The sequence below is a fragment of the Gobio gobio genome (assembly GCF_949357685.1).
Source record: "Gobio gobio genome assembly, chromosome: 18".
NCBI lineage: Eukaryota > Metazoa > Chordata > Actinopteri > Cypriniformes > Gobionidae > Gobio > Gobio gobio.
The window spans coordinates 22,312,113-22,434,008 of NC_137111.1; the positions used below are offsets into that span (position 1 = coordinate 22,312,113).

At 37.4% G+C, this 121,896-nt stretch overlaps 9 protein-coding genes across 11 annotated transcripts; 7 read left to right on the forward strand and 2 right to left on the reverse strand.

Annotated features, from left to right (window-relative positions):
• Window positions 1-3,065: 3,065 nt before the first annotated feature.
• LOC307141620 (legumain-like) lies at window positions 3,066-14,082 on the forward strand. Of its 2 annotated transcripts, XM_079841968.1 has the most exons (6): window positions 3,066-3,294; window positions 4,790-5,009; window positions 11,483-11,692; window positions 12,374-12,544; window positions 12,632-12,699; window positions 12,919-14,082. In XM_079841968.1, exons 3-6 carry the CDS (start codon window positions 11,495-11,497, stop codon window positions 12,959-12,961), a joined length of 480 nt encoding a protein of 159 aa, XP_079698094.1. In that variant the 5' UTR covers window positions 3,066-3,294; window positions 4,790-5,009; window positions 11,483-11,494; the 3' UTR covers window positions 12,962-14,082. The 2 variants fall into 2 exon arrangements, with proteins under 2 accessions (XP_079698094.1, XP_079698093.1); XM_079841967.1 differs by lacking the exon at window positions 4,790-5,009.
• A 3,201-nt stretch (window positions 14,083-17,283) lies between these two features.
• Window positions 17,284-18,752, reverse strand: LOC307141794 (ladderlectin-like; the record flags this gene model as incomplete). The annotated part of the gene is made up of 5 exons (XM_079842248.1): window positions 17,284-17,389; window positions 17,579-17,687; window positions 17,838-17,966; window positions 18,244-18,326; window positions 18,737-18,752. The coding sequence occupies 5 exons, from the start codon at window positions 18,750-18,752 to the stop codon at window positions 17,319-17,321; spliced, it is 408 nt and encodes a 135-aa protein (XP_079698374.1). The 3' UTR covers window positions 17,284-17,318.
• A 3,827-nt stretch (window positions 18,753-22,579) lies between these two features.
• Window positions 22,580-31,299, forward strand: LOC307142049 (legumain-like). Its single transcript, XM_079842573.1, has 5 exons — window positions 22,580-22,908; window positions 28,330-28,539; window positions 29,220-29,390; window positions 29,472-29,539; window positions 29,759-31,299. The coding sequence occupies exons 2-5, from the start codon at window positions 28,342-28,344 to the stop codon at window positions 29,799-29,801; spliced, it is 480 nt and encodes a 159-aa protein (XP_079698699.1). The 5' UTR covers window positions 22,580-22,908; window positions 28,330-28,341; the 3' UTR covers window positions 29,802-31,299.
• An 8,266-nt stretch (window positions 31,300-39,565) lies between these two features.
• LOC307141940 (legumain-like) lies at window positions 39,566-47,840 on the forward strand. The gene is made up of 5 exons (XM_079842430.1): window positions 39,566-39,784; window positions 45,197-45,406; window positions 46,087-46,257; window positions 46,339-46,406; window positions 46,626-47,840. Exons 2-5 carry the CDS (start codon window positions 45,209-45,211, stop codon window positions 46,666-46,668), a joined length of 480 nt encoding a protein of 159 aa, XP_079698556.1. The 5' UTR covers window positions 39,566-39,784; window positions 45,197-45,208; the 3' UTR covers window positions 46,669-47,840.
• An 8,570-nt stretch (window positions 47,841-56,410) lies between these two features.
• LOC307141704 (legumain-like) lies at window positions 56,411-65,595 on the forward strand. The gene is made up of 5 exons (XM_079842095.1): window positions 56,411-56,640; window positions 63,127-63,336; window positions 64,021-64,191; window positions 64,275-64,342; window positions 64,562-65,595. The coding sequence occupies exons 2-5, from the start codon at window positions 63,139-63,141 to the stop codon at window positions 64,602-64,604; spliced, it is 480 nt and encodes a 159-aa protein (XP_079698221.1). The 5' UTR covers window positions 56,411-56,640; window positions 63,127-63,138; the 3' UTR covers window positions 64,605-65,595.
• Window positions 65,596-74,340: 8,745 nt separating this feature from the next.
• On the forward strand, window positions 74,341-86,735 carry LOC307141939 (legumain-like). Its single transcript, XM_079842429.1, has 5 exons — window positions 74,341-74,569; window positions 82,592-82,801; window positions 83,483-83,653; window positions 83,741-83,808; window positions 84,028-86,735. Exons 2-5 carry the CDS (start codon window positions 82,604-82,606, stop codon window positions 84,068-84,070), a joined length of 480 nt encoding a protein of 159 aa, XP_079698555.1. The 5' UTR covers window positions 74,341-74,569; window positions 82,592-82,603; the 3' UTR covers window positions 84,071-86,735.
• Window positions 86,736-88,404: 1,669 nt separating this feature from the next.
• LOC307141841 (ladderlectin-like) lies at window positions 88,405-89,922 on the reverse strand. The gene is made up of 5 exons (XM_079842293.1): window positions 89,861-89,922; window positions 89,368-89,450; window positions 88,959-89,087; window positions 88,700-88,808; window positions 88,405-88,510 (listed from the first exon to the last, which is right to left on the reverse strand). The coding sequence occupies exons 1-5, from the start codon at window positions 89,919-89,921 to the stop codon at window positions 88,440-88,442; spliced, it is 453 nt and encodes a 150-aa protein (XP_079698419.1). The 5' UTR covers window position 89,922; the 3' UTR covers window positions 88,405-88,439.
• Window positions 89,923-93,715: 3,793 nt separating this feature from the next.
• LOC307141652 (legumain-like) lies at window positions 93,716-103,179 on the forward strand. 2 transcript variants are annotated; one of them, XM_079842014.1, is made up of 5 exons: window positions 93,716-94,044; window positions 100,533-100,742; window positions 101,426-101,596; window positions 101,678-101,745; window positions 101,965-103,179. In XM_079842014.1, the coding sequence occupies exons 2-5, from the start codon at window positions 100,545-100,547 to the stop codon at window positions 102,005-102,007; spliced, it is 480 nt and encodes a 159-aa protein (XP_079698140.1). In that variant the 5' UTR covers window positions 93,716-94,044; window positions 100,533-100,544; the 3' UTR covers window positions 102,008-103,179. The 2 variants fall into 2 exon arrangements, with proteins under 2 accessions (XP_079698140.1, XP_079698139.1); XM_079842013.1 differs by lacking the exon at window positions 93,716-94,044 and having other exon boundaries at window positions 100,456-100,742.
• A 10,125-nt stretch (window positions 103,180-113,304) lies between these two features.
• Window positions 113,305-121,628, forward strand: LOC307142027 (legumain-like). The gene is made up of 5 exons (XM_079842549.1): window positions 113,305-113,523; window positions 118,984-119,193; window positions 119,885-120,046; window positions 120,128-120,195; window positions 120,415-121,628. The coding sequence occupies exons 2-5, from the start codon at window positions 118,996-118,998 to the stop codon at window positions 120,455-120,457; spliced, it is 471 nt and encodes a 156-aa protein (XP_079698675.1). The 5' UTR covers window positions 113,305-113,523; window positions 118,984-118,995; the 3' UTR covers window positions 120,458-121,628.
• The last annotated feature ends 268 nt before the right edge of the window (window positions 121,629-121,896 follow it).

The following is a 121,896-nucleotide window of genomic DNA, read 5'->3' on the forward strand; positions in this document are numbered from 1 at the left end:
TCAAAATCTTTATATATATTGTTTACAATGAACTGGCAAATATCTTGCCAAAGTTTTCTTGTATGACCACAATGCCAAAAAAGATGCAAGATAGTTTCTGGTTGTGAATCACAAAAAGTACAATCGGTAAATCGTGTTTCCCAAACGGGGTGCCGTCTGACTGACGAGAGCAGGGGTGCCGTATAAAAGTCCTTCAAATCATTTTTTTTTACCCCTCAAATTTTTCAAATAATTATCTCTTTGTAAACTTTGTTCAATGCATGCGAGTGCTGCCGTATGTTCGAATACGACCAGTCATTTTCGCTGTCATCACCCGGGTGACGTGCCAGAAGACGCGAATGAGAAGTCACGCGCGCTGTGAGAAAATGCACTCTATGCACTCATCCGAGAGCGCGCACATGTCTCACAGCGCGCAAATATTGAGTTCTCTTTCAAGTCTTGTTCTTCAACGGACAAACTCACACAAAAAGTATGTCAACAGGTCCATCTTGAGTATTCTAGCAGACATAGTCTGTATATGCCTTAAGTAAACTTTATACAATCGAGAAAGACGACGCATATCCGAGCATTGTCAAGGACATCACTCACTGCTCTTGATTGAATATCTTTTGTAAGTTTAATAGGATTAATCTTTAATTTATACACTCAAATATGCAATGTTATTTTACATTTGATCAATTTCTGTACCTGAAAACTTATGTTAGACGTACCTGAAAAGCATAGTTTATTTTATTAGTATCTTTGCTCAATAGTATTTATTTGTGCTGCTGCTTGTATTTAAATTATTTGTTCTTATTATTTTCTTTATTTTTATTTGACAGTGGTCATTTTTTCCCTGAACATAGCAAATACTGAACTGTACTGGAACCGTGAACTTAAAACCGTGATCAATCCGAACCGTAACGTATGCGAGGGGGTGCCACAAAATGGAGAACATTTTCAAAGGGTGCCATGACTGAAAAAAGGTTGGGAAACACTGCTTTAGGCTATACACAGGGCCGGCGCGTGCCTATAGGCGAACTAGGCAGCCAGCACAGTCAGGGCGGCAAGAAAAAAATACCCCCCCCCCCCCCCATTTAATTAATTTAATTATTATTTTTTGGACATTCGTTTGAATTATTGGACTTCCATCATTAAGTTATCACTCCATTCATTATTCTAAATCTAAATTAACTTTCTAGTAGCCAGTAGCCTACTACGCCCACCCCACATTGAGCGCCAGACTCCCTGATGTACAATCCAAAAATATCATCAAAACGAAAAAAAAAAAAAAAAAAAAATCTGTACATGAATACAAAAGATGACTACTTTTACTGCTGGTTATGGCTAATGGTTTTATAGCCTAACGCGCTTCTGAAAGGTAGGCTTAATGTGTATGTGAGAGAAAGTGGCGGAGAAGTTGTGTCTCACCTTATTTTGTGCGTAAATGAAAAATGAAAGTTGACTGGACGAAGGCTACATTGAGCACATCTGAATCCATTTTTTGTAAATGTAATGTTACATCTGTTCCCGATTTATGCCGTCCTACAGCGGCTATTTTTGGCCAGAGACACAACGTTGCCATCAGACCTATTGCTGGGATGCCATATTGATATTAATAATAATAGCCTACGAATAGCTTTGCGCACACAGAGACTACCACTGATTTGCGTGTGTCATTCATTAAAAATGAACTAGAGACTTGTGCGTTCAGCACATTTGAATAAGAAACAATATGGAGTCCATAAAACACAAAAGCACAATAGGCATATCGCTTTTTATATTTCGTTGTGTTGTGCACTACTGGGCCACCGTATAAAACGCATGCAGATGATAATATTTCATGATGATGAAGAACTGCAATGTCACGGCATGTTCACGAGCTGTGAAGGCTTCACCTCTGGGGGTGGGGAAAAACAGCTCATTTGCATTTAAAGGAGACACACACAAAACAGCTCATTTTTTCTCAAACCCAAAAATTGGCATTTTCAAAATGGTATATTAAATGATCTGTTAGGAATTTTAATCTGAAACTTCACAGACACACTCTGGGGACACCTGAGACTTATATTACATCTTGTAAAAAGAGGCATAATACGTGCACTGTCTGAAACCAGGCCTCAATTTTTGATTTTTCATTGTATCCTCTGTTTAGTGATTAGCCTACATACATATGATATATATGAAATTTTGATGTAATATTTTAATGAAATATTTAACCTCACCTGACAAGAGAGTAAAATGTGAAATATAGGCCTTCTTCAGATGAAGGTGTGTTGGATGGGTGAAATTCCAGAGTATGGGACACCATACTTGGCTACACGTCACGTCACTTTTCACTTTATTGTTTCACAGAAGAACAAATAGTTGCAAGTTTCCCAATATGGAACATAAATATGAGAAATGCATGTAGGAGCTGGATATGCCCATCCAAAACCAGAAAAAGTGATGATTCAAGAATGAACAAGGTCAAATTCAGCCTCTAAACTTGTCTCACCAAAAAGCAGCACGTTTCATAAGCCAGGAAACTTGACTCACAGCGGTTTCTACAAGATCACAATGTTCATCATGGTGGGATTGTGTTTGTACATGCAACTCCATAATCATGACCGTGATTGTGGCGGGAATGACGACATGCTCTTTGATATATGATGTTGTGGTAATGCCAACAGCAGATTGGCTGATATCGATTAAACTGCTAAATCCTGGACTAAAACTGAATTGTCTACATACCCAGACGCTTAAAAATAAGAGATTGTAAGTGAAAGTGTTGATGAAAGACACTAACATCTTTTTGTATTTTTATCGTAGGCCTGCTAGTAAAGTTATTTTTAAAATAATTATTTAATTAATTTTAATGTCATGTACAATTTCATAAACTATGTCCTGGATGACTAAGCATCTCCATAGCAATACATCCTGCAAGTCATTAATGACATATAAATCAGTCACACGCCCTTTAATCATTGTTACGTAATCATGTGTACAGAATGTGCGCGTGTCTGTTCATTCTGTGGCCGCGGGGTGGCGCCACTGAGAGCTCAAGGACCTGACAGTGTTTGGAAACTCCCTTAAAATTCTCACCTGGAGCCTCTTGAGGATTAAGCAGAGAGGAGTATTTGAAGCAAGAGGAGAGCACAGTCTGCATGGAACGTTCAAGACTGACTGCTCTCTGAAGAACAAGAGTTTCCTAAGAAAACTGGAATAATGTGGAAATGCCTCACCTGAACCGTCCAGAGCAGATTCACATGGACTGTCCGATGTAAAGGATTTTACAGCGCCGAACAAGGAAACTGAGGGATCCAGAAGTTACAGGTAACAGCCCTACCCAGTCTGCCAATGACATTAAATCTTGTGTAATGCGTATAACGCAAAGTCAGAACTAAAGTTAGAACTTTATTTACTCGTAGTTAGCGCCAGTGTTTATGTTGTGGGTTTAATAATTAAAGTTTGTGCTCCTGCTCCTTGATATATTGTAGTAGCATATTTTCGGATATTACTTTCAGTAGGCTAGTATGCGTCTTGCTCTCTCTTTCTTTCTTTTTTTTCTTTCTTTTTTTGGTGTTGTTGTTGTTGTTCTCATTTACTAACCGCATATATTTAAGTCAGTGACGTTTTTGTTAGGATCTATTTAAAATTTACATAAATGCAATTCACACAGACAATGAATTGCAGATAATTTCTGAATTAAATCATATTTTTGTGGGACTGTTGAAATTCTTGAAAAATTAAATGTTGGCATAAGTAGTTTGGCATGATCTTTTAATTAAAAAAAAAAAATGTATTTTAGAAAATAACCACTGAAACAGTTTTGATTTAAATCATGATACATATTTTAAAAACTTTTTTCCATAAAATCAATGTCAGTGTGATGCAACCAGTGTGCAGGAAGCCATTTGTTGTCATGTGACAACCATAAACAGGAAATGATATCACAGAGAGGACCCCTGTAGACCCTCATGACTGTCAATAGGTCAGTAAGGCTATATATAATATGACAAAAGGTTAAGGTTAGCTAAGGCAACCAAAAAAAAAGTATATCTATGAAATCTTAATGATATTCATGGTTACATTTCTTTCTTTCTTTCTTTCTTTCTTTCTATAATGAAATATAAAAACCTTTTGGAAAATAATGTTTAACACTTAACCTTGTAATCAAGGTGCCTGAAAAATATTACTTTTTACTTGTGGGTTACTCCACATGACATTTATTAGAATGATTAAATCATGATTTTTATTTAAAAACCAATCATGTTATAACTTTTTTTAAATGCTTGAAACCAACATAAATACAAATATTCCGGTCCTACAAACTTGATGCATTTTGATTTCCCATTTCCCCGCCTATTTTGTATCACCTCAGACATTCTTATCTGTCATACATGTGTTGCTCAAAGACCTTGAGCAGGTTTGTACATTAACCTGAAACAGATAGGAGACCTGCAGGGTTTGGAGGAGGTGGAGTGAGACAGAGGGACTCCTGCTCTAATGTTCTTAGCTAATGCGTTGTTGATCATGGGTGACTTCTGGGAGAGTGAGAGAGAAAGAAAGAAAGGTGATTGTAGGTATTGTTGATTTTTGGGTGTGTCGCTGTACCCGTCAGGCTGCCATGCTGGGGCTTGTTTCTGAAGAGATTCCAGATCAGTTGCGCAACTGTGTGCAGAAGCAGGAGGAGTGTATGTGTGTTCTCCACTGCCCAACTGTAGGAAATAAAGTTACTGACTGATTTAAAAGAGTGTCCCTTTAGTTTTATTCATGGCTGATTTGCTTTTGCATAATCCATCACTCACACTGTTTTGATGTGGATCAGTTCCACAGATCTGAACGTGGTGAGGTCAAAGCCAGTTGTCATCAACATTATCCGCCTGCAATAACGGAGGCTGCACTTTCAGGACCGCATTTCTAGGACCGCATTTCTAGGACCCTATTTTTTTGTGACAGCGCCACCTACCGAATCGGAGAACCGCAATCCCAGGAACGCATTTCCAGGACCCTAGTTTTGGAGATACGAAACAAGTGCCACCAAGGCAGTATTTTAACCCTTTTTTTTTTAGGTTTTTAAAGGTTTATTACACCCAAATAATGCTTTCTTTATTGCAATTAAATCTGGTTTCTAGGAATGTTGAGTAATTATTGGGTCCAAGTTGCATAATTGAATAACTCATCAAGTAAAATAAACAAGGAATGGTATAGCCTTTTCAGTCAATCACATGTTCAAGTACAGAGGGAATACACAAGGATGACTCAAGATTTAAGATTGTGTATATTTTATAACATAATATATTGCAACAGTTGAATTTGAACACACACAAAAACCAATTTGTTCATGACGTGAACCACATAGGAAGAACTTCATGGACAACGTCTGCACTGACTCCTAAGAGAGAGAAAGATAGAGAAGTGAATGAAATAAGGAACATTGAGTTGAGCTTGTTCAATTTAAATTTTTCAAATCTTAGTCACCACAGAGCACACACATTATATACAATACAAAATTATATCAATCTTCATACCAAATAATGTTCATATTACTGTTATTGCATAATGTTCAAAGATTTGGGTGAACTTGAAACATTCATGTCAATAAAGCTCATCTGAACCGAGAAAAAAATAATAATAGAGAGAGATGCAAGAAATTTGAATAGAAATAACATGTTATTTCTACAATAATATGACTTTTCCTGTCCTTTAGATATTTAAAGCACACATTGTGATGTATGCAGCAGCTCTACCTACCAACTGAATTCTCTCCCCTCTTTTCAACAAGTTAATTTTATATAAATAAATAGACATAAATTAGGGCTAAGTCCATAAATTAGGGCTAAGTCTAGGACTTGACCAATTACTTCATCTTTTGTTATACTTCTGCCTGTCCTGAGCTGTGTCCTTGAAAGCACTTCATATAGAGTACAGTACACAATACATGACACAATCTAACACGTGGTATTTTAACAGTCAATTATTATGATGGCCTCTGTTATGCCTGACTATAAAAACGTCATATGTCTCAATCAACATTAAAAAATCATGCCAAAATGAAGAGACGTACTCATAACATGTCATGTATTGTGTGGTAACGTTAAACAGGCTGACTGTGAGCACGTCATGACAGCTAAAATATTACGATTATTTTAACTTACTTAAAATGAAGAAAAAAACAACGAGTAACTAACAAGCTTTCACAACGAACGTAATACAGTTGTCTTAAGACACAATTGTGCTGTCACTAAGTCAACACAAGCTTGCATGCAAGTTTAGTTAAACGAATGTGCTAACAATTCATTTACAGCACTATCTAATATACGTATGATGCATTCAAGACTATTTAGCAAATCACGATCACTTCGGCTATGTTAACTTTCCAATGAAATGCATCACGATTGTTTTTAATGTTAAAATAAAAACTGATTCACATGTGATACTCACACTCTGATCGTCATCCATCTTTGCTGGTCCTCTAATTCGCTAGGTGGCGTTGACAATAAAAACCTAGGGTCCTAGAAATGCGGTCCTAGGACTGCGTTCCTGAAAATGCAGCCTCCGTTTGTGCAGGCAGATGCTACTCGTTGTCATGGTGATGAGTTGTGTATGCAATTTGTGAGGATGACTGCCAATGATACTTCACTGTGATGCACCAACATCACTGTGACAACAATATTTACATTATTAGGCCTGTAGTGGCATTTAATCCATCATGTCAGTTGTGTTTGGGCCATTGTGCTCTTTATTGACAATTTACTTAAAATGCAGATAAATGCATTAAAATATGCTAAATGCATATTATAGATCTTATTGTGAACAATTCATCCATGCATTTGCTTCATTTAAAAAAACAACAACATTTTAACCTCATAATGTTTCATAACCGGATCCCCCAGTGAAAAAAAACAGACCACTCTCTGGTGACATGCAGTCATTATCCAATCATTTAATCTGTTTAAACTCCGCCCACATCTCAAAATCCAATCAACAACATAATAACTAGTCGCCGCCCTACTTTTTTCTCCATTTCGATAATCTGTCACTCTCTGGTATACGTCACAATAGGGCTGGGCGGTATGACGTTATATATCGTGGCGATGGTATGTAATGTCGTCTTGTAGATTTTGCTATATTGTGTGTATCGCAGTATGTAAATATACACATGTAGCACAGCACTATTGACATGCATGAACGAGACAATAGAGCGCAATAAACTGAAAGTAAAAAATAACTCGGAAAGCCGCATCTCTTAGCATGCGATCGCAAGTTCGGTTCTCTTTCACATATATTGCGCTTGAATGGTTGAATACACATGCAATTATGTCAAAATGCCCATATTCATGTAAACATGTCTCAAGTGAAAGTAAACAGTTGGGTGTAAGCCGGATGTATATCAGTATACTGGATCCATCAAGAGTGCAAAACAGACAAACTCAAACCCACAAAAACACAATTAGCTTTTGGAATGGCATGCGTTAATTTGTGTGTGTGTGTGTTTTGTTTTATTTTGGTCTGTTTTGCACTCTTGATGTTTTAGAGATTCACCCCTTCACTGTTGAGTCACTGTTTTTCTGCATTCTGGCTGATTTGTAGATTGTATGCACAAAAAAACGAATTTACCATTAATTTCCTCCTATGGGGGTCATTTTTGACCCGAAGGTCCTGAGTGTTACTTTTTTTTTTTTTTTACGACCACTTAAACTTTTCAAATCCTGTCCCCAATGTTTTGGGGTGTTCATATACCAAGTACCAATAAAGTCACCAAGTTTCGGACCATTCCGATGAAGCTACGATTTTGTACTTTTTTTTTTTTTTATAAAACGCAAGATCCACTATAGTGGTAAAAATGTGCTATTGCGTGATAGAAAATGCTCAATGTGTCCACCGGATGGCACCGATCTCATTTAAAAAATTGCTTTCATGAGGCCTAGGTTTGACTCTAAAATGAAATACAGCTTTAATAAAAAAATGTTTTTAAAAATTATATATCATTTTTTTTAAATTATATTCAATGGGGAAAAAATGGGTCATAATTATTGCATAAATATGAATTATAAATAAAAAAAAAGTATCTAAAAACACCAAAAGAGAAAATATTATTGAACAAAAATATATTTCATTGATTTTACTCAAGTGTTTTTTTTTATCTTAATCCCGCCCTCCGGTCCTGAGTGTGACCCATAAATGAAGAACCCCAGAGGTTTAAAGCCTAATTCTGACTTAAAGCTGCTCTATGTAAAACATTTTTCAGTAAAATATCAAAACCACTAGGCCACTAGGCACTAGGCCAGTGTGAGGGAGTCGCCTGTTGATTGCGTTACCCTCGTTTTCCGGTTTTATTCTGCAGAAACGCTTCACTCTCACTGCAGTGTGCAACAAGTGTCATAGCAGCCGCCGAGCGAACGCACAAAGTAACGTCATAACATGATTTTCAACACACTCAGATGTATCTAATATGATAAACAGAGTTGCGTTACCTCATACTCATGACCGGAAAACCGGAAGTGGCGCTTGCGACTGCCATAATAAAAGTCCCGCCACTCTTCTCATTAACAATCACTCCAGCGGCCTTGCTCAGCTCCACAACACTCGGTCCTGCTCTGCTTCATACTACGGTAACGTTAATAAATCGCATCCATGAACATGATTTCTGCCCGAGTCCTATTGCGATTTCTTTTCCACCGGCTGTGAGGTGAAGACCATATGTCCCAAGCCTGACAAGCCAGATCCACAAGATGTTTGGTCTGGAAACTCACCATTGACAGGGCTCAATCTGAGGGGCGGGATAAACGGTTGTCTTTCAAATTCCCTCTGCACGCAATTGGGTAGCGCCATGAGCGCCACAACCAATCAGAGCGAAGAAGGTGAAGCCGAGCTAACGTTAGTCGATAGACTTTCGCAGAATCTGATCGGCAGAACACATCTTCTTTTCTTAAGAATGACTTCAGTGCCGTTCTTTGTTCTTTTCTCAAAGAAAAGCTTAACTCCAAGTCTTCCAGAGTCGCGGCCAAAGCCGATTCGAAAGGCCGCTGTTCGCCAGCTTCTTTGTTTACGAGTAGCACGCAGAACCTCCGTGACGTGCCGTCATTATGTTAAGCCCGCCCACCGACTCTACTAGGGCTGTAGCGATACACTAATCTTACGATACACAATATTCAGCCAACGATACGATTCGATACGATTCGATATAATTCTATACACTTACATCATTTTCTGAAAGATTTAAAGGGGACAGAGTGATTTTGGTGACATCTTGTGAGGGTTTCATTCACTTGGATTGAATTAACTGAACTAAAATCATCAATTACACTATGTCTCTGACTGGACAGAGAGTCTACAGCTTGCAAATGCTGGACAAAATGAATCAAAGATGTGTTGGGAAAATGAGTTCCATTTATTGAAAACAAACTGTAGCTTACAAGCCTTTGAAAAGTAATAAAGTGCAGTATTGCAATTAACAATGGAGTTTTAAAAATTGCAGCAAGTGGCCTGTTCTGAACAGTTTCTTTGACAGCTTTTTTTAGCTTGACACTGACACTTGGTTGTATTTCCAGAGTATTTCACGTTTGTGTCACACAGCTTGCAAACCAACCGCGATGCTTTGTCTAAGTCAAGGGTCTCCAACCTTTTTTCATTTGAGAGCTACTTAAAACTCTTAAATAATGCATCATAATCCTCATATTAACAACTATCCAAACTGTTTTACACCTGAAAGAGTATAGTAGTAGTCTGTACAATACCACTATTTTTTTTAAATGTTTTATTATACATGATGATAATCATAAGTAAATAATACATAAACATGTAAAGGCTGTATGCTGTTTAAAAGTAAACATTGTTTATAAATGAAAGATCAAGTGAAAAATAAGCAACATTAATAATTATAATTATTTATTTCATTATTATTATTATTATTATTATTAGTAGAGACGTATTATTATTACATAGAGACGTAGATAAATTTACTGTAGGCTACAATCTGTAGTCAATCTCTTCACGTTAAACCGAACTTTTATTTTGACGGGTTGCCGTGATTACCAGTGTCTGTGTTCATGATATGACACTGGGTGCGCGTCTCATCATCTCCCTAGTTCAGTCAGGGCACTGATCAGGGAGTCAGCCCATTGACTTATGTCCTGATCAGTGCCCTAACTACTGAACCAGGAGCTGATTGAGACGCGCCCAGTTTTCTCAAATGAAACGGTAAATTCTCATGAAGTGACAGTTTATGCGTTCGTGTCGGCAGAGACTACAAGAGCGATTGCGCGCGCGCTGCGCCCGTCATCCACACAGACACAGAACATGCAGGAGTAATATTTAAATAGTATTTTGCAGTTTATTATTTACAGACACTAGTATATATTCGGCTTCAGTCTGGAGCCCTGCGCTTAAATTAACACGGAAGCAACTGAACGCAGCTGCTATGGTGAGCTATTTTTAGAACAGACCCGCGGGCAACTCATGTTGTTGACCCCTGAGTCCAAGTCGTCGCTTTCCTTCTTCTTTTTAAACCCAAAGTGCTCCCACACATCTGCTTTTAAGCACGAAGGCGCTGGATTTATATTCACTGCCATTTTTTTTGAATCTCCTCGCTCTGACTCCGTAAACAAGAAGAGGTAACGTTAGACGTCGGCGTCTGTGTAAAGTTAGTAGTACGGGTAACTTGCTCTACAGCGATACTAGCGGCTGGCTGACCAAATCGCTCTTCCTGCAACGCAAATGGGGGTAAACAGGGATTTGAATGGGACTTATGTATCGATACTCGCGGCTTAAAAATCGATACTTTCTTGGGAGAAAAAAATATCGATTTATATCGCAGAATCTATAAAATTGCCCAGCCTTAGACTCTACACACGCTGTGATTGGCCTGACAAGAGTTTGGTTTTTCCAGCTCTCAGGTCTACCGAGAGTTGCTAGACTACACTCGAGCCAAAATAAATGTTCTGCCGCTAGGGTGCGTCTAGATTTCTAGGCTAACATGTCCCGAGATTCTGCGCTCAAACGTGGCATCATCAAACTACGCCTTTGTTTTGAACAGGCGACCTCTAGTGGATGGAAAAGTTACATAGTGCATCTTTAATCTAAGCCTTGTCTGTGAAACCGAGCTTTGATGAATATAATGCAAAATTATTAATGGCTGGTAAATTCACAGTTTACTAGTTCTCCAGCTGTTGCAAAAAGTTATTTTAGTACCCTGACTGGAAGGAAGTTACAGTGAAAAAAGGAATAAATAATCATTTACCATTTCTGTGCTTATGAACTTTGCTCATCGTATGGTCCCTAGCAACTGTGAGTGGCATCCTGAATATGGATTAGTTTAGTAAAAATATGATGAATATTGAGATGCTGTAAATTCCTTCTTGGTCTAGCGTCTGTCATATATTCTCAGCTAGTTCCGGAAGATTCCATTTGAAGTCCTGTATACTTTATTGACAAGGACGTGTCTGATAAACGCTCTTCTGTGTAGTGTCTGCATGTCTGTACTTGCCAATGTAACTGTTGTGGTTTGTTTGTGTTTTAGACGCTGTCCCACATGAAGGTGATGGCGTTCCAGGGTAACTCTAAAGGTCTTGATAAGGCAGCCGAGCCTGTGTCGTTGCCTGTGATCACTGAACCTGACCTCATGAGCAGCCCTGATGTGCCCCTTGCAATCATGAAGAGAAAACTCGCAAAGACCAATGACATTGAGGCTGTTGTTGGTTACATGAAAGACATCCATGCACATCTACAGGTTTGAAGCACCATTATTTACTTATCATTTTCCATAGATAAATATTTATTTACATTTGTTTTAAGTGTTAAAAGTTGTACACTACTGTTCAAAAGTTTGGGGTCCGTAATTTTTTATTTCTTTTATTTAATTTTCTCTTTTATTTAACAAGGACACATTAATTTGTTAAAAAGTTATAGCAAATGCATTAACTGTATATTGTTGCAAAATATTTCGATTTCAAATAAATTCTGTTCTTTTGACTTTTTATTCATCTAAGAATTCTGAAAAAATGTATCATGGTTTCCACAAAAATATTAAGCAGCACAATTGTTTTCAGTAAGCATAATAATAATAATAATATTTAAAAAAGCACCAAATCAGCATATTAGAATGATTTCTGAAGGATCATGTGACACTGAAGACTACAGTAGCCTAATACCTGCTGAACATTCAGAATAAATTAGATTTAAAAATATTAAAATGGATATTTAAAATGTAAAATAATGTATAAGATTACACAATATGACTGTTTTTACTGTATTTTTGACCAAATAAATGCATCCTTCCTTGGTGAACATGGAGGCTTCTTTCAAAAACATAAAAATCTTACAGACCCCAAACTTATGTCAGAGTCATAGATTTCAGTCAATATGATCATATTATAATGGTTTTGTGCTAATTTTTTTTGTGTGTGTGTAGGTGCGGGAGCTGCTTGGTAACACTATGCGTAAGATCGTGGAGCATGTGGTGCAGGAGAAGGATGAAGTGCAGGGTTATCTGAATGGACGTGAAGATCTCACACAGTATGAATGTTACAAAACAGCCATCAAGCACTACAAGGAGCACTGCTTCAACTGGCACCAGCAGGAGGTACAAACGGGCTTTCTGCATCATTAGTTGTGGTGTGCTCACTGTTTGTGTGTGTGTGTGTGTGACATCTTTTCTCTCTTGTTTCAGTATGAATATGCTCTGAGACACCTGTATGCTTTAGTAAACCTGTGTGAGGGAGGATACCAGGCTTGGAGGTAAAAACACGTTTCCTTTTTTCACACCTCTTATTGCTTTTCTCTAGACTCTGATGTCTAAACTTTGTAAACGATAAAGCTTGTGAAGTGTGTTTCCATAATTAAACAGCGCCCTCTGCCTGCGCTAGTGAGTTATGTAAAGATTACTTGTGGGATGTGAGCGCTCATTGGCTCAATATTATTTGTGATTTTAAATCTCATATCTCTCCATTCCCACAGAATCACAGCAGCCATGGATGACATTTGTTACTTCAGACAATAGAAATGTGAATTTGAGCCTCAGAGGACTTTTATTGGACGAACTACTCCTGCACATAAGAATCTGATTGTGGAAGAAATCTGTATCGACACACACAGCTTTGATTTGAATCTTTTTGAAAAGGTTTCTTTTTAATGAGGATTTGCACTTTTAAATTAATTTTTTTTTATGGGATGTTTTACTGATCTTTATTTTTTTTTTTAAAGAAAGAAATCTGCTTTAAGATAGTGCCCAGCGATTCCTGACAAACACTTTGGGCTGTTAACTTTTTATACATGTATCGTGTGTGTATGTTTTGTTTGTTTTTTCATCAGATGCCTCATCAATGAGAACAACAGATTTTTGGCAGGACAGATTTAGAATGACACAATGACGTTTGAAATTAAAGCATGTTTTTTTGGACCTCAGTTATGTTAAGTTTGGAAACCAAAGCATTTACAGGTCCATTTAGAGAATGAAGTCCAAATGCATTCAAACTATTTTAAACAAACACTAGCTTGACACATTTAGCGGCATATTGCACGAATATTTTGAATTTTTATTTTTTAAGCTGGTGTTCATCACCTTGTTGACTGAGCCATGAACATACCCAATTTCTCTCCAGTAGTGACTTAAAGGAGCTCTTATCTGACTAAATGTATATCTATCAAACGTAGCTACCTGAAGTCTGTGGTCATACTTAAGAAGTGTCTTAAATAACTGAGATCACTGCTCAAAAACAGCTGCACTTTGAGCAGTTAATGAGCAGGTGTGTTTAGTGCAATGGTGGATGTGTCAGGCTGTGCTATTATATCAAGTGCCCTCTGTTTAGAGCAAAATGAAGCCTCAAACCACTGAACTAAGGAGAGGTGTAATTTAAGATTGAGCTCTGTAGGAAAAGTGAGTTCACACTGACAACATGGGCTAAACAATACACTGAACTACTATCAGCCCTCTTTTCAATGTATCATCTGTTAAGCAGTGAGTTATTGATTATAATAATAAACCTGAATTGATTGGAATTTTTCTTTTCATTTTCTTTCAGTCCAAGTTATAGCTTTATTCTGTTGACAACTGAATAGATGTTACTAGAGGGACATTTTTTTATTTGATTTCATTGATTCTTGTATCATATACCGCATAGCAACAAAAATAAAATCAAATAAATACATTATACACCGATCAGGCACAACATTATGACCGTTGAAGTGAATCACACTTATTATCTCTTCATCACGGCACCTGTTAGTCGGTGGGATATATTAGGCAGTAAGTGAACATTTTGTCCTCAAAGTTGATGTGTTAGAAGCAGGAAAAATGGGCAAGTGTAAGGATTTGAGCAAGTTTGACAAGGGCCAAATTGTGATGGCTAGACGACTGGGTCAGAGCATCTCCAAAACTGCAGCTCTTGTGGGGTATTCCCGGTCCTCATCTTTTTGCTGTAGAGCTGTGATCTGTTTAGATTGGAGTTTCATGAGCTACAATATAATTTACTGGTAAAATAAACAATATGTTTGCAGTTCTTCCGCTTTTTATCTAAAAACCTACCAATTTGACTGAAGGCTGCAAGTTTCTTAGCCTAATACACTCACCCCCAGTTTCCCCAGACAAGGCTTAACCCTAGGCTAAAATGCATGATTTAACTGAACTGAGATATCTTAAAATATGTCGGTGCCATTGTTTTGTCTCAAGATGCACACCATTAGTATTTTTTTCGAAGGCATGTTTATAAAAGCTACCTAAATGCCCTAATTGAACTAAGGCCTAATCCTGGCTTAAAGGGGACCTATTATGCGAAATTCACTTTTACATGGTGTACATGGTTTGAACATAAATGTGTGTTTGGCAGTGTGTGTACACAACCACCCTATATTGGTAAAAATCCACCCTCTCCTTTTCTTAATCCCCATAAATCAGTGTCTCGCTCAGAACAAGCCATTTGCAGATTCCTGGCAAAGTGACGTCACATTTCACAGGCCCCGCCCACGAGTGTTGATGGACACTGCCTTATTAGCAAAGACCCCGTCCTCAAAGAGCTGTACAAAGTCCGCCATGTTTATCTCCTCTCCAGAGCATTTAACAGCAGCATTCAAGTAAGAATTGTGTTCTTAATAAAGCTACCAACATTCATTCAGTCAAGAGCAGTGAGGGATTTTCTGTTTATCTTTTGTTGTTTGATTCATATTAACAGCAGATATAGCAGTAGCAGTCACTTTAGTACACAGATCTAATATACACACGGGATTTCTGTGCTGCATACGTGCACAGACGATGGGCGTCGGAACAATCAATGATATAGACCAATTTACAGCCTACGTCACACTGACGTCACGCAGGTTCAACTGCGCATGTCGGTTGCAAAAGACGATCTGGAAAGTGTTATAATGTATGAAACACATTAGTGCTTTAGGCTATAGGCCTACATAAAACAAAGCTTTTGGATCGAATGGATCTTTTGAGCTCGTCGCTAGATTCTTGGATGGAGTAGCGCAAACAGGCCTTGCAAAAACCTCTTCATCGGCACAATATTGGTTTCAATATTAATATTTTTATCCAGATCAGCCGATTCCATGCAGCTCTCTTCCACGAGGTGTCCAGCTAATATAACGCTTTCTTGAAGGGACTGATTCTTCCGTTTTTTGCCCATTATATCAAGTCAAAAGTTAAGAATTGCCTAAAATTATCAAGAGAAAAAAAACCTAATAATCACAATCTGAACTTTACATACTCAAAACTCAGCTTGTTAGCTTTAACTCCTCAAACTACTTGGACGCTTAAAAAACATGACCTTTCACTCCACTGCAGTCATCCAAGCTCTCCTCTGCTTAGCCATTTGAACTGTGTCAACCCAGAGTATGTTCGCGGTTAATTCTCAACTGAGACAAGTCACCATGGAAACGGACACTAAGAAAAAAGCACACCATACTTCTTTAATGGCTATTTACATATCGCCACCAAATTAGTGGTTGTGAAATTAAAGTAATGTTGAATCACTGTGAATAAGAACTATATTGTTGGTTTAATACCAATTATATAATAAAAAGATTGATTAAACTAAATAACAGTCTGTGCTCGCAGGGATAACAGCTGTAAAGGTTTATTTTTTTGTTTAGTCATTTTGGAACCGAAAGTTGATGTTATCTGCTAACTTACCCTTAAACATACCAGGTATGTCACACAACCTGCTATCTGAAATACCCCCAAACCTGGGACTTCCTGTGCCTTACCTCCTGCTCCCGGATTACTGCTTGATCAGGTAGCCTAATCATATTTCTGAATCGATATTAAATTTGAGGAATGTAACTGATCTCCATTCATATTAGCCTGTTCCCACTAAAACAATCAAGTCAAGTCAACTTTATTTATATAGCGCTTTTAACAATGCAGATTGTTTCAAAGCAGCTTTAGAGTGTTAAACAGGAAAATGCAGCATAATTTTATTCAGCCGTCTAGCCATTCTGGAGAAAACGGTGATGTCATAATTTAAATGAACTGATCATACAGTGACAATGTGGGCTTTAGATCAGTAATTTAGTTTATATGGTTAATTTAGTTTAATAATTAGATTTCGATATTTAGTTGAAAAATGTTGTCCCCAACTGAGCACACCAAGCCAGAGGCAAGGAAACCAAAACCCCATCAGGTGACCTAATGGAGAAAAATAAACCTTGGGTGAAACCAGGCTCAGTCTGGGGTGCCAGTTCTCCTCTGGCCAATTAACAAACAGCGTATGATTATTATTCTGGAAACTTTACAGGTCATAATAGATCGGAATAGTCGAAGGATCGGAGGCAACATGCCGGAGACGGGTTTATTGAGGATGACATCAATTTAAGTATTATTAAATTGTAATAGTCGAACAATCAGAGTCATCACGCCGGACGATCACAAACTACATCTTGTATTTATGAGTGCCATTTTGTGAGAGTGCCATTTTGTGAGAGATTAAGGTCTAAAGTGAATATGCAGCTTTAAATAAATGTCATTGAATAAAAAACCCAAGCTCTTTTATTCTTCAAGATAAACTTGTCACTTGAATGTTATGTAGTTTCATGGAAAATGAACTGAGATATCTTCTAGTGTTTGTCACTGATGAAGCAGCTGTGTGCAGCGCTTAAACCCCTCCCCTGGTGAAGACCTCATTCAATGCAATTCTAATAACCTCCTTAAACCTTGCGACGTAATATTCTTTATAAATACACACGAATATTTAACTCCACAACACAAGGTTTGCGGTATCAATGCTTTTATTGATTATAGGAATGTTTCAGAGCAGGTATTGAGAAGAGATTAAAGCTTAGAAAAGATTTAAATGAAGTAAAAGAATTTTTGGTAAAGATAAGAGTGTACAAAGTAACTGGAGCAGCATTACTGCACAGTCTCACAGGCCTGAACAGGCACAAATATAGCCCATTTGGTGTGAACAGGATGCGTCGTTCCAAGAACGGTTAGCTGTAGGGTGGAAATATGAAAGCAGTTATTCTGATTATTATGGTGGGCTTACAATAAAAATAAAATGGAATGTTCAACTTAAAGCACATTGTGGCATCCAAATGAGCCATTTCATGTTATCGCATGATATGAAATTAGAGTATTGTAAATGATAATAGCAAGTATTCAAAAATCAGACAGCATTCTCACAGGTCCAGTTGATCTCCCCACAGTTCTCGATACCCAGATTGTTAGGTTCTCCAGAGCTCCAGTTGGTAAAGTTATACACAGATCCATCACTCCACAGCCACTGTCCTTCCTAAAGGGTGAAGACAGTGCTCTGTACTCAGACTTCAGTAAGTTCAGCGTTAAACCATCCTCATTAGAAACTTTGCAGTTACATGTTTAAAGCAGAAATTTCAGTTTAGACAAACAATTGTGTCTCTTTAGGACACACCATTTAACTTACTTCTTCACCATCATGACCACCAATCCAAGAACGTGTGGAGGAAGAAGGCAACAGACTCAGCAGGAAATCATTTTCCAGTTTATCATGCACAGATGCCAGATTTGCGTCGGCAAGACTTTGGCAGTTTCTCTAAAGAGACAGATTCTCATTGTCAATACAAAATGTGATCTTTTGGCATAAAGCATAAGTGACTTTTTAAACAACTTTAGTCATTTGCAAACGGTCTGCTCTGATTGATTATTTACTCAGTCTTCTGTATTATTTATTTGCAGAAAATAAAGGTTTACTTTATATAAGCGTCTTTGAATACTAATGTAATAACATTTAATCAATCATTTGATTCAGTGATGTAGTTAAAGACACCTAATATAATGACCACATCACCTTGTTGTAACTAACACATTACCTCTGCTGTGACCCAGGTAACCGACTGAGCGAAGAACTTGTAACACCGGTCTCCAAAATTTGACCATCTACGGGGGCATTCAACTGCACCAGAACATAAATGTTAGGGTTCTTGTAATATTCACAGCAAAGAATGCTTTAATTTTATTATTATTTTATGTGGCTTAGATTTGTTTGTGTGATTATGTGCTGAAAATGTATACTTTAGACCAGGGTTCATCAAGCTCGGTCCTGGAGGGCAACCGTCCTGCAGAGTTTAGCTCCAACCCTGATCAAACACCTTACTGTGATTTTCTAGTGATCCTGAATACCTTGATTAACTTGCTCAGGTGTGTTTGATCAGGGTTGGAGCTAAACTCTGCAGGACAGTGGCCCTCCAGGACCGAGTTTGAGGACCCTGCTTTAGACACTTTAAACCCCCCATTAATCATGTAAATATTTCCAAAATGCTTTTAAAATGGAATAGCAAGAGTTTTTGCAAATAAATGTCTCACCTTCTGCATTCCCCATTAAGAAGATAGTGAAAAGAAGCAAAAAACTTCTCAGCATTGCCATGATGAACCTGAAACGAATTAGCACTGCACTCATTTGCTACACACTGTTCTAAATGTATTTTAAAGACAAAAGACACTTTAGATTAGAAATGTTATTCAGTAGGTTTTTGTTCCCAAAAAAAAAACTCACCTTGGTTTGGTTGTTGCCTTTTGAATCTAAGAGGAAGATTTAGTGAAGTTCCAGAAACAGCCCTGCTTTTATACTTTATGTCAAGTGTGTATAGACCAATTTGCAGCCTACGTCACACTGACGTCACGCAGGTTCAACTGCGCATGTCGGTAAATCGTGTTTATTTATTTATTTATTTTTATTAAACATTCACTTACAATATGCAAAGGTGAAGCCATGAACCAGAAAACATAGCCAGAGGTTCAGGGACGGAGAAACATTACATAATTTGAGTTTGGAGAAAAATAAATAAATAAAAATGAAAATAAATAAACAGATGAGGAAGCATCAATTAAACACAAGTCTTCCCACAAAATATAAAATAATAATAATGAAATGAGAAAAAAAAAAAAACCCGAAAGAAGCAACAACATTAGGCTATATTAATTACCAATACATTAATTAAACAAAAACGCCAAAATTTGAGCATACATTCAGAGTTTTAGTAGCCTTTTTGTTACAAGAGGTAGATATAGATTTAATATAGATCTTAACATCTTCTTGAAAGTGAGAAAAATTGGGGGTAACTTTAATAGTTTTACATTTGTGGATAAAATATTTAGCAAGAAAAATTATTAGGTTGCAAAGAAAAAAAATATTTTCATCTTGCTTCTCATAACTGAAAAACCCAAACAAAACATCCTTGAAATAGAGCTCAAAATCTTTATATATATTGTTTACAATGAACTGGCAAATATCTTGCCAAAGTTTTCTTGTATGACCACAATGCCAAAAAAGATGCAAGATAGTTTCTGGTTGTGAATCACAAAAAGTACAATCGGTAAATCGTGTTTCCCAAACGGGGTGCCGTCTGACTGACGAGAGCAGGGGTGCCGTATAAAAGTCCTTCAAATCATTTTTTTTTTACCCCTCAAATTTTTCAAATAATTATCTCTTTGTAAACTTTGTTCAATGCATGCGAGTGCTGCCGTATGTTCGAATACGACCAGTCATTTTCGCTGTCATCACCCGGGTGACGCGCCAGAAGACGCGAATGAGAAGTCACGCGCGCTGTGAGAAAATGCACTCTATGCACTCATCCGAGAGCGCGCACATGTCTCACAGCGCGCAAATATTGAGTTCTCTTTCAAGTCTTGTTCTTCAACGGACAAACTCACACAAAAAGTATGTCAACAGGTCCATCTTGAGTATTCTAGCAGACATAGTCTGTATATGCCTTAAGTAAACTTTATACAGTCGAGAAAGACGACGCATATCCGAGCATTGTCAAGGACATCACTCACTGCTCTTGATTGAATAGCTTTTGTAAGTTTAATAGGATTAATCTTTAATTTATACACTCAAATATGCAATGTTATTTTACATTTGATCAATTTCTGTACCTGAAAACTTATGTTAGACGTACCTGAAAAGCATAGTTTATTTTATTAGTATCTTTGCTCAATAGTATTTATTTGTGCTGCTGCTTGTATTTAAATTATTTGTTCTTATTATTTTCTTTATTTTTATTTGACAGTGGTCATTTTTTCCCTGAACATAGCAAATACTGAACTGTACTGGAACCGTGAACTTAAAACCGTGATCAATCCGAACCGTAACGTATGCGAGGGGGTGCCACAAAATGGAGAACATTTTCAAAGGGTGCCATGACTGAAAAAAGGTTGGGAAACACTGCTTTAGGCTATACACAGGGCCGGCGCGTGCCTATAGGCGAACTAGGCAGCCAGCACAGTCAGGGCGGCAAGAAAAAAATACCCCCCCAATTTAATTAATTTAATTATTATTTTTTGGACATTCGTTTGAATTATTGGACTTCCATCATTAAGTTATCACTCCATTCATTATTCTAAATCTAAATTAACTTTCTAGTAGCCAGTAGCCTACTACGCCCACCCCACATTGAGCGCCAGACTCCCTGATGTACAATCCAAAAATATCATCAAAACGAAAAAAAAAAAAAGAAAAAAATCTGTACATGAATACAAAAGATGACTACTTTTACTGCTGGTTATGGCTAATGGTTTTATAGCCTAACGCGCTTCTGAAAGGTAGGCTTAATGTGTATGTGAGAGAAAGTGGCGGAGAAGTTGTGTCTCACCTTATTTTGTGCGTAAATGAAAAATGAAAGTTGACTGGACGAAGGCTACATTGAGCACATCTGAATCCATTTTTTGTAAATGTAATGTTACATCTGTTCCCCATTTATGCCGTCCTACAGCGGCTATTTTTGGCAAGAGACACAACGTTGCCATCAGACCTATTGCTGGGATGCCATATTGATATTAATAATAATAGCCTACGAATAGCTTTGCGCACACAGAGACTACCACTGATTTGCGTGTGTCATTCATTAAAAATGAACTAGAGACTTGTGCGTTCAGCACATTTGAATAAGAAACAATATGGAGTCCATAAAACACAAAAGCACAATAGGCATATCGCTTTTTATATTTCGTTGTGTTGTGCACTACTGGGCCACCGTATAAAACGCATGCAGATGATAATATTTCATGATGATGAAGAACTGCAATGTCACGGCATGTTCACGAGCTGTGAAGGCTTCACCTCTGGGGGTGGGGAAAAACAGCTCATTTGCATTTAAAGGAGACACACACAAAACAGCTCATTTTTTCTCAAACCCAAAAATTGGCATTTTCAAAATGGTATATTAAATGATCTGTTAGGAATTTTAATCTGAAACTTCACAGACACACTCTGGGGACACCTGAGACTTATATTACATCTTGAAAAAAGAGGCATAATACGTGCACTGTCTGAAACCAGGCCTCAATTTTTGATTTTTCATTGTATCCTCTGTTTAGTGATTAGCCTACATACATATGATATATATGAAATTTTGATGTAATATTTTAATGAAATATTTAACCTCACCTGACAAGAGAGTAAAATGTGAAATATAGGCCTTCTTCAGATGAAGGTGTGTTGGATGGGTGAAATTCCAGAGTATGGGACACCATACTTGGCTACACGTCACGTCACTTTTCACTTTATTGTTTCACAGAAGAACAAATAGTTGCAAGTTTCCCAATATGGAACATAAATATGAGAAATGCATGTAGGAGCTGGATATGCCCATCCAAAACCAGAAAAAGTGATGATTCAAGAATGAACAAGGTCAAATTCAGCCTCTAAACTTGTCTCACCAAAAAGCAGCACGTTTCATAAGCCAGGAAACTTGACTCACAGCGGTTTCTACAAGATCACAATGTTCATCATGGTGGGATTGTGTTTGTACATGCAACTCCATAATCATGACCGTGATTGTGGCGGGAATGACGACATGCTCTTTGATATATGATGTTGTGGTAATGCCAACAGCAGATTGGCTGATATCGATTAAACTGCTAAATCCTGGACTAAAACTGAATTGTCTACATACCCAGACGCTTAAAAATAAGAGATTGTAAGTGAAAGTGTTGATGAAAGACACTAACATCTTTTTGTATTTTTATCGTAGGCCTGCTAGTAAAGTTATTTTTAAAATAATTATTTAATTAATTTTAATGTCATGTACAATTTCATAAACTATGTCCTGGATGACTAAGCATCTCCATAGCAATACATCCTGCAAGTCATTAATGACATATAAATCAGTCACACGCCCTTTAATCATTGTTACGTAATCATGTGTACAGAATGTGCGCGTGTCTGTTCATTCTGTGGCCGCGGGGTGGCGCCACTGAGAGCTCAAGGACCTGACAGTGTTTGGAAACTCCCTTAAAATTCTCACCTGGAGCCTCTTGAGGATTAAGCAGAGAGGAGTGTTTGAAGCAAGAGGAGAGCACAGTCTGCATGGAACGTTCAAGACTGACTGCTCTCTGAAGAACAAGAGTTTCCTAAGAAAACTGGAATAATGTGGAAATGCCTCACCTGAACCGTCCAGAGCAGATTCACATGGACTGTCCGATGTAAAGGATTTTACAGCGCCGAACAAGGAAACTGAGGGATCCAGAAGTTACAGGTAACAGCCCTACCCAGTCTGCCAATGACATTAAATCTTGTGTAATGCGTATAACGCAAAGTCAGAACTAAAGTTAGAACTTTATTTACTCGTATTTAGCGCCAGTGTTTATGTTGTGGGTTTAATAATTAAAGTTTGTGCTCCTGCTCCTTGATATATTGTAGTAGCATATTTTCGGATATTACTTTCAGTAGGCTAGTATGCGTCTTGCTCTCTCTTTCTTTCTTTTTTTCTTTCTTTTTTTGGTGTTGTTGTTGTTGTTCTCATTTACTAACCGCATATATTTAAGTCAGTGACGTTTTTGTTAGGATCTATTTAAAATTTACATAAATGCAATTCACACAGACAATGAATTGCAGATAATTTCTGAATTAAATCATATTTTTGTGGGACTGTTGAAATTCTTGAAAAATTAAATGTTGGCATAAGTAGTTTGGCATGATCTTTTAATTAAAAAAAAAAAAATGTATTTTAGAAAATAACCACTGAAACAGTTTTGATTTAAATCATGATACATATTTTAAAAACTTTTTTCCATAAAATCAATGTCAGTGTGATGCAACCAGTGTGCAGGAAGCCATTTGTTGTCATGTGACAACCATAAACAGGAAATGATATCACAGAGAGGACCCCTGTAGACCCTCATGACTGTCAATAGGTCAGTAAGGCTATATATAATATGACAAAAGGTTAAGGTTAGCTAAGGCAACCAAAAAAAAAGTATATCTATGAAATCTTAATGATATTCATGGTTACATTTCTTTCTTTCTTTCTTTCTTTCTTTCTTTCTTTCTTTCTTTCTTTCTTTCTTTCTTTCTTTCTTTCTTTCTTTCTTTCTTTCTTTCTTTCTTTCTATAATGAAATATAAAAACCTTTTGGAAAATAATGTTTAACACTTTATAACCTTGTAATCAAGGTGCCTGAAAAATATTACTTTTTACTTGTGGGTTACTCCACATGACATTTATTAGAATGATTAAATCATGATTTTTATTTAAAAACCAATCATGTTATAACTTTTTTATAACTAAAAATTAAAGTAAATATACACATGTAGCACAGCACTATTGACATGCATGAACGAGACAATAGAGCGCAATAAACTGAAAGTAAAAAATAACTCGGAAAGCCGCATCTCTTAGCATGCGATCGCAAGTTCGGTTCTCTTTCACATATATTGCGCTTGAATGGTTGAATACACATGCAATTATGTCAAAATGCCCATATTCATGTAAACATGTCTCAAGTGAAAGTAAACAGTTGGGTGTAAGCCGGATGTATATCAGTATACTGGATCCATCAAGAGTGCAAAACAGACAAACTCAAACCCACAAAAACACAATTAGCTTTTGGAATGGCATGCGTTAATTTGTGTGTGTGTGTGTGTGTGTGTGTTTTGTTTTATTTTGGTCTGTTTTGCACTCTTGATGTTTTAGAGATTCACCCCTTCACTGTTGAGTCACTGTTTTTCTGCATTCTGGCTGATTTGTAGATTGTATGCACAAAAAAACGAATTTACCATTAATTTCCTCCTATGGGGGTCATTTTTGACCCGAAGGTCCTGAGTGTTACTTTTTTTTTTTTTTTACGACCACTTAAACTTTTCAAATCCTGTCCCCAATGTTTTGGGGTGTTCATATACCAAGTACCAATAAAGTCACCAAGTTTCGGACCATTCCGATGAAGCTACGATTTTGTACTTTTTTTTTTTTTTTATAAAACGCAAGATCCACTATAGTGGTAAAAATGTGCTATTGCGTGATAGAAAATGCTCAATGTGTCCACCGGATGGCACCGATCTCATTTAAAAAATTGCTTTCATGAGGCCTAGGTTTGACTCTAAAATGAAATACAGCTTTAATAAAAAAATGTTTTTAAAAATTATATATCATTTTTTTTAAATTATATTCAATGGGGAAAAAATGGGTCATAATTATTGCATAAATATGAATTATAAATAAAAAAAAAGTATCTAAAAACACCAAAAGAGAAAATATTATTGAACAAAAATATATTTCATTGATTTTACTCAAGTGTTTTTTTTTATCTTAATCCCGCCCTCCGGTCCTGAGTGTGACCCATAAATGAAGAACCCCAGAGGTTTAAAGCCTAATTCTGACTTAAAGCTGCTCTATGTAAAACATTTTTCAGTAAAATATCAAAACCACTAGGCCACTAGGCACTAGGCCAGTGTGAGGGAGTCGCCTGTTGATTGCGTTACCCTCGTTTTCCGGTTTTATTCTGCAGAAACGCTTCACTCTCACTGCAGTGTGCAACAAGTGTCATAGCAGCCGCCGAGCGAACGCACAAAGTAACGTCATAACATGATTTTCAACACACTCAGATGTATCTAATATGATAAACAGAGTTGCGTTACCTCATACTCATGACCGGAAAACCGGAAGTGGCGCTTGCGACTGCCATAATAAAAGTCCCGCCACTCTTCTCATTAACAATCACTCCAGCGGCCTTGCTCAGCTCCACAACACTCGGTCCTGCTCTGCATCATACTACGGTAACGTTAATAAATCGCATCCATGAACATGATTTCTGCCCGAGTCCTATTGCGATTTCTTTTCCACCGGCTGTGAGGTGAAGACCATATGTCCCAAGCCTGACAAGCCAGATCCACAAGATGTTTGGTCTGGAAACTCACCATTGACAGGGCTCAATCTGAGGGGCGGGATAAACGGTTGTCTTTCAAATTCCCTCTGCACGCAATTGGGTAGCGCCATGAGCGCCACAACCAATCAGAGCGAAGAAGGTGAAGCCGAGCTAACGTTAGTCGATAGACTTTCGCAGAATCTGATCGGCAGAACACATCTTCTTTTCTTAAGAATGACTTCAGTGCCGTTCTTTGTTCTTTTCTCAAAGAAAAGCTTAACTCCAAGTCTTCCAGAGTCGCGGCCAAAGCCGATTCGAAAGGCCGCTGTTCGCCAGCTTCTTTGTTTACGAGTAGCACGCAGAACCTCCGTGACGTGCCGTCATTATGTTAAGCCCGCCCACCGACTCTACTAGGGCTGTAGCGATACACTAATCTTACGATACACAATATTCAGCCAACGATACGATTCGATACGATTCGATATAATTCTATACACTTACATCATTTTCTGAAAGATTTAAAGGGGACAGAGTGATTTTGGTGACATCTTGTGAGGGTTTCATTCACTTGGATTGAATTAACTGAACTAAAATCATCAATTACACTATGTCTCTGACTGGACAGAGAGTCTACAGCTTGCAAATGCTGGACAAAATGAATCAAAGATGTGTTGGGAAAATGAGTTCCATTTATTGAAAACAAACTGTAGCTTACAAGCCTTTGAAAAGTAATAAAGTGCAGTATTGCAATTAACAATGGAGTTTTAAAAATTGCAGCAAGTGGCCTGTTCTGAACAGTTTCTTTGACAGCTTTTTTTAGCTTGACACTGACACTTGGTTGTATTTCCAGAGTATTTCACGTTTGTGTCACACAGCTTGCAAACCAACCGCGATGCTTTGTCTAAGTCAAGGGTCTCCAACCTTTTTTCATTTGAGAGCTACTTAAAACTCTTAAATAATGCATCATAATCCTCATATTAACAACTATCCAAACTGTTTTACACCTGAAAGAGTATAGTAGTAGTCTGTACAATACCACTATTTTTTTTAAATGTTTTATTATACATGATGATAATCATAAGTAAATAATACATAAACATGTAAAGGCTGTATGCTGTTTAAAAGTAAACATTGTTTATAAATGAAAGATCAAGTGAAAAATAAGCAACATTAATAATTATAATTATTTATTTCATTATTATTATTATTATTATTATTAGTAGAGACGTATTATTATTACATAGAGACGTAGATAAATTTACTGTAGGCTACAATCTGTAGTCAATCTCTTCACGTTAAACCGAACTTTTATTTTGACGGGTTGCCGTGATTACCAGTGTCTGTGTTCATGATATGACACTGGGTGCGCGTCTCATCATCTCCCTAGTTCAGTCAGGGCACTGATCAGGGAGTCAGCCCATTGACTTATGTCCTGATCAGTGCCCTGACTACTGAACCAGGAGCTGATTGAGGCGCGCCCAGTTTTCTCAAATGAAACGGTAAATTCTCATGAAGTGACAGTTTATGCGTTCGTGTCGGCAGAGACTACAAGAGCGATTGCGCGCGCGCTGCGCCCGTCATCCACACAGACACAGAACATGCAGGAGTAATATTTAAATAGTATTTTGCAGTTTATTATTTACAGACACTAGTATATATTCGGCTTCAGTCTGGAGCCCTGCGCTTAAATTAACACGGAAGCAACTGAACGCAGCTGCTATGGTGAGCTATTTTTAGAACAGACCCGCGGGCAACTCATGTTGTTGACCCCTGAGTCCAAGTCGTCGCTTTCCTTCTTCTTTTTAAACCCAAAGTGCTCCCACACATCTGCTTTTAAGCACGAAGGCGCTGGATTTATATTCACTGCCATTTTTTTTGAATCTCCTCGCTCTGACTCCGTAAACAAGAAGAGGTAACGTTAGACGTCGGCGTCTGTGTAAAGTTAGTAGTACGGGTAACTTGCTCTACAGCGATACTAGCGGCTGGCTGACCAAATCGCTCTTCCTGCAACGCAAATGGGGGTAAACAGGGATTTGAATGGGACTTATGTATCGATACTCGCGGCTTAAAAATCGATACTTTCTTGGGAGAAAAAAATATCGATTTATATCGCAGAATCTATAAAATTGCCCAGCCTTAGACTCTACACACGCTGTGATTGGCCTGACAAGAGTTTGGTTTTTCCAGCTCTCAGGTCTACCGAGAGTTGCTAGACTACACTCGAGCCAAAATAAATGTTCTGCCGCTAGGGTGCGTCTAGATTTCTAGGCTAACATGTCCCGAGATTCTGCGCTCAAACGTGGCATCATCAAACTACGCCTTTGTTTTGAACAGGCGACCTCTAGTGGATGGAAAAGTTACATAGTGCATCTTTAATCTAAGCCTTGTCTGTGAAACCGAGCTTTGATGAATATAATGCAAAATTATTAATGGCTGGTAAATTCACAGTTTACTAGTTCTCCAGCTGTTGCAAAAAGTTATTTTAGTACCCTGACTGGAAGGAAGTTACAGTGAAAAAAGGAATAAATAATCATTTACCATTTCTGTGCTTATGAACTTTGCTCATCGTATGGTCCCTAGCAACTGTGAGTGGCATCCTGAATATGGATTAGTTTAGTAAAAATATGATGAATATTGAGATGCTGTAAATTCCTTCTTGGTCTAGCGTCTGTCATATATTCTCAGCTAGTTCCGGAAGATTCCATTTGAAGTTCTGTATACTTTATTGACAAGGACGTGTCTGATAAACGCTCTTCTGTGTAGTGTCTGCATGTCTGTACTTGCCAATGTAACTGTTGTGGTTTGTTTGTGTTTTAGACGCTGTCCCACATGAAGGTGATGGCGTTCCAGGGTAACTCTAAAGGTCTTGATAAGGCAGCCGAGCCTGTGTCGTTGCCTGTGATCACTGAACCTGACCTCATGAGCAGCCCTGATGTGCCCCTTGCAATCATGAAGAGAAAACTCGCAAAGACCAATGACATTGAGGCTGTTGTTGGTTACATGAAAGACATCCATGCACATCTACAGGTTTGAAGCACCATTATTTACTTATCATTTTCCATAGATAATTATTTATTTACATTTGTTTTAAGTGTTAAAAGTTGTACACTACTGTTCAAAAGTTTGGGGTCCGTAATTTTTTATTTCTTTTATTTAATTTTCTCTTTTATTTAACAAGGACACATTAATTTGTTAAAAAGTTATAGCAAATGCATTAACTGTATATTGTTGCAAAATATTTCGATTTCAAATAAATTCTGTTCTTTTGACTTTTTATTCATCTAAGAATTCTGAAAAAATGTATCATGGTTTCCACAAAAATATTAAGCAGCACAATTGTTTTCAGTAAGCATAATAATAATAATATTTAAAAAAGCACCAAATCAGCATATTAGAATGATTTCTGAAGGATCATGTGACACTGAAGACTACAGTAGCCTAATACCTGCTGAACATTCAGAATAAATTAGATTTAAAAATATTAAAATGGATATTTAAAATGTAAAATAATGTATAAGATTACACAATATGACTGTTTTTACTGTATTTTTGACCAAATAAATGCATCCTTCCTTGGTGAACATGGAGGCTTCTTTCAAAAACATAAAAATCTTACAGACCCCAAACTTATGTCAGAGTCATAGATTTCAGTCAATATGATCATATTATAATGGTTTTGTGCTAATTTTTTTTTTGTGTGTGTGTAGGTGCGGGAGCTGCTTGGTAACACTATGCGTAAGATCGTGGAGCATGTGGTGCAGGAGAAGGATGAAGTGCAGGGTTATATGAATGGACGTGAAGATCTCACACAGTATGAATGTTACAAAACAGCCATCAAGCACTACAAGGAGCACTGCTTCAACTGGCACCAGCAGGAGGTACAAACGGGCTTTCTGCATCATTAGTTGTGGTGTGCTCACTGTTTGTGTGTGCGTGACATCTTTTCTCTCTTGTTTCAGTATGAATATGCTCTGAGACACCTGTATGCTTTAGTAAACCTGTGTGAGGGAGGATACCAGGCTTGGAGGTAAAAACACGTTTCCTTTTTTCACACCTCTTATTGCTTTTCTCTAGACTCTGATGTCTAAACTTTGTAAACGATAAAGCTTGTGAAGTGTGTTTCCATAATTAAACAGCGCCCTCTGCCTGCGCTAGTGAGTTATGTAAAGATTACTTGTGGGATGTGAGAGCTCATTGGCTCAATATTATTTGTGATTTTAAATCTCATATCTCTCCATTCCCACAGAATCACAGCAGCCATGGATGACATTTGTTACTTCAGACAATAGAAATGTGAATTTGAGCCTCAGAGGACTTTTATTGGACGAACTACTCCTGCACATAAGAATCTGATTGTGGAAGAAATCTGTATCGACACACACAGCTTTGATTTGAATCTTTTTGAAAAGGTTTCTTTTTAATGAGGATTTGCACTTTTAAATTTATTTTTTTTATGGGATGTTTTACTGATCTTTATTTTTTTTTTTAAAGAAAGAAATCTGCTTTAAGATAGTGCCCAGCGATTCCTGACAAACACTTTGGGCTGTTAACTTTTTATACATGTATCGTGTGTGTATGTTTTGTTTGTTTTTTTCATCAGATGCCTCATCAATGAGAACAACAGATTTTTGGCAGGACAGATTTAGAATGACACAATGACGTTTGAAATTAAAGCATGTTTTTTGGGACCTCAGTTATGTTAAGTTTGGAAACCAAAGCATTTACAGGTCCATTTAGAGAATGAAGTCCAAATGCATTCAAACTATTTTAAACAAACACTAGCTTGACACATTTAGCGGCATATTGCACGAATATTTTGAATTTTTATTTTTTAAGCTGGTGTTCATCACCTTGTTGACTGAGCCATGAACATACCCAATTTCTCTCCAGTAGTGACTCAAAGGAGCTCTTATCTGACTAAATGTATATCTATCAAACGTAGCTACCTGAAGTCTGTGGTCATACTTAAGAAGTGTCTTAAATAACTGAGATCACTGCTCAAAAACAGCTGCACTTTGAGCAGTTAATGAGCAGGTGTGTTTAGTGCAATGGTGGATGTGTCAGGCTGTGCTATTATATCAAGTGCCCTCTGTTTAGAGCAAACTGAAGCCTCAAACCACTGAACTAAGGAGAGGTGTAATTTAAGATTGAGCTCTGTAGGAAAAGTGAGTTCACACTGACAACATGGGCTAAACAATACACTGAACTACTATCAGCCCTCTTTTCAATGTATCATCTGTTAAGCAGTGAGTTATTGATTATAATAATAAACCTGAATTGATTGGAATTTTTCTTTTCATTTTCTTTCAGTCCAAGTTATAGCTTTATTCTGTTGACAACTGAATAGATGTTACTAGAGGGACATTTTTTTATTTGATTTCATTGATTCTTGTATCATATACCGCATAGCAACAAAAATAAAATCAAATAAATACATTATACACCGATCAGGCACAACATTATGACCGTTGAAGTGAATCACACTTATTATCTCTTCATCACGGCACCTGTTAGTCGGTGGGATATATTAGGCAGTAAGTGAACATTTTGTCCTCAAAGTTGATGTGTTAGAAGCAGGAAAAATGGGCAAGTGTAAGGATTTGAGCAAGTTTGACAAGGGCCAAATTGTGATGGCTAGACGACTGGGTCAGAGCATCTCCAAAACTGCAGCTCTTGTGGGGTATTCCCGGTCCTCATCTTTTTGCTGTAGAGCTGTGATATGTTTAGATTGGAGTTTCATGAGCTACAATATAATTTACTGGTAAAATAAACAATATGTTTGCAGTTCTTCCGCTTTTTATCTAAAAACCTACCAATTTGACTGAAGGCTGCAAGTTTCTTATGTAGCCTAATACACTCACCCCCAGTTTCCCCAGACAAGGCTTAACCCTAGGCCCAGACTAAAATGCATGATTTAACTGAACTGAGATATCTTAAAATATGTCGGTGCCATTGTTTTGTCTCAAGATGCACACCATTAGTATTTTTTTCGAAGGCATGTTTATAAAAGCTACCTAAATGCCCTAATTGAACTAAGGCCTAATCCTGGCTTAAAGGGGACCTATTATGCGAAATTCACTTTTACATGGTGTACAGGGTTTGAACATAAATGTGTGTTTGGCAGTGTGTGTACACCACCCTATATTGGTAAAAATCCACCCTCTCCTTTTCTTAATCCCCATAAATCAGTGTTTCGCTCAGAACAAGCCATTTGCAGATTCCTGGCAAAGTGACGTCACATTTCACAGGCCCCGCCCACGAGTGTTGATGGACACTGCCTTATTAGCAAAGACCCCGTCCTCAAAGAGCTGTACAAAGTCCGCCATGTTTATCTCCTCTCCAGAGCATTTAACAGCAGCATTCAAGTAAGAAATGTGTTCTTAATAAAGCTACCAACATTCATTCAGTCAAGAGCAGTGAGGGATTTTCTGTTTATCTTTTGTTGTTTGATTCATATTAACAGCAGATATAGCAGTAGCAGTCACTTTAGTACACAGATCTAATATACACACGGGATTTCTGTGCTGCATACGTGCACAGACGATGGGCGTCGGAACAATCAATGATATAGACCAATTTACAGCCTACGTCACACTGACGTCACGCAGGTTCAACTGCGCATGTCGGTTGCAAAAGACGATCTGGAAAGTGTTATAATGTATGAAACACATTAGTGCTTTAGGCTATAGGCCTACATAAAACAAAGCTTTTGGATCGAATCAAGTAGTGTAAAGAAACTTCGTTCCTGCCTTTTGAGCTCGTCGCTAGATTCTTGGATGGAGTAGCGCAAACAGGCCTTGCAAAAACCTCTTCATCGGCACAATATTGGTTTCAATATTAATATTTTTATCCAGATCAGCCGATTCCATGCAGCTCTCTTCCACGAGGTGTCCAGCTAATATAACGCTTTCTTGAAGGGACTGATTCTTCCGTTTTTTGCCCATTATATCAAGTCAAAAGTTAAGAATTGCCTAAAATTATCAAGAGAAAAAAAACCTAATAATCACAATCTGAACTTTACATACTCAAAACTCAGCTTGTTAGCTTTAACTCCTCAAACTACTTGGACGCTTAAAAAACATGACCTTTCACTCCACTGCAGTCATCCAAGCTCTCCTCTGCTTAGCCATTTGAACTGTGTCAACCCAGAGTATGTTCGCGGTTAATTCTCAACTGAGACAAGTCACCATGGAAACGGACACTAAGAAAAAAGCACACCATACTTCTTTAATGGCTATTTACATATCGCCACCAAATTAGTGGTTGTGAAATTAAAGTAATGTTTAATCACTGTGAATAAGAACTATATTATTGGTTTAATACCAATTATATAATAAAAAGATTGATTAAACTAAATAACAGTCTGTGCTCGCAGGGATAACAGCTGTAAAGGTTTATTTTTTTGTTTAGTCATTTTGGAACCGAAAGTTGATGTTATCTGCTAACTTACCCTTAAACATACCAGGTATGTCACACAACCTGCTATCTGGAATACCCCCAAACCTGGGACTTGATGCTCTCCTGTGCCTTACCTCCTGCTCCCGGATTACTGCTTGATCAGGTAGCCTAATCATATTTCTGAATCACTATTAAATTTGAGGAATGTAACTGATCTCCATTCATATTAGCCTGTTCCCACTAAATCAAGTCAACTTTATTTATATAGCGCTTTTAACAATGCAGATTGTTTCAAAGCAGCTTTAGAGTGTTAAACAGGAAAATAATGCAGCATAATTTTATTCAGCCGTCTAGCCATTCTGGAAAAAACGGTGATGTCATAATTTAAATGAACTGATCATACAGTGACAATGTGGGCTTTAGATCAGTAATTTAGTTTATATGGTTAATTTAGTTTAATAATTAGATTTCAATATTTAGTTGAAAAATGTTGTCCCCAACTGAGCACACCAAGCCAGAGGCAAGGAAACCAAAACCCCATCAGGTGACCTAATGGAGAAAAATAAACCTTTGGTGAAACCAGGCTCAGTCGGGGTGCCAGTTCTCCTCTGGCCAATTAACAAACATCATATGATTATTATTCTGGAAACTTTACAGGTCATAATAGATCGGAATAGTCGAAGGATCGGAGGCAACATGCCAGAGACGGGTTTATTGAGGATGACATATCAATTTAAGTATTATTAAATTGTAATAGTCGAACAATCGGAGTCATCACGATCACAAACTACATCTTGTATTTATGAGTGCCATTTTGTGAGAGATTAAGGTCTAAAGTGAATATGCAGCTTTAAATAAATGTCATTGAATAAAAAACCCAAGCTCTTTTATTCTTCAAGATAAACTTGTCACTTGAATGTTATGTAGTTTCATGTAAAATGAACTGAGATATCTTCTAGTGTTTGTCACTGATGAAGCAGCTGTGTGCAGCGCTTAAACCCCTCCCCTGGTGAAGACCTCATTCAATGCAATTCTAATAACCTCCTTAAACCTTGCGACGCAATATTCTTTATAAATACACACAAATATTTAACTCCACAACACAAGGTTTGCGGTATCAATGCTTTTATTGATTATAGGAATGTTTCAGAGCAGGTATTGAGAAGAGATTAAAGCTTAGAAAAGATTTAAATGAAGTAAAAGAATTTTTGGTAAAGATAAGAGTGTACAAAGTAACTGGAGCAGCATTACTGCACAGTCTCACAGGCCTGAACAGGCACAAATATAGCCCATTTGGTGTGAACAGGATGCATCGTTCCAAGAACGGTTAGCTGTAGGGTGGAAATATGAAAGCAGTTATTCTGATTATTATGGTGGGCTTACAATAAAAATAAAATGGAATGTTCAACTTAAAGCACATTGTGACGTCCAAATGAGCCATTTCATGTTATCGCATGATATGAAATTAGAGTATTGTAAATGATAATAGCAAGTATTCAAAAATCAGACAGCATTCTCACAGGTCCAGTTGATCTCCCCACAGTTCTCGATACCCAGATTGTTAGGTTCTCCAGAGCTCCAGTTGGTAAAGTTATACACAGATCCATCACTCCACAGCCACTGTCCTTCCTAAAGGGTGAAGACAGTGCTCTGTACTCAGACTTCAGTAAGTTCAGCGTTAAACCATCCTCATTAGAAACTTTGCGGTTACATGTTTAAAGCAGAAATTTCAGTTTAGACAAACAATTGTGTCTCTTTAGGACACACCATTTAACTTACTTCTTCACCATCATGACCACCAATCCAAGAACGTGTGGAGGAAGAAGGCAACAGACTCAGCAGGAAATCATTTTCCAGTTTATCATGCACAGATGCCAGATTTGCGTCGGCAAGACTTTGGCAGTTTCTCTAAAGAGACAGATTCTCATTGTCAATACAAAATGTGATCTTTTTTTGGCATAAAGCATAAGTGACTTTTTAAACAACTTTAGTCATTTGCAAACGGTCTGCTCTGATTGATTATTTACTCAGTCTTCTGTATTATTTATTTGCAGAAAATAAAGATCATATATCTTTATATAAGCGTCTTTGAATACTAATGTAATAACATTTAATCAATCATTTGATTCAGTGATGTAGTTAAAGACACCTAATATAATGACCACATCACCTTGTTGTAACTAACACATTACCTCTGCTGTGACCCAGGTAACCGACTGAGCGAAGAACTTGTAACACCGGTCTCCAAAATTTGACCATCTACGGGGGCATTCAACTGCACCAGAACATAAATGTTAGGGTTCTTGTAATATTCACAGCAAAGAATGCTTTAATTTTATTATTATTTTATGTGGCTTAGATTTGTTTGTGTGATTATGTGCTGAAAATGTATACTTTAGACCAGGGTTCATCAAGCTCGGTCCTGGAGGGCAACCGTCCTGCAGAGTTTAGCTCCAACCCTGATCAAACACACCTTCCTGTGATTTTCTAGTGATCCTGAATACCTTGATTAACTTGCTCAGGTGTGTTTGATCAGGGTTGGAGCTAAACTCTGCAGGACAGTGGCCCTCCAGGACCGAGTTTGAGGAACCCTGCTTTAGACACTTTAAACACCCCATTAATCATGTAAATATTTCCAAAATGCTTTTAAAATGGAATAGCAAGAGTTTTTGCAAATAAATGTCTCACCTTCTGCATTCCCCATTAAGAAGATAGTGAAAAGAAGCAGAAAACTTCTCAGCATTGCCATGATGAACCTGAAACGAATTAGCACTGCACTCATTTGTTACACACTGTTCTAAATGTATTTTAAAGACAAAAGACACTTTAGATTAGAAATGTTATTCAGTAGGTTTTTGTTCCAAAAAAAAAAAAAAACTCACCTTGGTTTGGTTGTTGCCTTTAGAATCTAAGAGGAAGATTTAGTGAAGTTCCAGAAACAGCCCTGCTTTTATACTTTATGTCAAGTGCGTATAGACCAATTTGCAGCCTACGTCACACTGACGTCACGCAGGTTCAACTGCGCATGTCGGTAAATCGTGTTTTTTTTATTTTATTTTTTTTATTAAACATTCACTTACAATATGCAAAGGTGAAGCCATAAACCAGAAAACATAGCCAGAGGTTCAGGGACGGAGAAACATTACATAATTTGAGTTTGGAGAAAAATAAATAAATAAAAATGAAAATAAATAAACAGATGAGGAAGCATCAATTAAACACAAGTCTTCCCACAAAATATAAAATAATAATAATGAAATGAGAAAAAAAAAAAACCCGAAAGAAGCAACAACATTATATTAATTACCAATACATTAATTAAACAAAAACGCCACAATTTGAGCATACATTCAGAGTTTTAGTAGCCTTTTTGTTGCAAGAGGTAGATATAGATTTAATATAGATCTTAACATCTTCTTGAAAGTGAGAAAAATTGGGGGTAACTTTAATAGTTTTACATTTGTGGATAAAATATTTAGCAAGAAAAATGATTAGGTTGCAAAGAAAAAAAATATTTTCATCTTGCTTCTCATAACTGAAAAACCCAAACAAAACATCCTTGAAATAGAGCTCAAAATCTTTATATATATTGTTTACAATGAACTGGCAAATATCTTGCCAAAGTTTTCTTGTATGACCACAATGCCAAAAAAGATGCAAGATAGTTTCTGGTTGTGAATCACAAAAAGTACAATCGGTAAATCGTGTTTCCCAAACGGGGTGCCGTCTGACTGACGAGAGCAGGGGTGCCGTATAAAAGTCCTTCAAATCATTTTTTTTTACCCCTCAAATTTTTCAAATAATTATCTCTTTGTAAACTTTGTTCAATGCATGCGAGTGCTGCCGTATGTTCGAATACGACCAGTCATTTTCGCTGTCATCACCCGGGTGACGTGCCAGAAGACGCGAATGAGAAGTCACGCGCGCTGTGAGAAAATGCACTCTATGCACTCATCCGAGAGCGCGCACATGTCTCACAGCGCGCAAATATTGAGTTCTCTTTCAAGTCTTGTTCTTCAACGGACAAACTCACACAAAAAGTATGTCAACAGGTCCATCTTGAGTATTCTAGCAGACATAGTCTGTATATGCCTTAAGTAAACTTTATACAGTCGAGAAAGACGACGCATATCCGAGCATTGTCAAGGACATCACTCACTGCTCTTGATTGAATATCTTTTGTAAGTTTAATAGGATTAATCTTTAATTTATACACTCAAATATGCAATGTTATTTTACATTTGATCAATTTCTGTACCTGAAAACTTATGTTAGACGTACCTGAAAAGCATAGTTTATTTTATTAGTATCTTTGCTCAATAGTATTTATTTGTGCTGCTGCTTGTATTTAAATTATTTGTTCTTATTATTTTCTTTATTTTTATTTGACAGTGGTCATTTTTTCCCTGAACATAGCAAATACTGAACTGTACTGGAACCGTGAACTTAAAACCGTGATCAATCCGAACCGTAACGTATGCGAGGGGGTGCCACAAAATGGAGAACATTTTCAAAGGGTGCCATGACTGAAAAAAGGTTGGGAAACACTGCTTTAGGCTATACACAGGGCCGGCGCGTGCCTATAGGCGAACTAGGCAGCCAGCACAGTCAGGGCGGCAAGAAAAAAATACCCCCCCCCCCCCCCCCCCCCCAATTTAATTAATTTAATTATTATTTTTTGGACATTCGTTTGAATTATTGGACTTCCATCATTAAGTTATCACTCCATTCATTATTCTAAATCTAAATTAACTTTCTAGTAGCCAGTAGCCTACTACGCCCACCCCACATTGAGCGCCAGACTCCCTGATGTACAATCCAAAAATATCATCAAAACGAAAAAAAAAAAAAGAAAAAAAATCTGTACATGAATACAAAAGATGACTACTTTTACTGCTGGTTATGGCTAATGGTTTTATAGCCTAACGCGCTTCTGAAAGGTAGGCTTAATGTGTATGTGAGAGAAAGTGGCGGAGAAGTTGTGTCTCACCTTATTTTGTGCGTAAATGAAAAATGAAAGTTGACTGGACGAAGGCTACATTGAGCACATCTGAATCCATTTTTTGTAAATGTAATGTTACATCTGTTCCCGATTTATGCCGTCCTACAGCGGCTATTTTTGGCCAGAGACACAACGTTGCCATCAGACCTATTGCTGGGATGCCATATTGATATTAATAATAATAGCCTACGAATAGCTTTGCGCACACAGAGACTACCACTGATTTGCGTGTGTCATTCATTAAAAATGAACTAGAGACTTGTGCGTTCAGCACATTTGAATAAGAAACAATATGGAGTCCATAAAACACAAAAGCACAATAGGCATATCGCTTTTTATATTTCGTTGTGTTGTGCACTACTGGGCCACCGTATAAAACGCATGCAGATGATAATATTTCATGATGATGAAGAACTGCAATGTCACGGCATGTTCACGAGCTGTGAAGGCTTCACCTCTGGGGGTGGGGAAAAACAGCTCATTTGCATTTAAAGGAGACACACACAAAACAGCTCATTTTTTCTCAAACCCAAAAATTGGCATTTTCAAAATGGTATATTAAATGATCTGTTAGGAATTTTAATCTGAAACTTCACAGACACACTCTGGGGACACCTGAGACTTATATTACATCTTGAAAAAAGAGGCATAATACGTGCACTGTCTGAAACCAGGCCTCAATTTTTGATTTTTCATTGTATCCTCTGTTTAGTGATTAGCCTACATACATATGATATATATGAAATTTTGATGTAATATTTTAATGAAATATTTAACCTCACCTGACAAGAGAGTAAAATGTGAAATATAGGCCTTCTTCAGATGAAGGTGTGTTGGATGGGTGAAATTCCAGAGTATGGGACACCATACTTGGCTACACGTCACGTCACTTTTCACTTTATTGTTTCACAGAAGAACAAATAGTTGCAAGTTTCCCAATATGGAACATACATATGAGAAATGCATGTAGGAGCTGGATATGCCCATCCAAAACCAGAAAAAGTGATGATTCAAGAATGAACAAGGTCAAATTCAGCCTCTAAACTTGTCTCACCAAAAAGCAGCACGTTTCATAAGCCAGGAAACTTGACTCACAGCGGTTTCTACAAGATCACAATGTTCATCATGGTGGGATTGTGTTTGTACATGCAACTCCATAATCATGACCGTGATTGTGGCGGGAATGACGACATGCTCTTTGATATATGATGTTGTGGTAATGCCAACAGCAGATTGGCTGATATCGATTAAACTGCTAAATCCTGGACTAAAACTGAATTGTCTACATACCCAGACGCTTAAAAATAAGAGATTGTAAGTGAAAGTGTTGATGAAAGACACTAACATCTTTTTGTATTTTTATCGTAGGCCTGCTAGTAAAGTTATTTTTAAAATAATTATTTAATTAATTTTAATGTCATGTACAATTTCATAAACTATGTCCTGGATGACTAAGCATCTCCATAGCAATACATCCTGCAAGTCATTAATGACATATAAATCAGTCACACGCCCTTTAATCATTGTTACGTAATCATGTGTACAGAATGTGCGCGTGTCTGTTCATTCTGTGGCCGCGGGGTGGCGCCACTGAGAGCTCAAGGACCTGACAGTGTTTGGAAACTCCCTTAAAATTCTCACCTGGAGCCTCTTGAGGATTAAGCAGAGAGGAGTACTTGAAGCAAGAGGAGAGCACAGTCTGCATGGAACGTTCAAGACTGACTGCTCTCTGAAGAACAAGAGTTTCCTAAGAAAACTGGAATAATGTGGAAATGCCTCACCTGAACCGTCCAGAGCAGATTCACATGGACTGTCCGATGTAAAGGATTTTACAGCGCCGAACAAGGAAACTGAGGGATCCAGAAGTTACAGGTAACAGCCCTACCCAGTCTGCCAATGACATTAAATCTTGTGTAATGCGTATAACGCAAAGTCAGAACTAAAGTTAGAACTTTATTTACTCGTAGTTAGCGCCAGTGTTTATGTTGTGGGTTTAATAATTAAAGTTTGTGCTCCTGCTCCTTGATATATTGTAGTAGCATATTTTCGGATATTACTTTCAGTAGGCTAGTATGCGTCTTGCTCTCTCTTTCTTTCTTTTTTTCTTTCTTTTTTTGGTGTTGTTGTTGTTGTTCTCATTTACTAACCGCATATATTTAAGTCAGTGACGTTTTTGTTAGGATCTATTTAAAATTTACATAAATGCAATTCACACAGACAATGAATTGCAGATAATTTCTGAATTAAATCATATTTTTGTGGGACTGTTGAAATTCTTGAAAAATTAAATGTTGGCATAAGTAGTTTGGCATGATCTTTTAATAAAAAAAAAAAAATGTATTTTAGAAAATAACCACTGAAACAGTTTTGATTTAAATCATGATACATATTTTAAAAACTTTTTTCCATAAAATCAATGTCAGTGTGATGCAACCAGTGTGCAGGAAGCCATTTGTTGTCATGTGACAACCATAAACAGGAAATGATATCACAGAGAGGACCCCTGTAGACCCTCATGACTGTCAATAGGTCAGTAAGGCTATATATAATATGACAAAAGGTTAAGGTTAGCTAAGGCAACCAAAAAAAAAGTATATCTATGAAATCTTAATGATATTCATGGTTACATTTCTTTCTTTCTTTCTTTCTTTCTTTCTTTCTTTCTTTCTTTCTTTCTTTCTTTCTTTCTTTCTTTCTTTCTTTCTTTCTTTCTTTCTATAATGAAATATAAAAACCTTTTGGAAAATAATGTTTAACACTTTATAACCTTGTAATCAAGGTGCCTGAAAAATATTACTTTTTACTTGTGGGTTACTCCACATGACATTTATTAGAATGATTAAATCATGATTTTTATTTAAAAACCAATCATGTTATAACTTTTTTATAACTAAAAATTAAAGTAAATATACACATGTAGCACAGCACTATTGACATGCATGAACGAGACAATAGAGCGCAATAAACTGAAAGTAAAAAATAACTCGGAAAGCCGCATCTCTTAGCATGCGATCGCAAGTTCGGTTCTCTTTCACATATATTGCGCTTGAATGGTTGAATACACATGCAATTATGTCAAAATGCCCATATTCATGTAAACATGTCTCAAGTGAAAGTAAACAGTTGGGTGTAAGCCGGATGTATATCAGTATACTGGATCCATCAAGAGTGCAAAACAGACAAACTCAAACCCACAAAAACACAATTAGCTTTTGGAATGGCATGCGTTAATTTGTGTGTGTGTGTGTGTGTGTGTGTTTTGTTTTATTTTGGTCTGTTTTGCACTCTTGATGTTTTAGAGATTCACCCCTTCACTGTTGAGTCACTGTTTTTCTGCATTCTGGCTGATTTGTAGATTGTATGCACAAAAAAACGAATTTACCATTAATTTCCTCCTATGGGGGTCATTTTTGACCCGAAGGTCCTGAGTGTTACTTTTTTTTTTTTTTTACGACCACTTAAACTTTTCAAATCCTGTCCCCAATGTTTTGGGGTGTTCATATACCAAGTACCAATAAAGTCACCAAGTTTCGGACCATTCCGATGAAGCTACGATTTTGTACTTTTTTTTTTTTTTTATAAAACGCAAGATCCACTATAGTGGTAAAAATGTGCTATTGCGTGATAGAAAATGCTCAATGTGTCCACCGGATGGCACCGATCTCATTTAAAAAATTGCTTTCATGAGGCCTAGGTTTGACTCTAAAATGAAATACAGCTTTAATAAAAAAATGTTTTTAAAAATTATATATCATTTTTTTTAAATTATATTCAATGGGGAAAAAATGGGTCATAATTATTGCATAAATATGAATTATAAATAAAAAAAAAGTATCTAAAAACACCAAAAGAGAAAATATTATTGAACAAAAATATATTTCATTGATTTTACTCAAGTGTTTTTTTTTATCTTAATCCCGCCCTCCGGTCCTGAGTGTGACCCATAAATGAAGAACCCCAGAGGTTTAAAGCCTAATTCTGACTTAAAGCTGCTCTATGTAAAACATTTTTCAGTAAAATATCAAAACCACTAGGCCACTAGGCACTAGGCCAGTGTGAGGGAGTCGCCTGTTGATTGCGTTACCCTCGTTTTCCGGTTTTATTCTGCAGAAACGCTTCACTCTCACTGCAGTGTGCAACAAGTGTCATAGCAGCCGCCGAGCGAACGCACAAAGTAACGTCATAACATGATTTTCAACACACTCAGATGTATCTAATATGATAAACAGAGTTGCGTTACCTCATACTCATGACCGGAAAACCGGAAGTGGCGCTTGCGACTGCCATAATAAAAGTCCCGCCACTCTTCTCATTAACAATCACTCCAGCGGCCTTGCTCAGCTCCACAACACTCGGTCCTGCTCTGCATCATACTACGGTAACGTTAATAAATCGCATCCATGAACATGATTTCTGCCCGAGTCCTATTGCGATTTCTTTTCCACCGGCTGTGAGGTGAAGACCATATGTCCCAAGCCTGACAAGCCAGATCCACAAGATGTTTGGTCTGGAAACTCACCATTGACAGGGCTCAATCTGAGGGGCGGGATAAACGGTTGTCTTTCAAATTCCCTCTGCACGCAATTGGGTAGCGCCATGAGCGCCACAACCAATCAGAGCGAAGAAGGTGAAGCCGAGCTAACGTTAGTCGATAGACTTTCGCAGAATCTGATCGGCAGAACACATCTTCTTTTCTTAAGAATGACTTCAGTGCCGTTCTTTGTTCTTTTCTCAAAGAAAAGCTTAACTCCAAGTCTTCCAGAGTCGCGGCCAAAGCCGATTCGAAAGGCCGCTGTTCGCCAGCTTCTTTGTTTACGAGTAGCACGCAGAACCTCCGTGACGTGCCGTCATTATGTTAAGCCCGCCCACCGACTCTACTAGGGCTGTAGCGATACACTAATCTTACGATACACAATATTCAGCCAACGATACGATTCGATACGATTCGATATAATTCTATACACTTACATCATTTTCTGAAAGATTTAAAGGGGACAGAGTGATTTTGGTGACATCTTGTGAGGGTTTCATTCACTTGGATTGAATTAACTGAACTAAAATCATCAATTACACTATGTCTCTGACTGGACAGAGAGTCTACAGCTTGCAAATGCTGGACAAAATGAATCAAAGATGTGTTGGGAAAATGAGTTCCATTTATTGAAAACAAACTGTAGCTTACAAGCCTTTGAAAAGTAATAAAGTGCAGTATTGCAATTAACAATGGAGTTTTAAAAATTGCAGCAAGTGGCCTGTTCTGAACAGTTTCTTTGACAGCTTTTTTTAGCTTGACACTGACACTTGGTTGTATTTCCAGAGTATTTCACGTTTGTGTCACACAGCTTGCAAACCAACCGCGATGCTTTGTCTAAGTCAAGGGTCTCCAACCTTTTTTCATTTGAGAGCTACTTAAAACTCTTAAATAATGCATCATAATCCTCATATTAACAACTATCCAAACTGTTTTACACCTGAAAGAGTATAGTAGTAGTCTGTACAATACCACTATTTTTTTTAAATGTTTTATTATACATGATGATAATCATAAGTAAATAATACATAAACATGTAAAGGCTGTATGCTGTTTAAAAGTAAACATTGTTTATAAATGAAAGATCAAGTGAAAAATAAGCAACATTAATAATTATAATTATTTATTTCATTATTATTATTATTATTATTATTAGTAGAGACGTATTATTATTACATAGAGACGTAGATAAATTTACTGTAGGCTACAATCTGTAGTCAATCTCTTCACGTTAAACCGAACTTTTATTTTGACGGGTTGCCGTGATTACCAGTGTCTGTGTTCATGATATGACACTGGGTGCGCGTCTCATCATCTCCCTAGTTCAGTCAGGGCACTGATCAGGGAGTCAGCCCATTGACTTATGTCCTGATCAGTGCCCTGACTACTGAACCAGGAGCTGATTGAGGCGCGCCCAGTTTTCTCAAATGAAACGGTAAATTCTCATGAAGTGACAGTTTATGCGTTCGTGTCGGCAGAGACTACAAGAGCGATTGCGCGCGCGCTGCGCCCGTCATCCACACAGACACAGAACATGCAGGAGTAATATTTAAATAGTATTTTGCAGTTTATTATTTACAGACACTAGTATATATTCGGCTTCAGTCTGGAGCCCTGCGCTTAAATTAACACGGAAGCAACTGAACGCAGCTGCTATGGTGAGCTATTTTTAGAACAGACCCGCGGGCAACTCATGTTGTTGACCCCTGAGTCCAAGTCGTCGCTTTCCTTCTTCTTTTTAAACCCAAAGTGCTCCCACACATCTGCTTTTAAGCACGAAGGCGCTGGATTTATATTCACTGCCATTTTTTTTGAATCTCCTCGCTCTGACTCCGTAAACAAGAAGAGGTAACGTTAGACGTCGGCGTCTGTGTAAAGTTAGTAGTACGGGTAACTTGCTCTACAGCGATACTAGCGGCTGGCTGACCAAATCGCTCTTCCTGCAACGCAAATGGGGGTAAACAGGGATTTGAATGGGACTTATGTATCGATACTCGCGGCTTAAAAATCGATACTTTCTTGGGAGAAAAAAATATCGATTTATATCGCAGAATCTATAAAATTGCCCAGCCTTAGACTCTACACACGCTGTGATTGGCCTGACAAGAGTTTGGTTTTTCCAGCTCTCAGGTCTACCGAGAGTTGCTAGACTACACTCGAGCCAAAATAAATGTTCTGCCGCTAGGGTGCGTCTAGATTTCTAGGCTAACATGTCCCGAGATTCTGCGCTCAAACGTGGCATCATCAAACTACGCCTTTGTTTTGAACAGGCGACCTCTAGTGGATGGAAAAGTTACATAGTGCATCTTTAATCTAAGCCTTGTCTGTGAAACCGAGCTTTGATGAATATAATGCAAAATTATTAATGGCTGGTAAATTCACAGTTTACTAGTTCTCCAGCTGTTGCAAAAAGTTATTTTAGTACCCTGACTGGAAGGAAGTTACAGTGAAAAAAGGAATAAATAATCATTTACCATTTCTGTGCTTATGAACTTTGCTCATCGTATGGTCCCTAGCAACTGTGAGTGGCATCCTGAATATGGATTAGTTTAGTAAAAATATGATGAATATTGAGATGCTGTAAATTCCTTCTTGGTCTAGCGTCTGTCATATATTCTCAGCTAGTTCCGGAAGATTCCATTTGAAGTTCTGTATACTTTATTGACAAGGACGTGTCTGATAAACGCTCTTCTGTGTAGTGTCTGCATGTCTGTACTTGCCAATGTAACTGTTGTGGTTTGTTTGTGTTTTAGACGCTGTCCCACATGAAGGTGATGGCGTTCCAGGGTAACTCTAAAGGTCTTGATAAGGCAGCCGAGCCTGTGTCGTTGCCTGTGATCACTGAACCTGACCTCATGAGCAGCCCTGATGTGCCCCTTGCAATCATGAAGAGAAAACTCGCAAAGACCAATGACATTGAGGCTGTTGTTGGTTACATGAAAGACATCCATGCACATCTACAGGTTTGAAGCACCATTATTTACTTATCATTTTCCATAGATAATTATTTATTTACATTTGTTTTAAGTGTTAAAAGTTGTACACTACTGTTCAAAAGTTTGGGGTCCGTAATTTTTTATTTCTTTTATTTAATTTTCTCTTTTATTTAACAAGGACACATTAATTTGTTAAAAAGTTATAGCAAATGCATTAACTGTATATTGTTGCAAAATATTTCGATTTCAAATAAATTCTGTTCTTTTGACTTTTTATTCATCTAAGAATTCTGAAAAAATGTATCATGGTTTCCACAAAAATATTAAGCAGCACAATTGTTTTCAGTAAGCATAATAATAATAATATTTAAAAAAGCACCAAATCAGCATATTAGAATGATTTCTGAAGGATCATGTGACACTGAAGACTACAGTAGCCTAATACCTGCTGAACATTCAGAATAAATTAGATTTAAAAATATTAAAATGGATATTTAAAATGTAAAATAATGTATAAGATTACACAATATGACTGTTTTTACTGTATTTTTGACCAAATAAATGCATCCTTCCTTGGTGAACATGGAGGCTTCTTTCAAAAACATAAAAATCTTACAGACCCCAAACTTATGTCAGAGTCATAGATTTCAGTCAATATGATCATATTATAATGGTTTTGTGCTAATTTTTTTTTTGTGTGTGTGTAGGTGCGGGAGCTGCTTGGTAACACTATGCGTAAGATCGTGGAGCATGTGGTGCAGGAGAAGGATGAAGTGCAGGGTTATATGAATGGACGTGAAGATCTCACACAGTATGAATGTTACAAAACAGCCATCAAGCACTACAAGGAGCACTGCTTCAACTGGCACCAGCAGGAGGTACAAACGGGCTTTCTGCATCATTAGTTGTGGTGTGCTCACTGTTTGTGTGTGCGTGACATCTTTTCTCTCTTGTTTCAGTATGAATATGCTCTGAGACACCTGTATGCTTTAGTAAACCTGTGTGAGGGAGGATACCAGGCTTGGAGGTAAAAACACGTTTCCTTTTTTCACACCTCTTATTGCTTTTCTCTAGACTCTGATGTCTAAACTTTGTAAACGATAAAGCTTGTGAAGTGTGTTTCCATAATTAAACAGCGCCCTCTGCCTGCGCTAGTGAGTTATGTAAAGATTACTTGTGGGATGTGAGAGCTCATTGGCTCAATATTATTTGTGATTTTAAATCTCATATCTCTCCATTCCCACAGAATCACAGCAGCCATGGATGACATTTGTTACTTCAGACAATAGAAATGTGAATTTGAGCCTCAGAGGACTTTTATTGGACGAACTACTCCTGCACATAAGAATCTGATTGTGGAAGAAATCTGTATCGACACACACAGCTTTGATTTGAATCTTTTTGAAAAGGTTTCTTTTTAATGAGGATTTGCACTTTTAAATTTATTTTTTTTATGGGATGTTTTACTGATCTTTATTTTTTTTTTTAAAGAAAGAAATCTGCTTTAAGATAGTGCCCAGCGATTCCTGACAAACACTTTGGGCTGTTAACTTTTTATACATGTATCGTGTGTGTATGTTTTGTTTGTTTTTTTCATCAGATGCCTCATCAATGAGAACAACAGATTTTTGGCAGGACAGATTTAGAATGACACAATGACGTTTGAAATTAAAGCATGTTTTTTGGGACCTCAGTTATGTTAAGTTTGGAAACCAAAGCATTTACAGGTCCATTTAGAGAATGAAGTCCAAATGCATTCAAACTATTTTAAACAAACACTAGCTTGACACATTTAGCGGCATAATGCACGAATATTTTGAATTTTTATTTTTTAAGCTGGTGTTCATCACCTTGTTGACTGAGCCATGAACATACCCAATTTCTCTCCAGTAGTGACTCAAAGGAGCTCTTATCTGACTAAATGTATATCTATCAAACGTAGCTACCTGAAGTCTGTGGTCATACTTAAGAAGTGTCTTAAATAACTGAGATCACTGCTCAAAAACAGCTGCACTTTGAGCAGTTAATGAGCAGGTGTGTTTAGTGCAATGGTGGATGTGTCAGGCTGTGCTATTATATCAAGTGCCCTCTGTTTAGAGCAAACTGAAGCCTCAAACCACTGAACTAAGGAGAGGTGTAATTTAAGATTGAGCTCTGTAGGAAAAGTGAGTTCACACTGACAACATGGGCTAAACAATACACTGAACTACTATCAGCCCTCTTTTCAATGTATCATCTGTTAAGCAGTGAGTTATTGATTATAATAATAAACCTGAATTGATTGGAATTTTTCTTTTCATTTTCTTTCAGTCCAAGTTATAGCTTTATTCTGTTGACAACTGAATAGATGTTACTAGAGGGACATTTTTTTATTTGATTTCATTGATTCTTGTATCATATACCGCATAGCAACAAAAATAAAATCAAATAAATACATTATACACCGATCAGGCACAACATTATGACCGTTGAAGTGAATCACACTTATTATCTCTTCATCACGGCACCTGTTAGTCGGTGGGATATATTAGGCAGTAAGTGAACATTTTGTCCTCAAAGTTGATGTGTTAGAAGCAGGAAAAATGGGCAAGTGTAAGGATTTGAGCAAGTTTGACAAGGGCCAAATTGTGATGGCTAGACGACTGGGTCAGAGCATCTCCAAAACTGCAGCTCTTGTGGGGTATTCCCGGTCCTCATCTTTTTGCTGTAGAGCTGTGATCTGTTTAGATTGGAGTTTCATGAGCTACAATATAATTTACTGGTAAAATAAACAATATGTTTGCAGTTCTTCCGCTTTTTATCTAAAAACCTACCAATTTGACTGAAGGCTGCAAGTTTCTTATGTAGCCTAATACACTCACCCCCAGTTTCCCCAGGCAAGGCTTAACCCTAGGCCCAGACTAAAATGCATGATTTAACTGAACTGAGATATCTTAAAATATGTCGGTGCCATTGTTTTGTCTCAAGATGCACACCATTAGTATTTTTTTCGAAGGCATGTTTATAAAAGCTACCTAAATGCCCTAATTGAACTAAGGCCTAATCCTGGCTTAAAGGGGACCTATTATGCGAAATTCACTTTTACATGGTGTACAGGGTTTGAACATAAATGTGTGTTTGGCAGTGTGTGTACACCACCCTATATTGGTAAAAATCCACCCTCTCCTTTTCTTAATCCCCATAAATCAGTGTTTCGCTCAGAACAAGCCATTTGCAGATTCCTGGCAAAGTGACGTCACATTTCACAGGCCCCGCCCACAAGTGTTGATGGACACTGCCTTATTAGCAAAGACCCCGTCCTCAAAGAGCTGTACAAAGTCCGCCATGTTTATCTCCTCTCCAGAGCATTTAACAGCAGCATTCAAGTAAGAAATGTGTTCTTAATAAAGCTACCAACATTCATTCAGTCAAGAGCAGTGAGGGATTTTCTGTTTATCTTTTGTTGTTTGATTCATATTAACAGCAGATATAGCAGTAGCAGTCACTTTAGTACACAGATCTAATATACACACGGGATTTCTGTGCTGCATACGTGCACAGACGATGGGCGTCGGAACAATCAATGATATAGACCAATTTACAGCCTACGTCACACTGACGTCACGCAGGTTCAACTGCGCATGTCGGTTGCAAAAGACGATCTGGAAAGTGTTATAATGTATGAAACACATTAGTGCTTTAGGCTATAGGCCTACATAAAACAAAGCTTTTGGATCGAATCAAGTAGTGTAAAGAAACTTCGTTCCTGCCTTTTGAGCTCGTCGCTAGATTCTTGGATGGAGTAGCGCAAACAGGCCTTGCAAAAACCTCTTCATCGGCACAATATTGGTTTCAATATTAATATTTTTATCCAGATCAGCCGATTCCATGCAGCTCTCTTCCACGAGGTGTCCAGCTAATATAACGCTTTCTTGAAGGGACTGATTCTTCCGTTTTTTGCCCATTATATCAAGTCAAAAGTTAAGAATTGCCTAAAATTATCAAGAGAAAAAAAACCTAATAATCACAATCTGAACTTTACATACTCAAAACTCAGCTTGTTAGCTTTAACTCCTCAAACTACTTGGACGCTTAAAAAACATGACCTTTCACTCCACTGCAGTCATCCAAGCTCTCCTCTGCTTAGCCATTTGAACTGTGTCAACCCAGAGTATGTTCGCGGTTAATTCTCAACTGAGACAAGTCACCATGGAAACGGACACTAAGAAAAAAGCACACCATACTTCTTTAATGGCTATTTACATATCGCCACCAAATTAGTGGTTGTGAAATTAAAGTAATGTTTAATCACTGTGAATAAGAACTATATTATTGGTTTAATACCAATTATATAATAAAAAGATTGATTAAACTAAATAACAGTCTGTGCTCGCAGGGATAACAGCTGTAAAGGTTTATTTTTTTGTTTAGTCATTTTGGAACCGAAAGTTGATGTTATCTGCTAACTTACCCTTAAACATACCAGGTATGTCAAACAACCTGCTATCTGGAATACCCCCAAACCTGGGACTTGATGCTCTCCTGTGCCTTACCTCCTGCTCCCGGATTACTGCTTGATCAGGTAGCCTAATCATATTTCTGAATCACTATTAAATTTGAGGAATGTAACTGATCTCCATTCATATTAGCCTGTTCCCACTAAATCAAGTCAACTTTATTTATATAGCGCTTTTAACAATGCAGATTGTTTCAAAGCAGCTTTAGAGTGTTAAACAGGAAAATAATGCAGCATAATTTTATTCAGCCGTCTAGCCATTCTGGAAAAAACGGTGATGTCATAATTTAAATGAACTGATCATACAGTGACAATGTGGGCTTTAGATCAGTAATTTAGTTTATATGGTTAATTTAGTTTAATAATTAGATTTCAATATTTAGTTGAAAAATGTTGTCCCCAACTGAGCACACCAAGCCAGAGGCAAGGAAACCAAAACCCCATCAGGTGACCTAATGGAGAAAAATAAACCTTTGGTGAAACCAGGCTCAGTCGGGGTGCCAGTTCTCCTCTGGCCAATTAACAAACAGCATATGATTATTATTCTGGAAACTTTACAGGTCATAATAGATCGGAATAGTCGAAGGATCGGAGGCAACATGCCAGAGACGGGTTTATTGAGGATGACATATCAATTTAAGTATTATTAAATTGTAATAGTCGAACAATCGGAGTCATCACGATCACAAACTACATCTTGTATTTATGAGTGCCATTTTGTGAGAGATTAAGGTCTAAGTGAATATGCAGCTTTAAATAAATGTCATTGAATAAAAAACCCAAGCTCTTTTATTCTTCAAGATAAACTTGTCACTTGAATGTTATGTAGTTTCATGTAAAATGAACTGAGATATCTTCTAGTGTTTGTCACTGATGAAGCAGCTGTGTGCAGCGCTTAAACCCCTCCCCTGGTGAAGACCTCATTCAATGCAATTCTAATAACCTCCTTAAACCTTGCGACGCAATATTCTTTATAAATACACACGAATATTTAACTCCACAACACAAGGTTTGCGGTATCAATGCTTTTATTGATTATAGGAATGTTTCAGAGCAGGTATTGAGAAGAGATTAAAGCTTAGAAAAGATTTAAATGAAGTAAAAGAATTTTTGGTAAAGATAAGAGTGTACAAAGTAACTGGAGCAGCATTACTGCACAGTCTCACAGGCACAAATATAGCCCATTTGGTGTGAACAGGATGCGTCGTTCCAAGAACGGTTAGCTGTAGGGTGGAAATATGAAAGCAGTTATTCTGATTATTATGGTGGGCTTACAATAAAAATAAAATGGAATGTTCAACTTAAAGCACATTGTGACGTCCAAATGAGCCATTTCATGTTATCGCATGATATGAAATTAGAGTATTGTAAATGATAATAGCAAGTATTCAAAAATCAGACAGCATTCTCACAGGTCCAGTTTATCTCCCCACAGTTCTCGATACCCAGATTGTTAGGTTCTCCAGAGCTCCAGTTGGTAAAGTTATACACAGATCCATCACTCCACAGCCACTGTCCTTCCTAAAGGGTGAAGACAGTGCTCTGTACTCAGACTTCAGTAAGTTCAGCGTTAAACCATCCTCATTAGAAACTTTGCGGTTACATGTTTAAAGCAGAAATTTCAGTTTAGACAAACAATTGTGTCTCTTTAGGACACACCATTTAACTTACTTCTTCACCATCATGACCACCAATCCAAGAACGTGTGGAGGAAGAAGGCAACAGACTCAGCAGGAAATCATTTTCCAGTTTATCATGCACAGATGCCAGATTTGCGTCGGCAAGACTTTGGCAGTTTCTCTAAAGAGACAGATTCTCATTGTCAATACAAAATGTGATCTTTTTTTGGCATAAAGCATAAGTGACTTTTTAAACAACTTTAGTCATTTGCAAACGGTCTGCTCTGATTGATTATTTACTCAGTCTTCTGTATTATTTATTTGCAGAAAATAAAGATCATATATCTTTATATAAGCGTCTTTGAATACTAATGTAATAACATTTAATCAATCATTTGATTCAGTGATGTAGTTAAAGACACCTAATATAATGACCACATCACCTTGTTGTAACTAACACATTACCTCTGCTGTGACCCAGGTAACCGACTGAGCGAAGAACTTGTAACACCGGTCTCCAAAATTTGACCATCTACGGGGGCATTCAACTGCACCAGAACATAAATGTTAGGGTTCTTGTAATATTCACAGCAAAGAATGCTTTAATTTTATTATTATTTTATGTGGCTTAGATTTGTTTGTGTGATTATGTGCTGAAAATGTATACTTTAGACCAGGGTTCATCAAGCTCGGTCCTGGAGGGCAACCGTCCTGCAGAGTTTAGCTCCAACCCTGATCAAACACACCTTCCTGTGATTTTCTAGTGATCCTGAATACCTTGATTAACTTGCTCAGGTGTGTTTGATCAGGGTTGGAGCTAAACTCTGCAGGACAGTGGCCCTCCAGGACCGAGTTTGAGGAACCCTGCTTTAGACACTTTAAACACCCCATTAATCATGTAAATATTTCCAAAATGCTTTTAAAATGGAATAGCAAGAGTTTTTGCAAATAAATGTCTCACCTTCTGCATTCCCCATTAAGAAGATAGTGAAAAGAAGCAGAAAACTTCTCAGCATTGCCATGATGAACCTGAAACGAATTAGCACTGCACTCATTTGTTACACACTGTTCTAAATGTATTTTAAAGACAAAAGACACTTTAGATTAGAAATGTTATTCAGTAGGTTTTTGTTCCAAAAAAAAAAAAAAACTCACCTTGGTTTGGTTGTTGCCTTTAGAATCTAAGAGGAAGATTTAGTGAAGTTCCAGAAACAGCCCTGCTTTTATACTTTATGTCAAGTGCGTATAGACCAATTTGCAGCCTACGTCACACTGACGTCACGCAGGTTCAACTGCGCATGTCGGTAAATCGTGTTTTTTTTATTTTATTTTTTTTATTAAACATTCACTTACAATATGCAAAGGTGAAGCCATAAACCAGAAAACATAGCCAGAGGTTCAGGGACGGAGAAACATTACATAATTTGAGTTTGGAGAAAAATAAATAAATAAAAATGAAAATAAATAAACAGATGAGGAAGCATCAATTAAACACAAGTCTTCCCACAAAATATAAAATAATAATAATGAAATGAGAAAAAAAAAAACCCCGAAAGAAGCAACAACATTATATTAATTACCAATACATTAATTAAACAAAAACGCCACAATTTGAGCATACATTCAGAGTTTTAGTAGCCTTTTTGTTGCAAGAGGTAGATATAGATTTAATATAGATCTTAACATCTTCTTGAAAGTGAGAAAAATTGGGGGTAACTTTAATAGTTTTACATTTGTGGATAAAATATTTAGCAAGAAAAATTATTAGGTTGCAAAGAAAAAAAATATTTTCATCTTGCTTCTCATAACTGAAAAACCCAAACAAAACATCCTTGAAATAGAGCTCAAAATCTTTATATATATTGTTTACAATGAACTGGCAAATATCTTGCCAAAGTTTTCTTGTATGACCACAATGCCAAAAAAGATGCAAGATAGTTTCTGGTTGTGAATCACAAAAAGTACAATCGGTAAATCGTGTTTCCCAAACGGGGTGCCGTCTGACTGACGAGAGCAGGGGTGCCGTATAAAAGTCCTTCAAATCATTTTTTTTTACCCCTCAAATTTTTCAAATAATTATCTCTTTGTAAACTTTGTTCAATGCATGCGAGTGCTGCCGTATGTTCGAATACGACCAGTCATTTTCGCTGTCATCACCCGGGTGACGCGCCAGAAGACGCGAATGAGAAGTCACGCGCGCTGTGAGAAAATGCACTCTATGCACTCATCCGAGAGCGCGCACATGTCTCACAGCGCGCAAATATTGAGTTCTCTTTCAAGTCTTGTTCTTCAACGGACAAACTCACACAAAAAGTATGTCAACAGGTCCATCTTGAGTATTCTAGCAGACATAGTCTGTATATGCCTTAAGTAAACTTTATACAGTCGAGAAAGACGACGCATATCCGAGCATTGTCAAGGACATCACTCACTGCTCTTGATTGAATATCTTTTGTAAGTTTAATAGGATTAATCTTTAATTTATACACTCAAATATGCAATGTTATTTTACATTTGATCAATTTCTGTACCTGAAAACTTATGTTAGACGTACCTGAAAAGCATAGTTTATTTTATTAGTATCTTTGCTCAATAGTATTTATTTGTGCTGCTGCTTGTATTTAAATTATTTGTTCTTATTATTTTCATTATTTTTATTTGACAGTGGTCATTTTTTCCCTGAACATAGCAAATACTGAACTGTACTGGAACCGTGAACTTAAAACCGTGATCAATCCGAACCGTAAAGTATGCGAGGGGGTGCCACAAAATGGAGAACATTTTCAAAGGGTGCCATGACTGAAAAAAGGTTGGGAAACACTGCTTTAGGCTATACACAGGGCCGGCGCGTGCCTATAGGCGAACTAGGCAGCCAGCACAGTCAGGGCGGCAAGAAAAAAATACCCCCCCCCCCCCCCCCCCCCCAATTTAATTAATTTAATTATAATTTTTTGGACATTCGTTTGAATTATTGGACTTCCATCATTAAGTTATCACTCCATTCATTATTCTAAATCTAAATTAACTTTCTAGTAGCCAGTAGCCTACTACGCCCACCCCACATTGAGCGCCAGACTCCCTGATGTACAATCCAAAAATATCATCAAAACGAAAAAAAAAAAAAGAAAAAAAATCTGTACATGAATACAAAAGATGACTACTTTTACTGCTGGTTATGGCTAATGGTTTTATAGCCTAACGCGCTTCTGAAAGGTAGGCTTAATGTGTATGTGAGAGAAAGTGGCGGAGAAGTTGTGTCTCACCTTATTTTGTGCGTAAATGAAAAATGAAAGTTGACTGGACGAAGGCTACATTGAGCACATCTGAATCCATTTTTTGTAAATGTAATGTTACATCTGTTCCCGATTTATGCCGTCCTACAGCGGCTATTTTTGGCCAGAGACACAACGTTGCCATCAGACCTATTGCTGGGATGCCATATTGATATTAATAATAATAGCCTACGAATAGCTTTGCGCACACAGAGACTACCACTGATTTGCGTGTGTCATTCATTAAAAATGAACTAGAGACTTGTGCGTTCAGCACATTTGAATAAGAAACAATATGGAGTCCATAAAACACAAAAGCACAATAGGCATATCGCTTTTTATATTTCGTTGTGTTGTGCACTACTGGGCCACCGTATAAAACGCATGCAGATGATAATATTTCATGATGATGAAGAACTGCAATGTCACGGCATGTTCACGAGCTGTGAAGGCTTCACCTCTGGGGGTGGGGAAAAACAGCTCATTTGCATTTAAAGGAGACACACACAAAACAGCTCATTTTTTCTCAAACCCAAAAATTGGCATTTTCAAAATGGTATATTAAATGATCTGTTAGGAATTTTAATCTGAAACTTCACAGACACACTCTGGGGACACCTGAGACTTATATTACATCTTGAAAAAAGAGGCATAATACGTGCACTGTCTGAAACCAGGCCTCAATTTTTGATTTTTCATTGTATCCTCTGTTTAGTGATTAGCCTACATACATATGATATATATGAAATTTTGATGTAATATTTTAATGAAATATTTAACCTCACCTGACAAGAGAGTAAAATGTGAAATATAGGCCTTCTTCAGATGAAGGTGTGTTGGATGGGTGAAATTCCAGAGTATGGGACACCATACTTGGCTACACGTCACGTCACTTTTCACTTTATTGTTTCACAGAAGAACAAATAGTTGCAAGTTTCCCAATATGGAACATAAATATGAGAAATGCATGTAGGAGCTGGATATGCCCATCCAAAACCAGAAAAAGTGATGATTCAAGAATGAACAAGGTCAAATTCAGCCTCTAAACTTGTCTCACCAAAAAGCAGCACGTTTCATAAGCCAGGAAACTTGACTCACAGCGGTTTCTACAAGATCACAATGTTCATCATGGTGGGATTGTGTTTGTACATGCAACTCCATAATCATGACCGTGATTGTGGCGGGAATGACGACATGCTCTTTGATATATGATGTTGTGGTAATGCCAACAGCAGATTGGCTGATATCGATTAAACTGCTAAATCCTGGACTAAAACTGAATTGTCTACATACCCAGACGCTTAAAAATAAGAGATTGTAAGTGAAAGTGTTGATGAAAGACACTAACATCTTTTTGTATTTTTATCGTAGGCCTGCTAGTAAAGTTATTTTTAAAATAATTATTTAATTAATTTTAATGTCATGTACAATTTCATAAACTATGTCCTGGATGACTAAGCATCTCCATAGCAATACATCCTGCAAGTCATTAATGACATATAAATCAGTCACACGCCCTTTAATCATTGTTACGTAATCATGTGTACAGAATGTGCGCGTGTCTGTTCATTCTGTGGCCGCGGGGTGGCGCCACTGAGAGCTCAAGGACCTGACAGTGTTTGGAAACTCCCTTAAAATTCTCACCTGGAGCCTCTTGAGGATTAAGCAGAGAGGAGTATTTGAAGCAAGAGGAGAGCACAGTCTGCATGGAACGTTCAAGACTGACTGCTCTCTGAAGAACAAGAGTTTCCTAAGAAAACTGGAATAATGTGGAAATGCCTCACCTGAACCGTCCAGAGCAGATTCACATGGACTGTCCGATGTAAAGGATTTTACAGCGCCGAACAAGGAAACTGAGGGATCCAGAAGTTACAGGTAACAGCCCTACCCAGTCTGCCAATGACATTAAATCTTGTGTAATGCGTATAACGCAAAGTCAGAACTAAAGTTAGAACTTTATTTACTCGTATTTAGCGCCAGTGTTTATGTTGTGGGTTTAATAATTAAAGTTTGTGCTCCTGCTCCTTGATATATTGTAGTAGCATATTTTCGGATATTACTTTCAGTAGGCTAGTATGCGTCTTGCTCTCTCTTTCTTTCTTTTTTTCTTTCTTTTTTTGGTGTTGTTGTTGTTGTTCTCATTTACTAACCGCATATATTTAAGTCAGTGACGTTTTTGTTAGGATCTATTTAAAATTTACATAAATGCAATTCACACAGACAATGAATTGCAGATAATTTCTGAATTAAATCATATTTTTGTGGGACTGTTGAAATTCTTGAAAAATTAAATGTTGGCATAAGTAGTTTGGCATGATCTTTAATTTAAAAAAAAAAATGTATTTTAGAAAATAACCACTGAAACAGTTTTGATTTAAATCATGATACATATTTTAAAAACTTTTTTCCATAAAATCAATGTCAGTGTGATGCAACCAGTGTGCAGGAAGCCATTTGTTGTCATGTGACAACCATAAACAGGAAATGATATCACAGAGAGGACCCCTGTAGACCCTCATGACTGTCAATAGGTCAGTAAGGCTATATATAATATGACAAAAGGTTAAGGTTAGCTAAGGCAACCAAAAAAAAAGTATATCTATGAAATCTTAATGATATTCATGGTTACATTTCTTTCTTTCTTTCTTTCTTTCTTTCTTTCTTTCTTTCTTTCTATAATGAAATATAAAAACCTTTTGGAAAATAATGTTTAACACTTAACCTTGTAATCAAGGTGCCTGAAAAATATTACTTTTTACTTGTGGGTTACTCCACATGACATTTATTAGAATGATTAAATCATGATTTTTATTTAAAAACCAATCATGTTATAACTTTTTTTAAATGCTTGAAACCAACATAAATACAAATATTCCGGTCCTACAAACTTGATGCATTTTGATTTCCCATTTCCCCGCCTATTTTGTATCACCTCAGACATTCTTATCTGTCATACATGTGTTGCTCAAAGACCTTGAGCAGGTTTGTACATTAACCTGAAACAGATAGGAGACCTGCAGGGTTTGGAGGAGGTGGAGTGAGACAGAGGGACTCCTGCTCTAATGTTCTTAGCTAATGCGTTGTTGATCATGGGTGACTTCTGGGAGAGTGAGAGAGAAAGAAAGAAAGGTGATTGTAGGTATTGTTGATTTTTGGGTGTGTCGCTGTACCCGTCAGGCTGCCATGCTGGGGCTTGTTTCTGAAGAGATTCCAGATCAGTTGCGCAACTGTGTGCAGAAGCAGGAGGAGTGTATGTGTGTTCTCCACTGCCCAACTGTAGGAAATAAAGTTACTGACTGATTTAAAAGAGTGTCCCTTTAGTTTTATTCATGGCTGATTTGCTTTTGCATAATCCATCACTCACACTGTTTTGATGTGGATCAGTTCCACAGATCTGAACGTGGTGAGGTCAAAGCCAGTTGTCATGGTGATGAGTTGTGTATGCAATTTGTGAGGATGACTGCCAATGATACTTCACTGTGATGCACCAACATCACTGTGACAACAATATTTACATTATTAGGCCTGTAGTGGCATTTAATCCATCATGTCAGTTGTGTTTGGGCCATTGTGCTCTTTATTGACAATTTACTTAAAATGCAGATAAATGCATTAAAATGTGCTAAATGCATATTATAGATCTTATTGTGAACAATTCATCCATGCATTTGCTTCATTTAAAAAAACAACAACATTTTAACCTCATAATGTTTCATAACCGGATCCCCCAGTGAAAAAAAACAGACCACTCTCTGGTGACATGCAGTCATTATCCAATCATTTAATCTGTTTAAACTCCGCCCACATCTCAAAATCCAATCAACAACATAATAACTAGTCGCCGCCCTACTTTTTTCTCCATTTCGATAATCTGTCACTCTCTGGTATACGTCACAATAGGGCTGGGCGGTATGACGTTATATATCGTGGCGATGGTATGTAATGTCGTCTTGTAGATTTTGCTATATTGTGTGTATCGCAGTATGTAAATATACACATGTAGCACAGCACTATTGACATGCATGAACGAGACAATAGAGCGCAATAAACTGAAAGTAAAAAATAACTCGGAAAGCCGCATCTCTTAGCATGCGATCGCAAGTTCGGTTCTCTTTCACATATATTGCGCTTGGTTGAATACACATGCAATTATGTCAAAATGCCCATATTCATGTAAACATGTCTCAAGTGAAAGTAAACAGTTGGGTGTAAGCCGGATGTATATCAGTATACTGGATCCATCAAGAGTGCAAAACAGACAAACTCAAACCCACAAAAACACAATTAGCTTTTGGAATGGCATGCGTTAATTTGTGTGTGTGTGTGTGTGTGTGTGTGTTTTGTTTTATTTTGGTCTGTTTTGCACTCTTGATGTTTTAGAGATTCACCCCTTCACTGTTGAGTCACTGTTTTTCTGCATTCTGGCTGATTTGTAGATTGTATGCACAAAAAAACGAATTTACCATTAATTTCCTCCTATGGGGGTCATTTTTGACCCGAAGGTCCTGAGTGTTACTTTTTTTTTTTTTTACGACCACTTAAACTTTTCAAATCCTGTCCCCAATGTTTTGGGGTGTTCATATACCAAGTACCAATAAAGTCACCAAGTTTCGGACCATTCCGATGAAGCTACGATTTTGTACTTTTTTTTTTTTTTATAAAACGCAAGATCCACTATAGTGGTAAAAATGTGCTATTGCGTGATAGAAAATGCTCAATGTGTCCACCGGATGGCACCGATCTCATTTAAAAAATTGCTTTCATGAGGCCTAGGTTTGACTCTAAAATGAAATACAGCTTTAATAAAAAAATGTTTTTAAAAATTATATATCATTTTTTTTAAATTATATTCAATGGGGAAAAAATGGGTCATAATTATTGCATAAATATGAATTATAAATAAAAAAAAAGTATCTAAAAACACCAAAAGAGAAAATATTATTGAACAAAAATATATTTCATTGATTTTACTCAAGTGTTTTTTTTTATCTTAATCCCGCCCTCCGGTCCTGAGTGTGACCCATAAATGAAGAACCCCAGAGGTTTAAAGCCTAATTCTGACTTAAAGCTGCTCTATGTAAAACATTTTTCAGTAAAATATCAACCACTAGGCCACTAGGCACTAGGCCAGTGTGAGGGAGTCGCCTGTTGATTGCGTTACCCTCGTTTTCCGGTTTTATTCTGCAGAAACGCTTCACTCTCACTGCAGTGTGCAACAAGTGTCATAGCAGCCGCCGAGCGAACGCACAAAGTAACGTCATAACATGATTTTCAACACACTCAGATGTATCTAATATGATAAACAGAGTTGCGTTACCTCATACTCATGACCGGAAAACCGGAAGTGGCGCTTGTGACTGCCATAATAAAAGTCCCGCCACTCTTCTCATTAACAATCACTCCAGCGGCCTTGCTCAGCTCCACAACACTCGGTCCTGCTCTGCTTCATACTACGGTAACGTTAATAAATCGCATCCATGAACATGATTTCTGCCCGAGTCCTATTGCGATTTCTTTTCCACCGGCTGTGAGGTGAAGACCATATGTCCCAAGCCTGACAAGCCAGATCCACAAGATGTTTGGTCTGGAAACTCACCATTGACAGGGCTCAATCTGAGGGGCGGGATAAACGGTTGTCTTTCAAATTCCCTCTGCACGCAATTGGGTAGCGCCATGAGCGCCACAACCAATCAGAGCGAAGAAGGTGAAGCCGAGCTAACGTTAGTCGATAGACTTTCGCAGAATCTGATCGGCAGAACACATCTTCTTTTCTTAAGAATGACTTCAGTGCCGTTCTTTGTTCTTTTCTCAAAGAAAAGCTTAACTCCAAGTCTTCCAGAGTCGCGGCCAAAGCCGATTCGAAAGGCCGCTGTTCGCCAGCTTCTTTGTTTACGAGTAGCACGCAGAACCTCCGTGACGTGCCGTCATTATGTTAAGCCCGCCCACCGACTCTACTAGGGCTGTAGCGATACACTAATCTTACGATACACAATATTCAGCCAACGATACGATTCGATACGATTCGATATAATTCTATACACTTACATCATTTTCTGAAAGATTTAAAGGGGACAGAGTGATTTTGGTGACATCTTGTGAGGGTTTCATTCACTTGGATTGAATTAACTGAACTAAAATCATCAATTACACTATGTCTCTGACTGGACAGAGAGTCTACAGCTTGCAAATGCTGGACAAAATGAATCAAAGATGTGTTGGGAAAATGAGTTCCATTTATTGAAAACAAACTGTAGCTTACAAGCCTTTGAAAAGTAATAAAGTGCAGTATTGCAATTAACAATGGAGTTTTAAAAATTGCAGCAAGTGGCCTGTTCTGAACAGTTTCTTTGACAGCTTTTTTTAGCTTGACACTGACACTTGGTTGTATTTCCAGAGTATTTCACGTTTGTGTCACACAGCTTGCAAACCAACCGCGATGCTTTGTCTAAGTCAAGGGTCTCCAACCTTTTTTCATTTGAGAGCTACTTAAAACTCTTAAATAATGCATCATAATCCTCATATTAACAACTATCCAAATTGTTTTACACCTGAAAGAGTATAGTAGTAGTCTGTACAATACCACTATTTTTTTTAAATGTTTTATTATACATGATGATAATCATAAGTAAATAATACATAAACATGTAAAGGCTGTATGCTGTTTAAAAGTAAACATTGTTTATAAATGAAAGATCAAGTGAAAAATAAGCAACATTAATAATTATAATTATTTATTTCATTATTATTATCATTATTATTAGTAGTAGAGACGTATTATTATTACATAGAGACGTAGATAAATTTACTGTAGGCTACAATCTGTAGTCAATCTCTTCACGTTAAACCGAACTTTTATTTTGACGGGTTGCCGTGATTACCAGTGTCTGTGTTCATGATATGACACTGGGTGCGCGTCTCATCATCTCCCTAGTTCAGTCAGGGCACTGATCAGGGAGTCAGCCCATTGACTTATGTCCTGATCAGTGCCCTAACTACTGAACCAGGAGCTGATTGAGACGCGCCCAGTTTTCTCAAATGAAACGGTAAATTCTCATGAAGTGACAGTTTATGCGTTCGTGTCGGCAGAGACTACAAGAGCGATTGCGCGCGCGCTGCGCCCGTCATCCACACAGACACAGAACATGCAGGAGTAATATTTAAATAGTATTTTGCAGTTTATTATTTACAGACACTAGTATATATTCGGCTTCAGTCTGGAGCCCTGCGCTTAAATTAACACGGAAGCAACTGAACGCAGCTGCTATGGTGAGCTATTTTTAGAACAGACCCGCGGGCAACTCATGTTGTTGACCCCTGAGTCCAAGTCGTCGCTTTCCTTCTTCTTTTTAAACCCAAAGTGCTCCCACACATCTGCTTTTAAGCACGAAGGCGCTGGATTTATATTCACTGCCATTTTTTTTGAATCTCCTCGCTCTGACTCCGTAAACAAGAAGAGGTAACGTTAGACGTCGGCGTCTGTGTAAAGTTAGTAGTACGGGTAACTTGCTCTACAGCGATACTAGCGGCTGGCTGACCAAATCGCTCTTCCTGCAACGCAAATGGGGGTAAACAGGGATTTGAATGGGACTTATGTATCGATACTCGCGGCTTAAAAATCGATACTTTCTTGGGAGAAAAAAATATCGATTTATATCGCAGAATCTATAAAATTGCCCAGCCTTAGACTCTACACACGCTGTGATTGGCCTGACAAGAGTTTGGTTTTTCCAGCTCTCAGGTCTACCGAGAGTTGCTAGACTACACTCGAGCCAAAATAAATGTTCTGCCGCTAGGGTGCGTCTAGATTTCTAGGCTAACATGTCCCGAGATTCTGCGCTCAAACGTGGCATCATCAAACTACGCCTTTGTTTTGAACAGGCGACCTCTAGTGGATGGAAAAGTTACATAGTGCATCTTTAATCTAAGCCTTGTCTGTGAAACCGAGCTTTGATGAATATAATGCAAAATTATTAATGGCTGGTAAATTCACAGTTTACTAGTTCTCCAGCTGTTGCAAAAAGTTATTTTAGTACCCTGACTGGAAGGAAGTTACAGTGAAAAAAGGAATAAATAATCATTTACCATTTCTGTGCTTATGAACTTTGCTCATCGTATGGTCCCTAGCAACTGTGAGTGGCATCCTGAATATGGATTAGTTTAGTAAAAATATGATGAATATTGAGATGCTGTAAATTCCTTCTTGGTCTAGCGTCTGTCATATATTCTCAGCTAGTTCCGGAAGATTCCATTTGAAGTTCTGTATACTTTATTGACAAGGACGTGTCTGATAAACGCTCTTCTGTGTAGTGTCTGCATGTCTGTACTTGCCAATGTAACTGTTGTGGTTTGTTTGTGTTTTAGACGCTGTCCCACATGAAGGTGATGGCGTTCCAGGGTAACTCTAAAGGTCTTGATAAGGCAGCCGAGCCTGTGTCGTTGCCTGTGATCACTGAACCTGACCTCATGAGCAGCCCTGATGTGCCCCTTGCAATCATGAAGAGAAAACTCGCAAAGACCAATGACATTGAGGCTGTTGTTGGTTACATGAAAGACATCCATGCACATCTACAGGTTTGAAGCACCATTATTTACTTATCATTTTCCATAGATAATTATTTATTTACATTTGTTTTAAGTGTTAAAAGTTGTACACTACTGTTCAAAAGTTTGGGGTCCGTAATTTTTTATTTCTTTTATTTAATTTTCTCTTTTATTTAACAAGGACACATTAATTTGTTAAAAAGTTATAGCAAATGTATTAACTGTATATTGTTGCAAAATATTTCGATTTCAAATAAATTCTGTTCTTTTGACTTTTTATTCATCTAAGAATTCTGAAAAAATGTATCATGGTTTCCACAAAAATATTAAGCAGCACAATTGTTTTCACTAAGCATAATAATAATAATATTTAAAAAAGCACCAAATCAGCATATTAGAATGATTTCTGAAGCATCATGTGACACTGAAGACTACAGTAGCCTAATACCTGCTGAACATTCAGAATAAATTAGATTTAAAAATATTAAAATGGATATTTAAAATGTAAAATAATGTATAAGATTACACAATATGACTGTTTTTACTGTATTTTTGACCAAATAAATGCATCCTTCCTTGGTGAACATGGAGACTTCTTTCAAAAACATAAAAATCTTACAGACCCCAAACTTATGTCAGAGTCATAGATTTCAGTCAATATGATCATATTATAATGGTTTTGTGCTAATTTTTTTTGTGTGTGTGTGTGTGTAGGTGCGGGAGCTGCTTGGTAACACTATGCGTAAGATCGTGGAGCATGTGGTGCAGGAGAAGGATGAAGTGCAGGGTTATCTGAATGGACGTGAAGATCTCACACAGTATGAATGTTACAAAACAGCCATCAAGCACTACAAGGAGCACTGCTTCAACTGGCACCAGCAGGAGGTACAAACGGGCTTTCTGCATCATTAGTTGTGGTGTGCTCACTGTTTGTGTGTGTGTGTGACATCTTTTCTCTCTTGTTTCAGTATGAATATGCTCTGAGACACCTGTATGCTTTAGTAAACCTGTGTGAGGGAGGATACCAGGCTTGGAGGTAAAAACACGTTTCCTTTTTTCACACCTCTTATTGCTTTTCTCTAGACTCTGATGTCTAAACTTTGTAAACGATAAAGCTTGTGAAGTGTGTTTCCATAATTAAACAGCGCCCTCTGCCTGCGCTAGTGAGTTATGTAAAGATTACTTGTGGGATGTGAGAGCTCATTGGCTCAATATTATTTGTGATTTTAAATCTCATATCTCTCCATTCCCACAGAATCACAGCAGCCATGGATGACATTTGTTACTTCAGACAATAGAAATGTGAATTTGAGCCTCAGAGGACTTTTATTGGACGAACTACTCCTGCACATAAGAATCTGATTGTGGAAGAAATCTGTATCGACACACACAGCTTTGATTTGAATCTTTTTGAAAAGGTTTCTTTTTAATGAGGATTTGCACTTTTAATTTTTTTTTTTTATGGGATGTTTTACTGATCTTTATTTTTTTTTTAAAGAAAGAAATCTGCTTTAAGATAGTGCCCAGCGATTCCTGACAAACACTTTGGGCTGTTAACTTTTTATACATGTATCGTGTGTGTATGTTTTGTTTGTTTTTTCATCAGATGCCTCATCAATGAGAACAACAGATTTTTGGCAGGACAGATTTAGAATGACACAATGACGTTTGAAATTAAAGCATGTTTTTTGGGACCTCAGTTATGTTAAGTTTGGAAACCAAAGCATTTACAGGTCCATTTAGAGAATGAAGTCCAAATGCATTCAAACTATTTTAAACAAACACTAGCTTGACACATTTAGCGGCATATTGCACGAATATTTTGAATTTTTATTTTAAGCTGGTGTTCATCACCTTGTTGACTGAGCCATGAACATACCCAATTTATCTCCAGTAGTGACTCAAAGGAGCTCTTATCTGACTAAATGTATATCTATCAAACGTAGCTACCTGAAGTCTGTGGTCATACTTAAAAAGTGTCTTAAATAACTGAGATCACTGCTCAAAAACAGCTGCACTTTGAGCAGTTAATGAGCAGGTGTGTTTAGTGCAATGGTGGATGTGTCAGGCTGTGCTATTATATCAAGTGCCCTCTGTTTAGAGCAAACTGAAGCCTCAAACCACTGAACTAAGGAGAGGTGTAATTTAAGATTGAGCTCTGTAGGAAAAGTGAGTTCACACTGACAACATGGGCTAAACAATACACTGAACTACTATCAGCCCTCTTTTCAATGTATCATCTGTTAAGCAGTGAGTTATTGATTATAATAATAAACCTGAATTGATTGGAATTTGTCTTTTCATTTTCTTTCAGTCCAAGTTATAGCTTTATTCTGTTGACAACTGAATAGATGTTACTAGAGGGACATTTTTTTATTTGATTTCATTGATTCTTGTATCATATACCGCATAGCAACAAAAATAAAATCAAATAAATACATTATACACCGATCAGGCACAACATTATGACCGTTGAAGTGAATCACACTTATCTCTTCATCACGGCACCTGTTAGTCGGTGGGATATATTAGGCAGTAAGTGAACATTTTGTCCTCAAAGTTGATGTGTTAGAAGCAGGAAAAATGGGCAAGTGTAAGGATTTGAGCAAGTTTGACAAGGGCCAAATTGTGATGGCTAGACGACTGGGTCAGAGCATCTCCAAAACTGCAGCTCTTGTGGGGTATTCCCGGTCCTCATCTTTTTGCTGTAGAGCTGTGATCTGTTTAGATTGGAGTTTCATGAGCTACAATATAATTTACTGGTAAAATAAACAATATGTTTGCAGTTCTTCCGCTTTTTATCTAAAAACCTACCAATTTGACTGAAGGCTGCAAGTTTCTTATGTAGCCTAATACACTCACCCCCAGTTTCCCCAGACAAGGCTTAACCCTAGGCCCAGACTAAAATGCATGATTTAACTGAACTGAGATATCTTAAAATATGTTGGTGCCATTGTTTTGTCTCAAGATGCACACCATTAGTATTTTTTTCGAAGGCATGTTTATAAAAGCTACCTAAATGCCCTAATTGAACTAAGGCCTAATCCTGGCTTAAAGGGGACCTATTATGCGAAATTCACTTTTACATGGTGTACATGGTTTGAACATAAATGTGTGTTTGGCAGTGTGTGTACACAACCACCCTATATTGGTAAAAATCCACCCTCTCCTTTTCTTAATCCCCATAAATCAGTGTCTCGCTCAGAACAAGCCATTTGCAGATTCCTGGCAAAGTGACGTCACATTTCACAGGCCCCGCCCACGAGTGTTGATGGACACTGCCTTATTAGCAAAGACCCCGTCCTCAAAGAGCTGTACAAAGTCCGCCATGTTTATCTCCTCTCCAGAGCATTTAACAGCAGCATTCAAGTAAGAAATGTGTTCTTAATAAAGCTACCAACATTCGTTCAGTCAAGAGCAGTGAGGGATTTTCTGTTTATCTTTTGTTGTTTGATTCATATTAACAGCAGATATAGCAGTAGCAGTCACTTTAGTACACAGATCTAATATACACACGGGATTTCTGTGCTGCATACGTGCACAGACGATGGGCGTCGGAACAATCAATGATATAGACCAATTTACAGCCTACGTCACACTGACGTCACGCAGGTTCAACTGCGCATGTCGGTTGCAAAAGACGATCTGGAAAGTGTTATAATGTATGAAACATTAGTGCTTTAGGCTATAGGCCTACATAAAACAAAGCTTTTGGATCGAATCAAGTAATGTAAAGAAACTTCGTTCCTGCCTTTTGAGCTCGTCGCTAGATTCTTGGATGGAGTAGCGCAAACAGGCCTTGCAAAAACCTCTTCATCGGCACAATATTGGTTTCAATATTAATATTTTTATCCAGATCAGCCGATTCCATGCAGCTCTCTTCCACGAGGTGTCCAGCTAATATAACGCTTTCTTGAAGGGACTGATTCTTCCGTTTTTTGCCCATTATATCAAGTCAAAAGTTAAGAATTGCCTAAAATTATCAAGAGAAAAAAAACCTAATAATCACAATCTGAACTTTACATACTCAAAACTCAGCTTGTTAGCTTTAACTCCTCAAACTACTTGGACGCTTAAAAAACATGACCTTTCACTCCACTGCAGTCATCCAAGCTCTCCTCTGCTTAGCCATTTGAACTGTGTCAACCCAGAGTATGTTCGCGGTTAATTCTCAACTGAGACAAGTCACCATGGAAACGGACACTAAGAAAAAAGCACACCATACTTCTTTAATGGCTATTTACATATCGCCACCAAATTAGTGGTTGTGAAATTAAAGTAATGTTTAATCACTGTGAATAAGAACTATATTATTGGTTTAATACCAATTATATAATAAAAAGATTGATTAAACTAAATAACAGTCTGTGCTCGCAGGGATAACAGCTGTAAAGGTTTATTTTTTTGTTTAGTCATTTTGGAACCGAAAGTTGATGTTATCTGCTAACTTACCCTTAAACATACCAGGTATGTCACACAACCTGCTATCTGGAATACCCCCAAACCTGGGACTTGATGCTCTCCTGTGCCTTACCTCCTGCTCCCGGATTACTGCTTGATCAGGTAGCCTAATCATATTTCTGAATCACTATTAAATTTGAGGAATGTAACTGATCTCCATTCATATTAGCCTGTTCCCACTAAATCAAGTCAAGTCAACTTTATATAGCGCTTTTAACAATGCAGATTGTTTCAAAGCAGCTTTAGAGTGTTAAACAGGAAAATAATGCAGCATAATTTTATTCAGCCGTCTAGCCATTCTGGAAAAAACGGTGATGTCATAATTTAAATGAACTGATCATACAGTGACAATGTGGGCTTTAGATCAGTAATTAAGTTTATATGGTTAATTTAGTTTAATAATTAGATTTCAATATTTAGTTGAAAAATGTTGTCCCCAACTGAGCACACCAAGCCAGAGGCAAGGAAACCAAAACCCCATCAGGTGACCTAATGGAGAAAAATAAACCTTTGGTGAAACCAGGCTCAGTCGGGGTGCCAGTTCTCCTCTGGCCAATTAACAAACAGCATATGATTATTATTCTGGAAACTTTACAGGTCATAATAGATCGGAATAGTCGAAGGATCGGAGGCAACATGCCAGAGACGGGTTTATTGAGGATGACATATCAATTTAAGTATTATTAAATTGTAATAGTCGAACAATCGGAGTCATCACGATCACAAACTACATCTTGTATTTATGAGTGCCATTTTGTGAGAGATTAAGGTCTAAGTGAATATGCAGCTTTAAATAAATGTCATTGAATAAAAAACCCAAGCTCTTTTATTCTTCAAGATAAACTTGTCACTTGAATGTTATGTAGTTTCATGTAAAATGAACTGAGATATCTTCTAGTGTTTGTCACTGATGAAGCAGCTGTGTGCAGCGCTTAAACCCCTCCCCTGGTGAAGACCTCATTCAATGCAATTCTAATAACCTCCTTAAACCTTGCGACGCAATATTCTTTATAAATACACACGAATATTTAACTCCACAACACAAGGTTTGCGGTATCAATGCTTTTATTGATTATAGGAATGTTTCAGAGCAGGTATTGAGAAGAGATTAAAGCTTAGAAAAGATTTAAATGAAGTAAAAGAATTTTTGGTAAAGATAAGAGTGTACAAAGTAACTGGAGCAGCATTACTGCACAGTCTCACAGGCCTGAACAGGCACAAATATAGCCCATTTGGTGTGAACAGGATGCGTCGTTCCAAGAACGGTTAGCTGTAGGGTGGAAATATGAAAGCAGTTATTCTGATTATTATGGTGGGCTTACAATAAAAATAAAATGGAATGTTCAACTTAAAGCACATTGTGACGTCCAAATGAGCCATTTCATGTTATCGCATGATATGAAATTAGAGTATTGTAAATGATAATAGCAAGTATTCAAAAATCAGACAGCATTCTCACAGGTCCAGTTTATCTCCCCACAGTTCTCGATACCCAGATTGTTAGGTTCTCCAGAGCTCCAGTTGGTAAAGTTATACACAGATCCATCACTCCACAGCCACTGTCCTTCCTAAAGGGTGAAGACAGTGCTCTGTACTCAGACTTCAGTAAGTTCAGCGTTAAACCATCCTCATTAGAAACTTTGCGGTTACATGTTTAAAGCAGAAATTTCAGTTTAGACAAACAATTGTGTCTCTTTAGGACACACCATTTAACTTACTTCTTCACCATCATGACCACCAATCCAAGAACGTGTGGAGGAAGAAGGCAACAGACTCAGCAGGAAATCATTTTCCAGTTTATCATGCACAGATGCCAGATTTGCGTCGGCAAGACTTTGGCAGTTTCTCTAAAGAGACAGATTCTCATTGTCAATACAAAATGTGATCTTTTTTTGGCATAAAGCATAAGTGACTTTTTAAACAACTTTAGTCATTTGCAAACGGTCTGCTCTGATTGATTATTTACTCAGTCTTCTGTATTATTTATTTGCAGAAAATAAAGGTTTACTTTATACAAGCGTCTTTGAATACTAATGTAATAACATTTAATCAGTCATTTGATTCAGTGATGTAGTTAAAGACACCTAATATAATGACCACATCACCTTGTTGTAACTAACACATTACCTCTGCTGTGACCCAGGTAACCGACTGAGCGAAGAACTTGTAACACCGGTCTCCAAAATTTGACCATCTACGGGGGCATTCAACTGCACCAGAACATAAATGTTAGGGATCTTGTAATATTCACAGCAAAGAATGCTTTAATTTTATTATTATTTTATGTGGCTTAGATTTGTTTGTGTGATTATGTGCTGAAAATGTATACTTTAGACCAGGGTTCATCAAGCTCGGTCCTGGAGGGCAACCATCCTGCAGAGTTTAGCTCCAACCCTGATCAAACACACCTTCCTGTGATTTTCTAGTGATCCTGAATACCTTGATTAACCTGCTCAGGTGTGTTTGATCAGGGTTGGAGCTAAACTCTGCAGGACAGTGGCCCTCCAGGACCGAGTTTGAGGAACCCTGCTTTAGACACTTTAAACCCCCAATTAATCATGTAAATATTTCCAAAATGCTTTTAAAATGGAATAGCAAGAGTTTTTGCAAATAAATGTCTCACCTTCTGCATTCCCCATTAAGAAGATAGTGAAAAGAAGCAGAAAACTTCTCAGCATTGCCATGATGAACCTGAAACGAATTAGCACTGCACTCATTTGCTACACACTGTTCTAAATGCATTTTAAAGACAAAAGACACTTTAGATTAGAAATGTTATTCAGTAGGTTTTTGTTCCAAAAAAAAAAAAAAACTCACCTTGGTTTGGTTGTTGCCTTTAGAATCTAAGAGGAAGATTTAGTGAAGTTCCAGAAACAGCCCTGCTTTTATACTTTATGTCAAGTGCGTATAGACCAATTTGCAGCCTACGTCACACTGACGTCACGCAGGTTCAACTGCGCATGTCGGTAAATCGTGTTTTTTTTATTTTATTTTTTTTATTAAACATTCACTTACAATATGCAAAGGTGAAGCCATAAACCAGAAAACATAGCCAGAGGTTCAGGGACGGAGAAACATTACATAATTTGAGTTTGGAGAAAAATAAATAAATAAAAATGAAAATAAATAAACAGATGAGGAAGCATCAATTAAACACAAGTCTTCCCACAAAATATAAAATAATAATAATGAAATGAGAAAAAAAAAAAAAACCCGAAAGAAGCAACAACATTATATTAATTACCAATACATTAATTAAACAAAAACGCCACAATTTGAGCATACATTCAGAGTTTTAGTAGCCTTTTTGTTGCAAGAGGTAGATATAGATTTAATATAGATCTTAACATCTTCTTGAAAGTGAGAAAAATTGGGGGTAACTTTAATAGTTTTACATTTGTGGATAAAATATTTAGCAAGAAAAATTATTAGGTTGCAAAGAAAAAAAATATTTTCATCTTGCTTCTCATAACTGAAAAACCCAAACAAAACATCCTTGAAATAGAGCTCAAAATCTTTATATATATTGTTTACAATGAACTGGCAAATATCTTGCCAAAGTTTTCTTGTATGACCACAATGCCAAAAAAGATGCAAGATAGTTTCTGGTTGTGAATCACAAAAAGTACAATCGGTAAATCGTGTTTCCCAAACGGGGTGCCGTCTGACTGACGAGAGCAGGGGTGCCGTATAAAAGTCCTTCAAATCATTTTTTTTTACCCCTCAAATTTTTCAAATAATTATCTCTTTGTAAACTTTGTTCAATGCATGCGAGTGCTGCCGTATGTTCGAATACGACCAGTCATTTTCGCTGTCATCACCCGGGTGACGTGCCAGAAGACGCGAATGAGAAGTCACGCGCGCTGTGAGAAAATGCACTCTATGCACTCATCCGAGAGCGCGCACATGTCTCACAGCGCGCAAATATTGAGTTCTCTTTCAAGTCTTGTTCTTCAACGGACAAACTCACACAAAAAGTATGTCAACAGGTCCATCTTGAGTATTCTAGCAGACATAGTCTGTATATGCCTTAAGTAAACTTTATACAATCGAGAAAGACGACGCATATCCGAGCATTGTCAAGGACATCACTCACTGCTCTTGATTGAATATCTTTTGTAAGTTTAATAGGATTAATCTTTAATTTATACACTCAAATATGCAATGTTATTTTACATTTGATCAATTTCTGTACCTGAAAACTTATGTTAGACGTACCTGAAAAGCATAGTTTATTTTATTAGTATCTTTGCTCAATAGTATTTATTTGTGCTGCTGCTTGTATTTAAATTATTTGTTCTTATTATTTTCTTTATTTTTATTTGACAGTGGTCATTTTTTCCCTGAACATAGCAAATACTGAACTGTACTGGAACCGTGAACTTAAAACCGTGATCAATCCGAACCGTAACGTATGCGAGGGGGTGCCACAAAATGGAGAACATTTTCAAAGGGTGCCATGACTGAAAAAAGGTTGGGAAACACTGCTTTAGGCTATACACAGGGCCGGCGCGTGCCTATAGGCGAACTAGGCAGCCAGCACAGTCAGGGCGGCAAGAAAAAAATACCCCCCCCCCCCCCCATTTAATTAATTTAATTATTATTTTTTGGACATTCGTTTGAATTATTGGACTTCCATCATTAAGTTATCACTCCATTCATTATTCTAAATCTAAATTAACTTTCTAGTAGCCAGTAGCCTACTACGCCCACCCCACATTGAGCGCCAGACTCCCTGATGTACAATCCAAAAATATTATCAAAACGAAAAAAAAAAAAAGAAAAAAATCTGTACATGAATACAAAAGATGACTACTTTTACTGCTGGTTATGGCTAATGGTTTTATAGCCTAACGCGCTTCTGAAAGGTAGGCTTAATGTGTATGTGAGAGAAAGTGGCGGAGAAGTTGTGTCTCACCTTATTTTGTGCGTAAATGAAAAATGAAAGTTGACTGGACGAAGGCTACATTGAGCACATCTGAATCCATTTTTTGTAAATGTAATGTTACATCTGTTCCCGATTTATGCCGTCCTACAGCGGCTATTTTTGGCCAGAGACACAACGTTGCCATCAGACCTATTGCTGGGATGCCATATTGATATTAATAATAATAGCCTACGAATAGCTTTGCGCACACAGAGACTACCACTGATTTGCGTGTGTCATTCATTAAAAATGAACTAGAGACTTGTGCGTTCAGCACATTTGAATAAGAAACAATATGGAGTCCATAAAACACAAAAGCACAATAGGCATATCGCTTTTTATATTTCGTTGTGTTGTGCACTACTGGGCCACCGTATAAAACGCATGCAGATGATAATATTTCATGATGATGAAGAACTGCAATGTCACGGCATGTTCACGAGCTGTGAAGGCTTCACCTCTGGGGGTGGGGAAAAACAGCTCATTTGCATTTAAAGGAGACACACACAAAACAGCTCATTTTTTCTCAAACCCAAAAATTGGCATTTTCAAAATGGTATATTAAATGATCTGTTAGGAATTTTAATCTGAAACTTCACAGACACACTCTGGGGACACCTGAGACTTATATTACATCTTGTAAAAAGAGGCATAATACGTGCACTGTCTGAAACCAGGCCTCAATTTTTGATTTTTCATTGTATCCTCTGTTTAGTGATTAGCCTACATACATATGATATATATGAAATTTTGATGTAATATTTTAATGAAATATTTAACCTCACCTGACAAGAGAGTAAAATGTGAAATATAGGCCTTCTTCAGATGAAGGTGTGTTGGATGGGTGAAATTCCAGAGTATGGGACACCATACTTGGCTACACGTCACGTCACTTTTCACTTTATTGTTTCACAGAAGAACAAATAGTTGCAAGTTTCCCAATATGGAACATAAATATGAGAAATGCATGTAGGAGCTGGATATGCCCATCCAAAACCAGAAAAAGTGATGATTCAAGAATGAACAAGGTCAAATTCAGCCTCTAAACTTGTCTCACCAAAAAGCAGCACGTTTCATAAGCCAGGAAACTTGACTCACAGCGGTTTCTACAAGATCACAATGTTCATCATGGTGGGATTGTGTTTGTACATGCAACTCCATAATCATGACCGTGATTGTGGCGGGAATGACGACATGCTCTTTGATATATGATGTTGTGGTAATGCCAACAGCAGATTGGCTGATATCGATTAAACTGCTAAATCCTGGACTAAAACTGAATTGTCTACATACCCAGACGCTTAAAAATAAGAGATTGTAAGTGAAAGTGTTGATGAAAGACACTAACATCTTTTTGTATTTTTATCGTAGGCCTGCTAGTAAAGTTATTTTTAAAATAATTATTTAATTAATTTTAATGTCATGTACAATTTCATAAACTATGTCCTGGATGACTAAGCATCTCCATAGCAATACATCCTGCAAGTCATTAATGACATATAAATCAGTCACACGCCCTTTAATCATTGTTACGTAATCATGTGTACAGAATGTGCGCGTGTCTGTTCATTCTGTGGCCGCGGGGTGGCGCCACTGAGAGCTCAAGGACCTGACAGTGTTTGGAAACTCCCTTAAAATTCTCACCTGGAGCCTCTTGAGGATTAAGCAGAGAGGAGTATTTGAAGCAAGAGGAGAGCACAGTCTGCATGGAACGTTCAAGACTGACTGCTCTCTGAAGAACAAGAGTTTCCTAAGAAAACTGGAATAATGTGGAAATGCCTCACCTGAACCGTCCAGAGCAGATTCACATGGACTGTCCGATGTAAAGGATTTTACAGCGCCGAACAAGGAAACTGAGGGATCCAGAAGTTACAGGTAACAGCCCTACCCAGTCTGCCAATGACATTAAATCTTGTGTAATGCGTATAACGCAAAGTCAGAACTAAAGTTAGAACTTTATTTACTCGTAGTTAGCGCCAGTGTTTATGTTGTGGGTTTAATAATTAAAGTTTGTGCTCCTGCTCCTTGATATATTGTAGTAGCATATTTTCGGATATTACTTTCAGTAGGCTAGTATGCGTCTTGCTCTCTCTTTCTTTCTTTTTTTCTTTCTTTTTTTGGTGTTGTTGTTGTTGTTCTCATTTACTAACCGCATATATTTAAGTCAGTGACGTTTTTGTTAGGATCTATTTAAAATTTACATAAATGCAATTCACACAGACAATGAATTGCAGATAATTTCTGAATTAAATCATATTTTTGTGGGACTGTTGAAATTCTTGAAAAATTAAATGTTGGCATAAGTCAGGGCTCCAGACTAACTTTTTTCACTAGGAGCACAGTGGCCCCCAACTGAAAATTTTAGGGGCACAACCAGAAATTTTAGGGGCGCACACCGTAAATCAACATGCTAACCAAATCTACTAATGTCCACTGTATTACTAATAGGGATCGGTATCGTTAAGGTTTTAATGGTATTACTACTCTTACCGATACTGCTTATCGATCCGGTACTTTAACAGTATTCTTACCGGTTCTTTTTATTATACTTTATATTTTTTTTTTATAAAAAATAAAAAAAAACATAATTAAGAACATAATTAACATGGCTTTATAATCTGAAAAGTAAAATATCTATAGCAAAAGAAACCGCAAAGTTTGAACAAAAATATAAAACATCTATTTGTAAATGGACCAGTGTGCAGGCATTCGGAAGGTCTGCTAACATTAATATTACCTAGAAAGATCAAACCTACAAAGAAATCTAATAAAGCAATGAAATGTAAAATAACACTGCATAGTTTTCACTGTATAAATTGATAGATTAATGCTTATAAAAGCTAAAGTTATTAATTCAAGAGATGTGAATATTTTCTATTTGCCTTTTGTTCGATTCGAATTAATGGCTCAATCGTCAGCAGGTTTATTAGACGCTGCCCCTTTAAGACCGATCGAATGTAGAACTAATAATATCATATTCTCCTATTTCTCCAAACTATTTACGCCCATTTAAGATATAAACTGTTAAAATAACTACTCTCCAATCCGGTCATTTTGACACCGGCTATTTGTTGTTTATTTGATGGTTTAGACGCGCACACGAAGCCTACAATAATGTGCAAATCGGTCAATTTCGCAGCACACACACATAAGCCGCCTTGAAGTTGGAAACAGCGTCTCTTGCGCGGATTATTGTGCATTTAATAGCTCTTTATGATCAAACACATCCCGCAGTTTAGCAATAGTAGAGACTGCAGTTTACAACAATCACTGAATCTGACGTTTAGTTTAGGTTTAAGGAGAAATGACAGCGCAGCTGAGAAGGGAAGGATGAGCTCGACGGAACACGGCTATAGGAATAGTTTTACCTCATATCATCTTTTTATAATTCTTGAAAGCCAAAATCGAAAATAAAATTAGATTAATATCACAGCACATCCCTAAAGTTTAAGAAGACTAAACTTTTGTGTAGTTCTCTTGGCCATCGCATCCTCACTCATTAAAGCTGACGGTGGTGTTGTGTTCGCTGGAGCTTCACGTGACAGAGCTCGCTCGCTCTCTCTCTTCTGGATTGCGAATGGCAAAAATGCATCACGGACAAATGGTTTAATATTATCTCATAAAGAAACGGCTGGCAAAGATAGAATTTGCCAAACATAACGTCTATCAATTATAATTAGTAAGTGTATTTTCTTAATTTCTCCAGTACCGACAGCAGGCAAATTTACTGGTCGCACATGTGCGACTGGATGTAAAATTCAGTCGCACTCTCTCAAATTTTAGTCGCAAAATGCGACCATTTAGTCGCACTCTGGAGCCCTGTAAGTAGTTTGGCATGATCTTTTAATTAAAAAAAAAAAATGTATTTTAGAAAATAACCACTGAAACAGTTTTGATTTAAATCATGATACATATTTTAAAAACTTTTTTCCATAAAATCAATGTCAGTGTGATGCAACCAGTGTGCAGGAAGCCATTTGTTGTCATGTGACAACCATAAACAGGAAATGATATCACAGAGAGGACCCCTGTAGACCCTCATGACTGTCAATAGGTCAGTAAGGCTATATATAATATGACAAAAGGTTAAGGTTAGCTAAGGCAACCAAAAAAAAAGTATATCTATGAAATCTTAATGATATTCATGGTTACATTTCTTTCTTTCTTTCTTTCTTTCTTTCTTTCTTTCTTTCTTTCTTTCTTTCTTTCTTTCTATAATGAAATATAAAAACCTTTTGGAAAATAATGTTTAACACTTAACCTTGTAATCAAGGTGCCTGAAAAATATTACTTTTTACTTGTGGGTTACTCCACATGACATTTATTAGAATGATTAAATCATGATTTTTATTTAAAAACCAATCATGTTATAACTTTTTTTAAATGCTTGAAACCAACATAAATACAAATATTCCGGTCCTACAAACTTGATGCATTTTGATTTCCCATTTCCCCGCCTATTTTGTATCACCTCAGACATTCTTATCTGTCATACATGTGTTGCTCAAAGACCTTGAGCAGGTTTGTACATTAACCTGAAACAGATAGGAGACCTGCAGGGTTTGGAGGAGGTGGAGTGAGAAAGAGGGACTCCTGCTCTAATGTTCTTAGCTAATGCGTTGTTGATCATGGGTGACTTCTGGGAGAGTGAGAGAGAAAGAAAGAAAGGTGATTGTAGGTATTGTTGATTTTTGGGTGTGTCGCTGTACCCGTCAGGCTGCCATGCTGGGGCTTGTTTCTGAAGAGATTCCAGATCAGTTGCGCAACTGTGTGCAGAAGCAGGAGGAGTGTATGTGTGTTCTCCACTGCCCAACTGTAGGAAATAAAGTTACTGACTGATTTAAAAGAGTGTCCCTTTAGTTTTATTCATGGCTGATTTGCTTTTGCATAATCCATCACTCACACTGTTTTGATGTGGATCAGTTCCACAGATCTGAACGTGGTGAGGTCAAAGCCAGTTGTCATGGTGATGAGTTGTGTATGCAATTTGTGAGGATGACTGCCAATGATACTTCACTGTGATGCACCAACATCACTGTGACAACAATATTTACATTATTAGGCCTGTAGTGGCATTTAATCCATCATGTCAGTTGTGTTTGGGCCATTGTGCTCTTTATTGACAATTTACTTAAAATGCAGATAAATGCATTAAAATATGCTAAATGCATATTATAGATCTTATTGTGAACAATTCATCCATGCATTTGCTTCATTTAAAAAAACAACAACATTTTAACCTCATAATGTTTCATAACCGGATCCCCCAGTGAAAAAAAACAGACCACTCTCTGGTGACATGCAGTCATTATCCAATCATTTAATCTGTTTAAACTCCGCCCACATCTCAAAATCCAATCAACAACATAATAACTAGTCGCCGCCCTACTTTTTTCTCCATTTCGATAATCTGTCACTCTCTGGTATACGTCACAATAGGGCTGGGCGGTATGACGTTATATATCGTGGCGATGGTATGTAATGTCGTCTTGTAGATTTTGCTATATTGTGTGTATCGCAGTATGTAAATATACACATGTAGCACAGCACTATTGACATGCATGAACGAGACAATAGAGCGCAATAAACTGAAAGTAAAAAATAACTCGGAAAGCCGCATCTCTTAGCATGCGATCGCAAGTTCGGTTCTCTTTCACATATATTGCGCTTGAATGGTTGAATACACATGCAATTATGTCAAAATGCCCATATTCATGTAAACATGTCTCAAGTGAAAGTAAACAGTTGGGTGTAAGCCGGATGTATATCAGTATACTGGATCCATCAAGAGTGCAAAACAGACAAACTCAAACCCACAAAAACACAATTAGCTTTTGGAATGGCATGCGTTAATTTGTGTGTGTGTGTGTTTTGTTTTATTTTGGTCTGTTTTGCACTCTTGATGTTTTAGAGATTCACCCCTTCACTGTTGAGTCACTGTTTTTCTGCATTCTGGCTGATTTGTAGATTGTATGCACAAAAAAACGAATTTACCATTAATTTCCTCCTATGGGGGTCATTTTTGACCCGAAGGTCCTGAGTGTTACTTTTTTTTTTTTTTTACGACCACTTAAACTTTTCAAATCCTGTCCCCAATGTTTTGGGGTGTTCATATACCAAGTACCAATAAAGTCACCAAGTTTCGGACCATTCCGATGAAGCTACGATTTTGTACTTTTTTTTTTTTTTTATAAAACGCAAGATCCACTATAGTGGTAAAAATGTGCTATTGCGTGATAGAAAATGCTCAATGTGTCCACCGGATGGCACCGATCTCATTTAAAAAATTGCTTTCATGAGGCCTAGGTTTGACTCTAAAATGAAATACAGCTTTAATAAAAAAATGTTTTTAAAAATTATATATCATTTTTTTTTAAATTATATTCAATGGGGAAAAAATGGGTCATAATTATTGCATAAATATGAATTATAAATAAAAAAAAAGTATCTAAAAACACCAAAAGAGAAAATATTATTGAACAAAAATATATTTCATTGATTTTACTCAAGTGTTTTTTTTTATCTTAATCCCGCCCTCCGGTCCTGAGTGTGACCCATAAATGAAGAACCCCAGAGGTTTAAAGCCTAATTCTGACTTAAAGCTGCTCTATGTAAAACATTTTTCAGTAAAATATCAAAACCACTAGGCCACTAGGCACTAGGCCAGTGTGAGGGAGTCGCCTGTTGATTGCGTTACCCTCGTTTTCCGGTTTTATTCTGCAGAAACGCTTCACTCTCACTGCAGTGTGCAACAAGTGTCATAGCAGCCGCCGAGCGAACGCACAAAGTAACGTCATAACATGATTTTCAACACACTCAGATGTATCTAATATGATAAACAGAGTTGCGTTACCTCATACTCATGACCGGAAAACCGGAAGTGGCGCTTGCGACTGCCATAATAAAAGTCCCGCCACTCTTCTCATTAACAATCACTCCAGCGGCCTTGCTCAGCTCCACAACACTCGGTCCTGCTCTGCTTCATACTACGGTAACGTTAATAAATCGCATCCATGAACATGATTTCTGCCCGAGTCCTATTGCGATTTCTTTTCCACCGGCTGTGAGGTGAAGACCATATGTCCCAAGCCTGACAAGCCAGATCCACAAGATGTTTGGTCTGGAAACTCACCATTGACAGGGCTCAATCTGAGGGGCGGGATAAACGGTTGTCTTTCAAATTCCCTCTGCACGCAATTGGGTAGCGCCATGAGCGCCACAACCAATCAGAGCGAAGAAGGTGAAGCCGAGCTAACGTTAGTCGATAGACTTTCGCAGAATCTGATCGGCAGAACACATCTTCTTTTCTTAAGAATGACTTCAGTGCCGTTCTTTGTTCTTTTCTCAAAGAAAAGCTTAACTCCAAGTCTTCCAGAGTCGCGGCCAAAGCCGATTCGAAAGGCCGCTGTTCGCCAGCTTCTTTGTTTACGAGTAGCACGCAGAACCTCCGTGACGTGCCGTCATTATGTTAAGCCCGCCCACCGACTCTACTAGGGCTGTAGCGATACACTAATCTTACGATACACAATATTCAGCCAACGATACGATTCGATACGATTCGATATAATTCTATACACTTACATCATTTTCTGAAAGATTTAAAGGGGACAGAGTGATTTTGGTGACATCTTGTGAGGGTTTCATTCACTTGGATTGAATTAACTGAACTAAAATCATCAATTACACTATGTCTCTGACTGGACAGAGAGTCTACAGCTTGCAAATGCTGGACAAAATGAATCAAAGATGTGTTGGGAAAATGAGTTCCATTTATTGAAAACAAACTGTAGCTTACAAGCCTTTGAAAAGTAATAAAGTGCAGTATTGCAATTAACAATGGAGTTTTAAAAATTGCAGCAAGTGGCCTGTTCTGAACAGTTTCTTTGACAGCTTTTTTTAGCTTGACACTGACACTTGGTTGTATTTCCAGAGTATTTCACGTTTGTGTCACACAGCTTGCAAACCAACCGCGATGCTTTGTCTAAGTCAAGGGTCTCCAACCTTTTTTCATTTGAGAGCTACTTAAAACTCTTAAATAATGCATCATAATCCTCATATTAACAACTATCCAAACTGTTTTACACCTGAAAGAGTATAGTAGTAGTCTGTACAATACCACTATTTTTTTTAAATGTTTTATTATACATGATGATAATCATAAGTAAATAATACATAAACATGTAAAGGCTGTATGCTGTTTAAAAGTAAACATTGTTTATAAATGAAAGATCAAGTGAAAAATAAGCAACATTAATAATTATAATTATTTATTTCATTATTATTATTATTATTATTATTAGTAGAGACGTATTATTATTACATAGAGACGTAGATAAATTTACTGTAGGCTACAATCTGTAGTCAATCTCTTCACGTTAAACCGAACTTTTATTTTGACGGGTTGCCGTGATTACCAGTGTCTGTGTTCATGATATGACACTGGGTGCGCGTCTCATCATCTCCCTAGTTCAGTCAGGGCACTGATCAGGGAGTCAGCCCATTGACTTATGTCCTGATCAGTGCCCTAACTACTGAACCAGGAGCTGATTGAGACGCGCCCAGTTTTCTCAAATGAAACGGTAAATTCTCATGAAGTGACAGTTTATGCGTTCGTGTCGGCAGAGACTACAAGAGCGATTGCGCGCGCGCTGCGCCCGTCATCCACACAGACACAGAACATGCAGGAGTAATATTTAAATAGTATTTTGCAGTTTATTATTTACAGACACTAGTATATATTCGGCTTCAGTCTGGAGCCCTGCGCTTAAATTAACACGGAAGCAACTGAACGCAGCTGCTATGGTGAGCTATTTTTAGAACAGACCCGCGGGCAACTCATGTTGTTGACCCCTGAGTCCAAGTCGTCGCTTTCCTTCTTCTTTTTAAACCCAAAGTGCTCCCACACATCTGCTTTTAAGCACGAAGGCGCTGGATTTATATTCACTGCCATTTTTTTTGAATCTCCTCGCTCTGACTCCGTAAACAAGAAGAGGTAACGTTAGACGTCGGCGTCTGTGTAAAGTTAGTAGTACGGGTAACTTGCTCTACAGCGATACTAGCGGCTGGCTGACCAAATCGCTCTTCCTGCAACGCAAATGGGGGTAAACAGGGATTTGAATGGGACTTATGTATCGATACTCGCGGCTTAAAAATCGATACTTTCTTGGGAGAAAAAAATATCGATTTATATCGCAGAATCTATAAAATTGCCCAGCCTTAGACTCTACACACGCTGTGATTGGCCTGACAAGAGTTTGGTTTTTCCAGCTCTCAGGTCTACCGAGAGTTGCTAGACTACACTCGAGCCAAAATAAATGTTCTGCCGCTAGGGTGCGTCTAGATTTCTAGGCTAACATGTCCCGAGATTCTGCGCTCAAACGTGGCATCATCAAACTACGCCTTTGTTTTGAACAGGCGACCTCTAGTGGATGGAAAAGTTACATAGTGCATCTTTAATCTAAGCCTTGTCTGTGAAACCGAGCTTTGATGAATATAATGCAAAATTATTAATGGCTGGTAAATTCACAGTTTACTAGTTCTCCAGCTGTTGCAAAAAGTTATTTTAGTACCCTGACTGGAAGGAAGTTACAGTGAAAAAAGGAATAAATAATCATTTACCATTTCTGTGCTTATGAACTTTGCTCATCGTATGGTCCCTAGCAACTGTGAGTGGCATCCTGAATATGGATTAGTTTAGTAAAAATATGATGAATATTGAGATGCTGTAAATTCCTTCTTGGTCTAGCGTCTGTCATATATTCTCAGCTAGTTCCGGAAGATTCCATTTGAAGTCCTGTATACTTTATTGACAAGGACGTGTCTGATAAACGCTCTTCTGTGTAGTGTCTGCATGTCTGTACTTGCCAATGTAACTGTTGTGGTTTGTTTGTGTTTTAGACGCTGTCCCACATGAAGGTGATGGCGTTCCAGGGTAACTCTAAAGGTCTTGATAAGGCAGCCGAGCCTGTGTCGTTGCCTGTGATCACTGAACCTGACCTCATGAGCAGCCCTGATGTGCCCCTTGCAATCATGAAGAGAAAACTCGCAAAGACCAATGACATTGAGGCTGTTGTTGGTTACATGAAAGACATCCATGCACATCTACAGGTTTGAAGCACCATTATTTACTTATCATTTTCCATAGATAAATATTTATTTACATTTGTTTTAAGTGTTAAAAGTTGTACACTACTGTTCAAAAGTTTGGGGTCCGTAATTTTTTATTTCTTTTATTTAATTTTCTCTTTTATTTAACAAGGACACATTAATTTGTTAAAAAGTTATAGCAAATGCATTAACTGTATATTGTTGCAAAATATTTCGATTTCAAATAAATTCTGTTCTTTTGACTTTTTATTCATCTAAGAATTCTGAAAAAATGTATCATGGTTTCCACAAAAATATTAAGCAGCACAATTGTTTTCAGTAAGCATAATAATAATAATAATATTTAAAAAAGCACCAAATCAGCATATTAGAATGATTTCTGAAGGATCATGTGACACTGAAGACTACAGTAGCCTAATACCTGCTGAACATTCAGAATAAATTAGATTTAAAAATATTAAAATGGATATTTAAAATGTAAAATAATGTATAAGATTACACAATATGACTGTTTTTACTGTATTTTTGACCAAATAAATGCATCCTTCCTTGGTGAACATGGAGGCTTCTTTCAAAAACATAAAAATCTTACAGACCCCAAACTTATGTCAGAGTCATAGATTTCAGTCAATATGATCATATTATAATGGTTTTGTGCTAATTTTTTTTGTGTGTGTGTAGGTGCGGGAGCTGCTTGGTAACACTATGCGTAAGATCGTGGAGCATGTGGTGCAGGAGAAGGATGAAGTGCAGGGTTATATGAATGGACGTGAAGATCTCACACAGTATGAATGTTACAAAACCGCCATCAAGCACTACAAGGAGCACTGCTTCAACTGGCACCAGCAGGAGGTACAAACGGGCTTTCTGCATCATTAGTTGTGGTGTGCTCACTGTTTGTGTGTGTGTGTGTGTGACATCTTTTCTCTCTTGTTTCAGTATGAATATGCTCTGAGACACCTGTATGCTTTAGTAAACCTGTGTGAGGGAGGATACCAGGCTTGGAGGTAAAAACACGTTTCCTTTTTTCACACCTCTTATTGCTTTTCTCTAGACTCTGATGTCTAAACTTTGTAAACGATAAAGCTTGTGAAGTGTGTTTCCATAATTAAACAGCGCCCTCTGCCTGCGCTAGTGAGTTATGTAAAGATTACTTGTGGGATGTGAGCGCTCATTGGCTCAATATTATTTGTGATTTTAAATCTCATATCTCTCCATTCCCACAGAATCACAGCAGCCATGGATGACATTTGTTACTTCAGACAATAGAAATGTGAATTTGAGCCTCAGAGGACTTTTATTGGACGAACTACTCCTGCACATAAGAATCTGATTGTGGAAGAAATCTGTATCGACACACACAGCTTTGATTTGAATCTTTTTGAAAAGGTTTCTTTTTAATGAGGATTTGCACTTTTAAATTAATTTTTTTTTATGGGATGTTTTACTGATCTTTATTTTTTTTTTTAAAGAAAGAAATCTGCTTTAAGATAGTGCCCAGCGATTCCTGACAAACACTTTGGGCTGTTAACTTTTTATACATGTATCGTGTGTGTATGTTTTGTTTGTTTTTTCATCAGATGCCTCATCAATGAGAACAACAGATTTTTGGCAGGACAGATTTAGAATGACACAATGACGTTTGAAATTAAAGCATGTTTTTTTGGACCTCAGTTATGTTAAGTTTGGAAACCAAAGCATTTACAGGTCCATTTAGAGAATGAAGTCCAAATGCATTCAAACTATTTTAAACAAACACTAGCTTGACACATTTAGCGGCATATTGCACGAATATTTTGAATTTTTATTTTTTAAGCTGGTGTTCATCACCTTGTTGACTGAGCCATGAACATACCCAATTTCTCTCCAGTAGTGACTTAAAGGAGCTCTTATCTGACTAAATGTATATCTATCAAACGTAGCTACCTGAAGTCTGTGGTCATACTTAAGAAGTGTCTTAAATAACTGAGATCACTGCTCAAAAACAGCTGCACTTTGAGCAGTTAATGAGCAGGTGTGTTTAGTGCAATGGTGGATGTGTCAGGCTGTGCTATTATATCAAGTGCCCTCTGTTTAGAGCAAAATGAAGCCTCAAACCACTGAACTAAGGAGAGGTGTAATTTAAGATTGAGCTCTGTAGGAAAAGTGAGTTCACACTGACAACATGGGCTAAACAATACACTGAACTACTATCAGCCCTCTTTTCAATGTATCATCTGTTAAGCAGTGAGTTATTGATTATAATAATAAACCTGAATTGATTGGAATTTTTCTTTTCATTTTCTTTCAGTCCAAGTTATAGCTTTATTCTGTTGACAACTGAATAGATGTTACTAGAGGGACATTTTTTTATTTGATTTCATTGATTCTTGTATCATATACCGCATAGCAACAAAAATAAAATCAAATAAATACATTATACACCGATCAGGCACAACATTATGACCGTTGAAGTGAATCACACTTATTATCTCTTCATCACGGCACCTGTTAGTCGGTGGGATATATTAGGCAGTAAGTGAACATTTTGTCCTCAAAGTTGATGTGTTAGAAGCAGGAAAAATGGGCAAGTGTAAGGATTTGAGCAAGTTTGACAAGGGCCAAATTGTGATGGCTAGACGACTGGGTCAGAGCATCTCCAAAACTGCAGCTCTTGTGGGGTATTCCCGGTCCTCATCTTTTTGCTGTAGAGCTGTGATCTGTTTAGATTGGAGTTTCATGAGCTACAATATAATTTACTGGTAAAATAAACAATATGTTTGCAGTTCTTCCGCTTTTTATCTAAAAACCTACCAATTTGACTGAAGGCTGCAAGTTTCTTATGTAGCCTAATACACTCACCCCCAGTTTCCCCAGACAAGGCTTAACCCTAGGCTAAAATGCATGATTTAACTGAACTGAGGTATCTTAAAATATGTCGGTGCCATTGTTTTGTCTCAAGATGCACACCATTAGTATTTTTTTCGAAGGCATGTTTATAAAAGCTACCTAAATGCCCTAATTGAACTAAGGCCTAATCCTGGCTTAAAGGGGACCTATTATGCGAAATTCACTTTTACATGGTGTACATGGTTTGAACATAAATGTGTGTTTGGCAGTGTGTGTACACAACCACCCTATATTGGTAAAAATCCACCCTCTCCTTTTCTTAATCCCCATAAATCAGTGTCTCGCTCAGAACAAGCCATTTGCAGATTCCTGGCAAAGTGACGTCACATTTCACAGGCCCCGCCCACGAGTGTTGATGGACACTGCCTTATTAGCAAAGACCCCGTCCTCAAAGAGCTGTACAAAGTCCGCCATGTTTATCTCCTCTCCAGAGCATTTAACAGCAGCATTCAAGTAAGAATTGTGTTCTTAATAAAGCTACCAACATTCATTCAGTCAAGAGCAGTGAGGGATTTTCTGTTTATCTTTTGTTGTTTGATTCATATTAACAGCAGATATAGCAGTAGCAGTCACTTTAGTACACAGATCTAATATACACACGGGATTTCTGTGCTGCATACGTGCACAGACGATGGGCGTCGGAACAATCAATGATATAGACCAATTTACAGCCTACGTCACACTGACGTCACGCAGGTTCAACTGCGCATGTCGGTTGCAAAAGACGATCTGGAAAGTGTTATAATGTATGAAACACATTAGTGCTTTAGGCTATAGGCCTACATAAAACAAAGCTTTTGGATCGAATGGATCTTTTGAGCTCGTCGCTAGATTCTTGGATGGAGTAGCGCAAACAGGCCTTGCAAAAACCTCTTCATCGGCACAATATTGGTTTCAATATTAATATTTTTATCCAGATCAGCCGATTCCATGCAGCTCTCTTCCACGAGGTGTCCAGCTAATATAACGCTTTCTTGAAGGGACTGATTCTTCCGTTTTTTGCCCATTATATCAAGTCAAAAGTTAAGAATTGCCTAAAATTATCAAGAGAAAAAAAACCTAATAATCACAATCTGAACTTTACATACTCAAAACTCAGCTTGTTAGCTTTAACTCCTCAAACTACTTGGACGCTTAAAAAACATGACCTTTCACTCCACTGCAGTCATCCAAGCTCTCCTCTGCTTAGCCATTTGAACTGTGTCAACCCAGAGTATGTTCGCGGTTAATTCTCAACTGAGACAAGTCACCATGGAAACGGACACTAAGAAAAAAGCACACCATACTTCTTTAATGGCTATTTACATATCGCCACCAAATTAGTGGTTGTGAAATTAAAGTAATGTTGAATCACTGTGAATAAGAACTATATTGTTGGTTTAATACCAATTATATAATAAAAAGATTGATTAAACTAAATAACAGTCTGTGCTCGCAGGGATAACAGCTGTAAAGGTTTATTTTTTTGTTTAGTCATTTTGGAACCGAAAGTTGATGTTATCTGCTAACTTACCCTTAAACATACCAGGTATGTCACACAACCTGCTATCTGAAATACCCCCAAACCTGGGACTTGATGCTCTCCTGTGCCTTACCTCCTGCTCCCGGATTACTGCTTGATCAGGTAGCCTAATCATATTTCTGAATCGATATTAAATTTGAGGAATGTAACTGATCTCCATTCATATTAGCCTGTTCCCACTAAAACAATCAAGTCAAGTCAACTTTATTTATATAGCGCTTTTAACAATGCAGATTGTTTCAAAGCAGCTTTAGAGTGTTAAACAGGAAAATGCAGCATAATTTTATTCAGCCGTCTAGCCATTCTGGAGAAAACGGTGATGTCATAATTTAAATGAACTGATCATACAGTGACAATGTGGGCTTTAGATCAGTAATTTAGTTTATATGGTTAATTTAGTTTAATAATTAGATTTCGATATTTAGTTGAAAAATGTTGTCCCCAACTGAGCACACCAAGCCAGAGGCAAGGAAACCAAAACCCCATCAGGTGACCTAATGGAGAAAAATAAACCTTGGGTGAAACCAGGCTCAGTCTGGGGTGCCAGTTCTCCTCTGGCCAATTAACAAACAGCGTATGATTATTATTCTGGAAACTTTACAGGTCATAATAGATCGGAATAGTCGAAGGATCGGAGGCAACATGCCGGAGACGGGTTTATTGAGGATGACATCAATTTAAGTATTATTAAATTGTAATAGTCGAACAATCAGAGTCATCACGCCGGACGATCACAAACTACATCTTGTATTTATGAGTGCCATTTTGTGAGAGTGCCATTTTGTGAGAGATTAAGGTCTAAAGTGAATATGCAGCTTTAAATAAATGTCATTGAATAAAAAACCCAAGCTCTTTTATTCTTCAAGATAAACTTGTCACTTGAATGTTATGTAGTTTCATGGAAAATGAACTGAGATATCTTCTAGTGTTTGTCACTGATGAAGCAGCTGTGTGCAGCGCTTAAACCCCTCCCCTGGTGAAGACCTCATTCAATGCAATTCTAATAACCTCCTTAAACCTTGCGACGTAATATTCTTTATAAATACACACGAATATTTAACTCCACAACACAAGGTTTGCGGTATCAATGCTTTTATTGATTATAGGAATGTTTCAGAGCAGGTATTGAGAAGAGATTAAAGCTTAGAAAAGATTTAAATGAAGTAAAAGAATTTTTGGTAAAGATAAGAGTGTACAAAGTAACTGGAGCAGCATTACTGCACAGTCTCACAGGCCTGAACAGGCACAAATATAGCCCATTTGGTGTGAACAGGATGCGTCGTTCCAAGAACGGTTAGCTGTAGGGTGGAAATATGAAAGCAGTTATTCTGATTATTATGGTGGGCTTACAATAAAAATAAAATGGAATGTTCAACTTAAAGCACATTGTGACGTCCAAATGAGCCATTTCATGTTATCGCATGATATGAAATTAGAGTATTGTAAATGATAATAGCAAGTATTCAAAAATCAGACAGCATTCTCACAGGTCCAGTTGATCTCCCCACAGTTCTCGATACCCAGATTGTTAGGTTCTCCAGAGCTCCAGTTGGTAAAGTTATACACAGATCCATCACTCCACAGCCACTGTCCTTCCTAAAGGGTGAAGACAGTGCTCTGTACTCAGACTTCAGTAAGTTCAGCGTTAAACCATCCTCATTAGAAACTTTGCAGTTACATGTTTAAAGCAGAAATTTCAGTTTAGACAAACAATTGTGTCTCTTTAGGACACACCATTTAACTTACTTCTTCACCATCATGACCACCAATCCAAGAACGTGTGGAGGAAGAAGGCAACAGACTCAGCAGGAAATCATTTTCCAGTTTATCATGCACAGATGCCAGATTTGCGTCGGCAAGACTTTGGCAGTTTCTCTAAAGAGACAGATTCTCATTGTCAATACAAAATGTGATCTTTTTTTGGCATAAAGCATAAGTGACTTTTTAAACAACTTTAGTCATTTGCAAACGGTCTGCTCTGATTGATTATTTACTCAGTCTTCTGTATTATTTATTTGCAGAAAATAAAGGTTTACTTTATATAAGCGTCTTTGAATACTAATGTAATAACATTTAATCAATCATTTGATTCAGTGATGTAGTTAAAGACACCTAATATAATGACCACATCACCTTGTTGTAACTAACACATTACCTCTGCTGTGACCCAGGTAACCGACTGAGCGAAGAACTTGTAACACCGGTCTCCAAAATTTGACCATCTACGGGGGCATTCAACTGCACCAGAACATAAATGTTAGGGTTCTTGTAATATTCACAGCAAAGAATGCTTTAATTTTATTATTATTTTATGTGGCTTAGATTTGTTTGTGTGATTATGTGCTGAAAATGTATACTTTAGACCAGGGTTCATCAAGCTCGGTCCTGGAGGGCAACCGTCCTGCAGAGTTTAGCTCCAACCCTGATCAAACACCTTACTGTGATTTTCTAGTGATCCTGAATACCTTGATTAACTTGCTCAGGTGTGTTTGATCAGGGTTGGAGCTAAACTCTGCAGGACAGTGGCCCTCCAGGACCGAGTTTGAGGACCCTGCTTTAGACACTTTAAACCCCCCATTAATCATGTAAATATTTCCAAAATGCTTTTAAAATGGAATAGCAAGAGTTTTTGCAAATAAATGTCTCACCTTCTGCATTCCCCATTAAGAAGATAGTGAAAAGAAGCAGAAAACTTCTCAGCATTGCCATGATGAACCTGAAACGAATTAGCACTGCACTCATTTGCTACACACTGTTCTAAATGTATTTTAAAGACAAAAGACACTTTAGATTAGAAATGTTATTCAGTAGGTTTTTGTTCCCAAAAAAAAAACTCACCTTGGTTTGGTTGTTGCCTTTTGAATCTAAGAGGAAGATTTAGTGAAGTTCCAGAAACAGCCCTGCTTTTATACTTTATGTCAAGTGTGTATAGACCAATTTGCAGCCTACGTCACACTGACGTCACGCAGGTTCAACTGCGCATGTCGGTAAATCGTGTTTATTTATTTATTTATTTTTATTAAACATTCACTTACAATATGCAAAGGTGAAGCCATGAACCAGAAAACATAGCCAGAGGTTCAGGGACGGAGAAACATTACATAATTTGAGTTTGGAGAAAAATAAATAAATAAAAATGAAAATAAATAAACAGATGAGGAAGCATCAATTAAACACAAGTCTTCCCACAAAATATAAAATAATAATAATGAAATGAGAAAAAAAAAAAAAACCCGAAAGAAGCAACAACATTAGGCTATATTAATTACCAATACATTAATTAAACAAAAACGCCAAAATTTGAGCATACATTCAGAGTTTTAGTAGCCTTTTTGTTACAAGAGGTAGATATAGCCTAGATTTAATATAGATCTTAACATCTTCTTGAAAGTGAGAAAAATTGGGGGTAACTTTAATAGTTTTACATTTGTGGATAAAATATTTAGCAAGAAAAATTATTAGGTTGCAAAGAAAAAAAATATTTTCATCTTGCTTCTCATAACTGAAAAACCCAAACAAAACATCCTTGAAATAGAGCTCAAAATCTTTATATATATTGTTTACAATGAACTGGCAAATATCTTGCCAAAGTTTTCTTGTATGACCACAATGCCAAAAAAGATGCAAGATAGTTTCTGGTTGTGAATCACAAAAAGTACAATCGGTAAATCGTGTTTCCCAAACGGGGTGCCGTCTGACTGACGAGAGCAGGGGTGCCGTATAAAAGTCCTTCAAATCATTTTTTTTTTACCCCTCAAATTTTTCAAATAATTATCTCTTTGTAAACTTTGTTCAATGCATGCGAGTGCTGCCGTATGTTCGAATACGACCAGTCATTTTCGCTGTCATCACCCGGGTGACGCGCCAGAAGACGCGAATGAGAAGTCACGCGCGCTGTGAGAAAATGCACTCTATGCACTCATCCGAGAGCGCGCACATGTCTCACAGCGCGCAAATATTGAGTTCTCTTTCAAGTCTTGTTCTTCAACGGACAAACTCACACAAAAAGTATGTCAACAGGTCCATCTTGAGTATTCTAGCAGACATAGTCTGTATATGCCTTAAGTAAACTTTATACAGTCGAGAAAGACGACGCATATCCGAGCATTGTCAAGGACATCACTCACTGCTCTTGATTGAATAGCTTTTGTAAGTTTAATAGGATTAATCTTTAATTTATACACTCAAATATGCAATGTTATTTTACATTTGATCAATTTCTGTACCTGAAAACTTATGTTAGACGTACCTGAAAAGCATAGTTTATTTTATTAGTATCTTTGCTCAATAGTATTTATTTGTGCTGCTGCTTGTATTTAAATTATTTGTTCTTATTATTTTCTTTATTTTTATTTGACAGTGGTCATTTTTTCCCTGAGCATAGCAAATACTGAACTGTACTGGAACCGTGAACTTAAAACCGTGATCAATCCGAACCGTAACGTATGCGAGGGGGTGCCACAAAATGGAGAACATTTTCAAAGGGTGCCATGACTGAAAAAAGGTTGGGAAACACTGCTTTAGGCTATACACAGGGCCGGCGCGTGCCTATAGGCGAACTAGGCAGCCAGCACAGTCAGGGCGGCAAGAAAAAAATACCCCCCCCCCCCCAATTTAATTAATTTAATTATTATTTTTTGGACATTCGTTTGAATTATTGGACTTCCATCATTAAGTTATCACTCCATTCATTATTCTAAATCTAAATTAACTTTCTAGTAGCCAGTAGCCTACTACGCCCACCCCACATTGAGCGCCAGACTCCCTGATGTACAATCCAAAAATATCATCAAAACGAAAAAAAAAAAAAGAAAAAAATCTGTACATGAATACAAAAGATGACTACTTTTACTGCTGGTTATGGCTAATGGTTTTATAGCCTAACGCGCTTCTGAAAGGTAGGCTTAATGTGTATGTGAGAGAAAGTGGCGGAGAAGTTGTGTCTCACCTTATTTTGTGCGTAAATGAAAAATGAAAGTTGACTGGACGAAGGCTACATTGAGCACATCTGAATCCATTTTTTGTAAATGTAATGTTACATCTGTTCCCCATTTATGCCGTCCTACAGCGGCTATTTTTGGCAAGAGACACAACGTTGCCATCAGACCTATTGCTGGGATGCCATATTGATATTAATAATAATAGCCTACGAATAGCTTTGCGCACACAGAGACTACCACTGATTTGCGTGTGTCATTCATTAAAAATGAACTAGAGACTTGTGCGTTCAGCACATTTGAATAAGAAACAATATGGAGTCCATAAAACACAAAAGCACAATAGGCATATCGCTTTTTATATTTCGTTGTGTTGTGCACTACTGGGCCACCGTATAAAACGCATGCAGATGATAATATTTCATGATGATGAAGAACTGCAATGTCACGGCATGTTCACGAGCTGTGAAGGCTTCACCTCTGGGGGTGGGGAAAAACAGCTCATTTGCATTTAAAGGAGACACACACAAAACAGCTCATTTTTTCTCAAACCCAAAAATTGGCATTTTCAAAATGGTATATTAAATGATCTGTTAGGAATTTTAATCTGAAACTTCACAGACACACTCTGGGGACACCTGAGACTTATATTACATCTTGAAAAAAGAGGCATAATACGTGCACTGTCTGAAACCAGGCCTCAATTTTTGATTTTTCATTGTATCCTCTGTTTAGTGATTAGCCTACATACATATGATATATATGAAATTTTGATGTAATATTTTAATGAAATATTTAACCTCACCTGACAAGAGAGTAAAATGTGAAATATAGGCCTTCTTCAGATGAAGGTGTGTTGGATGGGTGAAATTCCAGAGTATGGGACACCATACTTGGCTACACGTCACGTCACTTTTCACTTTATTGTTTCACAGAAGAACAAATAGTTGCAAGTTTCCCAATATGGAACATAAATATGAGAAATGCATGTAGGAGCTGGATATGCCCATCCAAAACCAGAAAAAGTGATGATTCAAGAATGAACAAGGTCAAATTCAGCCTCTAAACTTGTCTCACCAAAAAGCAGCACGTTTCATAAGCCAGGAAACTTGACTCACAGCGGTTTCTACAAGATCACAATGTTCATCATGGTGGGATTGTGTTTGTACATGCAACTCCATAATCATGACCGTGATTGTGGCGGGAATGACGACATGCTCTTTGATATATGATGTTGTGGTAATGCCAACAGCAGATTGGCTGATATCGATTAAACTGCTAAATCCTGGACTAAAACTGAATTGTCTACATACCCAGACGCTTAAAAATAAGAGATTGTAAGTGAAAGTGTTGATGAAAGACACTAACATCTTTTTGTATTTTTATCGTAGGCCTGCTAGTAAAGTTATTTTTAAAATAATTATTTAATTAATTTTAATGTCATGTACAATTTCATAAACTATGTCCTGGATGACTAAGCATCTCCATAGCAATACATCCTGCAAGTCATTAATGACATATAAATCAGTCACACGCCCTTTAATCATTGTTACGTAATCATGTGTACAGAATGTGCGCGTGTCTGTTCATTCTGTGGCCGCGGGGTGGCGCCACTGAGAGCTCAAGGACCTGACAGTGTTTGGAAACTCCCTTAAAATTCTCACCTGGAGCCTCTTGAGGATTAAGCAGAGAGGAGTGTTTGAAGCAAGAGGAGAGCACAGTCTGCATGGAACGTTCAAGACTGACTGCTCTCTGAAGAACAAGAGTTTCCTAAGAAAACTGGAATAATGTGGAAATGCCTCACCTGAACCGTCCAGAGCAGATTCACATGGACTGTCCGATGTAAAGGATTTTACAGCGCCGAACAAGGAAACTGAGGGATCCAGAAGTTACAGGTAACAGCCCTACCCAGTCTGCCAATGACATTAAATCTTGTGTAATGCGTATAACGCAAAGTCAGAACTAAAGTTAGAACTTTATTTACTCGTATTTAGCGCCAGTGTTTATGTTGTGGGTTTAATAATTAAAGTTTGTGCTCCTGCTCCTTGATATATTGTAGTAGCATATTTTCGGATATTACTTTCAGTAGGCTAGTATGCGTCTTGCTCTCTCTTTCTTTCTTTTTTTCTTTCTTTTTTTGGTGTTGTTGTTGTTGTTCTCATTTACTAACCGCATATATTTAAGTCAGTGACGTTTTTGTTAGGATCTATTTAAAATTTACATAAATGCAATTCACACAGACAATGAATTGCAGATAATTTCTGAATTAAATCATATTTTTGTGGGACTGTTGAAATTCTTGAAAAATTAAATGTTGGCATAAGTAGTTTGGCATGATCTTTTAATTAAAAAAAAAAAATGTATTTTAGAAAATAACCACTGAAACAGTTTTGATTTAAATCATGATACATATTTTAAAAACTTTTTTCCATAAAATCAATGTCAGTGTGATGCAACCAGTGTGCAGGAAGCCATTTGTTGTCATGTGACAACCATAAACAGGAAATGATATCACAGAGAGGACCCCTGTAGACCCTCATGACTGTCAATAGGTCAGTAAGGCTATATATAATATGACAAAAGGTTAAGGTTAGCTAAGGCAACCAAAAAAAAAGTATATCTATGAAATCTTAATGATATTCATGGTTACATTTCTTTCTTTCTTTCTTTCTTTCTTTCTTTCTTTCTTTCTTTCTTTCTTTCTATAATGAAATATAAAAACCTTTTGGAAAATAATGTTTAACACTTAACCTTGTAATCAAGGTGCCTGAAAAATATTACTTTTTACTTGTGGGTTACTCCACATGACATTTATTAGAATGATTAAATCATGATTTTTATTTAAAAACCAATCATGTTATAACTTTTTTTTAAATGCTTGAAACCAACATAAATACAAATATTCCGGTCCTACAAACTTGATGCATTTTGATTTCCCATTTCCCCGCCTATTTTGTATCACCTCAGACATTCTTATCTGTCATACATGTGTTGCTCAAAGACCTTGAGCAGGTTTGTACATTAACCTGAAACAGATAGGAGACCTGCAGGGTTTGGAGGAGGTGGAGTGAGAAAGAGGGACTCCTGCTCTAATGTTCTTAGCTAATGCGTTGTTGATCATGGGTGACTTCTGGGAGAGTGAGAGAGAAAGAAAGAAAGGTGATTGTAGGTATTGTTGATTTTTGGGTGTGTCGCTGTACCCGTCAGGCTGCCATGCTGGGGCTTGTTTCTGAAGAGATTCCAGATCAGTTGCGCAACTGTGTGCAGAAGCAGGAGGAGTGTATGTGTGTTCTCCACTGCCCAACTGTAGGAAATAAAGTTACTGACTGATTTAAAAGAGTGTCCCTTTAGTTTTATTCATGGCTGATTTGCTTTTGCATAATCCATCACTCACACTGTTTTGATGTGGATCAGTTCCACAGATCTGAACGTGGTGAGGTCAAAGCCAGTTGTCATGGTGATGAGTTGTGTATGCAATTTGTGAGGATGACTGCCAATGATACTTCACTGTGATGCACCAACATCACTGTGACAACAATATTTACATTATTATTTAATCCATCATGTCAGTTGTGTTTGGGCCATTGTGCTCTTTATTGACAATTTACTTAAAATGCAGATAAATGCATTAAAATGTGCTAAATGCATATTATAGATCTTATTGTGAACAATTCATCCATGCATTTGCTTCATTTAAAAAAACAACAACATTTTAACCTCATAATGTTTCATAACCGGATCCCCCAGTGAAAAAAAACAGACCACTCTCTGGTGACATGCAGTCATTATCCAATCATTTAATCTGTTTAAACTCCGCCCACATCTCAAAATCCAATCAACAACATAATAACTAGTCGCCGCCCTACTTTTTTCTCCATTTCGATAATCTGTCACTCTCTGGTATACGTCACAATAGGGCTGGGCGGTATGACGTTATATATCGTGGCGATGGTATGTAATGTCGTCTTGTAGATTTTGCTATATTGTGTGTATCGCAGTATGTAAATATACACATGTAGCACAGCACTATTGACATGCATGAACGAGACAATAGAGCGCAATAAACTGAAAGTAAAAAATAACTCGGAAAGCCGCATCTCTTAGCATGCGATCGCAAGTTCGGTTCTCTTTCACATATATTGCGCTTGAATGGTTGAATACACATGCAATTATGTCAAAATGCCCATATTCATGTAAACATGTCTCAAGTGAAAGTAAACAGTTGGGTGTAAGCCGGATGTATATCAGTATACTGGATCCATCAAGAGTGCAAAACAGACAAACTCAAACCCACAAAAACACAATTAGCTTTTGGAATGGCATGCGTTAATTTGTGTGTGTGTGTGTGTGTGTGTGTTTTGTTTTATTTTGGTCTGTTTTGCACTCTTGATGTTTTAGAGATTCACCCCTTCACTGTTGAGTCACTGTTTTTCTGCATTCTGGCTGATTTGTAGATTGTATGCACAAAAAAACGAATTTACCATTAATTTCCTCCTATGGGGGTCATTTTTGACCCGAAGGTCCTGAGTGTTACTTTTTTTTGTTTTTTACGACCACTTAAACTTTTCAAATCCTGTCCCCAATGTTTTGGGGTGTTCATATACCAAGTACCAATAAAGTCACCAAGTTTCGGACCATTCCGATGAAGCTACGATTTTGTACTTTTTTTTTTTTTTTATAAAACGCAAGATCCACTATAGTGGTAAAAATGTGCTATTGCGTGATAGAAAATGCTCAATGTGTCCACCGGATGGCACCGATCTCATTTAAAAAATTGCTTTCATGAGGCCTAGGTTTGACTCTAAAATGAAATACAGCTTTAATAAAAAAATGTTTTTAAAAATTATATATCATTTTTTTTAAATTATATTCAATGGGGAAAAAATGGGTCATAATTATTGCATAAATATGAATTATAAATAAAAAAAAAGTATCTAAAAACACCAAAAGAGAAAATATTATTGAACAAAAATATATTTCATTGATTTTACTCAAGTGTTTTTTTTTATCTTAATCCCGCCCTCCGGTCCTGAGTGTGACCCATAAATGAAGAACCCCAGAGGTTTAAAGCCTAATTCTGACTTAAAGCTGCTCTATGTAAAACATTTTTCAGTAAAATATCAAAACCACTAGGCCACTAGGCACTAGGCCAGTGTGAGGGAGTCGCCTGTTGATTGCGTTACCCTCGTTTTCCGGTTTTATTCTGCAGAAACGCTTCACTCTCACTGCAGTGTGCAACAAGTGTCATAGCAGCCGCCGAGCGAACGCACAAAGTAACGTCATAACATGATTTTCAACACACTCAGATGTATCTAATATGATAAACAGAGTTGCGTTACCTCATACTCATGACCGGAAAACCGGAAGTGGCGCTTGCGACTGCCATAATAAAAGTCCCGCCACTCTTCTCATTAACAATCACTCCAGCGGCCTTGCTCAGCTCCACAACACTCGGTCCTGCTCTGCTTCATACTACGGTAACGTTAATAAATCGCATCCATGAACATGATTTCTGCCCGAGTCCTATTGCGATTTCTTTTCCACCGGCTGTGAGGTGAAGACCATATGTCCCAAGCCTGACAAGCCAGATCCACAAGATGTTTGGTCTGGAAACTCACCATTGACAGGGCTCAATCTGAGGGGCGGGATAAACGGTTGTCTTTCAAATTCCCTCTGCACGCAATTGGGTAGCGCCATGAGCGCCACAACCAATCAGAGCGAAGAAGGTGAAGCCGAGCTAACGTTAGTCGATAGACTTTCGCAGAATCTGATCGGCAGAACACATCTTCTTTTCTTAAGAATGACTTCAGTGCCGTTCTTTGTTCTTTTCTCAAAGAAAAGCTTAACTCCAAGTCTTCCAGAGTCGCGGCCAAAGCCGATTCGAAAGGCCGCTGTTCGCCAGCTTCTTTGTTTACGAGTAGCACGCAGAACCTCCGTGACGTGCCGTCATTATGTTAAGCCCGCCCACCGACTCTACTAGGGCTGTAGCGATACACTAATCTTACGATACACAATATTCAGCCAACGATACGATTCGATACGATTCGATATAATTCTATACACTTACATCATTTTCTGAAAGATTTAAAGGGGACAGAGTGATTTTGGTGACATCTTGTGAGGGTTTCATTCACTTGGATTGAATTAACTGAACTAAAATCATCAATTACACTATGTCTCTGACTGGACAGAGAGTCTACAGCTTGCAAATGCTGGACAAAATGAATCAAAGATGTGTTGGGAAAATGAGTTCCATTTATTGAAAACAAACTGTAGCTTACAAGCCTTTGAAAAGTAATAAAGTGCAGTATTGCAATTAACAATGGAGTTTTAAAAATTGCAGCAAGTGGCCTGTTCTGAACAGTTTCTTTGACAGCTTTTTTTAGCTTGACACTGACACTTGGTTGTATTTCCAGAGTATTTCACGTTTGTGTCACACAGCTTGCAAACCAACCGCGATGCTTTGTCTAAGTCAAGGGTCTCCAACCTTTTTTCATTTGAGAGCTACTTAAAACTCTTAAATAATGCATCATAATCCTCATATTAACAACTATCCAAACTGTTTTACACCTGAAAGAGTATAGTAGTAGTCTGTACAATACCACTATTTTTTTTAAATGTTTTATTATACATGATGATAATCATAAGTAAATAATACATAAACATGTAAAGGCTGTATGCTGTTTAAAAGTAAACATTGTTTATAAATGAAAGATCAAGTGAAAAATAAGCAACATTAATAATTATAATTATTTATTTCATTATTATTATTATTATTATTATTAGTAGAGACGTATTATTATTACATAGAGACGTAGACAAATTTACTGTAGGCTACAATCTGTAGTCAATCTCTTCACGTTAAACCGAACTTTTATTTTGACGGGTTGCCGTGATTACCAGTGTCTGTGTTCATGATATGACACTGGGTGCGCGTCTCATCATCTCCCTAGTTCAGTCAGGGCACTGATCAGGGAGTCAGCCCATTGACTTATGTCCTGATCAGTGCCCTGACTACTGAACCAGGAGCTGATTGAGGCGCGCCCAGTTTTCTCAAATGAAACGGTAAATTCTCATGAAGTGACAGTTTATGCGTTCGTGTCGGCAGAGACTACAAGAGCGATTGCGCGCGCGCTGCGCCCGTCATCCACACAGACACAGAACATGCAGGAGTAATATTTAAATAGTATTTTGCAGTTTATTATTTACAGACACTAGTATATATTCGGCTTCAGTCTGGAGCCCTGCGCTTAAATTAACACGGAAGCAACTGAACGCAGCTGCTATGGTGAGCTATTTTTAGAACAGACCCGCGGGCAACTCATGTTGTTGACCCCTGAGTCCAAGTCGTCGCTTTCCTTCTTCTTTTTAAACCCAAAGTGCTCCCACACATCTGCTTTTAAGCACGAAGGCGCTGGATTTATATTCACTGCCATTTTTTTTGAATCTCCTCGCTCTGACTCCGTAAACAAGAAGAGGTAACGTTAGACGTCGGCGTCTGTGTAAAGTTAGTAGTACGGGTAACTTGCTCTACAGCGATACTAGCGGCTGGCTGACCAAATCGCTCTTCCTGCAACGCAAATGGGGGTAAACAGGGATTTGAATGGGACTTATGTATCGATACTCGCGGCTTAAAAATCGATACTTTCTTGGGAGAAAAAAATATCGATTTATATCGCAGAATCTATAAAATTGCCCAGCCTTAGACTCTACACACGCTGTGATTGGCCTGACAAGAGTTTGGTTTTTCCAGCTCTCAGGTCTACCGAGAGTTGCTAGACTACACTCGAGCCAAAATAAATGTTCTGCCGCTAGGGTGCGTCTAGATTTCTAGGCTAACATGTCCCGAGATTCTGCGCTCAAACGTGGCATCATCAAACTACGCCTTTGTTTTGAACAGGCGACCTCTAGTGGATGGAAAAGTTACATAGTGCATCTTTAATCTAAGCCTTGTCTGTGAAACCGAGCTTTGATGAATATAATGCAAAATTATTAATGGCTGGTAAATTCACAGTTTACTAGTTCTCCAGCTGTTGCAAAAAGTTATTTTAGTACCCTGACTGGAAGGAAGTTACAGTGAAAAAAGGAATAAATAATCATTTACCATTTCTGTGCTTATGAACTTTGCTCATCGTATGGTCCCTAGCAACTGTGAGTGGCATCCTGAATATGGATTAGTTTAGTAAAAATATGATGAATATTGAGATGCTGTAAATTCCTTCTTGGTCTAGCGTCTGTCATATATTCTCAGCTAGTTCCGGAAGATTCCATTTGAAGTTCTGTATACTTTATTGACAAGGACGTGTCTGATAAACGCTCTTCTGTGTAGTGTCTGCATGTCTGTACTTGCCAATGTAACTGTTGTGGTTTGTTTGTGTTTTAGACGCTGTCCCACATGAAGGTGATGGCGTTCCAGGGTAACTCTAAAGGTCTTGATAAGGCAGCCGAGCCTGTGTCGTTGCCTGTGATCACTGAACCTGACCTCATGAGCAGCCCTGATGTGCCCCTTGCAATCATGAAGAGAAAACTCGCAAAGACCAATGACATTGAGGCTGTTGTTGGTTACATGAAAGACATCCATGCACATCTACAGGTTTGAAGCACCATTATTTACTTATCATTTTCCATAGATAATTATTTATTTACATTTGTTTTAAGTGTTAAAAGTTGTACACTACTGTTCAAAAGTTTGGGGTCCGTAATTTTTTATTTCTTTTATTTAATTTTCTCTTTTATTTAACAAGGACACATTAATTTGTTAAAAAGTTATAGCAAATGCATTAACTGTATATTGTTGCAAAATATTTCGATTTCAAATAAATTCTGTTCTTTTGACTTTTTATTCATCTAAGAATTCTGAAAAAATGTATCATGGTTTCCACAAAAATATTAAGCAGCACAATTGTTTTCAGTAAGCATAATAATAATAATAATATTTAAAAAAGCACCAAATCAGCATATTAGAATGATTTCTGAAGGATCATGTGACACTGAAGACTACAGTAGCCTAATACCTGCTGAACATTCAGAATAAATTAGATTTAAAAATATTAAAATGGATATTTAAAATGTAAAATAATGTATAAGATTACACAATATGACTGTTTTTACTGTATTTTTGACCAAATAAATGCATCCTTCCTTGGTGAACATGGAGGCTTCTTTCAAAAACATAAAAATCTTACAGACCCCAAACTTATGTCAGAGTCATAGATTTCAGTCAATATGATCATATTATAATGGTTTTGTGCTAATTTTTTTTTTGTGTGTGTGTAGGTGCGGGAGCTGCTTGGTAACACTATGCGTAAGATCGTGGAGCATGTGGTGCAGGAGAAGGATGAAGTGCAGGGTTATATGAATGGACGTGAAGATCTCACACAGTATGAATGTTACAAAACAGCCATCAAGCACTACAAGGAGCACTGCTTCAACTGGCACCAGCAGGAGGTACAAACGGGCTTTCTGCATCATTAGTTGTGGTGTGCTCACTGTTTGTGTGTGCGTGACATCTTTTCTCTCTTGTTTCAGTATGAATATGCTCTGAGACACCTGTATGCTTTAGTAAACCTGTGTGAGGGAGGATACCAGGCTTGGAGGTAAAAACACGTTTCCTTTTTTCACACCTCTTATTGCTTTTCTCTAGACTCTGATGTCTAAACTTTGTAAACGATAAAGCTTGTGAAGTGTGTTTCCATAATTAAACAGCGCCCTCTGCCTGCGCTAGTGAGTTATGTAAAGATTACTTGTGGGATGTGAGAGCTCATTGGCTCAATATTATTTGTGATTTTAAATCTCATATCTCTCCATTCCCACAGAATCACAGCAGCCATGGATGACATTTGTTACTTCAGACAATAGAAATGTGAATTTGAGCCTCAGAGGACTTTTATTGGACGAACTACTCCTGCACATAAGAATCTGATTGTGGAAGAAATCTGTATCGACACACACAGCTTTGATTTGAATCTTTTTGAAAAGGTTTCTTTTTAATGAGGATTTGCACTTTTAAATTTATTTTTTTTATGGGATGTTTTACTGATCTTTATTTTTTTTTTTAAAGAAAGAAATCTGCTTTAAGATAGTGCCCAGCGATTCCTGACAAACACTTTGGGCTGTTAACTTTTTATACATGTATCGTGTGTGTATGTTTTGTTTGTTTTTTTCATCAGATGCCTCATCAATGAGAACAACAGATTTTTGGCAGGACAGATTTAGAATGACACAATGACGTTTGAAATTAAAGCATGTTTTTTGGGACCTCAGTTATGTTAAGTTTGGAAACCAAAGCATTTACAGGTCCATTTAGAGAATGAAGTCCAAATGCATTCAAACTATTTTAAACAAACACTAGCTTGACACATTTAGCGGCATATTGCACGAATATTTTGAATTTTTATTTTTTAAGCTGGTGTTCATCACCTTGTTGACTGAGCCATGAACATACCCAATTTCTCTCCAGTAGTGACTCAAAGGAGCTCTTATCTGACTAAATGTATATCTATCAAACGTAGCTACCTGAAGTCTGTGGTCATACTTAAGAAGTGTCTTAAATAACTGAGATCACTGCTCAAAAACAGCTGCACTTTGAGCAGTTAATGAGCAGGTGTGTTTAGTGCAATGGTGGATGTGTCAGGCTGTGCTATTATATCAAGTGCCCTCTGTTTAGAGCAAACTGAAGCCTCAAACCACTGAACTAAGGAGAGGTGTAATTTAAGATTGAGCTCTGTAGGAAAAGTGAGTTCACACTGACAACATGGGCTAAACAATACACTGAACTACTATCAGCCCTCTTTTCAATGTATCATCTGTTAAGCAGTGAGTTATTGATTATAATAATAAACCTGAATTGATTGGAATTTTTCTTTTCATTTTCTTTCAGTCCAAGTTATAGCTTTATTCTGTTGACAACTGAATAGATGTTACTAGAGGGACATTTTTTTATTTGATTTCATTGATTCTTGTATCATATACTGCATAGCAACAAAAATAAAATCAAATAAATACATTATACACCGATCAGGCACAACATTATGACCGTTGAAGTGAATCACACTTATTATCTCTTCATCACGGCACCTGTTAGTCGGTGGGATATATTAGGCAGTAAGTGAACATTTTGTCCTCAAAGTTGATGTGTTAGAAGCAGGAAAAATGGGCAAGTGTAAGGATTTGAGCAAGTTTGACAAGGGCCAAATTGTGATGGCTAGACGACTGGGTCAGAGCATCTCCAAAACTGCAGCTCTTGTGGGGTATTCCCGGTCCTCATCTTTTTGCTGTAGAGCTGTGATATGTTTAGATTGGAGTTTCATGAGCTACAATATAATTTACTGGTAAAATAAACAATATGTTTGCAGTTCTTCCGCTTTTTATCTAAAAACCTACCAATTTGACTGAAGGCTGCAAGTTTCTTATGTAGCCTAATACACTCACCCCCAGTTTCCCCAGACAAGGCTTAACCCTAGGCCCAGACTAAAATGCATGATTTAACTGAACTGAGATATCTTAAAATATGTCGGTGCCATTGTTTTGTCTCAAGATGCACACCATTAGTATTTTTTTCGAAGGCATGTTTATAAAAGCTACCTAAATGCCCTAATTGAACTAAGGCCTAATCCTGGCTTAAAGGGGACCTATTATGCGAAATTCACTTTTACATGGTGTACAGGGTTTGAACATAAATGTGTGTTTGGCAGTGTGTGTACACCACCCTATATTGGTAAAAATCCACCCTCTCCTTTTCTTAATCCCCATAAATCAGTGTTTCGCTCAGAACAAGCCATTTGCAGATTCCTGGCAAAGTGACGTCACATTTCACAGGCCCCGCCCACAAGTGTTGATGGACACTGCCTTATTAGCAAAGACCCCGTCCTCAAAGAGCTGTACAAAGTCCGCCATGTTTATCTCCTCTCCAGAGCATTTAACAGCAGCATTCAAGTAAGAAATGTGTTCTTAATAAAGCTACCAACATTCATTCAGTCAAGAGCAGTGAGGGATTTTCTGTTTATCTTTTGTTGTTTGATTCATATTAACAGCAGATATAGCAGTAGCAGTCACTTTAGTACACAGATCTAATATACACACGGGATTTCTGTGCTGCATACGTGCACAGACGATGGGCGTCGGAACAATCAATGATATAGACCAATTTACAGCCTACGTCACACTGACGTCACGCAGGTTCAACTGCGCATGTCGGTTGCAAAAGACGATCTGGAAAGTGTTATAATGTATGAAACACATTAGTGCTTTAGGCTATAGGCCTACATAAAACAAAGCTTTTGGATCGAATCAAGTAGTGTAAAGAAACTTCGTTCCTGCCTTTTGAGCTCGTCGCTAGATTCTTGGATGGAGTAGCGCAAACAGGCCTTGCAAAAACCTCTTCATCGGCACAATATTGGTTTCAATATTAATATTTTTATCCAGATCAGCCGATTCCATGCAGCTCTCTTCCACGAGGTGTCCAGCTAATATAACGCTTTCTTGAAGGGACTGATTCTTCCGTTTTTTGCCCATTATATCAAGTCAAAAGTTAAGAATTGCCTAAAATTATCAAGAGAAAAAAAACCTAATAATCACAATCTGAACTTTACATACTCAAAACTCAGCTTGTTAGCTTTAACTCCTCAAACTACTTGGACGCTTAAAAAACATGACCTTTCACTCCACTGCAGTCATCCAAGCTCTCCTCTGCTTAGCCATTTGAACTGTGTCAACCCAGAGTATGTTCGCGGTTAATTCTCAACTGAGACAAGTCACCATGGAAACGGACACTAAGAAAAAAGCACACCATACTTCTTTAATGGCTATTTACATATCGCCACCAAATTAGTGGTTGTGAAATTAAAGTAATGTTTAATCACTGTGAATAAGAACTATATTATTGGTTTAATACCAATTATATAATAAAAAGATTGATTAAACTAAATAACAGTCTGTGCTCGCAGGGATAACAGCTGTAAAGGTTTATTTTTTTGTTTAGTCATTTTGGAACCGAAAGTTGATGTTATCTGCTAACTTACCCTTAAACATACCAGGTATGTCACACAACCTGCTATCTGGAATACCCCCAAACCTGGGACTTGATGCTCTCCTGTGCCTTACCTCCTGCTCCCGGATTACTGCTTGATCAGGTAGCCTAATCATATTTCTGAATCACTATTAAATTTGAGGAATGTAACTGATCTCCATTCATATTAGCCTGTTCCCACTACAGGGAGTGCAGAATTATTAGGCATGTTGATTTTCTGATCATATTTTTTTTCCAGGCACATTTGACCAATTCCAAGCCACAGTAATCCTAATAACTACTATTGATTTAGTATTTAATAATGTATAAGTGATATACAATTGTTCATGAAGGCTGGAAATGAAAATCACCTTATATTCAGGTGTGCAGAATTATTAGGCATGTTTTCTTTTACAGATAAATTGAGCCAAAAAAGAGATTTAACTCAGACTGAAAAGTCAAAAAGTAATAAATGCCCAAGGATGCAATACTAATGCAATACTAGACATTGCAGTTAAGGCATGACCATTGGACAGTGAAATGCTCGTTGGGTCAGCAGGATCTGACAAAAACAGGTGGTGAAGAAAAGACACCTGTTAACTGCAAAAGAATTAAGAATTAAGGTGAAGAATTAAGGGTGAAACCATCAGGAACCCTTTAGTCTCCAGCGCCACCATTTTCCAGAGCTGCAACCAACCTGGAGTCTCCAGAAGTGCAAGGTGTCAGGATCTCAGAGACTTCAGTTAGGTAAAGAATCCTAAAAAATGACCCCCACTAGATAATAATCACAAGCTGAAGTGTTGTAAAATACATGAAGAAGGTTTTTTTATAGGCTTTATGGACAGATAGGTTGAGAATGACTCTTGAAGGACCAGCACCACATCCTCTAGTACCACTGTTTGAAGAATTCATCTTCCAGAATCTGGCAGTACGTTTTGGGAGCTAATTTTTTGTCCATCTCTGCAAAACGGACTTCAGGATGGACTAAAATGAACTCCCAAAACGTACTGCCAGATTCTGGCAGATGAATTCTTCAAACAGTGGTACTAGAGGATGTGGTGCTGGTCCTTCAAGAGTCACTCTCAACCTATCTGTCCATAAAGCCTATAAAAAAACCTTCTTCATGTATTTTACAACACTTCAGCTTGTGATTCTTATCTAGTGGGGGTCATTTTTTAGGATTCTTTACCTAACTGAAGTCTCTGAGATCCTGACACCTTACACTTCTGGAGACTCCAGGTAGGTTGCAGCTCTGGAAAATGGTCGCGCTGGAGACTAAAGGGTTCCTGATGGTTTCACCCTTAATTCTTCACCTTAATTCTTAATTCTTTTGCAGTTAACAGGTGTCTTTTCTCCGCCACATGTTTTTGTCTGACCCTGCTGACCCAACGAGCATTTCACTGTCCAATGGTCATGCCTTAACTGCAATGTCTAGTATTGCATTAGTATTGCATCCTTCTCATGGGCATTTAATACTTTTTGACTTTTCAGTCTGAGTTAAATCTCTTTTTTGGCTCAATTTATCTGTAAAAGAAAACATGCCTAATAATTCTGCACACCTGAATATAAGGTGATTTTCATTTCCAGCCTTCATGAACAATTATATATCACTTATACATTATTAAATACTAAATCAATAGTAGTTATTAGGATTACTGTGGTTTGGAATTGGTCAAATGTGCCTGGAAAAAAAATATGATCAGAAAATCAACGTGCCTAATAATTCTGCACTCCCTGTAAATCAAGTCAACTTTATTTATATAGCGCTTTTAACAATGCAGATTGTTTCAAAGCAGCTTTAGAGTGTTAAACAGGAAAATAATGCAGCATAATTTTATTCAGCCGTCTAGCCATTCTGGAAAAAACGGTGATGTCATAATTTAAATGAACTGATCATACAGTGACAATGTGGGCTTTAGATCAGTAATTTAGTTTATATGGTTAATTTAGTTTAATAATTAGATTTCAATATTTAGTTGAAAAATGTTGTCCCCAACTGAGCACACCAAGCCAGAGGCAAGGAAACCAAAACCCCATCAGGTGACCTAATGGAGAAAAATAAACCTTTGGTGAAACCAGGCTCAGTCGGGGTGCCAGTTCTCCTCTGGCCAATTAACAAACAGCATATGATTATTATTCTGGAAACTTTACAGGTCATAATAGATCGGAATAGTCGAAGGATCGGAGGCAACATGCCAGAGACGGGTTTATTGAGGATGACATATCAATTTAAGTATTATTAAATTGTAATAGTCGAACAATCGGAGTCATCACGATCACAAACTACATCTTGTATTTATGAGTGCCATTTTGTGAGAGATTAAGGTCTAAGTGAATATGCAGCTTTAAATAAATGTCATTGAATAAAAAACCCAAGCTCTTTTATTCTTCAAGATAAACTTGTCACTTGAATGTTATGTAGTTTCATGTAAAATGAACTGAGATATCTTCTAGTGTTTGTCACTGATGAAGCAGCTGTGTGCAGCGCTTAAACCCCTCCCCTGGTGAAGACCTCATTCAATGCAATTCTAATAACCTCCTTAAACCTTGCGACGCAATATTCTTTATAAATACACACGAATATTTAACTCCACAACACAAGGTTTGCGGTATCAATGCTTTTATTGATTATAGGAATGTTTCAGAGCAGGTATTGAGAAGAGATTAAAGCTTAGAAAAGATTTAAATGAAGTAAAAGAATTTTTGGTAAAGATAAGAGTGTACGAAGTAACTGGAGCAGCATTACTGCACAGTCTCACAGGCCTGAACAGGCACAAATATAGCCCATTTGGTGTGAACAGGATGCGTCGTTCCAAGAACGGTTAGCTGTAGGGTGGAAATATGAAAGCAGTTATTCTGATTATTATGGTGGGCTTACAATAAAAATAAAATGGAATGTTCAACTTAAAGCACATTGTGACGTCCAAATGAGCCATTTCATGTTATCGCATGATATGAAATTAGAGTATTGTAAATGATAATAGCAAGTATTCAAAAATCAGACAGCATTCTCACAGGTCCAGTTGATCTCCCCACAGTTCTCGATACCCAGATTGTTAGGTTCTCCAGAGCTCCAGTTGGTAAAGTTATACACAGATCCATCACTCCACAGCCACTGTCCTTCCTAAAGGGTGAAGACAGTGCTCTGTACTCAGACTTCAGTAAGTTCAGCGTTAAACCATCCTCATTAGAAACTTTGCGGTTACATGTTTAAAGCAGAAATTTCAGTTTAGACAAACAATTGTGTCTCTTTAGGACACACCATTTAACTTACTTCTTCACCATCATGACCACCAATCCAAGAACGTGTGGAGGAAGAAGGCAACAGACTCAGCAGGAAATCATTTTCCAGTTTATCATGCACAGATGCCAGATTTGCGTCGGCAAGACTTTGGCAGTTTCTCTAAAGAGACAGATTCTCATTGTCAATACAAAATGTGATCTTTTTTTGGCATAAAGCATAAGTGACTTTTTAAACAACTTTAGTCATTTGCAAACGGTCTGCTCTGATTGATTATTTACTCAGTCTTCTGTATTATTTATTTGCAGAAAATAAAGATCATATATCTTTATATAAGCGTCTTTGAATACTAATGTAATAACATTTAATCAATCATTTGATTCAGTGATGTAGTTAAAGACACCTAATATAATGACCACATCACCTTGTTGTAACTAACACATTACCTCTGCTGTGACCCAGGTAACCGACTGAGCGAAGAACTTGTAACACCGGTCTCCAAAATTTGACCATCTACGGGGGCATTCAACTGCACCAGAACATAAATGTTAGGGTTCTTGTAATATTCACAGCAAAGAATGCTTTAATTTTATTATTATTTTATGTGGCTTAGATTTGTTTGTGTGATTATGTGCTGAAAATGTATACTTTAGACCAGGGTTCATCAAGCTCGGTCCTGGAGGGCAACCGTCCTGCAGAGTTTAGCTCCAACCCTGATCAAACACCTTACTGTGATTTTCTAGTGATCCTGAATACCTTGATTAACTTGCTCAGGTGTGTTTGATCAGGGTTGGAGCTAAACTCTGCAGGACAGTGGCCCTCCAGGACCGAGTTTGAGGAACCCTGCTTTAGACACTTTAAACACCCCATTAATCATGTAAATATTTCCAAAATGCTTTTAAAATGGAATAGCAAGAGTTTTTGCAAATAAATGTCTCACCTTCTGCATTCCCCATTAAGAAGATAGTGAAAAGAAGCAGAAAACTTCTCAGCATTGCCATGATGAACCTGAAACGAATTAGCACTGCACTCATTTGTTACACACTGTTCTAAATGTATTTTAAAGACAAAAGACACTTTAGATTAGAAATGTTATTCAGTAGGTTTTTGTTCCAAAAAAAAAAAAAACTCACCTTGGTTTGGTTGTTGCCTTTAGAATCTAAGAGGAAGATTTAGTGAAGTTCCAGAAACAGCCCTGCTTTTATACTTTATGTCAAGTGCGTATAGACCAATTTGCAGCCTACGTCACACTGACGTCACGCAGGTTCAACTGCGCATGTCGGTAAATCGTGTTTTTTTTATTTTATTTTTTTTATTAAACATTCACTTACAATATGCAAAGGTGAAGCCATAAACCAGAAAACATAGCCAGAGGTTCAGGGACGGAGAAACATTACATAATTTGAGTTTGGAGAAAAATAAATAAATAAAAATGAAAATAAATAAACAGATGAGGAAGCATCAATTAAACACAAGTCTTCCCACAAAATATAAAATAATAATAATGAAATGAGAAAAAAAAAAAAAACCCCGAAAGAAGCAACAACATTATATTAATTACCAATACATTAATTAAACAAAAACGCCACAATTTGAGCATACATTCAGAGTTTTAGTAGCCTTTTTGTTGCAAGAGGTAGATATAGATTTAATATAGATCTTAACATCTTCTTGAAAGTGAGAAAAATTGGGGGTAACTTTAATAGTTTTACATTTGTGGATAAAATATTTAGCAAGAAAAATTATTAGGTTGCAAAGAAAAAAAATATTTTCATCTTGCTTCTCATAACTGAAAAACCCAAACAAAACATCCTTGAAATAGAGCTCAAAATCTTTATATATATTGTTTACAATGAACTGGCAAATATCTTGCCAAAGTTTTCTTGTATGACCACAATGCCAAAAAAGATGCAAGATAGTTTCTGGTTGTGAATCACAAAAAGTACAATCGGTAAATCGTGTTTCCCAAACGGGGTGCCGTCTGACTGACGAGAGCAGGGGTGCCGTATAAAAGTCCTTCAAATCATTTTTTTTTACCCCTCAAATTTTTCAAATAATTATCTCTTTGTAAACTTTGTTCAATGCATGCGAGTGCTGCCGTATGTTCGAATACGACCAGTCATTTTCGCTGTCATCACCCGGGTGACGTGCCAGAAGACGCGAATGAGAAGTCACGCGCGCTGTGAGAAAATGCACTCTATGCACTCATCCGAGAGCGCGCACATGTCTCACAGCGCGCAAATATTGAGTTCTCTTTCAAGTCTTGTTCTTCAACGGACAAACTCACACAAAAAGTATGTCAACAGGTCCATCTTGAGTATTCTAGCAGACATAGTCTGTATATGCCTTAAGTAAACTTTATACAGTCGAGAAAGACGACGCATATCCGAGCATTGTCAAGGACATCACTCACTGCTCTTGATTGAATATCTTTTGTAAGTTTAATAGGATTAATCTTTAATTTATACACTCAAATATGCAATGTTATTTTACATTTGATCAATTTCTGTACCTGAAAACTTATGTTAGACGTACCTGAAAAGCATAGTTTATTTTATTAGTATCTTTGCTCAATAGTATTTATTTGTGCTGCTGCTTGTATTTAAATTATTTGTTCTTATTATTTTCTTTATTTTTATTTGACAGTGGTCATTTTTTCCCTGAACATAGCAAATACTGAACTGTACTGGAACCGTGAACTTAAAACCGTGATCAATCCGAACCGTAACGTATGCGAGGGGGTGCCACAAAATGGAGAACATTTTCAAAGGGTGCCATGACTGAAAAAAGGTTGGGAAACACTGCTTTAGGCTATACACAGGGCCGGCGCGTGCCTATAGGCGAACTAGGCAGCCAGCACAGTCAGGGCGGCAAGAAAAAAATACCCCCCCCCCCCCCCCCCCCCAATTTAATTAATTTAATTATTATTTTTTGGACATTCGTTTGAATTATTGGACTTCCATCATTAAGTTATCACTCCATTCATTATTCTAAATCTAAATTAACTTTCTAGTAGCCAGTAGCCTACTACGCCCACCCCACATTGAGCGCCAGACTCCCTGATGTACAATCCAAAAATATCATCAAAACGAAAAAAAAAAAAAGAAAAAAAATCTGTACATGAATACAAAAGATGACTACTTTTACTGCTGGTTATGGCTAATGGTTTTATAGCCTAACGCGCTTCTGAAAGGTAGGCTTAATGTGTATGTGAGAGAAAGTGGCGGAGAAGTTGTGTCTCACCTTATTTTGTGCGTAAATGAAAAATGAAAGTTGACTGGACGAAGGCTACATTGAGCACATCTGAATCCATTTTTTGTAAATGTAATGTTACATCTGTTCCCGATTTATGCCGTCCTACAGCGGCTATTTTTGGCCAGAGACACAACGTTGCCATCAGACCTATTGCTGGGATGCCATATTGATATTAATAATAATAGCCTACGAATAGCTTTGCGCACACAGAGACTACCACTGATTTGCGTGTGTCATTCATTAAAAATGAACTAGAGACTTGTGCGTTCAGCACATTTGAATAAGAAACAATATGGAGTCCATAAAACACAAAAGCACAATAGGCATATCGCTTTTTATATTTCGTTGTGTTGTGCACTACTGGGCCACCGTATAAAACGCATGCAGATGATAATATTTCATGATGATGAAGAACTGCAATGTCACGGCATGTTCACGAGCTGTGAAGGCTTCACCTCTGGGGGTGGGGAAAAACAGCTCATTTGCATTTAAAGGAGACACACACAAAACAGCTCATTTTTTCTCAAACCCAAAAATTGGCATTTTCAAAATGGTATATTAAATGATCTGTTAGGAATTTTAATCTGAAACTTCACAGACACACTCTGGGGACACCTGAGACTTATATTACATCTTGAAAAAAGAGGCATAATACGTGCACTGTCTGAAACCAGGCCTCAATTTTTGATTTTTCATTGTATCCTCTGTTTAGTGATTAGCCTACATACATATGATATATATGAAATTTTGATGTAATATTTTAATGAAATATTTAACCTCACCTGACAAGAGAGTAAAATGTGAAATATAGGCCTTCTTCAGATGAAGGTGTGTTGGATGGGTGAAATTCCAGAGTATGGGACACCATACTTGGCTACACGTCACGTCACTTTTCACTTTATTGTTTCACAGAAGAACAAATAGTTGCAAGTTTCCCAATATGGAACATAAATATGAGAAATGCATGTAGGAGCTGGATATGCCCATCCAAAACCAGAAAAAGTGATGATTCAAGAATGAACAAGGTCAAATTCAGCCTCTAAACTTGTCTCACCAAAAAGCAGCACGTTTCATAAGCCAGGAAACTTGACTCACAGCGGTTTCTACAAGATCACAATGTTCATCATGGTGGGATTGTGTTTGTACATGCAACTCCATAATCATGACCGTGATTGTGGCGGGAATGACGACATGCTCTTTGATATATGATGTTGTGGTAATGCCAACAGCAGATTGGCTGATATCGATTAAACTGCTAAATCCTGGACTAAAACTGAATTGTCTACATACCCAGACGCTTAAAAATAAGAGATTGTAAGTGAAAGTGTTGATGAAAGACACTAACATCTTTTTGTATTTTTATCGTAGGCCTGCTAGTAAAGTTATTTTTAAAATAATTATTTAATTAATTTTAATGTCATGTACAATTTCATAAACTATGTCCTGGATGACTAAGCATCTCCATAGCAATACATCCTGCAAGTCATTAATGACATATAAATCAGTCACACGCCCTTTAATCATTGTTACGTAATCATGTGTACAGAATGTGCGCGTGTCTGTTCATTCTGTGGCCGCGGGGTGGCGCCACTGAGAGCTCAAGGACCTGACAGTGTTTGGAAACTCCCTTAAAATTCTCACCTGGAGCCTCTTGAGGATTAAGCAGAGAGGAGTACTTGAAGCAAGAGGAGAGCACAGTCTGCATGGAACGTTCAAGACTGACTGCTCTCTGAAGAACAAGAGTTTCCTAAGAAAACTGGAATAATGTGGAAATGCCTCACCTGAACCGTCCAGAGCAGATTCACATGGACTGTCCGATGTAAAGGATTTTACAGCGCCGAACAAGGAAACTGAGGGATCCAGAAGTTACAGGTAACAGCCCTACCCAGTCTGCCAATGACATTAAATCTTGTGTAATGCGTATAACGCAAAGTCAGAACTAAAGTTAGAACTTTATTTACTCGTAGTTAGCGCCAGTGTTTATGTTGTGGGTTTAATAATTAAAGTTTGTGCTCCTGCTCCTTGATATATTGTAGTAGCATATTTTCGGATATTACTTTCAGTAGGCTAGTATGCGTCTTGCTCTCTCTTTCTTTCTTTTTTTTCTTTCTTTTTTTGGTGTTGTTGTTGTTGTTCTCATTTACTAACCGCATATATTTAAGTCAGTGACGTTTTTGTTAGGATCTATTTAAAATTTACATAAATGCAATTCACACAGACAATGAATTGCAGATAATTTCTGAATTAAATCATATTTTTGTGGGACTGTTGAAATTCTTGAAAAATTAAATGTTGGCATAAGTAGTTTGGCATGATCTTTTAATAAAAAAAAAAAATGTATTTTAGAAAATAACCACTGAAACAGTTTTGATTTAAATCATGATACATATTTTAAAAACTTTTTTCCATAAAATCAATGTCAGTGTGATGCAACCAGTGTGCAGGAAGCCATTTGTTGTCATGTGACAACCATAAACAGGAAATGATATCACAGAGAGGACCCCTGTAGACCCTCATGACTGTCAATAGGTCAGTAAGGCTATATATAATATGACAAAAGGTTAAGGTTAGCTAAGGCAACCAAAAAAAAAGTATATCTATGAAATCTTAATGATATTCATGGTTACATTTCTTTCTTTCTTTCTTTCTTTCTTTCTTTCTTTCTTTCTTTCTTTCTTTCTTTCTTTCTTTCTTTCTTTCTTTCTTTCTTTCTTTCTTTCTTTCTTTCTTTCTTTCTTTCTTTCTTTCTTTCTTTCTTTCTTTCTTTCTATAATGAAATATAAAAACCTTTTGGAAAATAATGTTTAACACTTAACCTTGTAATCAAGGTGCCTGAAAAATATTACTTTTTACTTGTGGGTTACTCCACATGACATTTATTAGAATGATTAAATCATGATTTTTATTTAAAAACCAATCATGTTATAACTTTTTTATAACTAAAAATTAAAGTAAATATACACATGTAGCACAGCACTATTGACATGCATGAACGAGACAATAGAGCGCAATAAACTGAAAGTAAAAAATAACTCGGAAAGCCGCATCTCTTAGCATGCGATCGCAAGTTCGGTTCTCTTTCACATATATTGCGCTTGAATGGTTGAATACACATGCAATTATGTCAAAATGCCCATATTCATGTAAACATGTCTCAAGTGAAAGTAAACAGTTGGGTGTAAGCCGGATGTATATCAGTATACTGGATCCATCAAGAGTGCAAAACAGACAAACTCAAACCCACAAAAACACAATTAGCTTTTGGAATGGCATGCGTTAATTTGTGTGTGTGTGTGTGTGTGTGTGTGTGTGTTTTTTGTTTTATTTTGGTCTGTTTTGCACTCTTGATGTTTTAGAGATTCACCCCTTCACTGTTGAGTCACTGTTTTTCTGCATTCTGGCTGATTTGTAGATTGTATGCACAAAAAAACGAATTTACCATTAATTTCCTCCTATGGGGGTCATTTTTGACCCGAAGGTCCTGAGTGTTACTTTTTTTTTTTTTTTACGACCACTTAAACTTTTCAAATCCTGTCCCCAATGTTTTGGGGTGTTCATATACCAAGTACCAATAAAGTCACCAAGTTTCGGACCATTCCGATGAAGCTACGATTTTGTACTTTTTTTTTTTTTTTATAAAACGCAAGATCCACTATAGTGGTAAAAATGTGCTATTGCGTGATAGAAAATGCTCAATGTGTCCACCGGATGGCACCGATCTCATTTAAAAAATTGCTTTCATGAGGCCTAGGTTTGACTCTAAAATGAAATACAGCTTTAATAAAAAAATGTTTTTAAAAATTATATATCATTTTTTTTAAATTATATTCAATGGGGAAAAAATGGGTCATAATTATTGCATAAATATGAATTATAAATAAAAAAAAAGTATCTAAAAACACCAAAAGAGAAAATATTATTGAACAAAAATATATTTCATTGATTTTACTCAAGTGTTTTTTTTTATCTTAATCCCGCCCTCCGGTCCTGAGTGTGACCCATAAATGAAGAACCCCAGAGGTTTAAAGCCTAATTCTGACTTAAAGCTGCTCTATGTAAAACATTTTTCAGTAAAATATCAAAACCACTAGGCCACTAGGCACTAGGCCAGTGTGAGGGAGTCGCCTGTTGATTGCGTTACCCTCGTTTTCCGGTTTTATTCTGCAGAAACGCTTCACTCTCACTGCAGTGTGCAACAAGTGTCATAGCAGCCGCCGAGCGAACGCACAAAGTAACGTCATAACATGATTTTCAACACACTCAGATGTATCTAATATGATAAACAGAGTTGCGTTACCTCATACTCATGACCGGAAAACCGGAAGTGGCGCTTGCGACTGCCATAATAAAAGTCCCGCCACTCTTCTCATTAACAATCACTCCAGCGGCCTTGCTCAGCTCCACAACACTCGGTCCTGCTCTGCTTCATACTACGGTAACGTTAATAAATCGCATCCATGAACATGATTTCTGCCCGAGTCCTATTGCGATTTCTTTTCCACCGGCTGTGAGGTGAAGACCATATGTCCCAAGCCTGACAAGCCAGATCCACAAGATGTTTGGTCTGGAAACTCACCATTGACAGGGCTCAATCTGAGGGGCGGGATAAACGGTTGTCTTTCAAATTCCCTCTGCACGCAATTGGGTAGCGCCATGAGCGCCACAACCAATCAGAGCGAAGAAGGTGAAGCCGAGCTAACGTTAGTCGATAGACTTTCGCAGAATCTGATCGGCAGAACACATCTTCTTTTCTTAAGAATGACTTCAGTGCCGTTCTTTGTTCTTTTCTCAAAGAAAAGCTTAACTCCAAGTCTTCCAGAGTCGCGGCCAAAGCCGATTCGAAAGGCCGCTGTTCGCCAGCTTCTTTGTTTACGAGTAGCACGCAGAACCTCCGTGACGTGCCGTCATTATGTTAAGCCCGCCCACCGACTCTACTAGGGCTGTAGCGATACACTAATCTTACGATACACAATATTCAGCCAACGATACGATTCGATACGATTCGATATAATTCTATACACTTACATCATTTTCTGAAAGATTTAAAGGGGACAGAGTGATTTTGGTGACATCTTGTGAGGGTTTCATTCACTTGGATTGAATTAACTGAACTAAAATCATCAATTACACTATGTCTCTGACTGGACAGAGAGTCTACAGCTTGCAAATGCTGGACAAAATGAATCAAAGATGTGTTGGGAAAATGAGTTCCATTTATTGAAAACAAACTGTAGCTTACAAGCCTTTGAAAAGTAATAAAGTGCAGTATTGCAATTAACAATGGAGTTTTAAAAATTGCAGCAAGTGGCCTGTTCTGAACAGTTTCTTTGACAGCTTTTTTTAGCTTGACACTGACACTTGGTTGTATTTCCAGAGTATTTCACGTTTGTGTCACACAGCTTGCAAACCAACCGCGATGCTTTGTCTAAGTCAAGGGTCTCCAACCTTTTTTCATTTGAGAGCTACTTAAAACTCTTAAATAATGCATCATAATCCTCATATTAACAACTATCCAAACTGTTTTACACCTGAAAGAGTATAGTAGTAGTCTGTACAATACCACTATTTTTTTTAAATGTTTTATTATACATGATGATAATCATAAGTAAATAATACATAAACATGTAAAGGCTGTATGCTGTTTAAAAGTAAACATTGTTTATAAATGAAAGATCAAGTGAAAAATAAGCAACATTAATAATTATAATTATTTATTTCATTATTATTATTATTAGTAGAGACGTATTATTATTACATAGAGACGTAGATAAATTTACTGTAGGCTACAATCTGTAGTCAATCTCTTCACGTTAAACCGAACTTTTATTTTGACGGGTTGCCGTGATTACCAGTGTCTGTGTTCATGATATGACACTGGGTGCGCGTCTCATCATCTCCCTAGTTCAGTCAGGGCACTGATCAGGGAGTCAGCCCATTGACTTATGTCCTGATCAGTGCCCTAACTACTGAACCAGGAGCTGATTGAGACGCGCCCAGTTTTCTCAAATGAAACGGTAAATTCTCATGAAGTGACAGTTTATGCGTTCGTGTCGGCAGAGACTACAAGAGCGATTGCGCGCGCGCTGCGCCCGTCATCCACACAGACACAGAACATGCAGGAGTAATATTTAAATAGTATTTTGCAGTTTATTATTTACAGACACTAGTATATATTCGGCTTCAGTCTGGAGCCCTGCGCTTAAATTAACACGGAAGCAACTGAACGCAGCTGCTATGGTGAGCTATTTTTAGAACAGACCCGCGGGCAACTCATGTTGTTGACCCCTGAGTCTAAGTCGTCGCTTTCCTTCTTCTTTTTAAACCCAAAGTGCTCCCACACATCTGCTTTTAAGCACGAAGGCGCTGGATTTATATTCACTGCCATTTTTTTTGAATCTCCTCGCTCTGACTCCGTAAACAAGAAGAGGTAACGTTAGACGTCGGCGTCTGTGTAAAGTTAGTAGTACGGGTAAGTTGCTCTACAGCGATACTAGCGGCTGGCTGACCAAATCGCTCTTCCTGCAACGCAAATGGGGGTTAACAGGGATTTGAATGGGACTTATGTATCGATACTCGCGGCTTAAAAATCGATACTTTCTTGGGAGAAAAAAATATCGATTTATATCGCAGAATCTATAAAATTGCCCAGCCTTAGACTCTACACACGCTGTGATTGGCCTGACAAGAGTTTGGTTTTTCCAGCTCTCAGGTCTACCGAGAGTTGCTAGACTACACTCGAGCCAAAATAAATGTTCTGCCGCTAGGGTGCGTCTAGATTTCTAGGCTAACATGTCCCGAGATTCTGCGCTCAAACGTGGCATCATCAAACTACGCCTTTGTTTTGAACAGGCGACCTCTAGTGGATGGAAAAGTTACATAGTGCATCTTTAATCTAAGCCTTGTCTGTGAAACCGAGCTTTGATGAATATAATGCAAAATTATTAATGGCTGGTAAATTCACAGTTTACTAGTTCTCCAGCTGTTGCAAAAAGTTATTTTAGTACCCTGACTGGAAGGAAGTTACAGTGAAAAAAGGAATAAATAATCATTTACCATTTCTGTGCTTATGAACTTTGCTCATCGTATGGTCCCTAGCAACTGTGAGTGGCATCCTGAATATGGATTAGTTTAGTAAAAATATGATGAATATTGAGATGCTGTAAATTCCTTCTTGGTCTAGCGTCTGTCATATATTCTCAGCTAGTTCCGGAAGATTCCATTTGAAGTCCTGTATACTTTATTGACAAGGACGTGTCTGATAAACGCTCTTCTGTGTAGTGTCTGCATGTCTGTACTTGCCAATGTAACTGTTGTGGTTTGTTTGTGTTTTAGACGCTGTCCCACATGAAGGTGATGGCGTTCCAGGGTAACTCTAAAGGTCTTGATAAGGCAGCCGAGCCTGTGTCGTTGCCTGTGATCACTGAACCTGACCTCATGAGCAGCCCTGATGTGCCCCTTGCAATCATGAAGAGAAAACTCGCAAAGACCAATGACATTGAGGCTGTTGTTGGTTACATGAAAGACATCCATGCACATCTACAGGTTTGAAGCACCATTATTTACTTATCATTTTCCATAGATAATTATTTATTTACATTTGTTTTAAGTGTTAAAAGTTGTACACTACTGTTCAAAAGTTTGGGGTCCGTAATTTTTTATTTCTTTTATTTAATTTTCTCTTTTATTTAACAAGGACACATTAATTTGTTAAAAAGTTATAGCAAATGCATTAACTGTATATTGTTGCAAAATATTTCGATTTCAAATAAATTCTGTTCTTTTGACTTTTTATTCATCTAAGAATTCTGAAAAAATGTATCATGGTTTCCACAAAAATATTAAGCAGCACAATTGTTTTCAGTAAGCATAATAATAATAATATTTAAAAAAGCACCAAATCAGCATATTAGAATGATTTCTGAAGGATCATGTGACACTGAAGACTACAGTAGCCTAATACCTGCTGAACATTCAGAATAAATTAGATTTAAAAATATTAAAATGGATATTTAAAATGTAAAATAATGTATAAGATTACACAATATGACTGTTTTTACTGTATTTTTGACCAAATAAATGCATCCTTCCTTGGTGAACATGGAGGCTTCTTTCAAAAACATAAAAATCTTACAGACCCCAAACTTATGTCAGAGTCATAGATTTCAGTCAATATGATCATATTATAATGGTTTTGTGCTAATTTTTTTTTTGTGTGTGTGTGTTGGTGCGGGAGCTGCTTGGTAACACTATGCGTAAGATCGTGGAGCATGTGGTGCAGGAGAAGGATGAAGTGCAGGGTTATATGAATGGACGTGAAGATCTCACACAGTATGAATGTTACAAAACAGCCATCAAGCACTACAAGGAGCACTGCTTCAACTGGCACCAGCAGGAGGTACAAACGGGCTTTCTGCATCATTAGTTGTGGTGTGCTCACTGTTTGTGTGTGCGTGACATCTTTTCTCTCTTGTTTCAGTATGAATATGCTCTGAGACACCTGTATGCTTTAGTAAACCTGTGTGAGGGAGGATACCAGGCTTGGAGGTAAAAACACGTTTCCTTTTTTCACACCTCTTATTGCTTTTCTCTAGACTCTGATGTCTAAACTTTGTAAACGATAAAGCTTGTGAAGTGTGTTTCCATAATTAAACAGCGCCCTCTGCCTGCGCTAGTGAGTTATGTAAAGATTACTTGTGGGATGTGAGAGCTCATTGGCTCAATATTATTTGTGATTTTAAATCTCATATCTCTCCATTCCCACAGAATCACAGCAGCCATGGATGACATTTGTTACTTCAGACAATAGAAATGTGAATTTGAGCCTCAGAGGACTTTTATTGGACGAACTACTCCTGCACATAAGAATCTGATTGTGGAAGAAATCTGTATCGACACACACAGCTTTGATTTGAATCTTTTTGAAAAGGTTTCTTTTTAATGAGGATTTGCACTTTTAAATTTATTTTTTTTATGGGATGTTTTACTGATCTTTATTTTTTTTTTTAAAGAAAGAAATCTGCTTTAAGATAGTGCCCAGCGATTCCTGACAAACACTTTGGGCTGTTAACTTTTTATACATGTATCGTGTGTGTATGTTTTGTTTGTTTTTTTCATCAGATGCCTCATCAATGAGAACAACAGATTTTTGGCAGGACAGATTTAGAATGACACAATGACGTTTGAAATTAAAGCATGTTTTTTGGGACCTCAGTTATGTTAAGTTTGGAAACCAAAGCATTTACAGGTCCATTTAGAGAATGAAGTCCAAATGCATTCAAACTATTTTAAACAAACACTAGCTTGACACATTTAGCGGCATATTGCACGAATATTTTGAATTTTTATTTTTTAAGCTGGTGTTCATCACCTTGTTGACTGAGCCATGAACATACCCAATTTCTCTCCAGTAGTGACTCAAAGGAGCTCTTATCTGACTAAATGTATATCTATCAAACGTAGCTACCTGAAGTCTGTGGTCATACTTAAGAAGTGTCTTAAATAACTGAGATCACTGCTCAAAAACAGCTGCACTTTGAGCAGTTAATGAGCAGGTGTGTTTAGTGCAATGGTGGATGTGTCAGGCTGTGCTATTATATCAAGTGCCCTCTGTTTAGAGCAAACTGAAGCCTCAAACCACTGAACTAAGGAGAGGTGTAATTTAAGATTGAGCTCTGTAGGAAAAGTGAGTTCACACTGACAACATGGGCTAAACAATACACTGAACTACTATCAGCCCTCTTTTCAATGTATCATCTGTTAAGCAGTGAGTTATTGATTATAATAATAAACCTGAATTGATTGGAATTTTTCTTTTCATTTTCTTTCAGTCCAAGTTATAGCTTTATTATGTTGACAACTGAATAGATGTTACTAGAGGGACATTTTTTTATTTGATTTCATTGATTCTTGTATCATATACCGCATAGCAACAAAAATAAAATCAAATAAATACATTATACACCGATCAGGCACAACATTATGACCGTTGAAGTGAATCACACTTATTATCTCTTCATCACGGCACCTGTTAGTCGGTGGGATATATTAGGCAGTAAGTGAACATTTTGTCCTCAAAGTTGATGTGTTAGAAGCAGGAAAAATGGGCAAGTGTAAGGATTTGAGCAAGTTTGACAAGGGCCAAATTGTGATGGCTAGACGACTGGGTCAGAGCATCTCCAAAACTGCAGCTCTTGTGGGGTATTCCCGGTCCTCATCTTTTTGCTGTAGAGCTGTGATATGTTTAGA

Coding starts and splice junctions, on each gene's coding strand:
- LOC307141620 (XM_079841968.1), top strand. CDS start 11,495: ATGAAGGTGATGGCGTTCCAGGGTAACTCTAAAGGTCTTGATAAGGCA. Junction 12,545..12,631: donor TCAACTGGCACCAGCAGGAG/GTACAAACGGGC, acceptor CTCTTGTTTCAG/TATGAATATGCTCTGAGACA. Junction 12,700..12,918: donor GGAGGATACCAGGCTTGGAG/GTAAAAACACGT, acceptor CCATTCCCACAG/AATCACAGCAGCCATGGATG.
- LOC307142049 (XM_079842573.1), top strand. CDS start 28,342: ATGAAGGTGATGGCGTTCCAGGGTAACTCTAAAGGTCTTGATAAGGCA. Junction 28,540..29,219: donor ACATCCATGCACATCTACAG/GTTTGAAGCACC, acceptor GTGTGTGTGTAG/GTGCGGGAGCTGCTTGGTAA. Junction 29,391..29,471: donor TCAACTGGCACCAGCAGGAG/GTACAAACGGGC, acceptor CTCTTGTTTCAG/TATGAATATGCTCTGAGACA.
- LOC307141940 (XM_079842430.1), top strand. CDS start 45,209: ATGAAGGTGATGGCGTTCCAGGGTAACTCTAAAGGTCTTGATAAGGCA. Junction 45,407..46,086: donor ACATCCATGCACATCTACAG/GTTTGAAGCACC, acceptor GTGTGTGTGTAG/GTGCGGGAGCTGCTTGGTAA. Junction 46,407..46,625: donor GGAGGATACCAGGCTTGGAG/GTAAAAACACGT, acceptor CCATTCCCACAG/AATCACAGCAGCCATGGATG.
- LOC307141704 (XM_079842095.1), top strand. CDS start 63,139: ATGAAGGTGATGGCGTTCCAGGGTAACTCTAAAGGTCTTGATAAGGCA. Junction 63,337..64,020: donor ACATCCATGCACATCTACAG/GTTTGAAGCACC, acceptor GTGTGTGTGTAG/GTGCGGGAGCTGCTTGGTAA. Junction 64,192..64,274: donor TCAACTGGCACCAGCAGGAG/GTACAAACGGGC, acceptor CTCTTGTTTCAG/TATGAATATGCTCTGAGACA.
- LOC307141939 (XM_079842429.1), top strand. CDS start 82,604: ATGAAGGTGATGGCGTTCCAGGGTAACTCTAAAGGTCTTGATAAGGCA. Junction 82,802..83,482: donor ACATCCATGCACATCTACAG/GTTTGAAGCACC, acceptor GTGTGTGTGTAG/GTGCGGGAGCTGCTTGGTAA. Junction 83,809..84,027: donor GGAGGATACCAGGCTTGGAG/GTAAAAACACGT, acceptor CCATTCCCACAG/AATCACAGCAGCCATGGATG.
- LOC307141841 (XM_079842293.1), bottom strand. CDS start 89,921: ATGGCAATGCTGAGAAGTTTTCTGCTTCTTTTCACTATCTTCTTAATG. Junction 89,088..89,367: donor TTACCTGGGTCACAGCAGAG/GTAATGTGTTAG, acceptor CTGTCTCTTTAG/AGAAACTGCCAAAGTCTTGC. Junction 88,511..88,699: donor TGGGGAGATCAACTGGACCT/GTGAGAATGCTG, acceptor TCCACCCTACAG/CTAACCGTTCTTGGAACGAC.
- LOC307141652 (XM_079842014.1), top strand. CDS start 100,545: ATGAAGGTGATGGCGTTCCAGGGTAACTCTAAAGGTCTTGATAAGGCA. Junction 100,743..101,425: donor ACATCCATGCACATCTACAG/GTTTGAAGCACC, acceptor GTGTGTGTGTAG/GTGCGGGAGCTGCTTGGTAA. Junction 101,597..101,677: donor TCAACTGGCACCAGCAGGAG/GTACAAACGGGC, acceptor CTCTTGTTTCAG/TATGAATATGCTCTGAGACA.
- LOC307142027 (XM_079842549.1), top strand. CDS start 118,996: ATGAAGGTGATGGCGTTCCAGGGTAACTCTAAAGGTCTTGATAAGGCA. Junction 119,194..119,884: donor ACATCCATGCACATCTACAG/GTTTGAAGCACC, acceptor TTGGTGCGGGAG/CTGCTTGGTAACACTATGCG. Junction 120,196..120,414: donor GGAGGATACCAGGCTTGGAG/GTAAAAACACGT, acceptor CCATTCCCACAG/AATCACAGCAGCCATGGATG.